Source organism: Aquarana catesbeiana, linkage group LG06, assembly GCF_042186555.1.
Source record: "Aquarana catesbeiana isolate 2022-GZ linkage group LG06, ASM4218655v1, whole genome shotgun sequence".
Classification (NCBI taxonomy): domain Eukaryota; kingdom Metazoa; phylum Chordata; class Amphibia; order Anura; family Ranidae; genus Aquarana; species Aquarana catesbeiana.
Genome location: NC_133329.1, coordinates 71,148,766 through 71,270,661, shown reverse-complemented (window position 1 = coordinate 71,270,661; position 121,896 = coordinate 71,148,766). Strand labels below are relative to the sequence as shown.

Here is a 121,896-nt window from a genome sequence, read left to right as displayed (position 1 = left end):
GGAACTGCCTATAAAAGAAGTAAAGGGAGCAGTCCTTTTTTTTTTGCTCAAAACTGTGATACAGACATACCTGACTCCGTGTCATTATTCTTATAGAAGCAATAATTTGGCAAAGCAATATAAACTTAAGCAACTTGTTTAAAAGTTGAACCTAACAAAGGTTTCAAGACAAGGGACTGTAAAGACTTTCACCAGACCTATCCCAGAACTTATTCTGCTCTTATCCCTATGGAGAATGAACTTGTTTGCCTACGCTGCTGGATCCTACCTGTGACTTCATGAAGAAAGTGTCTTGAACTTTAGTTGACTTAACTTGAAGCCTTATATTAGGAGTTATTGTTATTGCATTATATGCATGTTCTTTTTATGTCTTTCAGGTCTTCAAGACATCAAAGCAAATTACACTGTTTTGTTATTTGCAGTTGTATAACTACCGTTCTGATGTATATAGTGACATTTACCATGCCAGACGGGGAGTGTGCCGCCCCAATGTGGCATAGAATTTATATAGACTGTATTCCTAACCATTTTCTATGGACGTTTATGTTTAATTCACATGCTGCCATCTAGTGACCTTTTGTGGTAATGCACTTGTTTTCTTATGTTCTTTTTCCCTGATGTTATGACACACTTCCTTTGAATGTAATGCTCCACCCTTCTTCCTGTTATTGTACTTCCTGTGTCATGGATGCAGCTACAAGCCGCATGTAGCAGGGCACATGTATTCTGCACTGTAAGCTACAGACAATATCATCTTTTGACCGCATAAATACTACAACCTATTCATCTGTTTGTATCCCGTCATTTGCTGTAACCCGATGTTCAGAATAAAAGCACCTTTGTGGATGGAATTTGGTGAGTTCAAGCTATCTGTTGAGGATTGTCCTCCGTGATTATATCTTATACAGGCCAGACATAGAGGTCTCTCAAGGGATAAATCACTTCACAACTAGCGGAGTCAGAATAGTACGACAGCCAAACTTTTCAGTACAAGAGACCAATTCCATTTTTTACAGATAATCATGGTCCAAATAAATTTGTTTTATAAAAAGAATTAAAATGAATGACTATTTTTTTCCTTGGAGTTTCTTTTTGTAATCACTGCAGCATGATGTGATTTAGAACAACAGAAACAATTTCACTAAAATAAAGCAGAGAAATCCCAAATAAATGTGAGCCCATTAGGGTCCCCATCAGTTTCCCACTTACATCGGAACCCCCCTTACACCAGAGCCCCCCTTTACATTGGAATCCATATCAATGTCCCTCTTATATTGGAGTCACCCTTACATAAGAGGACACCTTTACATGAGAGTACCCATCAGAGTCAGGTTTCCCATCAGAGTCCCCTCTTATATCAGAGGGCCAAATTCAATTTTGCAGTAGGCTGAATTTGGCCCGTGGGTCACAGATTGGAGACCCCTGGTCTAGTCTATTTTCTGTCCATAGTGGATAAAAGGCAGTGAGTAAAGGTACACCATTTTTAATAGAGGCCTTTAATGCACAGCCATATACCACAATGATTTTTAAAAGAACATTTATGACCTCCTTTCACTCATATATCTGTGCAAATTGTAGTCAATTTTTGATTGATCATTTTTATCAAAATATTTGTTAGGTTGTATGTCTACTCAGATCGGAACTAAACTCACAGAAATACTCACCTCTTTATTCCAGCAATGCAGTGGTTAAATCCATCACTGGCCGCTGTTATCTCCCCGGGTAGCTCTGGAGCCAGGTTTTCAGTCTCTTGATTGGCTGGTGCTGAAGTAATGTTATCCCACACATGTACACAGGGGTCTGTCATTCTGGAACATGGCCAGAATTTACTAGGAATGCATGCTGAGCTGTATATGTATAGCTTAGTGTGCATTCTATAGAAGACAAGGCAAGTATTTGTTATTGCAGAAGAGACACGGTACGCTTCCTCTGCAATAAAGAGCTGCCTGCTCATGTTTTTTTTTTTTAATTATTTAGTTCCACTTTAATAGAAAAAAAGTATTTTACGCATGAATTGTAAAAGCAAATAGACAAACGGGATAAAGGACTATTCACTAGTAATTTCTGTTGTCTCCCTGTAGCTAATCCTTGTTCCATAACTGACTTGCCATACTTTGTTTTACACCAGGGAACATTCTAAACAAAGGGCCAGTTTACTGAGCTTCAGACTTTGGGGGGGGGGGGTCAGGCCATGGCCCGATGGAAGTGGAATATGTCTCAGCATCAGTAGGATTAAACAGTGTCCCATCTTTGTTGTTAGGGGAACTGTTGTTGTTCAGTTGTTTAGTCGTGTCCGACTCTTTGTGATCTCATGGACCATAGCACGCCAGGCTTTTCTGTCCTCCACTGCCTCCCGGAGCTTGCTTATTTTCATATTAGGGGAACTTTTAGTGCCCTATCATTAGTATCAGTGGAAGGAATAGTGCCTTATCATTGATGTCAGTGGAAAGAATAGTGCCACATCGTTGTCTGTGGCACTGTTGATGTCAGTGCCAGAATTATTGCCCTATTCTTGGTGTCAGTAGAAGGAATAGTGCTTTAAGGACCAGATAAAGGCAAGCAAAGGGCCACATTTTGCCCCCGGACCGCAGTTTGGAGACCACTGTTCTACACTGTAGGTCTGCCTGAAACACCCATCTTTGTAGAGGAAGGGTTCAAGAGACTGAGGAAAAGTATATCTACACAATGAATAAAGCAGATGCAGGGAGATACTTGCACTGCAGATCTTTAGGTACAGCTTCCTCTTCAGTAAAAAGAACAGTGAGCAGCACAGCAGTAACATCTCCAAATCTCACTTCAAATCTCCTGAGACTAGCAATTGGAGGTAGCAATGATCTCATGCTGCAGACATACAGCTATGAGGCTTAAGATGCAGGAGTGGCTATGTATATAAAGTGCACTGCAAGAGGAAATCAGGATGTTTCCTATTAAATACTTTATCTTTGATTTTTGAGTTTGGGCGCACTTTAAGAAACTTTAAATGGCCACGGTTCTCTCTTCCCACCAGAGTGGATGCACCTGATTCAAATAACGACTCCGAAATTGCTGATCCAGAACCAATAGTAGATGTACCTGATTCAAATGAAGACTGTTAATCCAGAACCGCCTAAATCGATGTCACCTTCACAAACTAAAGAGGAACCTGATGAGCTCCAGATTCCTGAGGCTATAGAAACTGAGCTCTTACTGATGAAGAAGATGAAAATGAGCCCTCACAGTCACCAGAGCCAAAAGAAAAATTGGCCATCAGACCACCAAAGATACTAACGTATGACGTGCTGGGCGAGAATTTAGAGGAAGTTATTCAATCAAGTCAATGGACTCTTGATAAGCCAGTCCCTTGCACTGCCAACTGTGTGAGGGGCAAAGATACCTCACTCTCTGACACCTCTGGGTGGGTCGCCTCTGAATTAAAAACATCTAGACAAAGTAACCTCACCCTCTCTAACAATTGGTGGGAGGTTCCACTATTAGGCGCTTTATACCATATTATGAAGCATTTACTTTTATGTTCTTGAAAAAAAAAATGTGTGTTTCTTATCCTATAGACCAGGGATAAGCAGACCTCCAGCTGTTGCAAAACTACATCATGCCTCTGCCTCTGGGTGTCATGCTTGTGGCTGTCAGAATCTTGCTATGCCTCATGGAACTTGTAGTTCTGCAACAACTGGAGGTCTGCTAATTGCATATCCCTGCTATAGACACTTTTACTTGCATTTATATTGAGCTTTTCAAACTCTGTTGGTTTAAGAGCAAATTATAGCACTTTGGGGACCAAAGAGATTTAGTGGGGGGAGTATGTAACAAGGCTCATTGTAACTGAAATGTGCAGGTTTACTAATGTATTATCATATTTAATCTTTATTGCCACAAGATGGAGCTTTGTGAACTTGGATTCATCATAAAGTAAAGAGCATTGCATTTTGGGAGTTGTGGTCCCAGCCAGAAAGAACTCCATGGTTAAACAGGCACAAAAAGACTTCAAATACCAGCATTCTGGGGAGGAGTTATATAAATTAGAGAACCCAGGAAGCCAGAAAGGAGTCTGGGAAAGAGACTGGTGTGTGAGGAAGAATAGGCTCCGTCTGTGAGAGACAAGGAGAAAGATACAGGGGAAGACTTTGCCTTAAAATAGGGACAGTGTCTGTCAGTTCCGGAAAACTGGTAAAGCTGCTGCCATCTGCCAAGACAAGTCTGTGTCAATCTCACTGTGTGCGGGAATGGGGGATCATCCTTAGGCCTTTTACTGGAGCCACCTGAGACCCAGATCTGCTGATTTCTGTTGTGACGCTGCTAAATCTATATAAAGGCTGTTGCTGAATCGCAGAGGTACTGCTGTCTGAATACTGCAGAAATACACATGGAATCGTTTCTTCTTAAAGGGGGCCCCCATTCATCACTGAAGGGGACCTGCTTCTACAAATACTGTGCTGTTGGTGAGTGGAATATTAATGTTTTGAGTCACACTGACTGACTCTGTAGTGAAATCTATTAAAAAACAACCCGCACTATCCCTCCTAAAGGCACCAACTATCCCTGTATGTTCTGCAACAGTCCCGCTGCTCAGAATTTAAACCCTGAACATCTGAGATACATCTTATGTTATACTCCTGATAATTAACCCCTTGCTAGGCACTTTTCCACTCTGTACTCATAGGAAAGCAGTGTTCTACAACAGTTTCTTTATTGCAGAAAGCATTCTCTTTATTGCTTAAACTTCTTCAAGAGCTCCAACATGGCTGGCCAAAGAGTGCCTGTTACTCTGTTTAGTCAAGTGTTTATAGTTATTTTACCATCATTGCATTATAGCTAGGCCCTAGCCTCCTCACCAGCGGCGGTGCCTCCATAAAGGGTGCACGGGCGCCGCCCCCTCTCTCCAATCACCTATCTCTCACCATAGATAGATTAATGCATTGCGCCATGCTGGGCGCTCACTGTTCACTCAGCGTTGTGTTAGGAAAGCGAATGAATCCTTTTCCTAACACTGAACCCCCCGTTACCTGTCACCTGATTGGGTGAAACGACAGGTGCTGTGATTGGACGCCACCTATCAGGCGTCCAATCATAGCAGAGGACGGTTGAAGACATCGAGGAGCATGGAGGACATGGCCGTGACCCCTGCCCCACCGAGACAGGTAAGTGACGGGCAGGTGGGGGATGCTCAGTGGCAGCATTTGATGGGCACAGTAGTGGCAATTGATGGGCACACTGGCAGCAATTGGTGGGCACAATAGCGGCAGTTGATGGGCACAGTAGCGGCAATTGATTTAGTCATTAGTCATTATTCTATTAATACCAAATTCGCCGTATGTTGTTCATTTCCAGTGGGGAAAGCTACAGTTTTTGCAGCCTTATCAAAATCTAAGGAGGCAGTCCTACTGCATTGATTGATATTTGAAACTGTAAATGCCAAAAGGTGTACTGCATTGTGATTTCCTGTTATTTTTGACTACCCATATTCTTAATATAACTTGTTATCATACTTCAAGGTCTCGTGTCTTATTTCAGGGTGACCCTGAGGCACTTATCTAAAGTTGATAATTTGAGCTTATTGAGGGGTATACCCAAAGTGTCTGAGATACAGAGGTCTTTGTAGAGAATAAGGTAAGAACAGAGGACCCAATTCAACCAGCGGCTCCTGCGGGGGTAGTGCTATATGTGTTATTGGCAAGATCACCAAGTGCAAATAAAGGGGAAAAAAATAAAAAGTCTAATGCAACCATCACATCCAAGGGCTGGACATTTTTTTCTGATAGAGATGCCCTTTAAAGTAAACTTGAAGTGTGTTATACCCACCTAATCTAGCGATGCCAGCATGTAATTTCAGGTACCTGCACACTTGGGTCTTTTCTCCATCTGGCTTCTGGGATACCCTTTGATATACAGTTACCTCCTGGACTGATTGGGTCAGGAGCCCATCATAGAATTGGCCCAACAGTGAGGCTTTGGAGGTGGAAGGGGGCATGTCCAGAGACCAAGAGAGACTTCACAATGTACAAGGACAAAGCATTAAAAGGTTAATGAAAACTTTTATTGTATGTAATAATGAAAATGCACAACATTTCTGAAGAAAACCAAATATTTCAACAAGCAGATATGATTAACATCATAGAAAAACAAAACAAAAAACATAACACAAAATAGTGACTACAGTATTTATGGATAATGGATATATAGACTGGAGAAGAACTGACTTCAGCTGGTTACAGGGCTGTGACTCAAAGGGGCAGTTACTTCATATCTATAACTTTCCACATACTGTATGATAAAACCCAACTACTGCCAAATAGTTCTGTTTTTTATTATTATTATTATTATACAGGATTTATATAGCGTCAACAGTTTGCGCACCCTTTACAATATAAAGTGAGACAATACAGCAACAATACAATTCAATACAAGAGGGTTAGGGGGGCCCTGCTCCTAAGAGCTTACAATCTAATAGGGAGGGGCTGGTGAAACAAAAGATAGTAACTGTGAGGGAAGTAGAAGATTCGGTTGTTAGCTGAAGCCAGGACGGGCCTCACTGAAGAGATGAGGTTTTTAAGGATCGCCTAAAAGTGGACAGAGTAGGAGATAACCGGACAGATTGGTGTAGTGAGATCCAGAGGATGGGAGAGGCTCTGGAGAAGTCCTGGAGATGAGCATGGGAGGACTTTTTGGATAGGGTTGAGGGGGTGAGAACTTGGAAGGATTATATTGCTGTCTGAGACTCTATTAAGGAGATTTCCACCTACACTTTTATTCAAAAATTAAGAGAAGAGTAGCTAGGACAGGAAGAACACGGACAGTTATAAAAACCACACAGAGGTTCAAACTCATCCCCACTCTACTTAATAAAAGTGTATAGTTGGTTCTCTCCTCATAGTCATTGCAAAGATTTTACATTACTTCCTCTCCGCCTGCAAGGGTGGAGAGAGCCAGGTCAAGTAATGAGAATGGGGGGCACTAGAGTTGTAGGGAGGGGGCCCAGGGTTGGTGGGGATGGCAGAATGGTTAGAGCAGAAATAGGTAGATAGGTGGGTGGGCGTGTTGTAGCGGTGGTGGGGGTAGAGTTTTTGAAAAGTTTTGAAAAATGAAAGGGGCTCGCAGAGTGGTGGGGTTTGGTAAAGGGGGCCTCAGAGTTCCAAGGGGGTATGAGAGTGGCCTTAGCAGGAGTTTGTTGGGCACACAAGAGTTTCTTTTACTCCCATGGCAATATCCTACACATATATATATAATATTGATGCGCTCTAATTGACTGTTCAATCAATGTGTATCTGAAAGGAACTGTGCAAAAAGCAAATGTGATAAAAATGGGAGTACAAATACTGTACTCCCATTTTTATCACATTTGCTTTGTGCACAGTTCCTTTCAGATACACATTGATTGAACAGTCAATTAGAGCGCATCAATATTATATATATTTGTACACCATATGGGATTCTGATCACCAGTTAATTGATAGCAGCTTAATTCTATTGCTCAATCAAATTGCCATATATTTTCATGAGTATTTTCATGAATCTATTTTAACATCATTTGTATATATCACGGTGTGTCCATTTCAGCGCTTGGTTTTATATTTATTAATATCTTACACATGCCGCCTATCGGTCCTGCCTATTAGTGCCCATCAGTGCCGCCTCATCAGTGCTCATTAGTGCAGCCTCATCAGTGAATGCGAAAAATTACTTATTTACAATATTTTATAACAGAAATTAAACTTTTTTATTTTCAAAATTTTTTGGTCTTTTTTTCATTTGTTTAGCAAAAAATGAAACACCCAGTGGTGATTAAATACCACCAAAAGAAAGCTCTATTTGTAAAAAAAAAAATAGATAAAAATTTAGTTTGGGTACAGTGTTACATGACCGAGCAATTGTCATTCAAAGTGCAACAGCACTAAAAGCGGAAAATTGGCCTGGGCAGGAAGGGGGTGAAAGTGCCCAGTAGGCAAGTGGTTAATGTTTACTTGTGCCACAAAGATGGTATAAATATGCTTAAAAACAAATATAAAACATGCAAAACTGAAAACATGAAATGGTTAAATAGGTTTGTGTGCTGTGTGTATAATACATGTCAGTGTGGCTGTCAGTTTGTGTGGATGTGTGTAGTTTGCCAATCTGGGGGGGGGGGATGTGTGCAGTGTGGCTGTCAGTCTCTGGGGGGGGGGTGCAGTGTGGCTGTCTCAGTCTGGGGGCTGTCATTCTGGGGGGTTGTAGTGTGGCAGTCAGTCTGGCATGGGGGAGAGTTGAGTGGTGCAGTATGGTTGTCAGTCCAGGGGGGTGTGCTGTGTGGGTCAGTCCACAGGGAAGGTGGGGTGGGTGTGCAGTGTAGTTGTCAGTCTGAGGGTGTGTGCAGTGTGCCTGTCAATCCAGGGGAAGGGGTATGCAACGTGGATGTCAGTCTATGGGGTGCAATGTGTTTGTCAGTCTGGGGAGGTGCAGGATGGTTGGCTGTCAGTCTAGGGCAGTGATGGTGAACCTTGGCACCCCAGAGGTTTTGGAAATACATTTCCCATGATGCTCATTTACACTGCAGAGTGCATGAGCATCATGGGAAATGTAGTTCCAAAACATCTGGGGTGCCAAGGTTCGCCATCACTGGTCTAGGTGAAGTGTAGTGTATGTGTATAAAGATCATTATGAGATTCACCAATTACTTCTGCATTCCTTGGGGGCTGAAGTTTGTATTAGCAGTTTGTGTGCCTGCAAACCTGCAGATTATTGAATGGTAATACATGGACATCTTTTAAAATGTCTCTCCAGGCAATGTATTTTGCAAGGTTCTCATAAAATATGGCTACTCATAATATGCTTTTTTTTTATTAAGTTAGCATAATTTTTTTTCCTGGTGCTTCCGTAACTACTTGTCTTTCTACCCTGGACCGACAACACTAACTGAGCCTCTATTCAAACAGCTGACCCCCCAAGCATTGCTGGAAGCCCCTTCATTCTGTATGCCAAAGCGGTGGGAAGGTTCCTTCAGTGCGCATGCGCTGGAACTGTCTATTAAACATTTCCATATAGCTCCTCCCCTCTTCCCTCCCAGCAGTGATGTAACAAGTGATTTCACAAGTTTCACACCCCCTGCCACAAAGCTTTAGATCCCAAGGAGGATTTATGGCCATGTGACCATTATAGGACTCCAGTAAAATGTATCTAATTTGACATTTATGATATTTGGAACATTGGGAACTGCTAAACAAAGCTCTTATGTCACATTGGGCTGTTTGAGGAGGGGAGCGTTTACAATTACTTCCTGAAGATTAATCAATCTTTAATACTGCTAAAATAGTAACTTTGTAACTAAACATGTCAGGTGTCACAATGCAGGTCCAGGGAAATTGAGATCATTCTCGGTGTCCTCACAGATGGTCAGATTTGGTGGGATGCAGACAGCTTGATAAATCCATACTTCATATCTAGATACTAGTAGTGTTGGGTTATCACCTCATAGCTTCTATTTGCTCTGCAAAGAACTGGTAGAAAACATAATATTGTTCCCCTCAGTCAGTTTCAGTAGCGGTATCTTCCAGTTTTCCTCTCTTGAAGATCTGTGAAGGAAGAAACACAAAAATGAGGAAACTAAATGCTAAACAACCTGCATAATGCCACAAGATGTCATTGTAGAGATGAATGTAAGACCCCATACACACTATTAGATTTTCTGCAGATTTTTGTCTTCAGATTTACAAAACCACGTATTGCAAGGGCTGCCTGATTGCATACAAATTGAAACTCTTAAGGTTTGACCTCATATTATATGTTTTTGGTAAATCTGAAGACAAAAATCTGCATAAAATCTAATAGTGTGTATGGGACTTAAATTACACTGTACTTTTTCTACTTCCTAATCCACAGATTTGCTCTGTCCTCCTTCTTATAAATACAATATGTTTTCTTGTGTGACCAATACAGTTAATTTGTGTCTCCCTCCTTTTATTGTTTAGTGTAGCTGTTAGTCTGAGGAAGAGTGCAGTATGGCTGTCAGTTGGAGGTAGGGTGTGCGCAGTATGGCTGTCAGTTGGAGGTAGGGTGTGCGCAGTATGGCTGTCAGTTGGAGGTAGGGTGTGCGCAGTATGGCTGTCAGTTGGAGGAATGGTGTGCGCAGTATGGCTGTCAGTTGGAGGTAGGGTGTGCGCAGTATGGCTGTCAGTTGGAGGTAGGGTGTGCGCAGTATGGCTGTCAGTTGGAGGTAGGGTGTGCGCAGTATGGCTGTCAGTTAGAGGTAGGGTGTGCGCAGTATGGCTGTCAGTTGGAGGTAGGGTGTGCGCAGTATGGCTGTCAGTTGGAGGTAGGGTGTGCGCAGTATGGCTGTCAGTTGGAGGTAGGGTGTGCGCAGTATGGCTGTCAGTTGGAGGTAGGGTGTGCGCAGTATGGCTGTCAGTTGGAGGAATGGTGTGCGCAGTATGGCTGTCAGTTGGAGGTAGGGTGTGCGCAGTATGGCTGTCAGTTAGAGGTAGGGTGTACGCAGTATGGCTGTCAGTTGGATGTAGGGTGTGCGCAAAATGGCTGTCAGTTGGAGGTAGTGTGCGCGCAGTATGGCTGTCAGTTGGAGGTAGGGTGTGCGCAGTATGGCTGTCAGTTGGATGTAGGGTGTGCGCAGTATGGCTGTCAGTTGGAGGTAGGGTGTGTGCAGTATAGCTGTCAGTTGGAGGTAGGGTGTGTGCAGTATAGCTGTCAGTTGGAGGTAGGGTGTGCGCAGTATAGCTGTCAGTTGGAGGTAGGGTGTGCGCAGTATGGCTGTCAGTTAGAGGTAGGGTGTGCGCAGTATGGCTGTCAGTTGGAGTTAGGGTGTGCGCAGTATGGCTGTCAGTTGGAGTTAGGGTGTGCGCAGTATGGCTGTCAGTTGGATGTAGGGTGTGCGTATTATGGCTGTCAGTTGGAGGTAGGGTGTGCGCAGTATGGCTGTCAGTTGGAGGTAGAGTGTGCGCAGTATGGCTGTCAGTTGGAGGTAGAGTGTGCGCAGTATGGCTGTCAGTTGGAGGTAGGGTGTGCGCAGTATGGCTGTCAGTTGGATGTAGGGTGTGCGCAAAATGGCTGTCAGTTGGAGGTAGTGTGCGCGCAGTATGGCTGTCAGTTGGAGGTAGGGTGTGCGCAGTATGGCTGTCAGTTGGATGTAGGGTGTGCGCAGTATGGCTGTCAGTTGGATGTAGGGTGTGCGCAGTATGGCTGTCAGTTGGAGGTAGGGTGTGCGCAGTATGGCTGTCAGTTAGAGGTAGGGTGTGCGCAGTATGGCTGTCAGTTGGATGTAGGGTGTGCGCAAAATGGCTGTCAGTTGGAGGTAGTGTGCGCGCAGTATGGCTGTCAGTTGGAGGTAGGGTGTGCGCAGTATGGCTGTCAGTTGGATGTAGGGTGTGCGCAGTATGGCTGTCAGTTGGAGGTAGGGTGTGTGCAGTATAGCTGTTGGAGGTAGGGTGTGTTCAGTATGGCTGTCAGTTGGAGGTAGGGTGTGTGCAGTATGGCTGTCAGTTGGAGGTAGGGTGTGCGCAGTATGGCTGTCAGTTAGAGGTAGGGTGTGCGCAGTATGGCTGTCAGTTGGAGGTAGGGTGTGCGCAATATGGCTGTCAGTTGGAGTTAGGGTGTGCGCATTATGGCTGTCAGTTGGAGGTAGGGTGTGCGCAGTATGGCTGTCAGTTGGAGGTAGGGTGTGCGCAGTATGGCTGTCAGTTGGAGGTAGAGTGTGCGCAGTATGGCTGTCAGTTAGAGGTAGGGTGTGCGCAGTATGGCTGTCAGTTGGATGTAGGGTGTTCTCAGTATGGCTGTCAGTTGGAGGTAGGGTGTGCGCATTATGGCTGTCAGTTGGAGTTAGGGTGTGCGCAGTATGGCTGTCAGTTAGAGGTAGGGTGTGCACAGTATAGCTGTCAGTTGGAGGTAGGGTGTGCGCAGTATGGCTGTCAGTTAGAGGTAGGGTGTGCGCAGTATGGCTGTCAGTTGGAGGTAGGGTGTGCGCAATATGGCTGTCAGTTGGAGTTAGGGTGTGCGCATTATGGCTGTCAGTTGGAGGTAGGGTGTGCGCAGTATGGCTGTCAGTTGGAGGTAGGGTGTGCGCAGTATGGCTGTCAGTTGGAGGTAGAGTGTGCGCAGTATGGCTGTCAGTTAGAGGTAGGGTGTGCGCAGTATGGCTGTCAGTTGGATGTAGGGTGTTCTCAGTATGGCTGTCAGTTGGAGGTAGGGTGTGCGCATTATGGCTGTCAGTTGGAGTTAGGGTGTGCGCAGTATGGCTGTCAGTTAGAGGTAGGGTGTGCACAGTATAGCTGTCAGTTGGATGTAGGGTGTGCGCAGTATGGCTGTCAGTTGGAAGTAGGGTGTGCGCAGTATGGCTGTCAGTTGGAGGTAGGGTGTGCGCAGTATGGCTGTCAGTGGAGGGGATGCGTAGTGAATGTGCCTAAAGATCATCATGAGAAGCACCAATTACTGTGCACAAGGATACAGTATATCACAAAAGTGAGTACACCCCTGACATTTTTGTATATATTTAATTATATCTTTTCATGTGACAACACTGAAGAAATGACACTTTGCTACAATGTAGTAGTGAGTGTACAGCTTGTATAACAGTGTAAATTTGCTGTCCCCTCAAAGTAACTCAACACACAGCCATTAATGTCTAAACTGCTGGCAACAAAAGTGAGTACACCCCTAAGTGAAAATGTCCAAATTGGGCCCAAAGTGTCAATATTTTGTGTGGCCAGCTGGCAGCACTCATATATCTATTTCCCAAAGACAACCTCTGGATATGACGCTGAGCACGTTCACTCAACTTCTTTGGTCGACCATGGTGAGGCCTGTTCTGAGTGGAACCTGTCCTGTTAAACCGCTGTATGGTCTTGGCCACTGTGCTGCAGCTCAGTTTGAGGGTCTTCGCAATCTTCTTATAGCCTAGGCCATCTTTATGTAGAACAACAATTCTTTTATTCAGATCCTCAGAGAGTTCTTTGTCATGAGGTGCCATGTTGAACTTCCAGTGACCAGTATGAGAGAGTGAGAGCGATAACACCAAATTTTACACACCTGCTCCCTATTCACACCTGAAACCTTGTAACACTAATGAGTCACATGACACCGGGAAGGGAAAGTGGCTAATTGGGCCCAATTTGGACATTTTCACTTAGGGGTGTACTCACTTTTGTTGCCAGTGGTTTAGACATTAATGGCTGTGTGTTGAGTTATTTTGAGGGGACAGCAAATGTACACTGTTATCCAAGCTGTACACTCACTACTTTACATTGTAGCAAAGTGTAATTTCTTTTGTGTTGTCACATGAAAAGATAGAATAAAATATTTTACAAAAATGAGAGGGGGGGAATTGACTTTTGTGCACTTTTTCAATAAAAATACATTGAAACAAACAAAAGAATGAAATTCATATTTTTTTCTTTTCCTCAAAGCCATTTAATACTTTACACAGGACCCGGCCATGATTGTAACTGGGGGGTGGCAAAAAAAGTAGTTTAAACAGCGATTCTGGTTGTAGATATTTTATCACTTCCATTTTCATGTTTTAATAGTGAGCAGCAACTAGGGGATGTGACTCAGGTGCAAACCAGACATTAGATCAACTTTATCTCTCCAGATAGGTAAGTATGAGCTGTACAATGAATTATGTTTATTTTTTATAACATGAAAAAATGAATCAATCAGTGTATGATGTATGCGGGTTATTTGTCATGCTCTTCCCTGTTTTTGCTGTGCATCTACTCACTTTTATCAGGTTGCTGTAGTGGTCCTGTATGTTTCTCAATGGGCTGATCCAGGCTGGGATGCTCCACTCTACATATGAACTCTGACCCCTCATTGTTTGGAACATACGATAGGCTGGCTGTACAGCTGAAGGTGTTATCTGACTGTCTCTCGTGTACAATGTCTGGGATGTTGTATTTATTATCTTTGGTAACACATTCATATTTTTCCTTGCTCTTCTTCATCCAGGTGACTGTCAATCCTTTTGGGTAATATCCAGAGATTCTGCATTCTATTTTGTATTCACCATTGAGCATTGATGTTTCTAGGGAATCAATATTTGGGCGTCCGAGAAGTTCTGCAGAATAATCAGAAATGATCAATGTAAGCATTAGATACTATATAATATTGTTATTGGATTTTTTTTTCTTATAACAGACTTGATTCACAAAGATACATAACACAGCTTACCTAGCCTGCTATGTAAGTCATGGTGTTTACCCCCCTCACTGGTGGTATTACACCAATGTCAAATTTGCCGGTGTTATTTGATGGCTGTGATTATATGCACAGTGGCGATAAAACAACAAACTCAAAATAATTCATGAGAATATTGGGATTTTTCCAGTAAAATGTCCATTTCACAATATCAGTTATACTCTTGGGTGATACACTCAGCAAGCAATGTATATTAGGAACATCTATACACCTACATATTCATGCAGGTATCATATTAGCTAAATATTGGCCCCAGCCCAATGGTCGGGAGCTTCATGTAATCTTTACATCAAACACCAACATGGGGGAAAAAATTAGTCCTCATGGGTTTTGACCATGGTGTAATCATTGGTGCCAGGTGGGCTAGTTTGGGTATATTTCTAACTACTGATCTACAATTTCCTCCCACAACAGTCTCTAGTATTTGCTTGCGTTAACTTGCTACTTGGTGCAAAAGGAAAAATCCAGTTAGTAGCAGTTCTGTGGATGGAAATGCCTTGTTGAGAAGAGAATTTAAGCTGTCCATAGATCCATAGATGGATTGAAATGCTGCTAAACAATGGCGGCTGGTGTTTTTTTTATTTTTTTGGGGAGGCAGCAAACAACCACCCCCCCGGTCAGTCAGTGGCATCCCCTGGCACCCCCCTGTGGGAAGACGGTCGGACATCAGAGCCCCGAACTTACCCCAGGGGGAGCGGTGCCCATACGCCCCTAATGGACTGTCCGCCACTGCTGCTGAGCCTACTGAATTATCTGAATTTCAATCTATGTGTGGCCATCCCTGCCTGACAGAAGTCGATCTAACAATTGACTACTGTTAATAAAACTTAGATTGTGCGCTGGCATAAATAAATAAAATTAAATCTGCAGCAAACAAGGCTTCTTGGAAAACCACCAGAAGCTGTAGTATATACCTTTAAAATAAACCACAGTGCTGCAAAGTGACAAAATACAAAATATATAACACATCTCCGTGAAAGAAAATATATAAAAAACAGAAGTAAGTAGAAAGTTCAAAAAATTTGATTAAGATCAAAAAACGCTTCAAAAGCGCTACATTCAGTTCGTGAAAAACGTAATTACAATCTAGAAGGACAGCGTTAGATGTCCTGAAGACTGATGTCAGGCTACAGCGCCCATACAGCGGGTCGGGACCTGCTGTGACATCTCAGTACCCGGGTATTATAGAGTCACATGACGAGTATCGCTTCGTGGAGCGCCTCATCCCACCTCTTCAAGTGCCCATCCCGCCAAAGCACACAGGTGTAGCCCCGTCTGGGTGGATCCCCCCTAAAGGAGTCTCCCCCCTGATGCTGAAGCGGAGATAACTTCCGGAAGCGGGTGGCGCTTGTGACCAGGACACCGTCTTCCACTTGTCCCTGCAGAGGGCTATATCTGAAAGCTCGTACGACCTCGCTATACAGGAGGTCCAACAAGTTTGGTAAGAGTACATCCATTACTACTCTCCCGCAACTATCGGTGGCTTGGAAGTGTCCTTATACCTCTCACCTTTTTCCACCTAATGCGATACACTAAAGGAACGGTTCATCTTCTTCACCCTACGTTTCTTTTTGTAATTACGTTTTTCACGAACTGAATGTAGCGCTTTTCAAGCGTTTTTTGATCTTAATCACATTTTTTGAACTTTCTACTTACTTCTGTTTTTTATATATTTTCTTTCACGGAGATGTGTCATATATTTTGTATTTTGTCACTTTGCAGCACTGTGGTTTATTTTAAAGGTATATACTACAGCTTCTGGTGGTTTTCCAAGAAGCCTTGTTTGCTGCAGATTTAATTTGATTTATTTATGCCAGCGCACAATCTAAGTTTTATTTATGGTTTATACACTTTATTGATATTTGAAGTATTTTTGTTGCAGCTGCACTATGCACTTTTAACATTCAATTTATTTTGCTGTTTTCTCATGAGCGCAGGTTTCTTTTACCAAATTGACTACTGTTGAATGGGAATATTGGAAAATGTTCTTGTTTAGCAGCTGAAGCCAATGCAACAAAGAGGAGCCTATGGGACTGGGTAAGTGAAAGTATTTTTCCAGGTCTCCAGACCGAAACAAGTGCCTAATCCTTGTAGTGAGCGTTGCATCTTCACTACAAGGCGGGATTTTGACTTTCCTGGGAGTTCAGCTTCAAGTTCTGCCGTCCTCGATGAATAAATACAGGCCAGGGCTCCTGTTATTACTTCTCAATATTAAGTGCTACTGGTTCTTACTGTTGATGTTCTTTTAAGCAACATGTTCCAACATGACAGTGCCACATTTATATAGCCAGAACACAGCCAGACACTGGAGACTCTGTCAAATTAGGCCACATTGTGACATGTCCTGCCCGCTGTTACCAGTAGTTCTGACTGCACTGGTCAAAGCCCCGCTGATTCCAAAATGTATATTTGCCCAGGAGTGGGTGGAATTTGTATGGTGAGTGTGGTCTTCTGTACTGCCAGTAGAGCCTAATTTTGCCTGAAATGTACCCAGTTATACGTTATAGCCATAAGTGTGTGGACACCTGCCACCTGGGGTGGGGTGGGGTGGACACCTGATCATCCCACCTTTATAAGCTTGATGAACACCTTATTCCAAACAAGGGGCATTATTTTGAATTTTGATCCCCTCTTTGGGCTTTTGCAGCCTCCATTTTCTGGGAAGGCTTTCCATAGGTGTTCAGTAGGGCTGAGGTCAGGGCTCTGTCCAGGACACTCCTATTCCTCCACACCAAACTCATCAAACCTTGTTTTTATGGAGCTGGCTTTGTACATCATGGGACAGTCATGCTGGAACAGAAAAAGGCCTTCAACAAACTCTTACCACCAGGTTGGAAATGAACAACTGTCTAAATGTCTTTGTATGCATTGTTAAAATAATTAATGCATAATTATCATGTTTGATCTCCATACTACTATTAGATAATATAATCAAATATAGACAAATGCATTAAAGTAGAACCCCAGACTTTATGCCCACCCAGACATCATTTCATCATTTCTTTCTTAAAGTGGTTCTAAAGTCAAAACGTTTTTTACCTTAATGTATTCTATGCATTAATGTAAGAAATTCTCCACTACACCTGTCATACTCCCCACCCCCTCACTGTTTCAGCGATGTCCCTTCTGCAGCACCGCTCCTCCCCCTTCCTGGTCTCACAGGAGACATAGACAGCAGTGGGAGTCATAGGCTTCTGTTGCTGTCAGTCAAACTCCCATGAGGAAGAAGCAGGGGCAAGGCCAAGCCATGCTGTGTGTGTCTATAGATGCACACAGCCTGGCTCACGAGTGTTCCAGACTGTGTGCTTAAGGGGCACCCATAAGAAGAAGCGGAGAGCGCCTGTGGGGGACTGCAGGAGAGGAGGTAAGAGACTGCTCTGTGCAATATAATTGCACAGAGCAGGTAAGTATAACATATTGATTATTTTAAAGCAAAATAAATAGCATTTAGTATCACTGTAAGTTCTTCATCATATAAATGCTAATGTGCAGCCAGTATACACATTATTTGCTAATTCAGATCACTCACCCACTATTTGTAGAGGTCCTATTCTTTCTTCTTTTGGCTCCTTCAGACTGGGATGTCCTACTTTGCAGATGAATACTAATCTGTGGTCCATTTGTGTTGGGGTGAAGTGTAGACTGGATATACAGCTGTATGTGTTATCTGGCTGTCTCTGAGGTTGAGGAATCTTTATGCCATTAGTAACAGGAACAGGCTGCCTTGTCTTTTCCTCTTCTTTAAACCAATTGACGATCAGATCCTTAGGGAAATATCCAGAGATTCTACACTGTATTTTGCATTCAGTGTTGAGGATCAGGTAAGGTGTATCTAGTGCTTCAATTTGGGGGCACCAAGGAAAATCTGTAAAGCAATCAGAATGTAATAATGTTATCAACCAGGTTACTTTAAATATGAATTCCAGGTATGGTATATTTTCACATACTTACAATGGTCCAGCTTGGATCAATGTAACTATGTATATTCCATACCCCTTGAAGCTGGAAATCAGTGAAGTAGATACCACTACTAGAGTGATCTCCCCATCCGTCCAGGTCCTGATGCATACTCAATGCAGGAGGTCAGGCACTAAGCATGGATGCCATTCAGGGAATGCTTTGCATTTTCTGAATGAGTGCAAAGCATTCTCTGAATGGATGAAGTATAGAGGCAGGGCAATGGCCTCACTCTTCACCTTGTCCGATCAGAGAACATTTTACATTCATTCAGAAAATGCAAAGCATTTTCAGAATAGCGGCCCTCCTGAGCAGCTGACCTCTTGTGTTCAAAATGCATCAGATCGAACCTATAAGCAGTTAGAGATCAGTGGAGTAGCGGGGTCAGTGCTGGGATATCATCCACAGGAAGTGATGGAAACAAAAAACATTTTTCAAACACTGAATTAAACATGAAATGTCAAAGCTGCTCTAGAGGAGGATGCCAACTATTTATATGATAGGCTGACTGGTGAGGACTGAAGGAGGATCTGGGAAACAGATACAGAGAGACCAAGGAGGACATTGGAGTGACCCGGGAGGGTAATATTTACAAGTGAGGGTGACTCTTGTGCTATACAGAAAAGGGTCGATGTTGTCTGGTGAGTACAGGGTTTGCATGGATCATATTGGATGGATGAATGCAGTAAATTATTGTACTGGTGACCTCTTGCATAATATATGGTGCACAGGGCTGCAGGCACACCGGAGCATTTAGTTTTCAGGCTGAAAGTCGCGTGATTTTACGGAGATTTTGCAGCGCTTTTTACCGTGTTTTTGCTGTGATTTTGTACAGGTCAAAAGGTCACCAATGTAAAAAGCAGAAAAAATTAATGTAATCTGCCTAAAAAGAAGCTCATGTACTTTTTTTGAGTTTCAGGTGTTTTGCTTCAGGCAACATAACGCTCAGATGTGAACAGGAGCCATTTAAATTAATGGGATTTTGCTTGTTGGGCGTTTTGGAGCTTTTGAGATTAGCGTTTTATGAGCTGAAAACGCTCAGGTGTGAATGCAGCCTTATGCCGCGTACACACGGTCAAACTTTCCGAATATGTGCAATCGGAGCTTGTTGTCGGAAATTCCGACCGTGTGTGGGCTCCATCTGACTTTTTCCATCGGAATTTCCGACACACAAAGTTTGAGAGCTTGCTATAAAATTTTCTGACAACAAAATCCGATCGTTCAAATTCCGATCATGTGTACACAAATCGGACGCACAAAGTGCCACGCATGCTCAGAATAAATTAAGAGACGAAAGCTATTGGCTACTGCCCCGTTTATAGTCCCGACGTACGTGTTTTACGTCACCACGTTCAGAACGATCGGATTTGCCGACAACTTTGTGCGACCGTGTGTATGCAAGACAAGTTTGAGCCAACATCCGTCGGAAAAAAACAACGGATTTTGTTGTCGGAATGTCCGATCAATGTCCGACTGTGTGTACAGGGCATAAGACTTTTCGTTGAAATTTATTTTCTTTAATTCTTTTATTCATAATATTGCTTTAACACATTTTTTTCTGTTTGTTTTTTATTAATAGAGACAATGCTGTGTAGATCAGATATTTAAGGATATCAATGAGCAGCACAATAGTGGCTCCACCAAATCTCACTCTTCTCAAATGTAGTGAGATTAATAGAGGAAACAATACTTTAGATGATCCCACACTACAGATATACAGCTATGATGCTCAAGAAGACACATGAGTTCCTAGGCACAGGAGGAGAACTGATATTTTCAGTAGGAATTTGAGACTAAAGTGCCATAATATAACAGGTGCTATCATAAACAATAGACTGTTGTCCAATCCAAATAGATCAGAAGATGTTATTTAAAGTGTTACTAAACCCACAATAGTAAAATCAGTCTGTATATGCAGTAAAGCATGCTTGTTATACTCACTGTAGAACCCAAGGGGTAATCCTTTGCATTGTGTATAAAGGCTGTTTGTCTCCTCTGATCCTCCTCTTCTTCCACTGTCTCAAAAAAAGAACCTGATATTTACAGAGCCAGTGGTCGGGCATGCTCAGTTTGGTGTGTATTGCGAGAGAGTTTTTTTTTTCTTGGGAGGGTGCATGTGATCAGCACAGGGCCAATCAGTACTGTACAGACAGAGGATCAGAGGAGAATGAAAACTCCTCCTACAAGCTTTACTAGGAACTGATAGAAGGCACAAGACTGCTATATACTGCTGATGAGAAAAGGTATTTAGCAGTTTATATTTACTAAAATATTGAATTTCCGTGTTCTGTGTACTGTGGGAGACCAGATATAGTGACTGCAGGTTGTGAGTTTAGTAATACTTTATGTTCTCTGAGCCTTCAAAGAGGTTTATGTTTTCTTTTCATATGAACGAGGTGTGTGTGTGTGGGAGAGGGGCTGTAAAGATTGCCCGGTGGATAGCACTACCACGTAGATGCACTAGGTTCACTGATTCAAATCCCAACCATTACACTATCTGCATGGAGTTTGCATGTTCTCCCTGTACCTGCAAGGGTTTCCTCCCACACTCCAAAGACATGCTGGTAGGTTAATTGGCTCCTGTGTAAATTGGCCCTAGTATGTGTATGAATGTGAGTTAGGGACCTTAGATTGTAAGCTCCTTGAGGGCAGGGACTGATGTGAATGTATAATATATGTAAAGCGCTACATAAATTGATGGTGCTATATAAGTTCCTGTAATAAATAAATAATCCCTTGTGCTACTGATGGCACATTTTTACCTTGTGTTCTGTGGTCATTACCTGGTCCAAGGAGCTCTTTAGATTGAGGTTCTGCCATAGACTCGTGTTCCCAGGTGACCCGTACAGGAAATTTCAGCAGATTCCAGGGAATTTTGCACTCACTGATAACACCGAATGTTTCCACTTCATCGTCTACTAGAAAAGTTTTCTTAGGTGTGTATTGACTGTATTCGTTTTCTCCAAATGTCCATGTAAGATTAATGTTCTTGGGAAAGAACTTCTCCAGGCGCACAGAGCAGAGCACAAACTCAGATTCACATGGATTTAATTTCACTGAATCTGTTACCACCGGGGCCGCTGAAAATCAACAAAACCAGAATCAGGTACTTGGAAATGAAATGCAACTATAACTTGAAATGGAATCTACAAACATAGCCTATAATTAGGTAGTAGTATAAAAAGTACAATATGATGTGAATTGTGCAACAACTAGTGATGGCTTTAACCACTTCAGCCATGAAGATTTGGCTGCTCAATGACCAGGCCATTTTTTGCGATACGGCACTGCATCGCTTTAACTGACAATTGCGCGGTCCTGTGACGTTGTACCCAAACAAAATTGACGTCCTTTTTTCCCCACAAATAGAGCTTTCTTTTGGTGGCATTTTATCATCTCTGTGGTTTTTATTTTCTGCGCTATAAACAAAAAAAGAGCACCAATTTTGAAAAAAACACAATATTTTGTACTTTTTGCTATAATAAATACCCCCAATTTTTTCTTTTAAAAGCAAATTTTTTCCTCAGTTTAGGCCAATATGTATTTTTCTACATATTTTTGGTAATAAAAATCGCAATAAGTGTATATTGATTGGTTTGTGCAAAAGTTATAGCATCTACAAAATAGGGGAAAGATTTATGGCATTTTTATTATTATAATTTTGTTTACTAGTAATAACGGTAATCAGCAATTTTTATCGGGACTGCGACATTATGTCGGAGAGATCGGACACTTTTGACACATTTTTGGGACCATTGGCATCTATACAGCGATCAGTGCTATAAAAATGCACTGATTACTGTGTAAATGTCACTAGCAGGGAAGGGGTTAACACTAGGGGGCGATCAAGGGCTTAACTGTGTTCCCTAGGGAGTGATTCTAACTGTGGGGGGGATGGGACTGCCTGGGTGAGGAGACCGATCGTTGTTCATACTTAGTATGAACAACAAATCACTCTCCTCACCCCTGACAGCACGGAGATCTGTCTGTTTACATTGACAGATCTCCGTTCTGTCTCTATGTGGAGCGATCGCGGGTGTCCGGTGGTCATCGCGACCGCTGGGCACGTGCATCGACTCCAGGTTGGCACTGCGGTGTCACTCCTCCAGTGGTGCGCACGCGCCAACTAGTGGTCGAAAAGAGAACCGACAAACAGCTACGTTGGTTCGCCCAGGGGAGCCAACCTGCCGCAGTACAACTGCGGCGGCTGGTGGGAAAGGGGTTAAAGTGGTTGTAAACCCTTACAGACCACTTTTCACTACAGGTAAGCCTATATTAAGGCTTACCTGTAGCTAGCGTGGATATCTCCTAAACCTGCACAGTTTAGGAGATATCCCCTGTATCAACATGAGCCAACGTCATCGTCATACTTCAGCTGATGTGTCGTTACTGGCGGCTCCCACGCGCATGTGCGGGAGTTACATCATCGTGGCTCCGGCCAATCACAGCACCGCGATATCTGGAAATAACTCCAGGAGACATGTTGCCGGGCAGAGCAGTGTGCCGGGACCGCTGCGGGGGCTTTGATCTAAGGTAAGTATTTCATAATAAGCTAGTATGCTATGCATACTAGCTCATTATGCCTTTTGTCTTGCAGGGGTTTTTTCTGTGGGTTTACAACCATTTTAAAGGCATTATAAACCTTCTTATTTGCACCTTGTGTTCTTTACCAGCATAAGATATGCATTGATCATATAGTGTCATGGTGGCATTTGTTGCCCTGAATACACAACCTAGAGTAAAGTAAGTCTTTACATTTTAGTGTCAGCACTTTGTTTTTTTCAATTGACATGAGGCACGCTACTGTACAGATTAATGCATGACCTCTGTCTGGAGTTTAAGAGCTGACACTTCCTTTGAAGAAACTACAAATCCCACAATCCCTGGGTCTCTCAGTCTAGAACTAGTGCAGGTGCGGTAATTTTATCTGACACAGCCACAAACAGGCAGAACATTCACAGAGAGATCACCATGCTAGAAGAGATGTGTTTTCATCACATTAGCCCTTACATATTTGTAATGCAACACAGAAGTAAAGGCAATGGACTGGACGTTGTATACCCAGAACAATAAGCTGTCTTGCCCCTTTTGCAAACAGGGACAAGCTAGGTGAATGAATATATGGACATAATGGAACTGATCAGCCATGACACTACAAACTGCAGCTACATCATGTGAGCCCGTCATTACAGGGTAAGGCAAACAAACAAAGAACTACACTGTAAGATTGCCATGTATGCACTGGGATTGTTAATGTCAATTGTAAAAGAAAACATTGAATTTGTTTTTACCTATCCAATGCTTTTTCCATGCAATATAATTTGTTTTCACACATGTTGCACTCAACAAGGTGCATTCTGTAGTTGTGGCTCATTATTAAAGCTTTAGGTCTACTGTATATACTAGTAGAATTTAATGTAAATAAAAAATATCACACTCACTCCAGTAAATAGCAATATGAAAGCAATGGGGTTTCAAAATTAAAAACTCTGCCAGAATATGTATATATACAAATGCACCGTGCTACAATAAATAAATAAACCAGAATGTTCAAATATATAAACAAAACAGAAGTTATGAAAAAATGTACTGCAAAGGAACCATGCTAAAACATTGGTGTCCATCAGTCCAAAAAACGACTTCAACAAATGCCCAGATTCTTCAATTCAGGTGTGCCACCCTTAAACGTGCCCATGTATTCACCACCACCTCCACTCATGTGGGTATACGCTCACCTTCCAAGATGGACCTTCAAATTATAAAAAGTCTGGAGTGTGGAGTCTTCCATAAAGCTGGGACAACCTTATTCCACCATATACTCAACCAAGGAAAATCCCAGACAATGACTCAAAATAAAAAAAAAATGAATAATAAATATTTTATATTTAAATACATATTCTATTTTTATATTGTGCCATTGCCTGGGATTTAACTTGGTTGAGCATATGGTCTAATAATGCTGAATCTTCCAATAGAATTTGTCCCGGCTTTAAGGAGGGCTTTTTATAATTTGAAGATTCATCTTGGAAGGTCAGCGTATACCTGCATGAGTGGAGGTGGTGGTGACAAACATGGGCATGTTTTAGGATGGCACACCTGAATCAAAGAATCTGGACATTTGTTGAAGTGGTTATTTGGACCTGTGAATTGAATTTAAAAATTCAGTTTTTTTTTAACATTTCTTCAAATTTCTATTCATTAGTGGTGTCAAAGCAATCTTCCTCTTTGACCCCAGTGACAACAAAATTTGAAGAAGCAGAATGGAAATTTTTTTGTAAACAAGCGAATTTCTAACAGTGTAAAATTCATTCCAAAAGCGAATGTTAAAAGCAAATGGAATTTTGAAATACTTTTGAACAACATTCATCAATTCATTTAATATACTAAAGATGTTCATACGAATGTATGGCATAATCCACTGGTTTAAAAATGTAGGTCTGGGAAAAAAGAGATTGGGAAAGGGGGTAGAGGAAGGGATGGGAAAAGGAAAAATATATATAGGAGAAACTCAAGGGGGGAGGAATGAGAACGCCTGGCGGGGGGGAATTGATAAATCAAGGCAACTTATAAGTGGTTAGAAATAGAGGTCAGGGAACAGGGACAGCACAGGACTATAAATATCTCAGCTAGAAGTTTTCAAAAATGGAAAAGCATATCTAAGCCACAATTTCCATATTTTTAGGTATTTCGCTTGCAAGTCCTTGAGAATACTGGATCGTTTCCCATGAACTGGCTCCCTATTCATACGTTCCTTAACCTTTTGGAAATTGATTTTGGCTCTTGTCTGTTTAGCAGTCAGAAACAAATATGTAGATAATTTCTGTTGGCAGGAGAGAAAGCCTGGAATCATATATTGAAGAAGGGTCATCCTGGTGTCTTTTGAGACTTCTATAGGAATCAAGGTTTGAAGGAGGCCAAACTTTCTGAACCAAATTGCGGTCAACTTCAGGCCGAACCACCAAATGTGTAGTACATCACTGCATTTACCAAGTGAAGCACTAAAGCCGCCTACACACGAGCGGACTTTCCAGCAGAAAAAGTCAGATGGAATCATCCTGTCGGACATTCCGATCGCGTGTGGGCTTCATCTTACTTTTCTGTCGAAAATTCTGACGGACCTAGAAATAGAACAAGTTCTAAATTTTTCCGACTGACTCAATTCCTATCGAGAAAACCGTTCGTCTGTATGCTATTCCAACGGACCAAAAACAACGCAAGGGCAGCTATTGGCTACTGGCTATTGAACTTCCCTTTTCTAGTCCCGTCGTACGTCATCGCATTCTAAACAATCGGACTCTGGTGTGATCATGTGTAGGCAAGTCCATTTCAGCGCAACTCCATCGGAAAAACCGTCAGAGTTCATTCCAACGGAAAGTTCGCTCGTGTGTACGCGGCATAACTGTTCCTTCACATAGTAGTGCTAAAAAAAGTACTGCATTTCTTACTTTTTTACACGTCGTGGTATGGAAGGGAACACAACTTTTTGACTATGCATTGGGACTGGCTACCTAGCACAGTCCAATGCATGCGGTGTGAATAGGCTCATCAAGCTAGGCGAGGATGTCATCAGTCAAATCAATTAACCAGCTTCTGGTCTAAGACTTTCATGTGTTAGCTAGCTAGGGTAAAGAACATATTTTGTCATTTTATTTTTGAAAACCAAAACTTCAGCAGACCAGGCCCACATCTAATGCCGCGTACACATGATCGGAAATGCCGCCAGAAAAAGACCGATGTGAGCTTTTGGTCGGAAAATGCGATCGTGTGTATGCTCCATCGGACTTTTGCTGGCAGCATTTCCGCCAGCAAAAGATTGAGAGCAGGTTCTCTATTTTTTGGTCGGAAAAAGTTCCTATCCGAAAATGCATTAGTCTGTAGCAATTCCGATGTGCAAAATTCCTACGCATGCTCGGAAACAATTCGACGCATGCTCGGAAGCATTGAACTTCATTTCCTCGGCTCTTTGTAGTGTTGTACGTCACCGCGTTCTTGACAGTCGAAAGTTCAGAGAACTTTTGTGTGACCGTGTGTATGCAAGGCAAGCTTGAGCGGAATTCCGTCGGAAAAAAACCATCCAAGATTTTTCCGACGGAAATTCCGCTCGTGTGTACGAGGCATAAGTATGGATGTCAGATTTCTGGGTGAAATCCAAGGGATCATTAGAATACGTTTCATAAAGTTTAAAGCGGAATTCTCAGGAAACAGTTAAATGTATAAATTAAAGTATGTTGTAGAACTAATTACAAAACTTTTTTTTTAAGTGTGAATATAGTTGAGGGGGGGGGGGGGTGTTATAACCCCTGTCTGTTATTTTTTCTATCTGTGTCCCATTGAGGGGATCTCCCTCCACTTCTTGTCTATAGCCAAAACAGGGAGTGAGAGGAAGTCCCTCCAAAGTGAGATAATCCCTGTACTAGGGTCATCAGAACTAGTATTCCTATTGTCCCCAATGTCCTCATTGGAAGATTTCCACTATATTACTGTTCTGGAGACAACCCAGAATTTTGGATTTTCCTTTACTTTCGCTCTCGGTGATAATAGTAAAGAGGACAAACAAAGAGAGTGAATCTCCCTAATAGTAGCACAGTAATAAAGACCTGACAAGTGTTCTAATCCCTCTTCTCTGTATCCAGAAGTAGAAGAATTTTCCTACATATTTGGGAACTGTACAGTAACTGCAAGAGGCTGATACCAAGTCACACTCAGGTACCTAAACTGCTTGCAATTAATAATAAAATATATCTAGTGATGTAATGTATACAGAGTTGTATTAGCCCTGGTTCACACTGCTGTGATTTCTCATTAGACTTGCTGCAACGTGCGACACAGACACAGTCAACACATATTAATTTCAATGGGTGCCATCTTAATTGCTACGACTCAAGCTGCAGTGACAAAAAAAAAAATAGTTCCTGCACTACTGATTGCCATTGACTGCAATGTTATAACCTCAAAAGTCGCAAGGAAGTCATTTCTTTGTCTTATCTTTGCGTCTTCGGCTGCCACTTTAACCCTATACTCCACCCCCATTCCATTTTCTGATGTGTGGCCCAGCCCATCCCTGCAGCTCAAAATCTCCTCGCAAAGCACATTGCCCACTTAGCAAGAACATTGTACAGCTGTGTTCACAGTGCAGGAAAGATGGCTTCCAAGAGACTGAGGGATGCTCTGAGCAATGAACAACTCATGTGACTTGTACGTGGGCATCCTGCAATTTTTGATACAAGGGACCCGACCTATAAAGGCAAGCGGGACCAGGTATGGTTATAAATAGCAATACTCTACCATGAGGATTGGAAGAGCTTTTCGATCACAGAACGGTTAAAAAAACACAAGTTCATTGATATGTGTCACACTCCGTATTGTTATGATTGGCAAAAGATTCAAATCCTCATTCACTAGATATTTTCAAAAGCTTGCCATTGTATAGAGAAACATACAGTAAAACCTTGGATTGCAAGCATAATTCGTTCCAGATACATGCTTGTAATACAAAAGGAACGACGATGATGGTGGTGAGGAGGACGGTCTATGTGGACAGCTTTACTCCGGATGCCTGCATACTTAGATTGTGCCTCTTTTAATCACATCTGGACCGCCGCACGCCAATGTATGTCCCTAATTTGAGGATGGGTATCGTTATTATGGCAGCTGCTAGCTGCCATAACCCTGGTATCCCTGTGTTCGGCTGGCGGTCCAGTATAAGATAAAAGTGATCTCTGCGGCGGATTCGCCGCAAGATAACATTTATCGGCGGCGGGAGAGTGCCCCCCTCCCACTGCGATCCGGTGCCCTCCGCTGCTTACCGGAGCCGTCGGCAGCGGTGGAGGCGATCGGATCCTTCCTGTGGCCTGACATGGAGATAAGTGAGGGGAAGATGGCCCCCCACCCGTCTCCATGACACTGCAGGGCGGAAGCAAAACGTCACTTCCGCCCATAGCTCTTAAAGGGCCATTTTTTTCCTTCATTTTTTAAAATGACAAAATGTTTATTTATTTTATTTTTTTCATTGCATTTTAGTGTAAATATGAGATCTGAGGTCTTTTTGACCCCGGATCTCATATTTAAGAGGTCCTGTCATGCTTTTTTTTTTATTACAAGCGATGTTTACATTCCTTGTAATAGGAATAAATGTGACACAATTTTTTTTTTAAGACAGTGTAAAAATAAGAAATAAAAGGTAAAATAAATAAGAAATTTTTTTTAAAAATGCGTCCTGTCTCGCCGAGCTCGCGTGCAGAAGCGAACACATACGTGAGTAGCGCCCGCATAGGAAAACAGTGTTCAAACCACACATGTGAGGTATCACCGCGATCGGTAGAGCGAGAGCAATAATTCTAGCCCTAGACCTCCTCTGTAACGCAAAACATGCAACCTGTAGAATTTTTTAAATGTCGGCTATGGAGATTTTTAAGGGTAAATGTTTATCGCCATTCCACGAGCGGGCGCAATTTTAAAGCGTGACATGTTGGGTATCAATTTACTCGGCGTAACATTATATTTCACAATATAAAAAAAAATTGGGCTAACTTTACTGTTGTCTTATTTTTTAATTCAAAAAAGTGTATTTTTTTTAAAAAAAGTGTGCTTGTAAGACCGCAAATACAGTGTGACAGAAAGTATTGCAAGGACTGCCATTTTATTCTCTAGGGCGTTAGAAAAAAAATGTATAATGTTTGGGGGTTCTAAGTAATTTTCTAGCAAAAAAACAGTTTTTAACTTGTAAACAACACATCTAAAAAAGAGTCTCAGTCTTAAAGTGGTTAATCATCAACCATGTGAGTTGCTAAATGTTGTACCTTCATTAAATGTAACCACATTTACATCACTTTTATATGAAGTCAAAATTTGTTAGAAAATTTTTTTAGTTTGTTTAGCAAAACGCTCTCAAACCAAGTTACTCTCAAACCAAGGTTTTACTGTATTCTAATAGAGCATGTGAGGAAAAGTATCAGGGAGTTTGGGCAAGCTGGATAGTAGAACCTACAACGGACTCTGGGCAACCTAAGGAGTGAACAGCTGGAATAGTAAGAAAGAAAATAACAAGATGCTGGATAGAAAAGCGAAGGGGTACAACAAACCACACCATCAACACAAGGGTTTAAGGGGAAGAATGAATGTTTTTTATCTGTTACAACTACTATTAATAAATGTTATTTGAAAGCTTCTGCAAGAGTGGATAAAGTTGAAGACTGAAAATACATGTTGTAATATATATATTTTTGTAAAATTAAAAAAGAGATTAAAAAAAAAAAAGTTGCAAATCCTCAAAGTTGCATGAAAGTTGAACTGAAGTCGCAAGCAAGTTGCATGGCTTTGGGGTCATACAGCAGTGCAAACCGAGCCTTATTTTGTTTATAGCTGACTGGAGTTCAGCCTGTAATAAAACACAGACTTACATGGTATGAATAGTGGTTTGGTGATCCTCTCTATAGGATGTTCCAGGCTGGGATGTTGCACTTTACACATGAACATAACCCCATGGTGAGAGGAGAGAGATGGGATGAACTCTACAGAGGCGGTACAGGAGTATCCAGAATCAGAGTATTGTAGCTGGGAGATCACAGACTTGTAGGGTTTCCTCTGATCCAGTGGGACATATCCCTGACTTCCTCTCTCCTTCACATACCACGTCACAGTCAGATTATTGGGGAAGAAATTATAGATCTCACACTGCACTGTCACTGACCGACCAGATAACAGAACTGGATTGGAGAGTTCTGTAACTTCAGGACGCCTCGGAAAATCTGAAAATAATAAGAGATCCAGAAATATCAGAGAATTAACCAACATAACCACAAATACCCAAATTCAAACTTACTCTTCAAAAAATAAAAATGTAATAGTGGTGAAAATGAATTGTTGGACTGGTGCATAATCTGAATGTACCTCCTGGATGGGTTTTAAAACTGGGCAGTCACTACTGTAAAACAATACAGGTCTGACACCATATAGGTTCATAAAGAGCAATACAAACTGAAAATGTTTTAAAAAAAAATACAGCATGTACATTACTATTGATTTTTGACTAATCCCATTGGACCTAGTTTGCCGGAAAGTCCGGTCGTGTGTACGCGGCATTAGACTTTTCAATGAAATTTATTTATTTTTTTATTCATAGTATTGCTTTAACACATTTTTTCTGTTTGTTTTTTATTAAGAGAGACAGCGCTGTGTAGATAAGATATTTAGGTATATCAATTAGCAGCACAATAGTGGCACCACCAAATCTCACTCTTCTCAAATGTAGTGAGATTCATAGAGGAAACAGTACCTTAGATGATCCCACACTACAGATATACAGCTACGATGCTCAAGACACAGGAGTGCCTAGGCACAGGAGGAGAACTGATATTTTCAGTATAGAGACTAAAGTGCCATTTTATAACAGGTGCTATCATAAACAATAGACTGTTGTCCAATCCAAATAGATCAGAAGATCTTACTTAAAGTGTTACTAAACCCACTGTCAGAACTATTGAGGTTAAAAGAATATAGAAAGCCTATGTATATCATATTATTTTTACCCCTATTTTTGTGAAGAAAAGCCATTTTGTGAAAGAAGCCATTTTTTTATTTAGTTTTTCTTCTCTCTCTAAAGTTGAAACTAAGTTCATGACTTATAAATAGAAACTTGTTCAAGAGTTTTTTTTTCTTTCCCTAAAGGACCCAGTGTACAATCTTCGCAGGTTATAAATCTTGAGAAGTCTTAGTCAAATAAACAAGAGAAGGGAACCTTGAGCTTACAGACATATTTTTTTTCTTCTCTCAGGACTGAGAAACAAAGATAGGGCTTATTCAAAAAGTTGCCTTATAAACAAACTTTATTACTCAAGTACAAATAATCATATTAGTAAAAGTTATATGGTATTGTGAGTATTTATATGCATGATTAAGTGAATAACTTCACATATATTGGTTTATGTATTTTACTAATAATTTTTCTTTTATAATATTTTCATAATATATTGTTTGGATATTCATAAAACCTATTAATGCATATATTTTTATGGTAAGGGTTGAAAATATGGTATCCTATGAAAAGTTAAGGAGTTCTATTAATGAGAATATTCATGAATAGCTGTTATGCTTCTAGTGAGAACCATGACTTAGAGGGCGTGTCCTGGAAGTGTACCTGTGAGGACGTGCGGATACCGAGCTCTCCATACTCAGAGCCAATCCACCGCCATCCGCAGCCCATCCTTGCCTTGGGGACTCCCGGATTGCAGCCCTTCGAGCCTGGATCCTCCTTAACTTGCTCCAGGGGGCTGGTGGGTTTGGCGGCTAGCTGGGCCCGGAGCGGCGTCAGACTAGACAGCGCGGCGGCCTCCGCCATCTTGGGGCCTACAGACAGCCCGGCGTCCTTCTGCCTCTGAAAGCCGTGGGAGAGCGAGCGTGCATCCGGCCTCGGCCATGGATTAAACTGCCTCCAAAGGACATCGGGCAGAGTGTCAGCCGAGGGACAGCCAGAGGGACCCCCTATTACCGATCCCTCCTGCTCCACGGCTGGCCGTTCTAGGGAGCCTGCCGGTCTCGGCTTCAGTCCATCTGGGCCGCAGTGAGTACTATGCCAAAAATAGAGAAAAGAGTTTGGGACGCCTTTGGATGGCGTTCACTATGTGCCCTGTAACCAGGGTCACTTTCACTTCATCCACCCAAGTTCATCTTTTTGATTTTTGACATTTCATTCATTTTATATTTTTATATTGTTTGTTTTTCTCACCTCAACACCAACGGACACTGTTGCTTTTGCCCCCACACCATTTTACACACATTGCACATCAACACTTCACTCACGCATTGTTTACACATCCCCATATCACCTCTCCATTGGTTGGACACACCATTACCAGTTTACTATTTATTATTGTTTTTATATAGGTGTAACTATCCATCATTATAATACATTTAAATTCATGGTTTTGTGATATAATTATATACAATATATACAAATGAATTACTATGCTTCATATTATGCATAGGTCTAAGACATATAAAAACAAATAAATATACTTTTGATATACTAGGTTTGAATCCGTTTGGGACTCAATACATCATAAAACATTTTACCCTGTAAACACGGTTGTATACAGTTCAAACACTAAAATTTACTATATTATACCTACTTACAGAACTTCCCGGATGATCAATGGACCACCGGTGATTTCTTCATGGATACTTTGTTTCCCCTTCCTGGTCCAATACTGCAGTCTAGTGTGCATTGCTGTGGCCCCCTCAGCTCCCGTGGTGGGCACTTTTTGGATGGCGCCTTTAGTGTCAGCACCTGGCGCCCATGGGGGTAGCGGATTTTGTGAGTAATTCCAACTAAATTTCGCCCTTGGCCCTCATTTTGGCTATATTCTTATTTTTATGAATACAGTGGTACTTATATATATTTATACGTTACTCATAGATGGATGGTTGTCGTTTGCTCCTGATGAGTGATGGTTCACGAAACGCGTCAAGCATACTGTGCGACAACTCTATTGATCGACCAATAAATGACCAATCTAATGTGCGCACTATTGTTGATTTGATTGTTGTATTTTTTATTGCTGCTAATTTGCTGTAGCTATGATCCTAATGTAACATTTTGATTCCTTTTATATCTTGCAACATGGTTACAATTGTAAAACGATGTTTTAATAAAGTACTTTTTGAAATGTGCATTTACCTTTGGTATATGGATCAATGTATTCATACTTAGGTCCTGCTCACTGTATCAATTTTTGGAAACACACTTCATTTAAAGTCCCAAACTCTTTTCTCTATTTTTGGCAACGCCACAGGGATGGAGGTGCATATTCATGTGCACCTCATATAAAGTCCCAAACTTTTTTCTTTTTTGCAGTGAGTACTATTACCCCCTGGGAGACAACCCCTGCAGTGCCTGTCTTCCTGTGTGGCAGAGCCTGTCCTGGTCTGTGGGTTCTGGGCCTCAAAGGAGCCGATCTTCCACATCCGGCGGCCGCTCCTTAGGAAAGTCCCCGGCTTCGGCCTACTCATGGAGGGTGGCGGCCATCTTGGTACTCCAGAGACTCTCAAATTCGGCTGCCCGCTCTTACATTGAATTTTAAGCATCATCTGCCTTACTTGACACCCCCTCACAACCCCTTCATAGGCCCTCAGGACTATTGACTAACAAACACATCTTCTATAATAGAGCCCTTTCTCTAAAAATGTAAAATACGGCCTAGGGGGGGCGCATACGCGTGAGCGAGGGCAATGGACGATTGATTCTTTCGCTCCGCGCCGTTGGATACTGTTACCTGGCCTAATCTGACACAGAAGCTATGGGGAGAGGACCACTATACCCCACAGGATAGAGGAATTCCTGGTGCTGCAAGTGGTGATGTACCGCTCTACAAAAAACAAGCTAAAAAATCGTCAGAGCGGCACAAAAACCCCAGCCCCAGGCAAAGGCAAATCTAAGATGGCGCCTGAACCTCCAGAACCTGATGATGATACACAGCTCTCTGATTTGGGACAGGGTTCTCCTGCTGAAAGCCTCCATCTATTCAGCCAGAGACCGCATAAGCCCTCACCCTGCTGACTCTGATGCTATGCTAGCAAAGTTCCACAGCATTGTTCGAGATGAGATAACGGCTGCATCCCGAAAGCTTTCCTCAGACTTGGTCCGCGGCCTTAAAGAGATAGGCCACCGCACTAATCAATTGGAACGTCGAATGGACCTGGCTACCACCGTGTTGGAGGGCCATGAGGATGAGGTAGACAAAATGTCCGCAGAATTAGACGCTCTCAGAGATAAACTAGAGGACGCGGAAAATAGGGCCCGTAGGGACAACCTTCGCGGAATCCCTGAAACAATCACCGACCTGCAGGGAACAGTCACCGCTTTCTTCCAAGAACTGGCCCCTGAAATCCCGGTGGACAGGCTGGAATTTGACCGCATTCATCGGTCACTGGCCCCTAAACCTTCCGAAGGCCCCCCAAGGGACGTTATCATTAAATTCCACTATTATAGGACCAAGGAGAAACTCTTACAGTCAGCTCGAGGACAGCGAGATATTTCTTTTCAACGCAATCATCTCCAAATATTCGCGGACCTCTCGCCGGTCACCATTGCCAGGCATCGAGGTCTTAAGCCTTATCTCCAAGTTCTACAATCCCACCAGATCAAATACAGGTGGGGGTTCCCCTTTAAACTCTCCTTCTCCTATCAGGGTCGCCAGTTCCATGCCACTTCCCCATCAGGTCTAAAACAACATCTCCAGGACCTGCAATTGGATATCCCTCTGTCCCAATCTGATGCCCAGCCTTCACATTCCCAACCAGGTCCCTCTAGGCCTCCTCGTAAATCCTCTCAAGCATCGCAACGTTCGCAATCTGGATCCCAGGCACTGCGGGCTCAACGATTCCAACAAGCTAATACTGGATGATAATCTCCACCTTTCCTTGATGTGCAGCTCACTTTTCCTGGCCGCTTGAGTCGGTGTGCCACTGACTGTTTTTGTTCTAACTTCTAACTTCCAACCTTACTGGAGGATTTCAGTGATCCGTTCCACTCCTTCCCCCCCCCCCCTGTTGTTGTTGGGATGAGTGTTCCCTCTGGGAGTCCCCCCCCTCCCCCTCCTTCCTCGATGCCCTAAAAAAGGTTGGGGGCCAGATCTTTGGTAACTGGGATACTCCTGCTCATTACCTTCATAATCACTCAAGGGTGCATACCTATTATAAGTGGGGATCTGATTCCCCATATCTGGGTTATGGGGTGGAGTAGAGTACCCCTCTTTATATGATTGGGGAAAATGGTGGGCATGGTGAGTAGATTGATTCCCTCTATATTGTTGTACTGGACGATATGGGGGATAATGGTTAGGTTGTTGACGATATCCACCCCTGGCCCCATGCATGGGTCTTGGTGGGTCTTGGTGGGTAGTAACCTTCCCCCTGTTGGGAACCTGCATATGGGTACCCTCCCCCATATTGGGCTTGTGATCCCCTACGGGGATGTCCTGGTGTATGCTGCTCTATTTTCCCTTTCCCATTCTTTTTCCCAAGGGATTTCTCCAATTGGTTTCCTGATGAGGAAATAGGGGCTACACCTTCTGTATCGTTTGACTCCATGGGTTCAACCCCTACACCGGAGTTCTGCCACGCATACATTTTATTATTTTTAAAATCTGTAGAATCTCTAATGTATTTTTTAACCTTCTTCTTTTGTACTTCACGATCAAGTTTCTCAAATTTTTTCTTCATATTGTTGTTAAATTCTAGAATGGGATTGGTACCCTTAATGGGCTCCAATTTCCTTTCTATATCCTTAATCTGTTCATTAATTTTAGTCAATTTAAATTCCTTTCTTGTTAATACAAGATTCTGAAGTTCCAAATCTGCTTTGTTAAAAAAATCCAACCACTCCTTCATAAAAGAAGGGTCTGCAAGTGCTTCCTGAGGAGGCACTTCCCATCTAAGGCTTTTAAAAATCAATTTTTCTTTAAGATAATGCTCGATGATGTACGTCGACAGAGCGGCACGGGCAGGCAAAAGGGCTTACCTGTACGTCCTTGCCTGCCCGCGGGTGGGGGGTCCAATCGGACCCCCCCCCCGGTGCCTGCGGCCGGCAAATCTCCCCTGGCGATCGGTGGTGAGGGGGAGGCCATCCATTCGTGGCCCCCCCCTCGCGATCGCTCCCAGCCAATGGGATCATTTCCCTGCCTCTGTATTGTACACAGAGGCAGAGGAAATTATGTCATCTCTCCTCGTATTTTCCGTTCCGGGCCGAGGAGAGAAGACTGTAACGTGAGTGCACCAACACACACACACACAGTAGAACATGCCAGGCACACAAAACACCCCGATCCCCCCCCCGATCGCCCCCGATCCCCCCCCAATCACCCCCCCCCCGTCACAAACTGACACCAAGCAGGTTTTTTTTTTTTTTTCTGATTACTGTATTGGTGTCAGTTTGTGACAGTTACAGTGTTAGGACAGTTACTGTTAGCCCCCTTTAGGTCTAGGATACCCCCCTAACCCCCCCTAATAAAGTTTTAACCCCCTGATCACCCCCCGTCACCAGTGTCACTAAGCGATCATTTTTCTGATCGCTGTATTAGTGTCGCTGGTGACGCTAGTTAGGGACGTAAATATTTAGGTTCGCCGTCAGCGTTTTATAGCGACAGGGACCCCCATATACTATCTAATAAATGTTTTAACCCCTTGATTGCCCCCTAGTTAACCCTTTCACCACTGATCACCGTATAACCGTTACGGGTGACGCTGGTTAGTTCGTTTATTTTTTATAGTGTCAGGGCACCCGCCGTTTATTACTGAATAAAGGTTTAGCCCCCTGATCACCCGGCGGTGATATGCGTAGCCCCAGGCAGCGTCAGATTAGCGCCAGTACCGCTAACACCCACGCACGCAGCATACGCCTCCCTTAGTGGTATAGTATCTGAACGGATCAATATCTGATCCGATCAGATCTATACTAGCGTCCCCAGCAGTTTAGGGTTCCCAAAAACGCAGTGTTAGCGGGATCAGCCCAGATACCTGCTAGCACCTGCGTTTTGCCCCTCCGCCCGGCCCAGCCCAGCCCACCCAAGTGCAGTATCGATCGATCACTGTCACTTACAAAACACTAAACGCATAACTGCAGCATTCGCAGACTCAGGGCTGATCCCTGCGATCGCTAACAGTTTTTTTGGTAGCGTTTTGGTGAACTCGCAAGCACCAGCCCCAGGCAGCGTCAGGTTAGTGCCAGTAGCGCTAACACCCACGCACGCACCGTACACCTCCCTTAGTGGTATAGTATCTGAACTGATCAATATCTGATCCGATCAGATCTATACTGGCGTCCCCAGCAGTTTAGGGTTCCCAAAAACGCAGTGTTAGCGGGATCAGCCCAGATACCTGCTAGCACCTGCGTTTTGCCCCTCCGCCCGGCCCAGCCCAGCCCACCCAAGTGCAGTATCGATCGATCACTGTCACTTACAAAACACTAAACTCATAACTGCAGCTTTTTGCAGAGTCAGGCCTGATCCCTGCGATCGCTAACAGTTTTTTTGGTAGCGTTTTGGTGAACTGGCAAGCCCCAGCGGCCTAGTACACCCCGGTCGTAGTCAAACCAGCACTGCAGTAACACGTAGTGACGTGGCGAGTCCCATAAGTGCAGTTCAAGCTGGTGAGGTGGCAAGCACAAGTAGTGTCCCGCTGCCACCAAAAAGACAAACACAGGCCCGTCGTGCCCATAGTGCCCTTCCTGCTGCATTCGCCAATCCTAATTGGGAACCCACCACTTCTGCAGCGCCCGTACTTCCCCCATTCACATCCCCAACTAAATGCAGTCGGCTGCATGAGAGGCATTTTTATGTCCTCCCGAGTACCCCTACCCTGCGAAACCCCCCAAAAAAGATGTTGTGTCTGCAGCAAGCGCGGATATAGGCGTGACACCCGCTATTATTGTCCCTCCTGTCCTGACAATCCTGGTCTTTGCATTGGTGAATGTTTTGAACTCTACCATTCACTAGTTGAGTATTAGCGTAGGGTACAGCATTGCACAGACTAGGCACACTTTCACAGGGTCTCCCAAGACGCCATCGCATTTTGAGAGACCCGAACCTGGAACCGGTTACAGTTATAAAAGTTACAGTTACAAAAAAAGTGTAAAAAAAAAAAAAAACACACAAAAATATTAAATAAAAAATAATAGTTGTCGTTTTATTGTTCTCTCTCTCTCTCTATTCTCTCTGTTGTTCTGCTCTTTTTTACTGTATTCTATTCTGCAATGTTTTATTGTTATTATGTTTTATCATGTTTGCTTTTCATTTATGCAATTTTTTATACTTTACCGTTTACTGTGCTTTATTGTTAACCATTTTTTTGTCTTCAGGTACGCCATTCACGACGTTGAGTGGTTATACCAGAATGATGCCTGCAGGTTTAGGTATCATCTTGGTATCATTCTTTTCAGCCAGCGGTCGACTTTCATGTAAAAGCAATCCTAGTGGCTAATTAGCCTCTAGACTGCTTTTACAAGCAGTGGGAGAGAATGCCCCCCCCCCACCTTCTTCCGTGTTTTTCTCTGGCTCTCCTGTCTCAACAGGGAACCTGAGAATGCAGCCGGTGATTCAGCCAGCTGACCATAGAGCTGATCAGAGATCAGAGTGGCTCCAAACATCTCTATGGCCTAAGAAACCGGAAGCTACGAGCATTTTATGACTTAGATTTCGCCGGATGTAAATAGCGCCATTGGGAAATTGGGGAAGCATTTTATCACACCAATCTTGGTGTGGTCAGATGCTTTGAGGGCAGAGGAGAGATCTAGGGTCTAATAGACCCCAATTTTTTCAAAAAAGAGTACCTGTCACTACCTATTGCTATCATAGGGGATATTTACATTCCCTGAAATAACAATAAAAATGATTAAAAAAAAAAAAAAAATGAAAGGAACAGTTTAAAAATAAGATAAAAAAGCAAAAAAATAATAAAGAAAAAAAAAAAAAAAAAAAAAAGCACCCCTGTCCCCCCTGCTCTCGCGCTAAGGCGAACGCAAGCGTCAGTCTGGCGTCAAATGTAAACAGCAATTGCATCATGCATGTGAGGTATCACCGCGATGGTCAGATCGAGGGCAGTAATTTTAGCAGTAGACCTCCTCTGTAAATCTAAAGTGGTAACCTGTAAAGGCTTTTAAAGGCTTTTAAAAATGTATTTATTTTGTTGCCACTGCACGTTTGTGCGCAATTGTAAAGCATGTCATGTTTGGTATCCATGTACTCGGCCTAAGATCATCTTTTTTATTTCATCAAACATTTGGGCAATATAGTGTGTTTTAGTGCATTAAAATGTAAAAAAGTGTGTTTTTTCCCCAAAAAATGCGTTTGAAAAATCTCTGCGCAAATACTGTGTGAAAAAAAAAATGAAACACCCACCATTTTAATCTGTGGGGCATTTGCTTTAAAAAAATATATAATGTTTGGGGGTTCAAAGTAATTTTCTTGCAAAAAAAAATAATTTTTTTCATGTAATCAAAAAGTGTCAGAAAGGGCTTTGTCTTCAAGTGGTTAGAAGAGTGGGTGATGTGTGACATAAGCTTCTAAATGTTGTGCATAAAATGCCAGGACAGTTCAAACCCCCCCCAAATGACCCCATTTTGGAAAGTAGACACCCCAAGCTATTTGCTGAGAGGCATGTCGAGTCCATGGAATATTTTATATTGTGACACAAGTTGCGGGAAAGAGCCTAGCCGCGTACGGGACCCCGAAAACCAAGCACCGCCTTCAGGCTTTCTAAGGGCGTAAATTTTTGATTTCACTCTTCATTGCCTATCACAGTCTCGGAGGCCATGGAATGCCCAGGTGGCACAAAACGCCCCCAAATGACTCCATTTTGGAAAGTAGACACCCAAAGCTATTTGCTGAGAGGTATAGTGAGTATTTTGCAGACCTCACTTTTTGTCACAAAGTTTTGAAAATTAAAAAAAGAAAAAAAACATTTTTTTTCTTGTCTTTCTTCATTTTCAAAAACAAATGAGAGCTGCAAAATACTCACCATGCCTCTCAGCAAATAGCTTGGTGTGTCTACTTTCCAAAATGGGGTCATTTGGGGGGGGGGGTTTGTGCCACCTGGGCATTCCATGACCTCCGAAACTGTGATAGGCAGTGAAGAGTGAAATCAAAAATGTACACCCTTAGAAATCCTGAAGGCGGTGATTGGTTTTCGGGGCCCCGTACGCGGCTAGGCTACTAAAAAGTCCCACACATGTGGTATCCCCATACTCAGGAGAAGCAGCTAAATGTATTTTGGGGTGCAATTCCACATATGCCCATGGCCTGTGTGAGCAATATATCATTTAGTGACAACTTTGTGCAAAAAAAAAAAATTGTCACATTCCCGCAACTTGTGTCAAAATATTAAATATTCCATGGACTCAACATGCCTCTCAGCAAATAGCTTGGGGTGTCTACTTTCCAAAATGGGGTCATTTGGGGGGGGGGGTTGTGCTATCTGGGCATTTTATGGCCTTCAAAACTGTGATAGGTAGTGAGGAGTAAAATCAAAAATGTACGCCCTTAGAAATCCTGAAGGCGGTGCTTGGTTTTCGGGGCCCCGTACGCGGCTAGGCTCCCAAAAAGTCCCACACATGTGGTATCCCCATACTCAGGAGAAGCAGCTAAATGTATTTTGGGGTGCAATTCCACATATGCCCATGGCCTGTGTGAGCAATATATCATTTAGTGACAACTTTTTGTAATTTTTTTTTTTTTTTGTCATTATTCAATCACTTGGGACAAAAAAAAAATAATATTCAATGGGCTCAACATGCCTCTCAGCAATTTCCTTGGGGTGTCTACTTTCCAAAATGGGGTCATTTGTGGGGGTTTTGTACTGCCCTGCCATTTTAGCACCTCAAGAAACGACATAGGCAGTCATAAATTAAAGGCTGTATAAATTCCAGAAAATGTACCCTAGTTTGTAGGCGCTATAACTTTTGCGCAAACCAATAAATATACACTTATTGACTTTTTTTTACCAAAGACATGTGGCCGAATACATTTTGGCCTAAATGTATGACTAAAATTGAGTTTATTGGATTTTTTTTAGAACAAAAAGTAGAAAATATCATTTTTTTGAAAATTTTTGGTCTTTTTCCATGTATAGCGCAAAAAATAAAAACGGCAGAGGTGATCAAATACCATCAAAAGAAAGCTCTATTTGTGGGAAGAAAAGGACGCAAATTTCGTTTGGGTACAGCATTGCATGACTGCGCAATTAGCAGTTAAAGCGACGCAGTGCCAAATTGTAAAAAGTGCTCTGGTCAGGAAGGGGGTAAATCCTTCCGGGGCTGAAGTGGTTAAACGTGAAAACATCCCACCATGTTTTCAGCTGTTTTTCAAGCAGGTGATCCAAGTTTTTAAAAAGGGATGTAGTGTCTTCATCACAATCACCCAATTCAGTGCTGCTCGAGAAGACACTATCAGGATTAATCTGTCTTTTTGATAAGAAGTTAATCGCTTCCATAGCAGCAGATGGTTAAAAATGATAAATATTGGAAACTGGAGATAACCAGGTGATAATTACGCCACCCCTGACCTGTATTACCACCTCCGCGCTATGTAAATAAATGTCAAAACCCTACCAAAGCTGCCACTTAACAATAAAATATATATAAACCGAATTCACCAAAAGAAAATTATAGATGAAAAAGTGGCGCTAATCCCCAGGTGGGGAGATGCCAGACACTCTTATCCAGCCAGTGAGCTGAATACAGACGTGACTAGAGAAAAAGTGAAAAAACATATATTGCTAAATATCCCAAAAAGTAAAAATTAATATTAAATAAAATAAAAATTCAATATGAGCTAATATAAATTATAACACTCAGTGAAAGTGATATACAAATATATAAATCCAAGAAAAAATATAATGAAAATTGAGCACAGTAAATATCTATAAAGTCCAGAAACCAATCAATCGTGAAAAATAATCGTGAAAATATTTGAAGAAAGTCCAAAAAAAGAGTGAGGGTGACTCCAAAACTGCTCAGCTGTGTTTTCAAACATCCACCACACCTCTGTGACGTGAATCCACTCCCTGCTGAAATTCAAACTCACCAGCTATAAATAGACCAAATGACCAAACTATAAAAATTGATCTACAGGGATGTTATGCATGTAGAAAATGCATCTGTTGCAAAAAGTAATTAATAGGGGTGTGACTCAAATTACTAATGCAGATAATTTATAACATGCAATTCCTCTTATGTAATCTATCTTTTATGGTGCCCGTGCGGGCTATTTTATGTGGGCCGCACAAAGAGATTACTAAGAGTGCGAATCGCAGAACATTTAGCTAACATAGAAAAAGGGTTTCCAATACCACAGTGTGTCTCTCCACTTCAAGGAGAAACACAATCAGGACCCAAGTCTTTTACAATGCTGTGGTGTGGATATAGTTTATCAGTCCTGGAGAGGATCCAATCGGGTTAGGGATCTCTCTCAGAGAGAAACTCGATGGATCTTTCTCCTAAAATGTTTGTTCCCTAGAGGTATGAACATAGAACTGGACCTAAACTGCTTCATCAGTAACAGCTAACTATGTTAAACACATGGGCATAGTTTAGAAGTCAGGGGGACACATAATGGGTACATTATTGGTCCATCCACAAATTTTTTCACTATTGTTGAGATATCCACAAATTATTTATATAATTTTTTTATTATTGTTGAGATATTAGAATGCAGTTTGCACATATATATATATATTATACACATTAATTAAATAGTGATATCACGGATTTGCTATGGTCACTTTTCACGAGAGACTATGTCACACATGCTGAAATTGAGAGACGTGTATGATATAATGTAGTAGTTCATATGTAAATATGATTGCACACTTATAATTTCATATTATGATTTACACTGTACTTATGTCTTTTATGCTTACACCTATATGCATGTATATTTGTATATGCAGATGTCTATATACATGCATGTTTTTCACTAGGATTTATTGTCTAGTTTCTTATCACTATTTTCTCCTTTTTTATTATTTTTTTATTATTATTATTTTTTATTTTTATTTTATTTTTTCATATTTTATTTTTTCATATTTTTTATTTTATTATTTATTTATTATTTATTATTTAATTTTTATTTATTTTTTATTTTTTTTATATTTATTTATTTATTTATTTATTTATTTTTACTTTTATCTTATTCTTTACTCTATTTTTAATATTTTTTACAAGAATATTTTTTCACTATGTATATTCATTATGAATGTGGATATATTGTACTGACTTCTAATGTGGGGTAGAAATGATTCGTTTTAAGAAAATTTAACCTGTGTGAGAAATATCTGGGAAGTAATAACCCCTTGGTATGATGGTTAGCGTTCTAATGTAGAGGGAAGGGATATTGTTAAGCTGATTGCCAGGCATGTACCTGTCAAATATCTTTTAAATATTGATTGAAATATATTCAATATAGAACTGTGAACCAGAATGAAGGGAAGGGCTATAGATTGCACACACGGAGACACAGGAAGTGTGTGAATGCTGAGTGAGTTGCACCCGCCCACTCTAATTCTGGTGTGGTTAAATAGTTTGATTAATTCGCTGGTTAGCCAACCCCATGATTAAATCTTTATGATGAAACATGTCGGGGCGTAGCTACACGGCGATCTCACACGAGTGCTAGAGGAGGGAGTGAAGGGGGACAGAGCGGAGCTCCAGTGAAGGGACGAGTGCTGCGGACGGGTGAGACGAACGTGAGCACACACACATCCTGGGTCCGCCGTGGCCTGCCTGTTATTTCAGTTGCTATTGCTTGCTGTACTGTGGGAGTTCTCCATTTGCCGTGAAGTGACTTGCCTGTTATTTTATTTTAAATGTGAGTTCAATACAAGTTGTTTTATATGTGATAAAATCTTTTAAACGAGATTACACTATTGGAGCTTCTTTTATTTTTATTTCATACTACCAACCTGAGAAAAGCGGTGTTCCTATGGAGCAGCGGAGGTGTATGCTCGCATGTTAACCCCCATGTAAGTGGGTTAGAGGCTCTGTCAGGCCAAACACGAGAGTGAGAGGCCTTAACAGCTGGTGAGTTTGAATTTCAGCAGGGAGTGGATTCACGTCACAGAGGTGTGGTGGATGTTTGAAAACACAGCTGAGCAGTTTTGGAGTCACCCTCACTCTTTTTTTGGACTTTCTTCAAATATTTTCACGATTATTTTTCACGATTGATTGGTTATATCACTTTCACTGAGTGTTATAATTTATATTAGCTCATATTGAATTTTTTATTTTATTTAATATAAATTTTTACTTTTTTGGATATTTAGCAATATATGTTTTTTCACTTTTTCTCTAGTCACGTCTGTATTCAGCTCACTGGCTGGATAAGAGTGTCTGGCATCTCCCCACCTGGGGATTAGCGCCACTTTTTCATCTATAATTTTCTTTTGGTGAATTCGGTTTATATATCTCTTAATTATTGCTTTAACTTTATGTCAATATTATTTAATCTGTTTATATTGTCTTCACTATAGACGAGTGGTTCCGACAGACCACTGCTCCCCCCCTGGGCACATGGCTAAGATATTTGTCTTGGCTATGGTCCCACCCTGTTGTGGGCTTTATTGCCCACGGCGTGATACGTCAACGTATTCACTATAAACTCTAATTAGAGTTCTTTTTGGTATTCTCATCTATTATGTCCTTTCCTGTTCTTACTATTCTTCTCTCACTTTTCTTTCCCTCCCCCCTTCCCTTCTCCCTCGGCCCCTGGGGTGTGCGGATGGATTGGTTGATAGCATTATATCTCAGTCAGAATGACCCTTCACTGGCTGTCCCTGAATGTTCAGGGCATGAATTCCCCCCAAAATAGAGTCAAAATATTTAAATATCTTAAGCAACAAAAAATAGACATAGCCTGTTTACAGGAAACTCACTTTTCTTCTTCTTCTTCCTGTCCCAAATATTTTGCAGCAAACTATCCCCAAGTCTATTTAGCTAACGGTCCTACTAAATAGAGAGGGGTTCTTATAGCCATACGAAAATCGATCCCATTTGTCTGCAATAAACAGATAGCCGACCCTAATGGCAGATATCTTCTCTTGCAGGGCTCCATTCAGGATAATGAAGTAACCATTATGACCTATTATGCCCCGAATGACAACCCGGGTCCGTTTCTGTCTCATATCTGTTCCCTGTTACAGGTCCACCAGAGAGGCACCCTCCTGTTGGCGGGTGATTCGAATGTGACGCTCAACCCTGCCCTTGATAAATACCCGGCGGATCATAAAGCCCCCCCTCCTGCGGCAAAAAAGTTTTTGTTGGCCTTACAAAAACTAGATCTAGTGGACATATGGCGGGAGTTTCACCCCGTGGGCAGGGACTACAACCACTATTCCCACCCTCACCACTCTAGAATCGACCATGCGTTTGTGTTGCGGAAACATCTCCCTTTAATAGATTAGGTATTGATTCCAGCAGTTCCGTGGTCAGACCACGATCTGGTTCTAACTGTTTGTCGTTCCCTACTCAATAAACCACAACATGCTCCCTGGGTGATGAACGATTCACTATTATCTTTTAAACCGATCCTCAGTGAACTTAAAGAAGCTTCTGTGGAATACTTTAGAATTAATGCAGGTTCGGTCTCGCCCCCAATAACTTTATGGGAGGCTTATAAGGCGGTCCTCCGAGGTCGTGTTATTCGAATAGCATCTCAACGCAAAAGAGACAGAATTCAGGCCCGACGCAAGTTAGAGCAGAACTTAGAGGACTGCTCGGCGGCCTTTAAATTAACCCCCACCCCTGCTAATTGCAGACTTTTAGACAAAGCCCGTACAGACTTGGATCTATGCCTGTCAGATGAGGCGGACCGTACCTTACGTTGGGCCCGCCAGAGATGATATGCTAAGGCAAACAAACCCAATGCGCAGCTGGCTAACAGACTGCGCACCTTTACCTCGAAATTTACCCCCATAACCTTGCGCACCCGCCATAACATCCTCACGGGAAACCCCCAGCGGATTTTGGAAGAATTCCGTTACCAACTTACTAAGCTTTACTCCCCCCAAATCACCTTTCAACTCAGGGCCTGACTGCTTTTTTGAGTGAGATATCTTTACCTTCCCTATCGGAATCCCATACTTCCCTAATGGACCGAGACATACAGGTCTCTGAGGTTCTCCAGTGTATTAAGGAACTGAAAGTGGGCAAAAGACCAGGTCCGGAGGGCTTCCCTGCTTTATATTACCAAAAATTTGCAGAGGTTCTGGCCCCACACCTAGCGGCTATGTACAACTCGGTCAAGGGGGGTCATCCATTTACACCAGACTTGCTGACTGCCAACATAGTGATGATCCTTAAACCAGACAAGGACCATTCTTCCTGGGCAAATTTTCGGCCAATCTCTTTAATTAACATTGACATGAAGATATTGACGAAAATTCTAGCCAACCGTTTGAATTCCTTTCTACCGCGCCTGATAAAAAAAGATCAGGTGGGTTTCGTCCCACGCAGGCAGGCAGGAGATGCCATTAGACGACTCCTTCAAATCCAACATATAGCACATGAAAGGTCCCTGGAGACAAAGTTTATTTCCCTAGATGTTAATAAGGCCTTCGATCCTTTATCCTGGCCTTATTTGGCACAGGTCCTCACACATTATGGTTTTGGCACCTCCTTTCTGGGTTGGGTCTCAGCCATATACCACTCCCCTCAGGCTAAACTGCGTTATTATGGATATGAATCACCTACTTTCCCTATTAAGAGAGGAACCCACCAGGGATGCCCGCTCTCCCCACTACTATTTATACTAGCACTTGAACCCCTGGCGGAGGCCATACGCTCCCACCCAGATATATCAAGAGTGGAAGTAGCAGGGACTGCGCATAAATTGTCTCTGTTTGCAGATGACATTTTATTAACCATTACTAAACCTAGACTATCCCTCCCCAATTTATTCTCTCTCTTAGATGCCTTCACCTCATTTTCGGGCCTTTCAGTTAATCCGGCAAAATCTAAAGCGATGTCTATCAACCTTCGGGCCCCGGAATTAGAGACCCTACAATCGGCATTTTAATTTCAATGGTTAACCTCACTACCCTATCTGGGTATTAAACTTACTCCAAAGTACTTAGGTTTATACCAAGCCAATTTTCCTCCGCTTTTCCGAAAGCTGGAGGCTATGCTTGCCTCTTGGTCCACACTTCCGATCTCTTGGTTCGGCAGAATAGCGACGGTACGCATGACCTACCTCCCTAAATTGCTCTATTATTTTAGCGTACTGCCAGTCCAAGTGCCCCCCCATATCATTCGAATACATCAACGTAAAATTATGCAGTTTATATGGGGCCCCAAGAGACCCAGGATCAAGAGACAAGTGCTTTATGCGCGCAGGGTCAATGGTGGCCTTTCAGTTCCTAATTTGCAAGCATATTATACAGCTGCGGGTATCGCCCCATTATCTCACCTTCATGAAAAGCAACAAATGCCACTATGGGCCACCATTGATTTAGTCGACGCACACCCAACGCCCTTAGCTTCTCTTCTTTGGCTTCCTAAAACACATCGCCCTCATAACATAGGTCCCTGTCTAACTCACTCCCTTAAACTGTGGGATGCGGTTAAATACTCAGCAGGTCTAATTTCTCCTCATCTCCCACTACTTCGTCTCCTCCACTGCCCTTTATTTAAACCAGGCTGTGATAATCCACTGCAGTTTAAATGGTGGTCTGATAATGGTTTCACGGACGTTCATTCGTTATTCACCCCAACCAAGATCATCTCCTTCGCGGCTTTACGTTCCTCACACGATATCCCCCTTAGGGAGCATTATAGTTACCTACAAATTAGACACTTTCTCCAACACCTTATAAAATCCCATTCTGCCCCCTTTATTATGACCCAATTTGAGAGCCTTTGCAGATCGCGCCCCCAATCCTCGGGTTTGATTTCTCTAATATATATCGCTATAATTGAATCTAAGACACCACCACTGAGACCCTACCATCTCCAATGGGAGGCTGAGCTTGGGAAACAATTAGACCCGGAGGATTGGCAAAGCATGACTACTGCGCTATCTAAATGCTCTAAGAATTTTCTCTTTTTGGAGAACGCTTATAAAGTCTTCTATAGATGGTATTATACCCCGGCTAGATTAGCAAGCTTCATTCCAGCCTATTCCCCTCTCTGTTTTCGTGGGTGTTCACAGGAAGGCACAATGGTGCATATTTGGTGGACCTGTCCCAGGGTTTGCAGATTATGGGTCAGAGTATATGCACTACTACGTAATCTTTTTAATACCACCATAAAACGGGACCCTTTTGAAGCCCTTTTATGGAAACCGATTACAGAACTTCTTCGTCCTGAACGTCAATTAGCAGCACATATTTTCACTGCAACTAAATTGACCATAGCAAGGGCCTGGAAAACCCCGAACCTTAGTTTTGAAGCAGTTAAAAACAGTGTGAATGAAATCATGGTAAACGAGAAACTTACGGCCATTTTGTTGGACACACATGACAAGTTCCTCAGGATATGGCAACCCTGGGTGACTTATAACCACCCATCAAGATTTGATCTAACGCTCCTTTCCCTATAATGAGCCTCCGTTCCCCCCACCCCAGGGCCCTTCCTTCTCTTCTTTCTACCCCCTTCTTCTCCTACTTTCATTTTCTTTCTCCTTCTCCTCATTCAGGCCCTCAGGCCTAATTCTGCAGAGATTGGATATTTAATATAACATACGAATTATCACATGCAGAGGTATGTTCTCCTCTTTGAAGTTATTCAAATTAAGCTGACTTTATTTTTGGTTCGCTGTGTAATTCTCTTTTTAGTTATTCACGTGCGTTTGCAAAGATACTACTTCGTGCTGGTTCTATATAGTTACGCCAGTAAATGTGACTTGAGGATGTGCCTTGTTATGTCACCTGGCCTCGGCTTAGAGTAGCCGGAGACCAGGCTTAAATTTTTGATCATTAGCACTAATGGCCAGCCACCGGCAGCCATGTACCTATTCATTTATGTTTTGTACTTTTCTGTTGATATATTTTCAATAAAACCTTTGTACAAGAGAACCATGACTTAATTTTCAAGGAATTTTACAATAAGGTAATTAGTGTGGGTATATTTTCTTAAAGTAATAGATCTTAGGAAGTCTCCACCAGGTCTGAGTGGTTTGACAAAATTAAGTTTTTGATAGTTTATTGTGTTTTGCTAAGCTAAGGTCAAAAAGTTATTCAATTATTAAATAAAATCAATTCTAATACAACACCGCCCCCTGGTGGTGAAAATATTAAGAGTCCAAGATGGCTGCCTAGATGAGGTTGTCATAGTTACATGAAAACAACCCGTCATTTTACATCATCAATTATGTAGTAGTGACACACACACACACACACTTTTTGGGTGGAATAAAAGAGTATACATATAGCAGAGGGGGAAAAATCTTGAAGGAAGATGGAAAGATTTTTTGGGACGAAAAGAATCTTGGAAGACGAGAGGAGAAGGAGAAAGCGTAGAGATGTAGGAATGTTGGAGAAGCCCTGTGGGACACCTACTTGATGCTTCTCAAAACAGAGTTCTTATCACTCTGGTAAAGTATTAAACGTTTATTTTACCTTTTGGGTAATTGAAGTTTTTTGAGCATATGCTTAACTAAACTAATCAATGTTGGTAGTGTCAGTTTTGGGAGTGAGTTGAATTCTAACTCCAGTACAAGTTCTTCTTCCTTTTAAACGAGAGATAAATATTTTGTTATATCTCAACAAATCTGACTTCAAAGTATTATGATTAGATTAGTTATAGTATGTGTTGAACCATAGATTCATTCTAAATTTAAAATGAATCTTGGTTAAAATTATCAAGTTTGTATATGGTTAACAAAATTGTCAATATACTGTAAAATATATTTAAGGTAGAAGGTCTGTTTGTTTTGAGAAGGAATCACAGTGCTAAAATCAATACCTAGCTGTTTACATAACTCTGTAGGGCTACGGAAAGCTATTCACTAAGAGTTACAAAGTTATTTTTAAAATGGTGACATATGACATTGTGTAATAAGAACTTGTGGTAAAACATTATTATCTGTATTAACCCCATATATTTGAAGGTATATGTTAAATTTTGTATTATCACCTAATATACCTGATGATATTATTTTACACTGAATTTTTAGTTAATAAAATATATATATTTTTAGCAAATCGTTGTTATCTCTTGTCTTCAAAATAGCACAGATAAATGAACTTGAATTAATTGGTTGTATTTGTGGAAAAATGTTAAAATCTCCCTAAAAACACAGATATTTTCATAATTTCATAAATACAATACTGTTTTAATTTTTCAGTATAAACATTCTGACACCACATCAGTAAAATCAGTCTGTATATGCAGTAAAGCATGATTGTTATACTCATTGTGGAACCTAAGAGGTTAATCCTTTGCATTGTGTATAAAGGCTGTTTGATCCTATCTCCTCTGATCCTCCTCTTGTTCCACTGTCTCAAAAAAATAACCTGATATTTACAAAGCCAGTGGATGGGCTGCACACGCTCAGTTTGGTGTGTATTGCCAGGGAGTTGTTTTTTTTCTTGGGAGAGTGCATGTGATCAGCACAGGGCCAATCAGCACTGTCCAGACAGAGGATCAGGGGAAAATGAAAACTCCACCTACAAGCTTTACTAGGAACTGATAGAAGTCACAAGACTGCTATATATTGCTGATGAGAAAAGGTATTTATCAGTTTATATTTACTAAAATAATTGCATTTCCATGTTCTGTGTACTGTGGAAGACCAGATATAGTGACTGCAGGTTGTGGGTTTAGTAACACTTTTGGGGGGGGGGGGGGGGGGGGCTTTGAAGATTGCCGTCCTTTGTAATATGTGCCCTTGTTACATAGTTTCATAACTTGTATGACATCTTCTAATACATTAATGTTTCTGGTGTTTTACATCCTCTTGTAAGCTCCCTTATTTTTTCTATATTACCCTTGTGATTTGTATTGCTCTTGAAAAGATAATGGGCAGCACAGTGACTAGCACTACCACATAGATGCACTAGGTTCACTGATTCAAATCCCAACCATTATACTATCTGCATGGAGTTGGCAAGTTCTCCCTGTACCTGCAAGGGTTTCCTCCCACACTCCAAAGACATGCTGGTAGGTTAATTGGCTCTTGTGTAAATTGGCCCTAGTATGTGTATGAATGTGAGTTAGGGACCTTAGATTGTAAGCTCCTTGAGGGCAGGGACTGATGTGAATGTATAATATATGTAAAGCACTACATAAATTGATGGTGCTATATAAGTTCCTGTAATAAATACATAATCCCTTGTGTTACTGATGGCCCATTTTTACCTTGTGTTCTGTGGTCATTACCTGGTCCAAGTAGCTCTTCAGATTGAGGTTTTGCCATAGACTCGTGTTCCCAGGTGACCCGTACAGGAAATTTCAGCTGATTCCAGGGAATTTTGCACTCACTGATAACACAGAATGTTTCCACTTCATCGTCTACTAGAAGAGTTTTCTTTGGTGTGTATAGACTGTATTCGTTTTCTCCAAATGTCCATGTAAGATTAATGTTCTTGGGAAAGAACTTCTCCAGGCGCACAGAGCAGAGCACCTCCTCAGGTTCACATGGATTTAATTTCACTGAATCTGTTACCACCGGGGCCACTGAAAATCAACAAAAACAGAATCAGGTACTTGGAAATGAAATGTAACTACAACTTGAAATGGAATCAACAAAAATAGCCTATAATCAGGTAGTTGTATAAAATGTACAATATGATGTGAATTGTGCAACAATTAGTGATGTCTTTAACCACTTCAGCCCTGAAGATTTGGCTGCTCAACGACCAGGCCATTTTTTGCGATACGGCACTGCGACGCTTTAACTGACAATTGCGCGGTCGTGCGACGTTGTACCCAAACAAACTTAACGTCCTTTTTTTCCTACAAATAGAGCTTTCTTTTGGTGGCATTTGATCATCTCTGTGGTTTTTATTTTCTGCGCTATAAACAAAAAAAGAGCGCCAATTTTTTAAAAAAAAAACACAATATTTTGTACTTTTTGCTATAATAAACACCCCCAATTTTTTCTTTTAAAAGCAATTTTTTTCCTCAGTTTAGGCCGATATGTATTTTTCCTCATATTTTTGGTAATAAAAATCGCAATAAGCGTATATTGATTGGTTTGCGCAAAAGTTATAGCATCTACAAAATAGGGGAAAGATTTATGGCATTTTTATTATTATAATTTTGTTTACTAGTAATGGCGGTGATCAGCGATTTTTATTGGGACTGCGACATTATGGCGGAGAGATAGGACACTTTTGACACATTTTTGGGACCATTGGCATTTATACAGCGATCAGTGCTATAAAAATGCACTGATTACTGTGTAAATGTCACTGGCAAGGAAGGGGTTAACACTAGGGGACGATCAAGGGGTTAACTGTGTTCCCTAGGGAGTGATTCTAACTGTGGGGGGATGGAACTGCGTGGGTGAGGAGACCAATCGTTGTTCATACTTAGTATGAACAACAAATCACTCTCCTCACCCCTGACAGCACGGAGATCTGTCTGTTTACATTGACAGATCTCCGTTCTATGTGGAGTGATTGCGGGTGCCCGGTGGTCATCGCGACCGCTGGGCACGCGCATCAACTCCAGGTTGGCTCTGCAGTGTCACGCCTCCAGTGGTGCGCACAGGCCCCCTAGTGGTCAAAAGGAGAACCGACGTACAGCTACGTTGGTTCGCCCAGGGGAGCCAACCTAACGCAGTAAAACTGCTGCGGCTGGTCGGAAGGGGTTAAAGTGGTTGTAAACCCTTACAGACCACTTTTCACTACAGGTAAGCCTATATTAAGGCTTACCTGTTGTTACCGTGGATATCTCCTAAACCTGCAAAGTTTAGGAGATATCCCCTGTATCAGCATGAGCCAATGTCATCGTTGCACTTCAGCTGATGTGTCGTTACCGGCGGCTCCCGCGCGCATGTGCGGGAGTTACGTCATCACAGCACCGGCACCCGCGATATCCGGAAATAACTCCAGGAGTCATGTCGCCGGGCAGAGCAGTGGGCCGGGACCGCTGCGGGGGCTTCAATCTAAGGTAAGTACTTCATAATGAGCTAGTATGCTATGCATACTAGCTCATTATGCCTTTTGTCTTGCAGGTTTTTTTTGTGGGTTTACAACCAATTTAAAGGCATTATAAACCTTCTTATTTGCACCTTGTGTTCTTTACCAGCATAAGATATGCATTGATCATATAGTGTCATGGTGGCATTTGTTGCCCTGAATACACAACCTAGATTAAAGTAAGTCTTTACATTTTAGTGTCAGCAGTTTGTTTTTTTCATTTGACATGAGGCACAGCACTGTACAGATTAATGCATGACCTCTGTCTGAAGTTTAAGAACTGACACTTCCTTTGAAGAAACTACAAATCCCAGAATCTCTGGGTCTCTCAGTCTAGAACTAGTGCAGGTGCAATAATTAGATCTGACACAGCCACAAACAGGCAGAATATTCACAGAGAGATCACCATGCTAGAAGAGATGTGTTTTCATCACATTAGCCCTTACATATTTGTAATGCAACACAGAAGTAAAGGCAATGGACTGGACGTTGTATACCCAGAACAATAAGCTGTCTTGCCCCTTTTGTAAACAGGGACAAGCTAGGTGAATGAATATATGGACATAATGGAACTGATCAGCCATGACACTACAAACTGCAGCTACATCATGTGAGCCCATCATTACAGGGTAAGGCAAACAAACAACGCAGGGAATATAACTACACTGTAAGATTGCCATGTATGCACTGCGATTGTTAATTAATGTGAATTGTAAAAGAAAACATTGAATTTCTTTTTATCCATTCAATGCTTTTTCCATGCAATATAATTTGTTTTCACACATGTTGCACTCAGCGAGGTGCATTCTGTAGTTGTGGCTCGTTATTAAAGCTTTAAGCTCCCTACTGTATATACTAGTAGAATTTAATGTATATAAAAAAGATCACACTCACTCCAGTAAATATCAAAGTGAAAGCAGTGGTGTTTCAAAATTAAAAACTCTGCCAGAATATGTATATATACAAATGCACCGTGCTACAATAAATAAATAAACCAGAATGTTCAAATATATAAACAAAACAGAAGTTATGAAAAAATGCACTACAAAGCAACCATGCTAAAAAAATTGGTGTCCCTCAGTCCAAAAAACGACTTCAACAAATCTCCGGATTCTTCAATTCAGGTGTGCCACCCTCAAACGTGCCCATGTAGTCACCACCACCTCCACTCGTGCGGGTATACCTTGATGGACCTTCAAATTATAACAAGCCTGGAGTCCTCCATAAAGCTGGGACAAGTTCTATTGGAATATTCAGCCCTATTCCACCATATGCTCAACCAAGGAAAATCCCAGACAATGACTCAAAATAAAAATAAAATTAATAATAAGTTATATTTACATACATATTTTATTTTTATTTTGTGCAATTGCCTGGGATTTAACTGGAGCATATGGTAGAATAAGGCTGAATCTTCCAATAGAACTTGTCCCGGCTTTAGGGGGGACTTTTTATAATTTGAAGATCCATCTTGGAAGGTGAGTGTATACCCGCATGAGTGTAGGTGGTGGTGACTACATGGGCACGTTTTCAGGTGGCACACCTGAAGCGAAGAATCTGGACATTTGTTGAAGTGGTTATTTGGACCTGTGAATTTAATTTAAAAACATATTTTTTTTTTTTTTTACATTCATTCAAATTTCTAATCATTAGTGGTGTCAAAGCAATCTTCCTCTTTGAACACAGTGACAAGAAAATTTGAAGGAGCAGAATGGAATTTTTTTTTTTGTAAACAAGAGAATTTCTAACTGTGACATTTCATTTATTCCAAAAGGGAATGTTAAAAGCAAATGGAATTTTTAAGTACTTTTGAACGACATTCATCAATTCATCAAATATGCTAAACATTTTCATATGAATGTATGGCATAATCCACTGGTTTAAAATGTAGGTCTGGGAAAGAAAAGATGGAGAAAGGGGGTAGAGGAAGGGATGGGAAGAGGAAAAAAATATAGGCTAAACTTTAGGGGGGAGTGAGAATGCCTGGCAGGGAGTTGAATCAAGGCAGGTTATAAGAGGGTAGAACTAGAGGTCAGGGAACAGGGACAACACAGAGGGATGGGTGGTGGGGAAGGAATACATAACATATCCCACATGAACTGGTGCTTAAAGTCCAGGTGAAGGACTATAAATATCTCAGCTAGAAGTTTTCAAAAATGGAAAAGCATCTCTAAGCCACAATTTCCATATTTTTACAAATTTCGTTTGGAAGTCCTTGAGAATAGTGTATCGTTTCTTTTTAACAGGCACCCTATTCATACATTCCTTAACTTTCTGGAAATTGATTTTGGCTCTTGTCTGTTTAGCAATCAGAAACAAATATGTAGATAATTTCTGTTGGCAAGAGAGAAAACCTGGAATCATATAGTGAAGGAGGGCCATCCTTGTGTCTTTTGAAACTTCTATATGAATCAAGGAGTTTGAATGAGGCCAAACCTTCTGAACCAAATTGCGGTCAACTTCAGGCCGAACCACCAAATGTGTAGTACATCACTGCATTAACCACGTGAAGCACTATCTGTTCCTTTACCAAGTAGTGCTGAAAAAAGTACTACATTTCTTACTTTTTTATATGTGGTGGTATGGAAGGGGACACAACTTTTTGACTATGCATTGGGACTGTCTGCCTAGCACAGTCCAATGTATGTGATGTGAACGGGCTCATCAAGCTAGGCCAGGATGTCATCTGTCAAATCAAGTAACCAGCTTTTGGTCTAAGACTTTCACGTGTTAGCTAGCTAGGGTAAAGAACATATTTTTGTAATTTTAATTTTGAAAACCAAAACTTCAGCAGACAAGGCCCACATCTCAGTATAGATGTAAGATTTCTGGGTAAAATCCAAGGGATCATTAGAATAAGTTTCATAAAGTTTAAAACAGAATTCTCAGGAAACAGTTAAATGTATACATTAAAGTATGTTGAGGAACTAATTGCAAAACTTTTTTTAAGTGTGAATATAGTGTGTGTGTGTGTGGGGGGGGGTTATAACCCCTGTCTGTTATTTTTGCCATCTGTGTCCCCTTGAGGGGATCTCCCGCCACTTCTTGTCTATAGCCAAAACAGAGAGTGAGAGGAAGTCCCTCCAAAGTGAGATAATCCCTGTACCAGGGTCAGTAGAACTAGTATTCCTATTGTTCCCAGTGTCCTCATTGGAAGATTTCCACTATATTACTGTTCTGGAGACAACCCAGAATTTTGGATTTTCCTTCACTTTCGCTCTCGGTGATATTAGTAAACAGGACAAACAAAGAGAGTGAATTTCCCTAATAGGAACACAGTAATAAAGACCTGACAAATGTTCTAATCCCTCTTCTCTGTATCCAGAAGTAGAAAAAATTGCCTACATATTTGGGAACTGATGTACTGAAGGCATTTGTTTTTCTGTCTGTCAATGCCTGAGAGTCACATGGCTCGCTCTGCTCTACAGCTCAGCCCTGTCTGGCAGGGGAGAGGACCCGAGGTCTACTTTCCTATACTGCAGTGAAGTAAAACTTACAGGTCTCTTCTTTGCACCCATCCTTTGACTTGATATTGAAGGTAAAGCAATACACTGGTGAGCTCATCTCTGCTCTCTCCTCCTATTAGCATGCTCCTTGTCATCACCTAAACTGATTGGCTCTTTGTACACTTTCACTCTCTCAGAGCCTAATCTTTGCTGTACAGTAACTGCAAGAGGCTGATACCAAGTCACACTCAGGTACCTACACTGCTTGCAATTAAAAAGAAAATACATCTAGTGATGTAATGTATACAGAGCTGTATTAGCCCTGGTTCACACTGCTGTGATTTCTCATTAGACTTGCTGCGACATACGACACAGACACAGTCAACACATATTCATTTAAATGGGTGCCATCTTAATTGCTATGACTCAAGCTGCAGTGACAAAAAAAATAAAAAAGTTCCTCCACTACTTTATTGCATCCTCCTTGCAACATGATTGCCATAGACTGCAATGTTATAACCACAAAAGTCGCAAGGAAGTAATTACTTTGTCTTATCTTTGCATCTTTGGCTGCAACTTTAACCCTATACTCCAACCCCATTCCATTTTCTGCTGTGTGGCCCAGCCCATCCCTGCAGCTCAAAATCTCCTCGCAAGCATTATCACCTCTCAAAGCACATTGCCCACTTAGCAAGGACATTGTACAGCTGTGTTCACAGTGCAGGAAAGATGGCTTCCAAGAGACTGAGGGATGCTTTGAACAATGAAAAACTCATCCGACTTGTAGGTGGGCATCCTGAAATTTTGGATACAAAGGACCCGACCTATAAAGGCAAGCGGGACCGGGTATGGTTAGAGGTAGCAAGACTCTACCATGAGGACTGGGAGAGCTTTTCGATCACAGAACGGTTAAAAAAAAATGCAAGTTCATTGATATGTCTCACAGTTGGCCAAAGTTGCAAATCCTCATTCACTGGATATTTCCAAAAGCTTGCCATTGTATAGAGAAACATATTCTAATAGAGGATGTGAGAAAAAGTATGAGGGAGTTTGGGCAAGCTGGATAGTAGAACCTACAACGGACTCTGGGCAACCTAAGGAGTGAACAGCTGGAATAGTAAGAAAGAAAATAACAAGATGCTGGATAGGAAAGCAAACAAACCACACCATCAACACAAGGGTTTAAGGAGAAGAATGAATTTTTTTCTATCTGTTACAACTACTATTAATAAAAGTTATGTGAAAGCTCCAGCGAGAGTGAATTTGTTTTGTAAAAGTAATAAAGAGATTTGAAAAAAAAAAAGTTGCAAATCCTCAAAATTGCACTGAAGTCGCAAGCAAGTTGCGCGGCTTTGGGGTCATACAGCAGTGCGAACCAAGCCTTATGTTGTTTATAGCTGACTGGAGTTCAGCCTTGAATAAAACACAGACTTACATGTTATAAATAGTGGTTTGGTGATCCTTTCTATAGGATGTCCCAGACTGGGATGTTGCAGTTTACACATAAACATGACCCCGTGGTGAGAGGAGAGAGATGGGGTGAACTCTACAGAGGTGATACAGGAGTATCCAGAATCAGAGTATTGTAGCTGGGAGATCGTGATCTTGTAGGGTTTCCTCGGATTCAGCGGGACATATTCCTGACTTCCTCTCTCCTTCACAAACCACGTCACAGTCAGATCATTGGGGAAGAAATTAGAGATCCCACACTGCACTGTCACCAACCGACCAAATAACAGAACTGGATTGGAGAGTTCTGTAACTTCAGGACGCCACGGAAAATCTGAAAATAATAAGAGATCCAGAAATATCAGAGAATTAACCAACATAACCACAAATACCCAAATTCAAACTTACTCTTCAAAAAATGAAAAGGTAATAGTGGTGAAAATGAATTGTTGGACTGGTGCATACTCCGAATGTGACCCCTGGATGGGTTTTAAAACTGTGCAGTCACTACTGTAAATCAATACAGGTCTGACACCATATAGGTTCATAAAGAGCAATACAAACTGAAAATGTCTAAAAAAAATACAGCATGTACATTTCAAGAACATACTATTGATTTTCTATTGTGTGTTTACTAGGCTATTAGCATGCTATCACACAATATAAGATATTAGAGTACATCATTTTATTTATGAGTGGTGTGGGATTTACTTAAGCAGCATTTTATTTTAACCATAGTTGGATTGTCTGATTAAATAAGGTTAGTAAGGTTAAATATACCAGACTCTAGGCCTTCATAACACCTACAATACCCCAAGGAGCAAGAGACTATGAGGCGTATTTATGAAAAAAAAGCATAGCAGTTTATCCATTGAAGCTGCATGTAAATGGAGCAACATCAAATGTTCTCTTGCTATATGCTCTGCAGATCAAATGTGTGATTGGGTAAAATACCAAATGGTGGCCATTAGATGGAGCCGAGGAGCATACTTTTTTTTTCTATGGTAGTAAGAGCCATCTAGTGACTCTAATGCATCATTTTGCCTATTCACATATGCAGAGAATATAGTCTGAGAACATGAAGTTTTGATGGATGAACAAAAAATAAACAAGAGAAAAACAGAAGCGCTCGCCTTGCACAGTTAAACCTGTAGCTTCCCTGGCGGTTTTCCCGAGTGTGGCTCAGGGTTCAAATTCAGCACCATTAGCGGTAACCCCGAGCCACACTCGGGATTGCATCGCAGGATCCTGGTGCCTCCTTACTTACCTTGTCCCCGGGATCCTGCGATGTCCCCCGCAGTGTCCTCCTCCGAAGCCTCTCCTTGCCAGGCTCCGTTCCCTGCGAGCGTTGCGACGCACGGGGGCAGAGCCTGGCGGCAAATTAAAAAAAAAGTAAAAATCATAACACATACAGTACTGTAATCTTACAGATTACAGTACTGTATGAAATGATTTCACATCCCTTTGTCCAGTGCCCTGCATGCAGTTTTACATGATATACACTGTTCTTTCTGCCTGGAAACTGGAGATTGTCCATAGCAACCAAAAAGTGTCCCTTTATGTCAAAAGTGGCTTTAGACCAGCTAGAAAACAGCAATAGTAAATTAGAACACTTGCAGAATTTAGCGATAGTGAATTATGGGGAAATTTATTTTATTACTATTTATTTTTATTTTTTTTAATTATTTATTTTTATTTATTATATTATAATTTATGTTTTTGTGTTTCAAACTTTATCATACCCGGGATATCTACTAGACTCTTGTTTGGACAGATTTAAGTGTGTTATTGTTAAGATTTACAGACCTACAATATAAAACGCCAAATTTCCATGCAAAATAATTGTACCGCTTTCAGCACCTAAAATCCGAAAGAATCATACCGCCAGGGAGGTTAATGATCAAAGTATCAAAGTCAACAATGGTTGCACTCACATATTTCATAAAATAAAAGTACTTTGAATGCAGCCCCATTTTGCTAAAGTTATAGAACCGCTCACATCGTGACCAGTGATGTCCGATGGTTGTTCAGCATGAAGTTTGAATTTTTTACTGCAGGCTGAAGGAAGGCAACCCAGCTCCACACTGAGCTCAACCCTACATCAAAGCCTGCTGTTACTGGGCTCACAGGTCGCTGTTTATTGCTATAAAAATACTATACTTTTTTTTTTAACACCTCTATGTAACATATTGTTCTCTTTTCTATATTTTAGCCAATAAATATGGATGTATGTAAAATAGGTATTTACATTTTAGCCTAATTGTAACCATAAACTATTTTTTATGGTCCAAGAATTAGGCCTCTTTCACACGAATGATCCGTTCAGGTCCGCCTGTCAGTTTTTTAGGCGGACCTGAACGGACGCTCCATAGACCTCTATGGAGCGTCGGATGTCAGCGGTGACATGTCCGCTGACATCCGACACGCTCCGATCCGAAAAAGTGTAGTAGAGGAAAAACCTACTTTTCCATCCGTCTGCGGATCGGGTGACGACGGACACTACGGTCTGTCATCATCCGATCCCCCATAGGGGAGAGCGGCGCTCTGACAGGTCCGTCGCTGCACATCTGTCATCTGCGGGCTCCGTACACAGACACGTCCGTGTGAAAGAGCCCTTATACTTTCTTTACTATGCTTAACGCCCAACTTCCTTTCTTCATTTTTAATAAAATATGCAGCTCAGTATGAATAACAACACAAAAGCAGCACTGACTGCAATACTCTCCTCCTCTTCAGCACTCCCCCCCCCCCTCCGCAGTAAGACTTCTCCACCACTAGATGCCACTAATCTGTCAGGTTGAATGACAACCACCATCATTTAACCCACTTCCTGTGAGGTCAGGTTGTCATGGAATTACCCTCTGACTCCAGCCTTGGCTCACATTACTCCTGAATATTATTACATAAGCACCATGCTATCCATGAGTAAGAATCACCCACTGATTGCACGGAAAAACTTGTGACAACAGTGGACTTGCTAAAGAACTGCAGGGACAAGGTATGTAAAATAGGATTTTTACAGTAAGTAAGAAAGAAACATCCCCTGGATGTCCCGGGCTAGACCGATCTGTTAGGATGTGTTAGATGCTTTTCTCCTTCACTAATGTAAGTTGCCAATTGTCCTGTTTTAATAAATATCCTGTTTTTATTGCTGCACTCAGAGTGGCGCCCTTGTTTGTTTTTTTCTTGTTGCTGCAGAGATTCCCTCATGTCTCTAAAAAGCTGCTTTCTAATGCTGCTTTTCTCCAGATGAACTTTCATTTTGGATTATGTTGTTTCACTGTGGACTCTAGAGGCACACCCTGTCCTGTACACCATCAGTTTGTACATACTTTATGTGTTTTTTTACAATAAGTGACAGAAAGAGACTTTTGGGTGGGATGGGGGTGAAATAAAAAACACCTGGATGAGTTGGATGAATTTTCCCGTCTATAGACTCTATTTTCTCCACACTGGTTTCATCCTTTTCAGAAGTTTGTTTGTACCCCATACCCATGTGATGAGGTCTCCTTATTGGCTCTTGATGATACTTTCTACCCTCGTGACAGAATCTGGCATTGCATAAGAAGTGAGATAAATGTCATCACGTACCTGTATCTTCTAATGACACTTCTCTTGACTCTGGATCAGTCATAGTGCCATCATGCTTCCAGATCACCTTGAATGTAGGGTTTGGATGTATCATGTGTTCTGAAGGAACTCTGCAATTACTTGTCATATTAAACGTTGAGTTGGAATTGGTCTCATAATCATCCTCTGATGTCAATAATCGTCCACAACTGCAGGTCCATTTCATTGCTATAGATTTTGGATAAAATGTATACAGATGGAGACACAAGACAGCTTCTCCTCTATCTTTAAGAGACCATTGTATAGGATCCTGAATTATGGGACAAGCTGGACAAAAACATATTTGTTAAATATTATAAACCATTTGTTTCCTAATTTATAGAACTAAATCTATGTTAGGCATGTGCATGTGTGTGTGTGTGTGTGTGTGTGTGCGCGCAAGTGTGTGTGTGTAATAGCAGTGGGTTTGGAGGTATTGATGGAGGAGAATTCTACTTTCTAAGGGAACACGTTTGGCCCTTCTTTACCCAAAGAGATGCAGAACAACACAGTAACTTGATAACACTGTAAAATATACTGACCTTCTTCTTAGCAGAGTCCTTAGTTCTCAAACCTAACTAGGCAACTAAATATCATTGCAAGAACGTGGGAGGGACAGTAAAGGAAATACTGATCAACATAGCTGTTCCAAAGTAGATTAGTGTGACCAGAACCATCAAACACTAGTGATGATCTTAATGGTTTCCTCGCATCAAAGTCAATCTAGTGTGCCGATTCACCTGCAAGGTAAACGTATCTACTTATCTATTACTTTTGCTGGTGATGATGTTAGGAAAAGGGTGACAGTGTCCAAGATCTCTGAAAAGTGAACTCCAAAAGGCTCTTCAACTTCAACTTATTTGATCAAATTAGTGAAGAGAACATACTGTATTTATCGGCGTATAACACGCACCCCAAGTTTAGGAGGGAATTATAAGGAAAAAAATGTTTTAAGGAAAAAAACTTACATTTAAATGCCCATCAATGCAGCCTTGCACAGCGTCCATCTGCATGCTTGTCCAGTGTCATTTGCAGCCTTGCAGTCAGCAGCCTTGGTGTCATTTGCAGCCTTATCAGTGTCCATTTGCAGCCTTGCAGCTTTGCCAGTGCCGATCTGCAGCTTCGTCTGTGTCCTTTTGCAGCCTTGCCCAGGCTGCAGTTAAACTGCAGTGACATGTCAGTGTCACTGCAGTTTGGAAATGGCGCCGAAATACACAGAGCCGCTCCTCGGCTCTTCTCGGCGGCTCTCGTTCACTTTCGGCCACTTTTGGCTCCACTCGTAGTCCTGCCCGGGATGGGCGTGACTGTGAGCGGAGGTAGCCGAACCTAGCCGAATACACTCGGCTAGGTTCGGGCGGCGCTCGAGTGAAGCCAAAAGTGGCCGAGAAGAGCCGAGGACCGGCTCTGTGTATTTCGGCGCCGGCGGCGCAATTTTCAAATCGCGGTCGGCGATCGCACTGCTCAGTCAGCGGGGGATCGCAGGGGATCGGCGTATAACACGCACCCGCGATTTTCCCCTGATTTTAATGGGAAAAAAGTGCGTGTTATATGCCGATAAATACAGTACTCATTCAGCAGGCTCACTGGCTCTTGTGAGACAACTCACATGAAACAAGACTACTCTCTTAAAGCGGGGGTCCACCTATCTATCGTTTTTTTTTTTTTTTTTTAGTTCATTCACAAACTTTTCTTCTCAGCAGTACATACTCACATATTGTGTGTAATATGTCCGCCTGTGTCAGATTTCGTCGGAAAGAATAACTTATATTATTTACTGCAGGCGGTTTCCATCTTCATTGTGGGCATTTGAAGCCCAAAAGCATTTATTTCCTGGATGTGGTGAATGCTGTGCTCCCAGCATTCACAGCTCGTTCCCGCACATGCTCAGTGGCATCCTGGGAAGCCTGAAAGTAGCTCCCAGGAGTCTGGGAGAGGCTAGAAACACGCCTACTCCCATGGGAGGAGAACCAGGAAGTGCAAAGAAGAATAGAAAAATAAAAGGTAATTACGGCGATTTAAATTTTTTTAAACGGCATGTCAGCATCTAGGCAAGGAAGAGAATACATACAGATATTGTTCAAAATTTGGGTGGAACCCCGCTTTAAGGCCCCGTTCACACTTGAGTGATTTTCTGCTTGAAGTTTGTAGCTTTAAAACGCTCAACGTTCACATCTGAGCGTTCTGTCGCCTGAAGCAAAATGCTTGTCGCTCAAAAAAGTACATGAGCTTCTTTTTGGCAGATTACACTTTTGACCCCATAGACTTCAATAGAAATGCCTGACTTGAGCGTTTTTATGAGCATTTTCTGCTCAAATAGCAGCCCCTAATTTCATCTACCGCTCCTCCCCCTAGTACTTTCTATTGGCTAAACGAAAACGCCTGAAGCTGTAAAACGCTTGTAAAACAATTCTAAAACTATTTTAAAAAAGCTTGTAAAAAGCCGCAAATAAGAATAAAAAAACGCCAATAAATTGATACGCTCAGGTATGAATGGAGCCTAATGGATACCCAGAATGTCATTGAATGTATAGGTGAACAGGTGGAGCACCAAACCAAATGGTAAAGAGTCCAAAATGCTTTAATGGTTCTCAGCAAGATCATGTAAAGCAGCCAATGCGTCTTGGGGGCCAAACCATTTCGCTTCTTAATTAGGGTTTGAAATCAAGTCCAAGCTTTAGTGGACTTAAAAACGAACTTTACTAAACTGATTTCTGGCATTTAGAATTAGGTAGATAAGGAGAATCAGTGCAAAGGTGTGCCAGTGGTAGTGGCAGTATCATTATTGCTTAGTACTACTGCCACTATCATTGGCAAACCTTTGCACTGATTCTTCTGATTTATCCAATTCTAACTAAAAGAGTTTAGTAAAACCTGTCTAGCAGTCCACATAAGCTCAGACTTCATTTTAAGCCTTGATGAAGAGGGAGGTGTTTGTCCGCCAAAACGTGTTGGTGGGTTTATGTGATCTCACGGCTAAACGTTGAAGCTTTTTGGGCACTTTTGCCATTTGGCTTGCTGCTTCTCCTGGTTGTAGATACTGAAAAAAAATCTACACTTTTTACAATGCAATAGGAAGTGAGTTGTCTGGCATCCCATCACTTCAACCTTCCACAATTTCATGGTTAGCATTTACGTTTTTCCAAGACAGCCAAACACAGACTCATTGGATACATATGAAACATATATACAGTAGATAATTCTAGTAAATCAACACTACATACTGTCATGGGGTCCGTAAGGGGGGGGGGAGGGGGAGCAAGTGCCCCCTGGAATTAGGGATCGGATCCAGGGCCAATCCCAGCGCCACAGGCTGAGGCAGAGGGAGGGCACCGAAGCTCAAGTGCCAGAGTCCTCCCCTCCCCCCTCCTTGTGTACATCAGTCACAGTGTCACACACAGACACAGTGGCGATCTCCCGCTGTGTCATGTGCCCACGAAATGCAGCCTGATCACACAGAGCAGCGATTTCCCGCACTGTCACAGAGCTTGGATTCGAATATCCCCGCGCCCGCTGTAACAAGTCCTTCCTCCTAGACCCGGCTCCTGTGATAGATGAAACACTGATCCAATGACGGGACAGAGAATCAGTGTGACGAGTATCATAGGAGCCGGGTCTAGGAGGCGGGACTTTGTTACAGTGGCTGTGGGGAGATTAGAATCCAAGCTCCGTGACAGAGCAGGAGATCGCCGATCTGTGTGATCAGGCTGCATTTCATGGGCACTGACTCTGGTAAGGCTGCATTTCATGGGCACTGATCAGGCTGCATTTCAAGGCTGTGGACATAGTACAAAGGAGACTCTGACCGTCTCCTGTACTATGTTCACAGTCTCTGACCATGATAATGTGATAATGACATTGTTGAAAAGGGGCGGAGCATGTATGACCTAAAATGATGCCCCCCGAAAAAGTTCTGCAGACACCCATGCATACTGTATATAATTAGAAATGAACCGAACATAATTACCCCAATTAACTAAAGTAGTAGAACATTGTAAATTGATTTTCATTTATATTAGTGAATGAAGAGAAACAAAGTGAAAATTCACTATGCAAAGGATACCCAATCATGTTCAAGAAAAAAACAAAAAAATCGCAGTTTTTATTGCACAAGATTGGATAAAAAAATATTGGAAACAACTTCACCTCATTCACTAAACTACATGAACTTTGTCTTTGCAAATATTCACTTAGTTCAGTCAATGAGTTGAAGTGCTGACTTCAGTAATCCAATCATGTGTGAGAAATAATCAGTTCTTTTTTTTGTTACACATGATCTAAAAAGTGATATATTTTTTCTTTGCTTCACCTCGTTCACTAAGAAAAATAAAAATGATCTTTTGTTAAGTCTTGATAGTGAACATGTTCTACTGATTTAGTCAATCAGCCCCCATGTGCATGATGATTCACTAAGAACATGTTCGTTCTGTGTTACTGAGAAAGTGTGAATAAATATATTAGGTGTTGTATTTTTTGTTGTTTTTATTATTATTAATTTTAACTTATTTAGTTGATCACCTTGAACGATGTAAATAAAAAAAAAAAATATGGGATAAGGATGGTACTCTCACAGTTGACCATGGTTTGCCCCACTGCATCTTATCCCAATAGAAACTCACCGCAGACTTGTAATGGTCCCGTACTTCTTTCTATGGGTTTCTTCAGGCTGGGGTGCTCCACTCGGCAGATGAACTCTGACCCCTGGTCATCTGGAAGTGTTGGGGTGATCAGTAAACTTGTTGTACAGCTGTATGTGTTATCTGCTTGTACCTGAGCCCTGGATGTATTTGGTTTATATTTTGAACTATAGTTTGGAAGATGTGTCAGATTTCCATTCTTCTCTTTCTTATGCCAAGTCACAGAGAGGTCACTTGGTGAGAGATACCGAGAGATTTTATACTGCAGATTGGCCTCGGTGTTCTCAAGTATTGGCAATTTGTCTATTTCTTCTATCACTGGGTGCCAGGGAATATCTGTAAATCAAACCACATTGATTAAACACTGATAACCATTTGATTGGTTTTGTAACTCTAGCTGCATGGTTTGCAGTTAACCACTTACCCCCTTCCTGACCAGGCCATTTTTGTGATACAGCACTGCGTTACTTGCGTGACAATTGCACGGTCGTGCAACGCTGTACCCAAACAAAATTGTTTTTACTTTTTGCTATAATAAATATCTCAATTCAGAAAAAAAATTCTTCATCAGTTTAGGCCAATATGTATTCTTCTACATATTTTTGGTAAAAAAAAAACCCACAATAAGCGTATCTTGATTGGTTTGCGCAAGTTATAGCGTCTAAAAAATAGGGGATAGATTTATGGGATCTTTATTATTAATTAATTTTTTTACTAGTAATGGCGGTGATCAAAGATTTTTAGTGGGACTGCAACAGATCGGACACTTTTGACACATTTTTGGGACCATTCACATTTATACAGCGATCCGTGCTATAAAATTGCACTGATTACTGTATAAATGACATTGCCAGTGAACGGGTTTACACTAGGGGGCGATCAAGGGGTTAAATGTGTTCCCTGGGAGATATTTCTAACTCTGGGGGGATGACTGGGAGTACAGGGAGATCGCTGTTCCTAATCACTAGAGAAATCAGAATTTGTTCCTGATCACCAGCGGCTACCACCCGAGAGTATAGCGGATGAACACCACATTCATCATTTATGCTGGAATTATTTCTAACCTTGAGAGTGTATTCCTTACCTTTTATACATTAACCACTTAAGGACCGGGCCTATTTTTCAGATTCGGTGTTTACAAGTTAAAATCATTTTTTTTTTGCAAGAAAATTACTTTGCTAGAACCACCAAACATTATATATACATTTTTTTTCTAACATCCTAGAGAATAATGGTGGTCGTTGCAATACTTTATGTCACACCCTATTTGCGCAGAGGTCTTACAAGAGCACTTTTTTGAAAAAAATAAACTTTTTTAATTAAAAAATAAGACAGTGGTAAAGTTAGCCCAATTTTTTTTATATTTTGAAAGATAATGTTACGCCGAGTAAATTGACACCCAACATGCCACGCTTCAAAAATGCACCCGCTCGTGGAATGGCGACAAACTTTTACCCTTAAAAATCTTCATAGGCGACGTTTAAAATTTTTTGCAGGTTGCATGTTTTGAGTTACAGAGGAGGTCTAGGACTAGAATTATTGCTCTCGCTCTAACGATCGCAGTCATACTTCACATGTGTGGTTTGAACACCTTTTTCATATGCGGGCGCTACTCACATATGCGTTCACTTCTGCACGCAATCTCGGCGGGAAGGGGCGCTTTAAATAAATGTATTTGTTTTTTCTTATTTATTTTACTTTTTATTTTTTATTTTGACACTCTCCTTTAAAAAAAAAAATTTGGGTCACTTTTATTCCTATTACAAGGAATGTAAACATCTCTTGTAATAGAAAAAAGCATGACAGGACCTCTTAAATATGAGATCTGGGGTCAAAAAGACCTCAGATCTCATATTTACACAAAAATGCAATAAAATAAATAAATAAAAAAATGCCATTTGAAAAAAATAATATAAAAAAATCTCCTTTAAGAGCATTGGGCGGAAGTGACGTTTGACGTCGCTTCCGCGAGTCAATGCTATGGAGCCGAGTGGGGGCCATCTTCTCCTCACTCGGCAGCCAGCCTCACAAGGGAGCAGATGAGATTGTCTCCGCCACTTACCGGTCTTGCCGGTAAGAGGCGGAAACCCCCGGAGTGCGGCGAGAGAGGGGCCCTCTTCCGCCCCCTGATAAAAGTGATCTTGTGGCGAATCAGAGATCACTGCTATCTGAAAGCAGACCGCCCGCTGAAGAAGAAGATTCTGGGATTATGGAAGCTCTCCGCTGCCATAACAAAGTTATTCCTCTTTAACCACTTGCCGACCGGGCCATTGCCGAAAGATGGCAGCAGCGTGGTCGGCTAGTTCTGGGTGGACGTCCATGGACGTCATCCCAGAATCCTGCTCTCACGCGCCCCCTGGGGCGCGCACCCGAGAACTTCCATGACCGCTGGGTCCTCTGCATCACGGATCATGGTAAACGGCCACTGATCGCGGCCGTTTACTATGTGATCGCTCCGTCAAATGACGGAGCGATCACATGTCAACAAACCGGCGTCATGTCATGACATGACATTCCTCCCTCCCCTCTCTGTACCGATCGGTACAGTGCGAGGGGAGAGGGGGAGGGATCGGATGGCAGCTCCGCTTTGGGCTGCATGTGTAGTGCCCACAGCGGTGCTCAGTGACAATTGCAGTCACATCCATCCCTCCCTCCATGCTCAGCCATCCCTGCAATACTCTGCAATATACCCTGCACTACTCTGCAATACTCTGCATAATACCCTGCACTACTCTGCAACATGCCCTGAAATACTCTGCAACATGCCCTGAAATACTCTGCAACATGCTCCTGCACTATACCCGGAAACATACCCTGCATTTTACCCAGCAACATACCCTGCACTATACCCAGCAACATACCCTGCACTATACCCGGCAATACCCTGCAATATACCCAGCAATACCCTGCAATATACCCGGCAATACCCTGCAATATACCCGGCAATACTCTGCAATATACCCGGCAATACTCTACTATATACCCGGCAATACTCTGCAATATACTCTGCAATATACCCTGCACTACTCTGCAATACCCCGCAATACCCTGCAATTTTTAACCAGTTCCCGCCCGCTGTCATATGACGTCCTTGACTTTGTGTAGGGATATCTAAATGATGGGTGCAGCTACAGGCATCATTCAGATATCAGCTTTTTCAGCCGGCGATTTCCTACACCATAAGAATGATCATAGCGGCTGTTCCACTGCTTAATCATTCTTATGGGAGGCGAGAGGGGACGCCCCCCCTTCCCGCCACCCTCCGGTGCTTCTACCGATTCACTGCTAAGATCGAAGCCAGGATCGTTTTTTTTTTTTTTTTTATTTCAGGCTTCCCAGCCTAGAGGGGAGATGTGGGGTCTTATTGACCCCATATCTCACTGTAAAGAGGACCTGTCATGCCATATTCCTATTACAAGGGATGTTTACATTCCTTGTAATAGAAATAAAAGTGATCAAAAAAATTTTTTGGGGGCAAAAAGTGTCAAACTAAAATAAATAAAGTAAAATGAACAATACACATGTGAGGTATCACTGCGAACGTTAGAGTGAGAGCAATAATTTTGGCCCTAGACCTCCTCTGTAACTCAAAACATGTAACCAGTAAAAAAATTTTAAACGTCACCTATGGAGATTTTTAAGTAGCGAAGTTTGGCACCATTCCACGAGCGTGTGCAATTTTGAAGGGTGACATGTTGGGTATCTATTTACTCGGCGTAACTTCATCTTTCACATTATGCAAAAACATTGGGCTAACTTTACTGTTTTTTTTTTTTAAAGCACAAAACTGTTTTTTTTCCCAAAAAACGCGTTCCAAAAATTGCTGCGCAAATACCGTGCGAGATAAAAAGTTGCAACAACCGTCATTGCATTTTCTAGGGTCTTTGCTAAAAAAAATATATATATAATGTTTTGGGGTTCTATGTAATTTTCTAGCAAATAAATGATTATTTTTACATGTAGGAGAGAAATACAAGAATTGGCCTGGGTGCTCCAGAACGCCTGAAGGTGCTCCCTGCATGTTGGGCCTCTGTATGTGGCCACGCTGTGTAAAAGTCTCACACATGTGGTATCGACGTACTCGGGAGTAATAGTAGAATGTGTTTTGGGGGCGTAATTTGTTGTATGCATATGCTGTGTGTGAGAAATAACCTTCTAATATGACAATTTTGTGAAAAAAAAAAATCTTGAGTTTGCAAAGAATTGTGGGAAAAGATAACAATTTAAAAAAAAACTCACCATGCATCTTTTCAAATACCTTGGAATATCTTCTTTCCAAAAGGGTGTCATTTGGGGGGTATTTGTACTTTTCTGGCATGTTAGGGTCTCAAGAAATGAGATAGGCCGTCAGTAATTCAGGTGTGATCAATTTTCAGATATTGGCACCATAGCTTTTGGACTCTCTAACATTCACAAAGACCAAATAATATACACCAATTTGTACTTCTTTTTACCAAAGATATGTAGCAGTATAAATTTTGGCCAAAATTTACGAAGAAAAATTACTAATTTGCTAAATTTTATAACAGAAACAAAGAAAAATTCATTTTTTTACCAAATTTTCAGTCTTTTTTCTTTTATAGTGCAAAAAATAAAAAACCCAATGGTGATTAAATACCACCAAAAGAAAGCTCTATTTGGGTGAAAAAAGGACAAAAATTTCATATGGGTACAGTGTTGTATGACTGAGTAATTGTCATTCAAAATGTGAGAGCAACGAAAGCCGAAAATTGGTCTGGTTAGGAAGGGGGTTTGAGTGCCCAGTGGTCAAGTGGTTAAAGAGCCGCCGTATAATGACGGCAGGCAGTGTGTAAGTGGTCAAATTGCGGTCGTACTGCACTTAGATGGCGCTGCTCTCTCTGTTCTTCAGGAAAGGAGGGTGACAGCTGGCGGGAGGGGAGGATCCACGGACAGATGAAATGTCATTGGTTGTTAATGACACGGCAGCCCCGCTTTAACAACCAAAATTGCCGGCATTCTTTTCTTTCCATTTCAGCTGTTAGCGTGAAAATCCCGCTGACAGCTGAAAGAACCGAGCCGGAAGGTATCGATTTCAGGTATCAGTGCGTTTGCACGAGTACCGATACCTGTACAAATGTCTAGTATCAGCACTGATACCAATATCGGTACAACCCTAACCAAAGCCATATAATATGAGATCAAACCTAAACACATTCACATTGTATGCAGACAGACAGCCCCTTGCTCTACATAGTAGAAAGTAAATCTAAAGGAAATGAACAAGAAAACTGTATAATGTATGGCCAGCTTTGTTCTCCAAAAATATTCCATACACAGCCCCATACACATCTACTGGTCCTGTAATCAATTTTTTATGAAATTGTTTCTTACTGTCTTTGTCTCCTTTTAACGTCCCCTATGAGCTCCTGAACCTCTCCTCACTTCCCCTTGTCTGGAATAAGAAGTGTGTCTTAGTTACAGTCATGTACATTGCTCTATACACACTACACATCCCATAATCCATAGTCCATCTTGGGAGCGAGGAAGAGAGGGGGACTACATTCCTACATACAGGGGGACCATGGAGAATGAATGTAGCCGCCCTCTAATAGGAAGCCAGATTACACGAGAAAAAAAAAAGGAGTTTGGAGGAGGCTGAGAGCTGGAGAGGCAGGTGGATGATGTCACAATCTCCACCTCAGCCAATCAGAGGAAGCCTTGTATTTAACCACTTAAAGACCGCCCACCGCACATATACTGCGGCAGGGCGGTTTTATTGCGCAAAACGACGTACCTGTATGTCGTTTCATGTAATAGATACAGTGCGCGTGCACGCCCGCGGTGTGGATCGGGAGCCTATGCGCGTGCCCGGCGGCCGCCATGTCCACTGGCCACCCACTATCGCTCCTCACAGAGACAGAGGCATGTAAACAAGGCGGATCCCCATTCTGACAGGGGAGGAGAGAGAGAGAGAGAGATCAGCTGTTCCTAGTGATCAGGAACAGTGATCTCTCTGTACTTCCATTCAGCCCATCCCCCTGATAGTTAGAAAGCACCTCCCTAGGGAACACATTTAACCCTTTGATCACCCCCTAGTGTTAACCCCTTCCCTGCCAGTGCTATTTATACATTGATCAGTGCATTTTTATAGCACTGATCACTGTATTGGTGTCACCGGTCACCAAAAAAATGGCACTTAGGGTTAGATTTGTCCACCGCCAGGTCGTAGTTTGGCTAAAAATTGCTGATTCCCGCCATTACTAGTAAAAACAATTACAAAAATTAAGTCCCTAAATCTTTCCCCTATTTTGTAGACGCTATAACTTTTGTGCAAACCAATCCATATACGCTTATTGGGATTATTTTTACCAAAAATAAGTAGCAAAATACATATTGGCCTAAACTGATTAAAAAATTTGTTTTTTTATTGGATATGGATAGCAAAAAATATTGTTTTTTTTTTTCAAAATTGTCGCTCTTTTTTTGTTTATAGTGCAAAAAATAAAAACCGCAGAGGTGATCAAATACCACCAAAAGAAAGCTCTATTTGTGGGGGAAAAAGGACGTCAATTTTGTTTGGGTACAGCTTCGCACGACCGCGCAATTGTCAGTTAAAGTAACGCAAAAAAATGGCCCGGTCATGAAGGGGGTAAAACCTTCTGGGGCTGTAGTGGTTAATGACGAAAAATACATTGTCACCATCACAAAGCCAATCAAGAGCAATGATGTGCAGCTGACACTGGGGTGAGAGATGTAGACAGGAAAGGGCTGAAAGAGGCTGCAAGGAATCAGCAGCATTGAGAAGAAAAAAAAGCAAAAAAAAAAAAAAAAGGAAGGAAAAACTTGGCAATTGTTTAGGATACACAGTCCTTTGGCAAATTAAATATCATTCAATTAGCTCTACTTTTCATACAGTATAGTGCACTTATTATAATTGTATAAATTGCAGTACCTGTTATAGACAGATCTCGGTATCCGGCCTCCTTCAGTGAGCCGTGTGTCCAGGTCACCCTCACCGAGGACAAGAAATGTTTAGAGGGAACGGTACATTCACTTATGGCATCGAATGTTTTCTCATTGTCAGTCCGAATGGTTTTCTTGATTGATGGTAACGTTTTAGTATTGTTTTCTGTATTGCGTACTGTATTGCGTTCTTTATAGCTCCATGTTATGTTAATGTTGTGGGGGTAAAACTTCTTTAAACTCAGAGAACAGAGAACTTGGTCTGATCTGAGGAGAGTGAATTTTACATCTTTCGGCTCCTGGGGGGGTACTGGAAGGAAATGAATGAAATTAAAGATAAAGATTGGCCTACATCGTTCTATCAATATAATCACCTTGTGCATTCTTGAAGCAGTTGTAAACCCTTAATATTTGTTTTCTAAAATAATAAACATGTTATACTTATCTGCCCTGTGCAATACACAGAGCTGCTCTGATCCTCCTCTTCTGGGGTCTCCCATTGGCAGTCTTGGTTCCTCCTCTTCTGTGTGCCCCCATAGCATGCCGCCTGTTATGGTGGCACGCCTGCTGGCTTGCTTCTGAGCCTCGATGTCTAGATCCATAGACACACACAGCACGGCTCGGCCCCACTCCTGGTCCCTCCTCACAAGATTTGATTGACAGCAGCAGGAGTCAATGGCGAGGAGGAATAGAATAGGGGGGCACAGTGCTGGATCGAGAGACGGCTCGTGTAGGTATATAGGGGGGTGAGTAGGTGATACAATTACTGGGAATTTTTTATTTAGCATAATGCAAGGAATACATTAAGGTAAAAAAAAGTCTTGTCTTTTGGACCACTTTAACCTTCTAATGAAGGAAGTTGCAGTGTCTGCATCACTTTGGTAGTGAGAGTTGGGGTAGGCTGCACAGGTGTAGTGGTGAGAAGGAGAGTACAGGAGCCGTGGTGGAACATGGAGTGCAGGTGTAATGGATGCATGCATGGATGGTGGTGAGAGAAAAGGGGTGCAGGCTTGGAGGGTGGTGAGAGAAAAGGGGTGCAGGCTTGGAAGGTGGTGAGAGAAAAGGGGTGCAGGCTTGGAGGGTGGTGAGAGAAAAGGGGTGCAGGCTTGGAAGTTGGTGAGAGAAAAGGGGTGCAGGCTTGGAGGGTGGTGAGAGAAAAGGGGTGCAGGCTTGGAGGGTGATGAGAGAAGAGGGGTGCAGGCTTGGAGGATGGTGAGAGAGGGTTGAAGGCACAGTGGATGCTGATAGAATGGAAGCGGCAGATGTGGTGGTGCTGAGAGAAGGTGGTGTAGAGGTGGTGACTAGTAAGAAAAGTGGGGCTTACAAGCGAAGTTGGTTGGTGAGAGAAGGGAGATTGAAGGTATGGTGGGCGGCACCCATAGTAGGTGGTGAAAAATATATAGCTGCAGGTGCTGTGAGTGCTGAGAGATGGCAGGTGCAACATGGTGGGAAGAGGCGGTTGCAAGCTCTGTTGTTGGTTTGAGAAGTGAGGGCTCCAGCATTGTGGATGGTGAGAAGGGGGGGGGGGGGTGTAGGTGCAATGAATGCTAAGGTTGCAGGGATGGTGGTAATCTAAAAGGAGTGGGGGGTGCAAGGCAGTAAGTACTGAAAGAAATAATAATAAAAAATAAATAATTTAATAAAAAATGTACTGATGTAGTAGTGAACAGAGAGCTGTGTTCCTTTGTGTCTTTTGTATCTGCACAGAGTTCAGCTTTATTATTGCTGATACAATGGATATTTTGAAGGATACATTGATTTCTGTTATAAAACTCACCATTTATCATAGATGCTCCTGTGCTTCGTTCTATTGGATATTCCAGGCTGGGATGTTCCACTCTGCAGATAAATTCCAGATCCTCCTTGTCTGATATCGGTGTGAAGGATAAGGAAGGGGAGCACTGATAGGAGTTATCAGCCATCTTCTCATGTTCTATATCAGGTATACGGTACTTGGAAGATTTATATATAGGGTTAGGTAAAGTTTTCCCTCTCTTTTCCAGCCAAGTCACTCTCAGGTTTCCCGGGAAATAACTGGAGATTTTACAGGTCACTTTGGTCTCCTGACCGACTTGCAGAATGAGAGGGCTCATATCTTCAATTCTCGGACGCCATGGAAAATCTAAAACGTATTAACACAAAATCATACATTTCAGGAACACAGTTGTAGGTTTGTGTACAATGTAAAGTTCTGACCCACAATTACACCCTTGTGTATGACAAATGAGGTTTAATGTGGAGAAATGTAAAGTAATGCACTTGGGGTCAAAAAACAATAAATGAAAAATATTCACAAGGTGGAGAACAGCTGGGAGATTCAAAGATGGAGAAGGATCTGGGGGAGCTAATAGATGACAGATTGAGTAATAGCATGCAATGCCAAAGCAGGCAGAATATTAGCATAAAAAAGGGGATATAGTCCAGGGACAAAACTATAATTCTGCCACTTTATAAAACTCTGGTCCGACCTCATCTGGAGTTTTATGTTCAGTTCTGGTCACCAGTCCTCAGGAAGGATGTGCTGGAGCTGGAGAGAGTCCAAAGAAGGACAACTAAACTAATAAAGGGACTGGAGGACCTCAATTATGAGGAACGGCTGCAAACATTAAATTTGTTCTCTCTGGAGCAAAGACACTTGAGAGGGGAGATGATAGCGATCTACAAATATCTCAATGGGGATCCCAGCATAGGAAATAAACTATTCAGTCATAGGGATTGTAAAAGGACACGGGGCCACACAATGAGACTGGAGAAGAAGCGGTTTAACCTTAAACATCATAGGGGGTTCTTCACTGTTAGAGCAATAAGGATGTGGAACTTTTTCCCACAATTGGTGGTGGCTGCGGGGAGTATGGATATTTTTAACCACTTAAGGACCGAGCCTCTTTCTGAGATTTGTTGTTTACAAGTTAAAAACTGTTTTTTTTTGCTAGACCCTAGAGAATAAAATGGTGGTCGTTGCAATATTTTCTGTCACACCGTATTTGCGCAGCGGTCTTACAAGCGCACTTTTTTTTGGAAAAAATACACTTTTTTTAATTAAAAAATAAGACAACAGTAAAGTTAGCCCAATTTTTATTTTATATTGTGAAAGATGATGTTACGCCGAGTAAATTTATACCCAACATGTCACACTTCAAAATTGCACCCGCTCGTGGAATGGCGACAAAGTTTTACCCTTAAAAATCTCCATAGGCGATGTTTAAAAAATTCTATAGGTTGCATGCTTTGAGTTACAGAGGATATCTAGGGCTAGAATTATTGCTCTCGCTCTACCGATCGCGGCGATACCTCACATGTGTGGTTTGAACAGCGTTTTCATATGCGGGCGCTACTCACGTATGCGTTCGCTTCTGCACATGAGCTCGTTGGGACGGGGTGCGTTTAAATTTTTTTTTTTCTTATTTATTTTACCTATTATTTTTTATTTTTACACAGTTTTTTTACAAAAAAAAAGGATGTAAATGTAAACATCCCTTGTAATAGAAAAAAAAGCATGACAGGACCTCTTAAATATGAGATCTGGGCTCAAAAAGACCTCAGATCTTATATTTAAAAAAATCATTTAAAACATAATAGCCCTTAAAGAGCTGTGAGCGGCAGTGACATTTTGACATCGCTTCTGCCCTGCATTGTTATGGAGATGGGTGGACCATCTTCCCCTCACTCGTCTCCATACCTAACAGGAGACAGGACGCGATCGCCTCCGCCGACGGCTCCGGTAAACGACAGAGGCCCTCTCCCACCGCCGATAAAAGTGATCTTGTGGTGAATCCGCCGCAGAGACCACTCTTATCTTGTAGCGGACCGCCCGCTGAAGAAGAGGATACCGGGGTTATGGCAGCTAGCTGCTGCCATAACAAAGATATCCTCCTTCAAACAGCCGACGTAAAACTGCGGCAGGCAGTCCGTAAGTGGTTAAAAGACTCTTGGATGTACATCTTAAAGGACACAACATACAGGGATATGGGAAATCATTATAGACACTGATACACATTCACCTACACAGGTTGAACTGGATGAACTATTGTCTTTTTTCAGCCTTACCGACTATGTAACTATGTATGGACTGTGTATACTTTTTCATACAAGTGCATGGTATAGCAGCCACATATCAGGAATCTGAAATGTTGGAGTAACAACCGCTTTAACGACTCTCACCCCCATCATGTGAAGGAAGGGGTGAAGGTCTCATGCCTCCCCATGGCTGGAAGCATTGGGTATCTATGACAGCTCAAATGAAGGAACAAAGCACCATTTCACTGGTAAATGGTGGAGCAACAAGAGGACTTGTCACCTTGACTTGACTGTCCTATGGTGTGCCTGGTAATTTTATGTTTTACCTCACCTGGATCTTGTATGGAGATCTCTCTGTATTCTGGCCTTTCCATGCTTTCATGTTTCCATGTGACTTTCATGATAAATTTTGTGTTCTCTAGGAGTTTTCCTGGAATTTTATATTGACTGTCAAGTCTAAATGTGCCATTTTGATTGCCAATGACCTTGTTCTCTGGCATGTTCTCTTTGTATTGGATGGGATTGCAGGTCCAATTAACTGTTATATCTTGGGGGTAAAAGTTTATAAGGGTTAAACAACCCACCACATCCCCGGAGTCTGTGACTGAGAGTTGTATTGGCTGCTGGAATTCAGGCGTAGCTGCAAAAGAAAAATATGAAATATATTGTTATTCCCCTGGGAAAGGTTAGCAGTAGTTGGTCACATTCAACCGGACTATTCCTCTGTAAGGCTGAAGACTTTTTGCCACTCACCCAAGCAGCTTCTTCAGCTCAGAACACTTTTTTTTTTTTTTCAAAAGATTTTATTTAGATTTTCAAACGTACCTTTAACCCTCATGCAAGTAGCTTTCCCTGTGCTGGTTCAGTGTGTGGTTCCATCTGGAAGCCTCTACATCACTGCTGGACACAGCAGACATTGGGGTCACAGGTAGAACTACAGCATGCATCAGGGGACCAGGCATCTGACACATGCAGAGGTGAAATAGATGCTAAAGATTCTTTGACAGCCGTAGTTGTCCAAGAGAGTCACTGATCATTTGTTTTGATAAGTAACATGCAAAGTAATGTAGGTTGCTTCTTACCAAATGTTTTGAATTTCGACAGACTACCTTTAAATATTTACAAATCCAAATCCTAGAAGTTATTAATTTTATTTACTAGTATTTATAAGACCGAGGACACACTGTGAATGCAGGATGTCATGGACCTGCCCCTGAGGGCGAGACCATGGTACCCTGGACTCACAGTGATATGATTGATTATTGAGGACCACCAAGCACCCAGTGAAGGCCCAAAGAGGAAAAGGACCTTGTACAATAGGTGATTAGTCTGAAGACATCAAAAAAAGGTAAGTACAGTATAAAAAAGAAAAGTGTAAAATACATACTTAGGGGCAAAAGGGACAGTAGGGGCCAAGGGATCACTTGAAGATCCCCCCATTTACAGACATCGGAAGCTAGCAAATATGACTTCTCTCTACTTGACATGCCCAGGAGTAGGGTTTTTGATTCTTGGCATTACTGCACCCCCATAAATCAATAGGCCTGTACTTATCCTAACTATGGAGAATAATGGCCATTTTGCACAGAGCTGGGCATTATTCTTAGGCCATGTGGGATTATTCTACAGCAGTGGTCTCCAAACTCCAGATTTGGCCATTTGCCTGCCTTTTGCCTGTCCTTGGGGCACTATTCCTTCTAAAAACACCAACAATGGTGCACTATGCCTTTCAATGACACAAACAATGGGGCACTATTCCTCCCACTGACACTAACAATGGGGCACTATTCCTTCCACTGACACCAATGATGGGGCACTATTCCTCCCACTAATGCCAATGATGGGACACTACTCCTCCCCTAATACTAAAGATATGGCAATATTCCTTCCAGTAATGCTGGAACATTTTCTACTCCCACAGGCCACAGTCCAGCCCACCTAAGATCTGAACGACAGTAATGCGGCCCTTTGTTTAGAAAGTTTAGAGACCCCTGTTCTATGGCAGAGTGTCTGGCCTGGAACACTGCAATTTTCAGGCAATGAGAAAATTGATTAATTGGCATCTAAGGTCTGTCCTTGTATTTCCAAATTTGGTAAAGGAGGATGGAAGCTGGGTCACAATTCTAATTTTGTTATAAAATGAAGTTACCCTTTAAAGATACCAAGGAAGAGCTTTTGTACTCACCCAACACCTGTAAGGGTCCAGTTGTCTTCTCTATTGGTTCCTTCAGGCTGGGATGTCTCACTCTGCAGATGACCTCTGACCCCACATCTTCTAGTAATGGGGTGAATTCCAGAAGTGCTGTATGTGTGAATGTTTTATCTGGTTGGAGCTGAGATCTGCTGTCAGGCATTTTGTATCGCTCACTGTTAGTTATAGGAAATTCCTTCTTTCCCATGTCTTTCATTAACCAATTCACTGCCAGGTCATCAGGGTAAAAGTGTGATATTGTGCATTGCAGTTGAGAATGTTTATTGACAAACAATTTTGGTATTCGTATCATCCCGACTTCTGGCCGTGCAAGCAAATCTAAAAGAGATAATATCATAAAATGATTTTTTCCTATGCAATAACTTTTTTTTAATCAGAAGCTTTCTATCAAGTTCCAATAATACAAAATGAAAAAAAATTGCAGAAGGATAAGTAACAGATACATATGCAAGTGTTTGAGATATATAAACATAGGAAACTATCAGAGCAAATGTGCATGGGAAATGTATTCATGCAGGACAAATCAATAGGTTCATTTTAATAATGGTTCCACCAGCAGCTTCCTTTCACTCTCTCCCTGGTTTGTTAAAGGGGTTGTAAAGGCAGAAAGGTTTTTTATCTTAATGATTTATCATTAAGATAAAAAGCCTTCTGTTTGCAGCAGCCCCTCTCAGCCCCCCTAACACTTACCTGAGGTCCCTCTCTGTCCAGCAATGTCCATGAGTGTGTCAGCCCTCCGAGATTCTCCCTCCTGATTGGCTGAGATACAGCAGCGGCAGCCAATGGCGCTGCTGCTGTATCTCAGCCAATCAGGAGGGAGAATCTCGGATGGCTGAGACACTCATGGACATCGCTGAACAGACAGGGACCTCAGGTAAGTGTTAGGGGGGCTGAGAGGAGCTGCTGCAAACAGAAGGCTTTTTATCTTAATCAAAGTCAGCTAGACAATCAGGGGAGAGAGGGGGCGAGGCAGGTCGGGGCTCCATATCTGAATGGACACAGGGAGCTGTGACTCGGCTCGGGTGCCCCCCATAGCATGCTGTTTGCTGTGGGGACACTCAACAGGAGGGAGGGGCCAGGAGCACAGAAGAGGGACCCAAGAAGAGGAGGATCCAGGCTGCTCTGTACAAATCCATTGTAATAGAGCAGGTAAGTATATGTTTGTTATTTATATAGGAAAACATTGAGACTGTACAATCAAGCTCCAGGTCCTGGCTTGGAGATAACATAGGACTGAGGTTTACTCCCCCCCCCACACACACACGTTACAGTGTTGCCTGGAATTCCTCTTTATAGTAAACATCCGAATATCTAAAAAATGAACTAATCTTCCTCATCTCTCATTTTTCCACAGTTCAAGCTTTTTATCAGGAGCTACAAAATTTTAAGAAAGGTAATCACATATTTTGAATTAAGTAAGAAAACCCTGAACTGGAGTTGTGTTTATGTGTCTAATTTGTTTTGTTTTGTTTTGTTTTAACATTTTACCTTCTGCTAAAACTTTTGTGAATCAGTACTGCTTGGACCTTGAAGAAGGGGACACACGTCCATGAAAAATATGTTAGTGCAAATAAAAAAAGTATCACGGACAGTACTTAATTTTCTCTGTCACAATTGCACTAATACGGCTACAATCACCTCAAGTATGTGTCTAACTGAAAACCAGTCATTTTAGTGAAATGATGGGTGCTATTTTGAATTTTGGGCTTCAACCATGTCAGATTTATGACAATGTTGTCCTTAATAAATTATTGATCATACCTTTGGTATCTTTATCATCGCTTCTCCATTCTCTTTGTATTACGTGTTTCAGTTTTCTGTGTTCCACCACGGCTCGCACAACATATACCTCGTTTTCATTGATCAGCCCTCTGAGGCTTTCACAAGTGCTGGTGGCATTGAAAGTTCTATCTTGGTTTTGAGTTATTATAATGGTAGATTCTATGGGACGAGGCTGTGTGCTTGACAGTGGCTGGATCACCTCCCATGATACAGTAATTTTTTCTGGGTAAAAATGATGCACATCTAAGCTGAAAGTTCCACCCGAGGAGCGAGTGATATTCCTCACCTTTGGAAAGCCTGTAATACCAAAAAGAAACATTTAAATATTATCTTTACAAAGGCAAAGAAGTAGCACAGACTCAGAAAATTGGCATCATTAGAGGATGATTGTACATTTAGTACAAATATCCTTTAAATTGGCCCCACCCCACGTCCCACCCAACTCGTATACTTACCGATCCCCATTCCTTCTCTATACAATTTTCCTATACAGTTTCCTTTAGATTTACAGGGCAAGGGCCTGCCTAACTGCATACAAATTCAAAATGTTTAGGTTTAACCTCATTTTTTATAGTTTTGGTAAATCTAAAGGAAAATTGTACAAGAAAATTATATACTGTATGGCCAGCCTAGGATGTATGCTGTGGGAGCCACACTCATATTCCCCAACTCTCCAAGCCTGGCCTCTATCACTGTTTATTCATATGGAACGGCAATCCACTGATGGGACCAGTAATTGGTGGTCTTTTCAAAGGGTTGAATGGACATTCTTTTACTGAAGAAGTAGAGCCTGGCCAGAAGTTGAGTTCACGTGCTCAGCGTCAAATCCAGAGGTTGTCTTTGGGAAATAGACGTATAAGGGCTGCCAGCATTGCTGCAGAGGTTGAAAGGGTGAGGGGGGGTCAGCCTGTCAGTGCTCAGACCATACGCCGCACACTGCATCAAATTGGTCTGCATGGCAGAAGGAAGCCTCTTCTAAAGATGATGCACAGGAAAGCCCACAAACAGTATGCTGAAGACAAGCAGACTAAGGACATGGATTACTGGAACCATGTCCTGTGGTCTGATGAGACCAATATAAACTTATTTGGTTCAGATGGTGTCAAGCATGTGTGGGTTCAAAGACAAGTGTGTCTTGCCTACAGTCATGCATGGTGGTGGGAGTGTCATGGTCTGGGGCTGCATGAGTGCTGCCGGCACTGGGGAGCTACAGATCATTGAGGGAACCATGAATGCCAACATGTACTGTGACATACTGAAGCAGAGCATGATCCCCTGCCTTTGCAGACTGGGCCGCAGGGCAGTATTCCAACATCATACCGACCCCAAACACGCCTCCAAGATGACCACTGCCTTGCTAAAGAAGCTGAGGGTAAAGGTAATGGACTGGCCAAGCATGTCTCCAGACCTAAACCTTATTGAGCATCTGTGGGGCATCCTCAAACAGAAGGTGGAGGAGCGCAAGGTCTCTAACATCCACCAACTCTGTGATGTCGTCATGGAGAAGTGGAAGAGGACTCCAGTGGCAACCTGTGAAGCTCTGGTGAACTCCATGCCCATGAGGGTTAAGGCAGTGCTGGAAAATAATGGTGGCCACACAAAATATTGACACTTTGGGCCCAATTTATACATTTTCACTTAGGGGTGTACTCACTTTTGTTGCCAGCGGTTTAGACATTAATGGCTGTGTGTTGAGTTATTTTGAAGGGACAGCAAATTTACACTGTTATACAAGCTGTACACTCACTACTTTACATTGTAGAAAAGTGTTATTTCTTCAGTGTTGTCACAAGAAAAGATATAATAAAATATTTACAAAAATGTGACGGGTGTACTCACTTTTGTAAGATACTATATACTAGTTTATAATCTGTAAATATGGCTGAATCCTTCCAAAAAGTTGTTTGGGCGCTTTCCCACCCCATCATGTTGGACATGTTCATATAGCACTGGGGTTAGGCCCCATCCAACCCTTCAAAGAACCAATGGCGATGCCTCCATAGACTGCATAGACTTTTGTATTGGATTGTTGAATGATGGAGTGGAGTAGGTCAGTTTAGTATAAGTGAAGGCCAATAGTATGTAGACACTGGGGAAACTAATTATACCCCAATAAAACGAATAAAACGCTCATAAAATCTTACACTGTAGCGTTTCACATTTAGTTTGTTCTATATATCAATAAGCCTTGCCCCATCTCCACATTTTAGAACTGTCATCTTACCTGTGCATACGGCCTCCTCCCCAAACCCCTTGAGGCCAAAGACATGAAGTCTCCTCCCCAAACCCCTTATACCCACTATACCAGTAATCCCTCTGGGCTCCTTCCTCCTCCACAGCCATCCACAATACCTGGCCTACCCGGTTCCAAGGTCAACACTCCACAATGTACGGTATTTATTGGGCTGCTGTACAACCTGAGATGCATTCTACTGTACAGTGCGTTTTGGACCATACACTATGAATGACAGCACAATGCACATAGAGAATGTACGTTGGCATGCATTGTGGCAAAATACTTTATTGTATGCATTTTAGCATGCATTGCTGCAACGCACAAGTGTAATTGGGCCCTATAATGATCCTAGAAGGAGTTGTAGAAGATATTAGGCCTAGGTTCACACGTATGCAGTGCGGGAAACAGCGACCCCTGCGAGTTTCCCGCACCGCATTGCAATCACAGTGTAATTGCGATTTGCTTCGAGTGTTGATACAAAGTTAACGACATACGAAAAGGATTGTAAACGCAGTGCGGTTTGCCCACACCAGATCACATGGTACAAAAAGACCATGCGATGCGGTTGCAGTACAATTCCAAAAAAGATGCTTGCAATTTTTTGGTGCGATTTGAGCCCATTCAAAATAATTGGACTCAAATCAAACCACACAGAATCACATGTGAATTGCTCAGGAATGCTATGTGGTTCCTGTGCGATTCACATGCAGGTTATAGCGTGTCTTAATGTTTTTTTACAGACATGCTGATACATTCTTATAGGATGGTGCTACACTTGCCAGGTGATAAGATAAGATACTTATTCGTGTAACAGACAGGACACAAGCCTTTACTTTATCATGTAATAAAATGTTTCAAGTCACTTACGCTTTCTTCTTTGCTTATTGATTAACAGAACAATGATTAAAGCTCCAGTAATTAAGATCAGCGCTACACTGGCGAATGCAACATGGAGTTTATACTGTGCCTTCAGATCTGAAAACAAAAGGAAAGTAGAATATGGTTTATTTTTACACTTTATACTCATTACATTTACACTGATATTAAATCCTCCATGATGGAAGGTAAAGCCAATCTTTTTTTTTTTTGTTTTATAAATTTTTATTGAGTGAACATACGAAAATCGTACAACATTCCATTGTTACATTTGAATGCATTAAGGTACAGTGAGAAAGAAAAACATTCTGTTTCTGCAAAATGGGTTCTAGTAATAATTAAGAGTCAATTAATACTTTACAGAGATATACATACTGTATTATTCAGATATATATTGATTCTGTATTCTAACTTGTAGATGAGGGATTTCAATTTTTTCTTACATTAGTAAAGTCATTTTAGAAAATGTCAGTTTATGACTATATTTAAATAATAATACAAAAATAAAAAATAAAAATGAAATAACAAAATGAAAAAAGGGGGGGTAAGTAGTGGAATGGGTTAAGAGGTTCAGTTTGTATCTGAGTTTTCCCTTTTTTTTTTTCTTTTTTTTTATCTCTCTTCCTCTAATGTCTCGTGTATTCTATTGTTGAGTATTCTTTTCTGTGATTATACAATAGTTGCTTCGTAGGCTGAAGAGGATTTGAATTGTATCCAGTTATACCATGTAGAAGTGAATTTAGATATTTTTTCCTGTGATATGCTTATAAACTGTTCTATTTATAATTATTTTCTTCTAAATCTTAAAGCGGAGCTCCGCCAAAAAAAAAAAAAAATATTAAAAGTCAGCAGCTACAAATACTGCAGCTGCTGACTTTTAATATATGGACACTTACCTGTCCAGGGCGCCCGTGATGTCGGGTCCCGAAGCCAATTTCTCCCTCAGCCCTCGGGTGGTGCCGCCGCCATCTTCGGTAAGGGAATCAGCAAGTGATTCCTTGCGGCTTCACTTGCTGGTTCCCTACTGCGCATGCCCGAGTCACGCTGTGCGCCCTCATTGGTCCCTGCTGTCTTCGGGGACCTGTGTGTCTCCCAAAAGACAGCAGGGGGGGGGGAGTAGGTGCCAGACGTGGCGTAGGTCTCAGCAGTCACCGCGGTGATCTATGTCCGGAAGTGGGAGCAAATACCTGTATTAGACAGGTATCCGCTCTCTCCTCCCTCCTGAAAGGTGCCAAATGTGACACCGGAGGGGGGGAGGATTCCAAAAAGGGGAAGTTCCATTTTTGGGTGGAGCTCCGCTTTAATGACTGAACCCAGTTTTGCAACTTTGAAATGAGTAAGTAAAACTGTACATATAACAACTTAGTGTGTCCAGATGAATTATACCGCAATGGAAGCTTTCATTGGTAATGGCTATTTCCTTCTGTTTTTGTTTTTATCACAGGAAAACTGGCCTTAAATGGTATACAAAAAAATTCATATTTGGCACAAACACCAATTCACACATATGTGGCTCTACAGAAGAAGACCCACTTCAAAGAAGCTGCATATATGCATACACTCAGCAGGAAGGGGTTAAAGAAGCCTGGAAAACATTTGGCTTTCCAGCGCTGAACTCCCTTTATAAAATATTAGATGCCTTGCCGTCATCCTGATTCAAGTGACTCAGAAAGTGCCAACACCAGAGACAGCTAGGTAGCTACAAGCTTAAAAAATGGATCAGCATTTTCATCCTGTATATGTCTCTCAGTAAAAATACTGAGGTTGGGGGAGAGTGGATTGTAACAGCTACCAGTATGTAGGGAAAAGAGTAGCAATTGTTAATGAAAATCCTTTCAGCATGGTCATGCTGAGATCGGCTGGCCTGGCTGTGTCTGCACATAACAGGGGCATAAGCGTGCGCATAGGGTGTGCCTGGGCACACCCTAATCATCCTGTTTAGCACAGATTTCCCCTGTTTAAACCCCTGATTCTTCACCAAATCCCCCTGATGGGGCTCCTAAAAATGTTAAAAATACGAAAAATAAAATTGTTAAAAATAACAAAAATGAAAACTACCGACACCATCCACTGCCCTACTGACACCAATCCCTGTCCTAATGACACCGTCTACTGCTCTACTGACACCGTCACTATAAATACACATGCACACACATGTGTATTTGAGCTTTAAGGTACACATCCTAATGCAATAGACTGTGCACACCTATGGCCAAGGGTGTTCCTAGCTATTAGGAACTCACGATCTGTCTCTCCTCACAGAACAGGGATTTGTGTGTTTACACATACAAGTCCCTGTCCTGCCTCTAGTGCCAGCGATCGGTCGTGGCTGGCGGTCATCGCAACCGCTGGCTACGAGCATCGGCACCCCTGCTGTGAAGCAGGCGCCTGCTATCCCGCTTAAAGGAGCTGACGTACAGCTACGACAGCTCGCGGGAATGTGCCGACCTGCTGCAGTATAATGACGGCGGCTGGTCAGCAAGTGGTTAAAGTGATTAAAAGCAGTTAAATAAAACGATTTCTACCTGTATTCACAGTGTCTTCCAGTGGTCACATGACTCCAGGCTCTCTGCTCCCTCCTCCCCTCCTCCCTGGCTGACATCAGCAGGGGAATCTCGGCCCCGCCCACTGGAGATATCACACAGGGAGAGCTGACAGCCTGGAGTCATCTTATCGCTGAAAGATACTGATAAAACAAGTAGAAATCTTTTTTCTATTATAAAGCACAGGCACTAGGATGCAGCTTTTTATCTGACAGAGGGGAGGTTATAAAGATGACCCAGAGCAGGGATATGCAATTAGCGGACCTCCAGCTATTGCACAACTACAAGTCCCATGAGGCATAGCAAGACTCTGACAGCAACAAGCATGACACCCAGAGGCAGAGGCATGATGGGACTTGTAGTTTTGCAACAGCTGGAGGTCCACTAATTGCATATCACTGACCTAGAGGCTTAACAACCACTTTAACCGATCCTAATATTAAAAAAATTTATTTTTTAAAAACAAAATCCTACCAAAAATATACAGACACTGACCTAGAGGGGGCGCCTTTGTGTGTGTCTGGTGTTCCGGCGGATTTCAACACCTCAGCTCCCGGGGAGACTGATATGGCGACTCTTGCACACCAGTTTCACTCGGGTTTAACATTCAATGGGATGTAAGTTTGTGGATTAGACCATAACATGGGTTTTTATTTAGACCATCTTTTATTATCTACATTTACTCTAGCATCTGCTCCTGATGAGTTAGATTATCAAATTATGAAACGCGTCGAGCTTTTAAGGATGCAGTCCCCATTTCCATCATTGGTTTTATGGACAATTATATTTACACCACAAGGTTTATTCCATCACACTTATGTACTATGTATATTTGCTTCCTTGTTATGGCATTCATGTTTTACATTATGGTTATATGTATGTAATGTTTTCCAAGTTCATTATACTCATTATTTTAGGTTGCTGTATATGCTTTGAGCATCTCTGCATAGCAAGCCAATCAGCTTCTAACTTCAGCGTGTTCAATTAAGCTTTGACAATAAACCTTAAAAGCTTATTGGCTTATTATGCAGAGCTGTGCACCAGTTTTAGCAAATCCCCCCATTGTATCTCTCTCTCCATTCAGAAGAGAAGGAAAACACAGGGGTGGGCTGCACAGTAACTGACCACTGTGATAGCCAATCAGAGGCTATCACAGCGATCAGGTGACCGGGAACCGGGAGTCCTGGGTCCCGATCGTTAGTGCAAGTCCTAGGGCTCTCGGTAAGAGCCTGGTCTCTGTCCTGGGAGCGTGTTGTGCTGAGTGCTCCCAGCACAAAGAGAGGTACAGATATATGTGTCCTCACGGATAAAGACCCACTTCAGTGAGGCCGCATATCTGCGTACAGGTGCCATCAATGGGCTAACACCTTCCGCCCTGCCAGTAGAAAATTGACGGTTGAGCAGTGGTTCAGTTATCCTGACTGGGCGTCATATGATGTCCTGTTAGGATGCGCTGATCGTGGGGCCATGCAGCGGTGCAATCTGTCACTGGCCACATCCACGGGACACGGCCGATGACCGATCCGAGTACCAGCTCGCTGCTGGTACCATGTGACCGCCGTGATGAATTTTGTCAGATGTGAACCCAAAGTCCGTTTCGTTTCATTAGTACGGTTTTCGTACGAAAAAAATCGCAAGAGACTACGCATGCTCAGAAACGAAAGAATACATAAAAAACTATTCAACACATTACATCACTTCTGAAGTCTTATTCTGTCGTACCAGAATTTTCGTATTGTGAGTAACCTCTTCACTTTCCACATGAGACTAGCATGCCACAAAAAACGGACGTTCGGTCGTCCGAAAATCTAAGCGTGTGCAGTAGTGTATTTAGGTTTAGTGCTGCCCTAGGTCTGACTAAACTCGTGCGCCCCCTAATTTAAATATGACCCACCCCTTCCTATCAAGGCCACACCCCTTGCTGTTTAAGACCAGCCCTGACATATCTGAGTGGGGACACTAGTTCTGAGGGCCTGGGGGGCAATGGATTCCCTTAATTTGCATAGATTTCCTCTCACTTCCTGTTTGGCTATGGGGCAGGAAGTGAAGGGAAATCTCTGCAATGGGACAGGGATAGTAAAAAATAAACAGTGCAAGCCGGCAGGGACTCTTTCCGTGCTGCCCCTCTGCAAAGTGCTGCCCTTGGCCTGGGCCTTGTCGGCCTGGGCCAGGATACAGCGTTGAGCGTGTGTACGAGTCTTTAGTAAGTAGTGATCTGACCTATGAGTACTCGTACGGTTTGACAACAATGAAACTGATGCCATACAATGTATATTTGTGTACCTCTGCATGTATATGCAAAAGATAATAGACAATTTTAATACACAAGTCGACTTTTATGAAGAAAAATTTATTGAAAGTGTGAATAGCCGTGTAAATATTTCAGGAGCTTCTCAGAACCAGAGAGGGTTGAACTTGTGAGATGGATTCCTGAGAACAGCTGACTTCCTGTAAATGCTCCATTATCTATATATAGATCTTACATTCTGCCACCTCAATCCCCCCTCCCCCCCATGGGGCTCATAACGGCTAAAAGCTTAAAAAGGTTTTGGTTTGGCAGGCGGGCGCGTCTTTCCAGCATGAATGCTAAAGTACAATCTGTCTCTGGGCTTGTTAAAACAGAAGGATTGTCTTGTTTAAACAGAACACAATTACATGACATTTCCTCCATTACATCAGTTCACACCACCGGTAGTGTTTACCTCCCTCCCTCCTTTTCAGATGAAGGTGAAAGGAGTTTTGTAGGCTTTCAGCACATGATACCACTGCCTCCTAATACCTGCTTTTCTTTATTCTTATCTCAAATATTTTTTTTATTCAGAGTTTGACAGCATCCGGAATAAAAGCAAATATACCTGTGAAAATAACAGAACAGACAGACCTATAAATCAGTAGATAAGACATAGCTTCCAACTGTCCCTGATTTGGAGCAATGTCCCTCTCCCCTCCTCATTGATCCCTCATTTTGGTCTGATCTATATAGTTGTATATAAAATGCACTTTTTACCTCTCAAAAAAGTGTTTTTTCCAGTGCTAAACCTTTCATCCAAATTCTAAATTGCTGCATTTGTAAATTTTAAAAGCCAATATAAAGGAATAGTAGTGTTAAAAAAAAGCCCTTGTGGATTTTTTTTTTTTATACATTACCTCTTTATTGGACATTTTCTTATTTACCAGCTCCTAAACCTTGATTTAATTAACCTTTTTTTTGGTTAATTCTCCTTTAAGGGGGTGTGGCAGGGGGCGTGTCCTCTGCCTACATACGTTTGCTAGTAGGTGTCCCTCATTCCCATCTTAAAATGTTGGGAGGTATGAGTAATACCGCGTACACACGACCGGACTTTACGGCAGAAAAGGTCAGACGGAATCATTCTGTCGGACATTCCGATCTTGTGTCAGCTTCATTGGACTTTTGCTTTCCAAAATTCTGACGGACCTAGAATCAGAACATGTTTTAAATCTTTCCGACGGAATCAGTTCCTATCGGGAAAACCGTTCGTCTGTATGATATTCCGATGGACCAAAAAACAAGGGTAGCTATTGGCTACTGACTATTGAACTTCCTTTTTCTAGTCCAGTCGTACGTCATCATGTTCTAAACGATCAGACTTTGGTGTGGGTAAGTCCGTTTCAGCGGAACTCCGTCAAAAAATATGTCAGAGTTCATTCCGACGGAAAAAACGGTTGTGTGTACGTGGCATAAGGCTCGATCTTTACAGAACATACTCGTTGCTACTTAGTGACCTCTATGCACAGATGTGCGATTGAGAGCAAAAAAAAGGTTTTAATAAATGTCAAACCAGGATAAAAGACAAAGGAACATCACCACTGCTACATCCAGGGCCGCTAATAAGGCAGTACCCCGAGACCCCATCCAGTACTGGGCCCAGGCCCCATCAGTTAAAGAGAGGGGCCCAGGCACCTGCTGAGCAGGACATCCGGTTGTACTGTCTTATTTCAGACACCAATCCTCTTCTGTCTTCCCCTGTAGCCATGCCTGCTTCTCCCTCCGGTTGCACTACAGGGGAGTGGTTTTAGCACATGCACCCCTTCCATCTGCTGTCCGGGCCCCCCTGTGTGCCCCTTTTCCCCCACAGCACTGCTGGCTTCCCTCTTCTTCTCTCCTGCCAGCAGCTGCTGTGGGCACACGGGGGAATGTTTCAGGATGGAGAGCGGGAAAAGGGACCAGTGAATATTTGATTTAGTGGCCCCTTCCTTTTTCTGATTAAACACAGTGAGTGATCGGTACCAATCACTCCTGTGTCCATTCATCACTGAAGCATAGTAAGCTGTGTTTACTATGTTTCAGTTTGTGGATGAGCAAGAAGCTTCAGAGTGCTTCCAATTCATTCATCTTTGCAACTGAGGCTGCAAAGAAAGGGACTGATAAAATCTATATCCTCGGTCACTTACGGCTGGGGGAGGGGATGGGGGCCCTGTCAGGTAGGCAGTATCCAATTTTATTGCAAAAAAAAACACAATACACAACCCATTTTCTTTGAAAAATATAAGAGATGAAGCTATGCTGAGTAAATAGATACCATATAAGTCACACTTTAAAACTGTGCACGCCTGTGCCAGGCCGACAAACAACGTAAATTTTACTATCCATAGACGACGTTTTAAAAGCCTTTACACGTTACCACTTTAGATGTAAGTTGTGTCCTGCTGCTTGTAATAGCAATCAAGCAGCTGGTGAGCTGCTCTAATTGCTATTACAAGAGATACCGGGGTGATGCCTGCAGCTGCAGGGGCATCATCCCGGTAAAACCACAGAAATCCAGCGACTACGGGTACGTCGCTGGACAGGAAGTGGTTAAAACCACTTCCGGACTGCCCACCGCCGTTATACGTTGGTACTTGGAAGAGGAATATCGTTGTTATGGCAGCAGCTAGCTACCATATCCCTAGGATTGCCACCTTTTCTTCAAGTCAAACCCGAACACTTTAGCGGCGCACAGCAATTTTTTTTTTTTTTTTTTTTTACTGCATATACTATGCAGTACATATAGTTTGTGATTAAATAACATTTATAATAATATGAATTTAATCACAAGAGTCCCCTTTTACATCAGAGTCCACAGAGTTCCCCTTGTAAACCTGAATCCGCAGAGTTCCCCTTTTACATCTGAACTTGCAGAGTTTCCTTACACTGTAAGGGGGACTTTGCAGACTCTGATGGAAGGGAGAACTCTGGGGTCTCTGACCTAAGGAATGCTCTGGGAACCCCGATTTAAGGGGGAACACTGAGAACACATTACACTCTTGGCTTAGACAACTACAGACAGCAACCTTGCTGGGAAGCCAGAGTCTGGTCTGAATAATGTGTCCCGGTTTCAGGTGGTCTGAAACTCGGACACGTGATTCAAAACCCGAGCTGTGCGGGTGAATCCCGGACAGGTGGCAACCCTACATAACCCCGGTAGCCTCTTTTTTAGCGGGCGGTCCGCTTCAAAATAAAAGTGGTCTCTGCGGCGGATTCGCCGCAAGATCACTTTTATTGGTGGCGGGAGAGGCCCCCCCACCGCCACGCTCCGTTGCCCTCCGCCGCTTACCGGAGCCGTTGGTAGTGGCGGAGGCGATCGGATACTCTTAGCCTGACACGGAGACGAGTGAGGGGAAGATGGCCCCTACCTATCTCCATACCATTGCAGGGCGGAAGCAACGTCAAAACGTCACATCCGCCCATAGCTCTTAAAGGGCCATTTTGTTTTTTGTATTTTTTTAAATGACAATTTTTTTTTTTATTATCGCATTTTAGTGTAAATATGAGATCTGAGGTCTTTTGACCCCAGATCTCATATTTAAGAGGTCCTGTCATACTTTTTTACATTCCTTGTAATAGGAAAAAAGTGACAAATTTCTTCTTTTTTTTAAAGAACAGTGTAAAAATAAGAAAATAAAAAGGTAAAATAAATAAGAAAACATTTTTTTTTTTAAACGTGCCCCGTCCCGCCGAGCTCGCATGCAGAAGCGAACGCATAAAAGAGTAGCGCCTGCATATGAAAACGCTGTTCAAACCACACATGTGAGGTATCGCCGCGATTGGTAGAGCGAGAGCAATAATTCTAGCCTTAGACCTCCTCTGTAACTCAAAACATGCAAGCTGTAGAATTTTTTTAAACGTAGTCTATGGAGATTTTTAAGGGCAAAAGTTTGTCGCCATTCCACGAATGGCGCAATTTTGAAGCGTGACATGTTGGGTATCGATTTACTCGTCATAATATTATCTTTCACAATATAAAAAAAAGTGGGCTAACTTTACTGTTGTCTTATTTTTTAATTAAAAAAAGTGTATTTTTTCCAAAAAAAGTGCGCTTGTAAGACCGCTGCGCAAATACGGTGTTACAGAAAGTATTGCAACCGCCATTTTATTTTCTAGGGTATTAGAAAAAAAATATATAATGTTTGGGGGTTCTAAGTAATTTTCTAGCAAAAAAAAGTTTTTAACTTGTAAACAACACATCTCAGAAAGAGGCTCGATCCTTAAGTGGTTAAACAAGGTAGTATAGGAAGAAGAGGGGAACGCCATTTTAACATAATGAACTTGTGGGCAAAGAAATAACAATCTGGATATGGATATCTGGGTTTGAGGTGTATATAATTCCTCATCCAAAATACCCGGTATTCAAGTCAATGGGTCATGTTGTAAAACAGTCTGGAATGTCATATTAACCTCTTCCCACCCGCGCTATAGCCGAAAGACTGTTACAGTGCGGGCCAAAATTGGGCGTCCATGTACGTTGTCCCGTGCATGTGCTGTGGGGTGCGGGCGGCGTGCTCTGTGATCAGAGTAAGGGGCCAATCCTGGCCAATGACAGCTGATCACGTGATGTAAACAGAAGCCAGCGATCAGCTTTAGTACTGGTGCAATAAAAAGCTGAATCTAAAATAATAACTGGTTAAAAAGTTAAGAAACACACATTAAAGTCCATAAACTAGTCCACAGTACATCCGTGGGTGTGGAAGATAAATATTGCACATATGTATGTGTGTCTGAACAGGGGTATGATAGGCGGCAGCTGTCCTCAGAGTATAGCCAGCTCTGTGTAAGACTGGAGAAGAAAAATGGGGAAGCGCCACCTCAGTGCAGAGATTAAAATGCTTTATTAGCGCAAGGCTGAATAACACAGGATAAAAGGTAGTTCAAGCTCATAAATCCAAGGATGAAGGAGATGTTTAAGTCTTTTGGCCTCCTTGGGGGTTCTCTGTCACTCTTCAGGCTGTGTGGATGGATGTTTGTTCTGTGTGCCCCGTGGCCACCAGGCAGCAGGAAACAGGAACCAACAACCAGCGTGGAACACGGCCCAAACTCCCGGGAATGACGTAACCGGAACGAGATACGGCCGTGCTAAATGGGAAAAGGTTGGGCAGAGGATAGGCTACACCAGGGATCCTCAAACTACAGCTGTTGCGGAACTACACATCCCATGAGGCATTGTAAAACTCTGACAATCACAGACATGTGTAGGCATGATGGGAATTGTAGTTCCTGAACAACTGGAGGGCCATAGTTTGAAGACCCCTGAGCTACACGCTCAGAGCACCAGCTCCTTCTACAGGCCTGTAAGGGTTTCTTTTTTTTTTCAGTTTCATACTTACGCTCCGATGCTGCATATGTCCTCCGGCGCCTCTTCCACTGAGAACCGAACGATCGAACACCACCGATGGCTCGGATCTCTCGGCTCCCCGAGCAGAGAGCTGTAGACTGCCAGTCTCAGCTCTCCGCTCTGCTCCTCCAAGCTCAATGGAGCGCTGAGCTGTGAAGGGGAGGGGAGCAGCTCGCTGAGAGCCTGAGACAGGTCTCAGTCCAGGCACGTGGCAGATCCAGACTCCCATTGTCGGGATAATGCGGTGCCTGGACTGATTCCAGTGACGTCAGCAGAGAGCGGACTTCAGGAGTGAAAACGGGTCACAGGAGTGCAAAATGAATTGCACTTCTGTGACCCATAGGAGAAGTCCAACCAAACGAGCTCAGGCTGGACGTCTCCTTTAAGTGCCCAGTAAGCAAGTGGTTAATAGTAGATATAACGTACCAATTAAAGAAATTTCCAGAGCATGTGCGTTAGATCTCCAGGGGGTCCAGATAAAGGCTCTTTAGCAGAAACATGTTGGGTGGACCCCTCATCATTACCGCTACTTGATTTTAGATTCTGTTGATCTACGAAAATGTGAGTTTGTTTTTAATATTTTTAATAAACCAGTTTTAACGTTATTACGCTATGTGAGCTTTTTTCATCTACCCCTCACATGGCATTTCAATACCTGTTTGTGGCCTTCCATTGAAATACCAATCCTATGGCTGTTGAGAATCACTGTGGATGCCCAGGAGTCGCCCTAAGTTGAAATATTCTGAGGATACATTAAAGGGGAATATCCTTCCGACCAGATGGTCACTATGCCTATTTGACTTGGTTGGCATAAGTCTTTCCAGGTCAACATCCTCTGGTAAGCCTTTAGATCTTCAGGTGACAGCTTTTCCCTACCATTGTTGCCTTTCCCGGGAATTCTGGTTGCTTTTGCATAGCCTCTCCATTTACCTCTGTTCTAAATTTCAATTCAACATGGGCGTCTAAAATAACACACTTGAATAACCCGCTGGTATCATAGCCTGTTTTGACTTGGCCGGCATACGCCGTTCCAGGTCATTTACATCTGATAAGCCCCCGATAACCCTAGGTGGTGGCTTCTTCACTTCCTTTTTTTCATCTACACTATTGGTGGACTTTAATCTGCTGGTTCTCAGTGGCTCTAATTTACCTTTTTGGACTTTATAATTTGTATGATATCATCACTTTTCACGTTTTGTCATACACATGTTTTGATTTGTATGTTTGTATATGCTGTTCAGTATATGGTATAGTGTATACATAACTTATATCGATTTTGGGTAATTTTTTCATACATTTTTTCACACCTTTTGTATTTTATATAGGAGATATTCTGCTTTTTATATCACACATTTTTTCGAGATATGTCACATATGTCACTATAAATTTATAGCGCCACACTTTTTTTACTTATAAGGCCTGGTTCATACCTATGCATTTTTTAATGCATTTTCGGTTTTGCAGAAACACACTACAGTTCATTTAACATGGTTTCCTATGGGTCACATTCACATCTACGCATTTTATGGAAGGGGCCAGGGATTTTTTTCTGGTTTTTGGTTCCATAGACTTCAATGGTTAAAAAACAATGTATTGAAAAACGAAAAATGCACCTGGAATATGCAAACTGCAACCTGCATAAGTGTGAATCAGGCCTAACTTTAGCTTGTTCGATTAAAGTGGTTGTAAAGGCACAAGGTTTTTTACCTTCATGTATTTTATGCATGAAGGTAAAAAACCTTCTGTGTGCACCAGCCCCAACCCCCCCCCCCCAATACTTACCCAAGCCCCCTCTCAATTCGGCAATGTCCATGATAGCCTTGCCCCTCACACTCCTGATTGGCTTTTGGCCACTGTCTCCCGCTGCTGTCAATCACAGCCAGTGAGTCAATCAGGAGACCAGGGGGCGGATCAAGCCACAGCTTCGTGTGTAAATCGATACACAGAGCCATGGGTTGAGAACACGCCTGATTGGGTGCCCCCAGAGCAAGCCGCCTGCTCTGGGGGGGGAGCCAGGAGAGGAACCCAAGTAGAGGAGGACCTGGGCTGCTCTGTGTAAAACCACTGCACAGAGGAGGTAAGTATAACATGTTTGTTATTTAAAAAAACAAAACAAAAAAAAACAAAGCTTTAATATCGCTTTAAGATTTGGCAATAAAACCTGGAAGCTGATTGGTTACTCTGCAGAGCTGCACAAACTTATGTGTGCAGTTTAGTAAATCTTTCCCAGTCTGTTTGCCTCCATGTGTTGGAACTTGTGGAGGTCATTGCAAAACAAAATTGCAAAAGCAATAAATTCACACGATGAAACATTGTCTGGATTATAATTAACAGTCATTGGCAGTAACTGTAGCTACATAATTGCTTTGGTTTTAATCACATGACATGACACTAAACCACATCTTTATTCTCCAAAAATAAACCATACACATCCACTATTTAATGGCCCTGTAATCTATTTTTCATGAAATTGTGTCTTATAACTTTCTCTGTGAGCTCCTGAACCTCTGCTTTTCCCCCCTCACTTCAACGAGCAGTGCCCGCAAGTGTGGCACCATAGGAAGTGGCTTCCTACGGTGCCACATTGAGAAGAGGAGGAGCAAGAAGGGGACCCGAGAAGAGAAGGTTCAAGGCTGCTCTGTGAAATTTCATAGCACAGAGCCAGTAATTATAAACCTGTTTTTTATTACATACATACATAAAATACATATGGCATATAGCAGCTCCTGCTGCTGTCCCAGCCAATGAGGAATGAGAGACCCAGGAGAAGCTCAGCTCTTGTGCACATTTCTGGATCGAGAGGGAGCACAGGTGAGTATTGGAGGGGGGGGGGGGGTTATGCATGGAGGTAAAAAACCTTGAGCCTTTAAAACCCCTTTAAGTAATAAAACTGTTTTTTTTTTTGGCCTGCCGATATTTTTAAAATATAAGATGTGGCTCTTGTACAAAAAAAGTTTGGAGACCCTGGTAGAAAGCTATACAAAGTGCCATATTGTATTACATGTCACCTCAGTCATTGCCTATTAGGACAACGAAACCCGCCACATCTACCTGATTTCCTATGATATAGTCTAGAGCAGTGGTAGTCAACTTTCGTGATATGGTGGGCCTCAAGTGCAGACATGGTACAGGAGATGGTCAGAAACTGCAGACATGATACAAGAGATGGTCAGAGACTGCAGACAGGATACAAGAGATGGTCAGAGACTGCAGACAGGATACAAGAGATGGTCAGAGACTGCAGACATGATACAAGAGATGGTCAGAGACTGCAGACAGGATACAAGAGATGGTCAGAGACTGCAGACATGATACAAGAGATGGTCAGAGACTGCAGACATGATACAAGAGATGGTCAGAGACTGCAGACAGAATACGAGGGATGGTCAGAGACTGCAGACAGAATACAAGGGATGGTCAGAGACTGCAGACATGATACAAGAGATGGTCAGAGACTCCAGACATGATACAGGAGATGGTCAGAGACTGCAGACAGAATACAAGGGATGGTCAGAGACTGCAGAAAAGATACACAAGAAGGTCAGAGACTGTAGACATGATACAAGAGATGGTCAGATACTTCAGACTTGCTAAAGAGATAGTCAGAGATTGCAGTCATAGTACAGAAGATGTTTAGAGATGTCAGACCTGATACAAGAGATGGTCAGAGACTGTGGACATGCTACAGGAGACTGTCAGAGACTGTGGACATGCTACAGGAGACTGTCAGAGACTCTGGACATGCTACAGGAGACTGTCAGAGACTGTGAATGTGCTATAGGAGTTGTTGGAGACTGGGGAAAAGCTTCAGGTGACAGTCCTAGACTGGAGACATTGAATAAGACTAATAAGAATCACTGTTATAACAGGGCAATAGTGAGACACAGATCAATGACCGCAGGGGGCCCTGAGGGCTGCAGAAAAAGTGCCAAAGGGCTGCAGATTGGGCACCAGGGGTCTAAAGAGGTCATTCTTTGTGAATTATATATATTAATGTTTATTTTAAAATACTTCTGTTAAATTGGGTGTCTCTCACCTGTGGCTTGTACCAGCAGTCTCTCCATATGTGGGGTGGTGAGGGTTCCATGTTCCACAACACATCTCAGCTCCATGCCCCAGCTCTGTTGTGTCGGGGTGAAGAAGTAGACAGATTCCACATCTGAACTACTGATCCTCCGAGTCTTGGCTTTCTCCACCAGGGTGTCATTCAAGTACCAGTTCACTGTGATGGATTCTGGGTAAAACCCAGAAACACTGCACACCAAGTTCTGCTGAACATTCAACTTAAACACTTGGGAAGTGATGTGAACGGATGGGATATCTGCAAAAAAAAAAGGGGGACATGTATGTCATTCCAATACTTTCTTTTTGTGTACTTTATATACTATTGTCTATCTACAAAATTAGAAGCCAAAAACATTAGTACAGCTATCTGCCAAAAAAATGTTCTAGTGCAGTCTAACATGAACTGTTGTCTAGACTATCACTTTCCTTTTTGTTTTAATCAATTATTCCACAAACAATGTGGGCAAAGGAGGCAGAGGAAAAAACAGAATAAAACCTGCTGGATGCCTGCCAGCCACTACTATGCCGCTTTCTGAAACAAAAAACCTTTTCAGAGGGCAGTAAGCAGTACAGCTTGTCTGAAAGAGCTCTAAAGCAGATCTTTCAGCAGTTACCATAATGCCCTGTACACACAGTCGGACATTGATTGGACATTCCGACAACAAAATCCATGAATTTTTTCCGACGCATGTTGGCTCAAACTTATCTTGCATACACACGGTCACACAAAGTTGTCGGAAAATCCGATCGTTCTGAACGCGGTTACGTAAAACACGTACGTCGGGACTATAAACGGGGCAGTAGCCAATAGCTTTCATCTCTTTATTTATTCTGAGCATGCGTGGCACTTTGTGCGTCGGATTTGTGTACACACGATCGGAATTTTTGACAACGGATTTTGTTGTCGGAAAATTTTATAGCAAGCTCTCAAACTTTGTGTGTCGGAAATTCCGATGGAAAATGTGTGATGGAGCCCACACACGATCGGAATTTCCGACAAGAAGGTCCTATCACACATTATAGAGTATGTATAAATCTAAAAATGTTTTTACTTTTTGCATAGAGTAGAGGAGGGCTAAAATACCACTGGGGGGGGGGGGGGGGGATTTCCCTTCACTTCCTGTCCTGTTGACACAACAGGAAGTGAGGGGATAGCTTTTAATTCTCCTAGACAGTTGTCACTGGAATGAGTGTTTTCAATGCAGGATTTCTTTATTTCTATTCAGGTGGCAACTCTAAATTTTGGATCTCCTATCTGTTCTGGTGACAATGGTCTCCAGGATAAATATAGAGGGTGAGTCTACCCAGCAGGGACACAGACAGACAGCTTACTGGGGTTCTAACCCTTCTCTACATCCAAACTTAACCACTTGACCCCCAGGGCAATTCTGACACTTCTCATTAATATATGTAATAATCAGCTTGTACTAGATAAATACTTAGAACCCCATAACATTATATACCATATTTATCGGTGTATAACACGCACTTTTTTCCCCTTAAAATCAGGGGAAAGTCGCAGGTGCGTGTTATACGCCGATCCCCTGCGATCCAGAGCTGTCAAAATTTCAAAATCGTCGACCGCGATTTGAAAATGGCGCCGCCAGCGCCGAAATACACAGAGCTGGTCCTCGGCTCTTTCCGGCGGCTCTCGTTTACTTTCGGCTCCACTCGTAGTCCCGAGCGGAGCTATCCGAACCTACTCGGATAGCTCCACTCGGGACTATGAGTGGAGCCGAAAGTGAACGAGAGCCGCCGGAAAGAGCCGAGGACCGGCTCTGTGTATTTCGGCGCCGGCGGCGCCATTTTCAAATCGCGGTCGGCGATTTTGAAGCCCAGGAAGCAGGGACAGGGGATCGAAGGCTGAACTGGGGCAAGGCTGCACTGGGGAAGGCTGCACTGACAAGGCTGCACTGGGGAAGGCTGCACTGACAAGGCTGCACTGGGGAAGGCTGCACTGACAAGGCTGCACTGGGGAAGGCTGCACTGGGGAAGGCTGCACTGACATGGCTGCACTGACAAGGCTGCACTGAGAAGGCTGCACTGACATGGCTGCACTGACATGGCTGCACTGACAAGGCTGCACTGGGGAAGGCTGCACTGACAAGGCTGCACTGGGGAAGGCTGCACTGACAAGGCTGCACTGACATGGCTGCACTGAGAAGGCTGCATTGATGGGCATTTAAATGTAAGTTTTTTTCCTTTCAACTTCCCTCCTAAAAGTTTTTTTTTCCTTAAAATTCCCTCCTAAATTGGGGTGCGTGTTATACGCCGGTGCGTGTTATACGCCGATAAATACGGTATTTACTGAAAACAAATGGCGACAAACTACAGTACTTAAAAATCTCCATAGAGGATGCATTAAAAGACTTTACAGGTTACCAGTTTAGAGCTACACAGAAGGTCTGGTGCTGGAATCATTGCTCTCACTCTGATGTCCGTGGGGAAACCTCACATGTGTGCCGCAATTGCCATTTACATACGTGTACAGGACCGATGCATATGTTCGCATTTGCGCATGAGCACAATAAATGTATTATTTATTTTATTTCAATTATTTTTTACTCCTGTCTTTTTAAAAAAAAACTATTGACTTTAATCCTATCACAAGGGATGAACAACATCCCTTGTGATAGGTGGGGCAGTGACAGGTACTCTTTATTGAGAGATCTGGGGCCTATTAGATATCAAGTCTCATCTCTGCTCTCAAAAGGGCAAACTTTACAAGCTGGTAACGACTTATAAACAACAATCCGAAGCGACAAAGTCTTCATTGCTTCCGGTTTCATAGACCATAGAGATGATGCGGGAACGGAAGCTGGAGCAAATTGGATCATGCTTTGCTGGGGTTTTTTGTCTTTCTCTGTATCAACTGTGGGTTAAGGATTGTGTATATGGGATTGTATATTGTATATTGGGATTGGTTTTTTTTTTCCCCTTTTATAGGTTGAACTAGATGGACTATTTTCAACCTGACTAACTATGTAGCTATGTAACTATGTAAGTTCCTCCTTCATCTCTACGGCGTGTGGCCCCGGCCATCTGTTCCACTCCCAGGCTCCCAGGTGGAACAGGAAAGCCCAGAAAGGTGGCAGGAGGGGGAATTACTGTACATTCCGCCACATGTAAAAGTGATCTGGCGGCTGTATAGCAGTTTGGATCACTTTTACATTATAGAGCATCCCCAGCTCTAAAAAAATTATATCAAGGTCATGACTGCAGCAGTAGCAGCCATGACCCTGGTAGAACCACTGAAACCCGAGGACATACAGGTAAGTCCATTTGGGGGAAGTGGTTAAGAAAAAAGAATTTGGCTGTAGTTATAGTTTACTTGGATTACCTGTCAGTCCCTTCCTTCAACCTTTAACTTACACAAATGCAAACAATTTTCATTTTTGTGTGTTCTTGTGATTCCTCGGCATTCATTATCCTGCAGCCTTATAGGATATGTTACTTGGATATTCCAGTAGGTATGTAACTCTCGAATGGGCGAGATATTAGGAAGTTGTAGAATGGAGGAAAGAAAATAAGGTCCTGTTTATAGAATACACACACACACAAAAATTGCAGTTGTGTAAGAGATTGGCGGAGGAAGGGGTTGAGAGAAAGTGCAATTAATAGTGAAAGATCCACTTGTTGACCAGCTGTTGGCCATGCCTGTAGGTCAGCCTTTATAACATGAAAGAACCCTTGTGATACCTTTCCAGGCTCAAGGAATTCCCAATAAAAATCATTATATCTACAGTAAAGCTTGTGGTACATTGGTGTGATGGTCAGTGGGAAGAATGCTACTTACATTTGTGGTCATAGGGAATATTCCCCCTAACAGACATAAAATGATCACTGGTAATTTTTAGTTTTACTCATTAAGCTAAATAAAATAAACATCCTAATCAACCCCCCCTTCCCACCCCAGAGTACTACAGTGTTACTATGGTGAAAGTATGTATAAAAAAAAAGTTTTAAATTGAATAAAAAATTATTTCATTTTTTTTTAAACATACTGTCACCATACTGGTCCAAATCATTTGGTGGAGGAGGGATTATGGTATGGGGTTGTTTTTCAGGGGTTGGGCTTGGCCCCTTAGTTCCAGTGAACAGAACCCCTAAGGCATTTTGGACAATTTTACGGTCCGAACTTTGTGGGAACAGTTTGGGGACGGCCCCTTCCTGTTCCAACATGACAGCGCACCAGTGCACAAAGCAAGGTCCATAAAGACATGGATGAGCGAGTTTTGGGTGGAGGAACTTGACTGGCCTGCACAGAGTCCTTACCTTAACGCGATAGAACACCTTTGGGATGAATTCGAGCTGAGACTGTGAGCCAGGCCTTCTTGTCCAACATCGGTGCCTGACCTCACAAATGCTCTTCTGGAAGAATGGTCAAACATTCCCATAGACACACTCCTAAACCTTGTGGACAGCCTTTTCAGAAGAGTTGAACCTGTTATAGTTGCAAAGGGTGGGCCAACTCAATATTGAACCCTATGGACTAAGACTGGGATGCCATTAAAGTTAATGTGCGTGTAAAGGCAGGAGCCCCAATACTTTTGGTAATATAGTTGTGACAGACTCACCCGAGGCAGAGGCTTTTGGAGGGGACTGAATGTCAGCCTCTTGCCTACAGATTATGGGCCCTGGCATTTGGGGGACCCTTGAGGTGTTGTTACTTTGGATTCGGTTCCTTGTCCCCCAGGACACACAGACTCTGGAACCCTGTATTTGCCATATTAGAAATAGTGACTGATTCATATTGTTGGGACACATACTGTGAGGAGATGCTAATATCATCAACTCCAACTACCTGTCTTGTTGTCTGATATAATGTGTTTATTGTAAATAAGTCTGGCTTACCACAGCTTCTAAGAGTATTCAACTCATTGTTGTTTGTATTGTTAATTGTAATTAGATCCTGCTATTGTGTTTATACTACTGTGTGAAGCTTGGTAACCACAAGTCTGTGTCTTAAAGGTCATGTCTCTGAGTCATCTAGTCTGGGTAAATGATTTAGTAAACTAGCTCATGTTAATTAGGTTACAGTTGTATTGTTAGAGTAAAGTGAGCAGGAAGGGGAACCTCCTCTTCTACTGTATAACAAGACTTGTATTCTGGTTCTAATAAATGAGTCCATGTTAGCAGCTAAGCAAGTCTCGTCTTGTTTTGTGCTCGGAGCGGTTGGAATATCTGACATCTATATTCAGACTGGGAGGAAGTGGTAGACTGACGGAAGCACTCAAGCGTCGTGCGGGATGTTCCGTCACATTGGTGGCAAGCAGCGGGATGCTTCCTGCAGTCTGAGACATCCAAACTTCCACCTGGATCCAAGGTCCGGATAGCAGGAGAGGAGAAGAGAGATTCAGATACCAGCCGCCATGAAAAAGGAATTCAGAAGGAGGTTGCGAGAGATGCAGATACAGCACAGAGGACCAGTATCAGAGCAGGTCCTGCTGGGATGGTTTGATTCTATTCACTGCGAACTCTGGAAGGAAGCGCTAGCCCGTAAGCAGCAACACCAGGGAAAAGTTCTCCCCTCCATCCAGGAAAGGTACTGGTCGCAGTATGGATTGCAGGTGCTGTTTTTGGAAGAAAAACCGCACAAGGAGCAGACAGCTGAACTAAGCAGGCTGGTCTGGGCAGAGATGAAGCGGGATGAGAGCTACAGAGCACTCCGGTGGCATGTATCCCAAGCATGTCCCTGGATAGTGGATGAAAGCCCAAGGTAAGGCTTAAGCTACGGCAGCCTGGGACTGTTGTATGTGAAGCGGACAGGGGACTCTAACTTTGGGAGTGATTTGGAGTGGCGGTTGGACGAAATCATGGATTTCAGAGAAGGGCTACTGAACGTCTCAGAAGTGCACTGGAAGATATAGAGTTTCTGGCCATTCAGGAATGGGAGCTGAAGATCGCCTACAGACGGCTGCTAGACTCTGCTAAGAGTTTCTGGCCGTTCAGGAATGGGAGCTGAAGATCGCCTACAGACGGCTGCTAGACTCTGCTAAGTGCCAGGGCTGGGCTCCCTTTGCCTGGGATTATTAGGAAATACCAGTTGACAACTCTGAAATCCTGGCTGAAGAGTCGGCAATGTGGCAGAGTAATAGTGCGCTTTGCCAACCTGCCCCCGCAGCTATGGAGGCGGAGGTCTTATGGCGGATGCAGCAAGTGCTGACTGACCTTGATGATCCTGTTTTTGCATTGGATGATCTTGGATGGAGGAATGTGCCAGTCCAGCAGCATGCCACAGAATCGGTAGTGGAAAATCTGGAGTTTGCCATCCCCAAAGCTGAAGTGCTGATAATTGGGCAGAGCTCTGCTAACCTCTGCCCAGCACCAATAGCATCTTCTGGGTTCCATGGACAGGAGATGGTGAACCTCTATCCGCAGACACCAGTTGCAGAGACAGGGGATTTGATAGACTTTTCTGCTGAGGAAGAACAATCTGGTGAGCCCCCAGCAGAAGAGCTGGTATTAGGGCCAAACTTCACTGTGCTCTGCTCAGCACCTATAGTATCTTCTGAGTTCCACGGACAGGAGATGGTGAACCTCTATCCCCAGACACCAGTTATAGAGACAGGGGATTTGATAGACTTTTCTGCTGAGGAAGAACAACCTGATGAGCCTCCAGCAGAAGAGCTGGTATTTGGGCCAAACTTCACTGTGCTCTGCCCAGCACCAACAGCAGTATCTGTGGAGTTACAAGGAACTTCCCCAGCTGAAGTGCTGGTCACCAGACAGAGGGTCCAAGACCTCTGCCCCACACCTGTGGCAGTTTTCGAGGCTCAGGGTGAGAAGGTGGCAATCACTTCCCAGCAGCAGATACAGGGGGAGAAGGGAGAGGAGGTGTTATTCATCCCTCCCCAACAGTTGGCCCGGGTGGAGGAAGCAGTCTTTCCTCCCCAGCAAATATCCGTGCACCTGGGAGACAGTACCACAGACATGTCGTCCCAGCAGCCAGATGAGGGAACGGAACAGGAAGCAGCCGGCTCACCTCCCCTATGACAGCTACACAGTTTGGGAGTGGAGGTATCCAAGCTTCCAGCCTCAACGGTTAGCCGAGCAGAGGATGTGAAGTCCCCAGCTGAATCGCTGGCAACAGGGCAGAGCGCTGCTGGCCTCTGCCTAGCACCTACAGTTTCTTCTCAGCTTCAGGGAACTGGGACAGTGGGCCCAACTGCCCAGCAACAGGCCAAGCCATGGAATAGTAAACACCACCCAGCTGAAGCGCTGACAGCTGGACAGAGAGTCAATAACCTCTGCCCCACACCTACTGAGGTCAACTATTCCTTGCAGCCAAGGAAGGAGATCATGCAGACAGACTTTGTGAGTTCACTCTGCCTGACTAACGCATGTCCAGACCAGGTGGAGGTCTGGGACCTTGTTAGTCAACTTTTGATGGGGATAAATGTGGCAGACTCACACGAGACAGAGGCATTTGGGAGGACTGAATGCCGGATTATGGGCCCTGGCATTTGGGGGACCCTTGGGGTGTTGTTACTTTGGATTCGGGTCCTTGTTCCACTGGACACACAGACTCTAGGGACCCTGTATTTGCCATATTAGAAATAGTGACTGATTCATACTGTTGGGACACATACTGTGAGGATATGCTAATATCATCAACTCCAACTACCTGTCTTGTTGTCTGCTATAATGTGTTTATTGTAAATAAGTCTAGTCTAGCTTACCACAGCTTCTAAGAGTATTCAACTCATTGTTGTTTGTATGGTTAATTGTAATTAGTTCCTGCTATTGTGTTTATACTATTGTGTGAAGCTCGGTGACCACAAGTCTGTGTCCTAAAGGTAATGTCTCCGAGTAATCTAGTCTGGGTAAATGATTTAGTAAACTAGCTCATGTTAATTAGGTTACATTGTATTGATAGAGCAAAATGAGCAGGAGGGGGGAACCTCCTCTTCTACTCTATAAAAAGACTTGTATTCTGGTTCTAATAAATTAGTCCATGTTAGCAGCTAAGCAAGTCTCGTCTTGTTTTGTGCTCAGAGCGTTTGGAATATCTGATATCTATATTCAGACTGGGAGGAAGTGGTATAATGACGGAAGCACTCAAGCGGAGTGCGGGACGTTCCGTCACAGTAGTGTACCTTCTGCTGAGTCAGACCTATTGTTTCGTAACCAACAAAGTAGCTAAAGTGATTTTAAACTGGATGGTGGGGAGGATCAGGAGAGTAGGAAGCATTGCCAAAAGGAAATTTAGGCATTGAAAGGCATCTAGTCCACAAAGAGTGGGTGATTTTGGGTTTTTAACCACTTGACTTCCAGAAGGTTTTACCACCTTCATTCATTAATTTAACTGCCAATTGCTCAGTCATGCAACACTGTACATAAATTAAATGTAAATATTTTTTTTCACAAAAATAGAGCTTCCTTTTGATGGTATGTGATCACCACTGTTTTTTCTATTTTTTAATATTATTACATAAATGAAAAAAGACCAAACAATATTTTCTATTTTCTGTTATAAAACATATCTAATTAAATCAAATTTCTTCTTAAATTTAGGCCAATTAGTTTTCTGCTATATGTCTTTGGTAAAAAAAATCCCAATAAGTGTATATTAATTGGTTTGTGTGAAAGTTATAGAGTCTACAAACCATGGTATATATACTGGAATTTTCACAGCTATAGACGCTATACTGGTAATGGCGGTGATCAGCGACTTATAGTGTGACTGTGATAGTGTGGCGGGCAATCTGGCGCTAACAGACACGGGCTTGGAGGGACACTGACTGACACTGACATCCCTAGTGACACTAATACAGTGATAATACTGTACACTGTACTCATGACACTGGCTGCGAAGGGGTTAACGTTAAGGGGAAATCAAGGGGTTAACTGTGTGCCGATCAAGTGTAACGCATGTTGCTTTTACTCACAGATCTGGCTGTTTTTTCTCCCTGAGGTCAGATTTGATTTCAGGGAGAAGAAACAGCCAGATCATTGTATGTGTACAAAGTTATGTATATTTGAACCACAGCCAATCAGCAAGTTTCAGCCAAAATTATTGGCTGAAATCTGCTGACAAACTCCTGCTGTGTCCAATTACAGCATGGGTCAGCAGGGGGCGCTCATGTGCGTCCCAAACCGGGAAGAAAGGCCACGACATATGGGTACATCGCCTAGCCTGGCTGTGCCCCCGTCCGCAGTAGATGTACTGTGGGTAGGCAGTTCTTGGTTAAATTCATGGCAGAGGGGCTTTAAACTCTTTTGCTCAGTCCTGTCCTTTTTTTGTGCACTTTGTAAATATTAGAGTATATTACCTCCATACACCAGCTGGAAGTCTTCCTGGAGAGGTGCAGTAAGAGACTCGTGTTGGACTCTACAGGAGAAGTTCCGTTCTCTGTCCTCCTCAGTGGGTGTTATTGTTACTGAGCTCCTCACACTGTACGTCCCATCCAGGTCTCTCTGAGGTTTCTCCATGATAACTTTGTCCAGTATTTCTCCATCTCTGAGCCATTTAATGTCGATATCCACCGGATAGAATCCAGAGATGACACTACGTAGGGAACTCTCTTTATTTTTTACAATGACATTGCCTGTAATGTTGATCTGTGGAGAAGCTGAAACATATATATCATGTTATCCTATAAATTGTAAAAAAAATGACCAAAATCTTTCTATAGACAGTATTATTTTTTCGTATATGCGGGCTTATGTGTGTATATGCAGATTAAAGTCAACCCTTTACTATGGAGTCTAAACAAAAGTAATGACAACCTGTGTTAAAATGGTTGCTACAAGTACCTGACACTTCCGAGAGAGTGCAATACCAACTCACTCATCGTGTGCTTTCATTTCTCTTGGTGGCTCCTACATAGCTCCTACATACATAGGGACTCCCTGAAGATGCTAATACGGCGATACATATGTCGGAGCAGAGGAGCTGCCATTCCAGGTTCTGATCTCACATCCTGTCTAGGTTTGGCCTTAGGAGAGATGCGGACTTTACGATATCCCTTTAGGACTAGCTGGCTCGTACATGCTGATTACACCTGGTGCCCGGATCAGCACTGTAACATGTGAGTGTAATCGCCATTTGCTTTTATCTATTAAAAATACAACACTATGAGACCTCCCTCTATGTCTCTTGTGGAATCATTTTTCCCATCCTAGTTTTATCTCGAGGGGCCAGTGGAGTGTAACTGTGCTGTCAGTGGAATCAATTGGTATTCCAGAAGCACTGTTTGACCTTCCTGTCAAAAGGGGTCATAATTCTCTGGTGAGTGGCGCCCCATCTCTTGAGCACTTGTGGTGAAGAATTAGGAATCCAATTTTGAGCATCACAATTTGGTGTTGGGATTTATCTAGGGCTGCGGAAATTAACGATTAATTCCTCGATTAATTGTTCATTTTTTTGATCGATCAAAATTCTTTTGATTGGTACTCACCTCTCCGCCAGCTTCCGGGTCTTCAGGGAGTTCCGTCGGAGATCCGGTGACGTCACGGACATCGACGTCACTGGACTCCTCCCCCCCTTCCCCAAGTGCCTCCATCTGCTAACGAAGGCCTGACAAACCAGAGCTGGTTTGTCAGGACCTGAGGCAGGTGTCCTACCTGGAGAAACAGTTGAAGTCACGAGCTGTGGCTCTACATTCTGAAGGGAGAGCGATCTAGAGCTCCGGGTGGAGTGTGGACAAGGAGATGAAGGTCCAAGTCCAGGAGGTGGAGGAGAGGTGAGCAAGGTCTAACGTTGTACGGTGTAAAAAATGATTCAGGGATCTTATCCATGTACAGTTATCTTAATGCAGCAAAATTTGACCCTTCAATAATCCCATGGTCATCTTAAAGTATATCTAAAGGCCAAATAGTTGGACCCTCTTGGTGGGGAAATCAACAAAGAAAAAGGAGGAGATGGCTAAATACTTTTAAAAAGGAGACAGAATCTTTTTTAGGTTTATCAGTGATGGATGGAAAAAATACCATGGCATCACTAACATGAAAACTGGGTACAACACTTGTGGGGCGGTGCAGCGGCAGTAAACACTTAGATTCCAGTTACAGTAGCAGAACTGTATTGAAGTTGATTGAAGTTCAATAAAACACAACTACCTAATGAAACTAACTAGAGTCGGGTGATTGTATATAGTGTATAGCACATTTACCACTGACTAATGCAGAGTTGCAATGCAAGGAGATCAGCTAAAAGTAGTTGGATCTGTATGTGCGTTATAATTAATCGAAATTAGTCCATTAATTGATTTTAAAAAAAAATCGATTAATCGAACACGAAAATTTACTCAGTAACACCCCTAGATTTATCACATATGGAGTTTTAGCTTGCTATTTATTTGTATTTGCATTTTTGATTCACTGAACATCACAAGAAAAGGAATATAGGTGACATCTTTCAATGGGGAAACTAGTGCTTGTAACCCTGGTGACAACTCGGAAAATCCCTCACTTTGGAAGGACTTCTTACTGTTTTGGCTATGAGACAGGAAGTAAAGGAAAAAATAAAAAAAAGTTTTGCCTTTAGTTCTATTGTAAAGACAGGAAGTGGATTTTTCAGTTAATTTATACAGTTTAAAAAAGTGGTGTGCCTGGTTTACAAGTGAGACAGCAGTATTCATTATCTGTTGCACAAGAGAAATAACCCTTACCAGACCAGAGGTCATTGAAGCCCAGACCAAAATTGAACCCTGTCCTTCCGTCATTGAGCCCTCTCTTTACACCGAACATGGCTTTGAAATGGTGCAACTTCATCAGAAAATGCACGATTTCAAAGCCGTGACTTCGGGAGTGACTTGAAAGACATCGGTGCGGCTTTATGCACAGATGTCTATTGAAGTCCCACCTGAAATCGGCAAAAGTAGTGCAGGAACTAGGGCTGTTGAAATGAATTGCCGAATCGATGCATCGGCATCCGACCGTCCACGATGCGGCATCGATGCTATAGCTTTAAGGCATCGATTGAGGATGACGTCATCCTTACGCTGCATTATGCCCCGCCTCCGCGACCGAATGGAGCCAAAAACCGCCGAAGAGCCGTGGGAGTAAGCCGCGCCGGCTTTTCCTGCTTGCCCCCTGCTGCCCTGCGAGGAGCGACGCTGTGTGTATGTTCACGGGGACATGGAGCGCCGGCGGCTGGAGCTGCTGCTGCTAAGAGTGGCGGCGGCCGGCTTGTGGAGCACGGAGCTCCGAGGAGGAGAGTGGAGCCGCGGCATGTCAAGCAGGTGTGAAGGAGACGAGGAAGAGAGTGGAGCTGCGGCATATCAAGCCAGGTAAGGGGGCCGCTTGGAGGACACCTCTGCTCTTCCCCCACCTCTACACAGTGAACATGCAGATAGGGCAATAAAACAAAAAATTGTGTGCAGTGCTTTGTGGTGATAATAAATGCACAAAAAAAGTCTTACTTATTCAAAGTAATTCCAGTGCAGAGTGTTCTCTGCTGTGTCATTCCTGATTTCTGGTGAATGATTTGAACACAGCAGAGAACACTCAGCACTGGAATTACTTTGAATAAATAAGACTTTTTTTGTGCATTTATTATCACCACAAAGCACTGCACACAATTTTTTGTTTTATTGCCCTATCTGCATGTTCACTGTGTAGAGGTGGGGGAAGAGCAGAGGACTGTGTGGATGCTGGTCGAGAAGGATGGGAATTGGTCCATGATGACACTGGGCAGGGGAGCGCTATGGTAATAGTATTATATGGGACAGGTTAGTGGTGAGGGCGGCGTAGTATTATTCATCTTGGATAGGACAGTCTGGCACCTCCCTTACCACGTCCAGTAGGTCTGCAGTCTATGACCATCTCCTGTACTATGTCTGCAGTCTCTGTCCATCTCCTGTATCATGTCTGCAGTCTCTGACCATCTCCTGTACCATGTCTGCAGTCTCTGTCCATCTCCTGTATCATGTCTGCAGTCTCTGACCATCTCCTGTATCATGTCTGCAGTCTCTGACCATCTCCTGTATGATTTCTGCAATCTCTGATCATCTCCTGTATCATGTCTGCAGTCTCTGACCATCTCCTGTATCATGTCTGCAGTCTCTGACCATCTCCTGTATGATGTCTGCAATCTCTGATCATCTCCTGTATCATGTCTGCAGTCTCTGATCATCTCCTGTATGATGTCTGCAGTCTCTGATCATCTCCTGTATGATGTCTGCAGTCTCTGATCATCTCCTGTATCATGTCTGCAGTCTCTGACCATCTCCTGTATGATGTCTGCAGTCTCTGATCATCTCCTGTATGATGTCTGCAGTCTCTGACCATCTCCTGTATCATGTCTGCAGTCTCTGACCATCTCCTGTATGATTTCTGCAATCTCTGATCATCTCCTGTATCATGTCTGCAGTCTCTGACCATCTCCTGTATCATGTCTGCAGTCTCTGACCATCTCCTGTATGATGTCTGCAATCTCTGATCATCTCCTGTATCATGTCTGCAGTCTCTGATCATCTCCTGTATGATGTCTGCAGTCTCTGATCATCTCCTGTATGATGTCTGCAGTCTCTGATCATCTCCTGTACTATGTCTGCAGTCTCTGACCATCTCCTGTATCATGTCTGCAGTCTCTGACCATCTGCTGTAGTCATTTGGGGCAGTCTGGAGCTCCTCTTTAAGTTGTCTGCTGTGTTTACACTTTGCTACATGCAAGGAGTGTTGTCTTTTTTTTAAGTACAAATAAAATGTAAAAAATGGAGTTCTTCTGACTACTTAAATATTTTGGATGAAAACCGCGTGCAGTAATCGTGATGCATCGTGAATCGTGGACCTGATAATCGTAATCAAATCGAATCGTGAGGCCAGTGAAGATGCGCATCCCTAGCAGGAACTACTTTTGCAAATCGGTACGGCCCTGCAAAGTTGGTGTCACACCGATTGGAATGATGCCATTGCCAGAAATAGGCTGCAGCTTGTCATGCGATTTGACCTGTCAAATTGCTTTAATGTGAAGGAGGGCTAAAACAGGAAGAGAAGTTTGATCCCCCCAATAGGGAACAACAATAAAATCGCAATGGAGGTTCTAACCTTACCCTCTGCTATACATAATAAAGAAAAGTTTAGGCCTGAGCTGGGAAATATTTACTTGATGAAACTTTAAGATATATCAGCCAAAAATGATGTTTTTAGACTATAATAAACTGCGTACCTTGTACATCTAGTCGTATCTCCTTCTCTTCCGTCTCTGACCTGTACTGTATGAAGCACTTATAGATCCCACCATCTGTTATATTGATGTTTGATATCAACAGATCAGCGATTCCATCCTCTGCCCGGCTTGTGTAGGACATACGAGGATCTGTAGATTTCACTGCTGCATTCTGAACACTAAATATTTCCTTTCCCTGGAAGGACCAAATTATTGAAAGATATCTGCGATCAATAGGAGGGTTCTTGACTGTGAAGGAGCAGGGAATGTTCACATCTTTCCCCATCATGGCTTGCTGGGCAGACAGATTCAATGCCCAACCTGCAGATAATAAAATATATAGTTATACATCAAAAAATCATATAGGATATCCACGCTAAAACATATAAATTACAAATGAGCAGCCGCTTAAGAAATCTGTGACCCTAAATACAAGAATTGTGATAAATATATGAAGCAGCGCAAAAAAATTGAACTTAATATTGTGAAAACACAAAAATGAAATCAATATAATGATATCAAACTTATTAGGTGAAAAAACATGTATAAAGAAATCACACCAAATATGAAAATAAGTGTCCATAAGAGCCCATTCACAAGGGCTAAAAAGGAAAAATATATGTGAAACAAGAAAGTCCAAAGGAAACAAATGATCCACGATTCACTTGCTCCACCAGTGTCCCCACAATCCCAATTCGTAGTGCTTCCATCACCAAGTGACACCAGGTATTAAAGCCTCTTACCGCATCCTGTGGACCATCATATAGTATGGTCAAATGCACAGATTACATCTCCTTATGAAGGGAAAGTCCAAAGCAACAAACGTGATCTAGTTAGTTCATCAGCAGGATGAAAAATAAAAAGCATATACGCCCATAGTGTAACCTATGAAAAACATTTATTCAAAAAATAACAATTAAATCTTGCAAAGGGAATCACACTAAGCAAAAAAAAACAGATATAATTGCTCTCCCAAAAAGCAGCAGGTTGTGTGGCTGCACCGAACTCAACTGCCGGTCAGCAACGAAGCGTCGTAACCACGCCCTGGGTCACCTTTGGCGCTTTGAATTCTCTCTTCATAAGGAGATGTAACCCGCGCATTTGACCACACTATATGGTCCACAGGATCCGGTAAGAGGCTTTAATACTTGGTGTCACCTGGTGGTGGAAGCACTACGAATTGTGATTGCGGGGACACTGGTGAAGCAAGTGAATCATGGATAATTTGTTTCCTTTGGGATTTCTTGTTTCACATATATTTTTCCTTTTTTAGCCCTTGTGAATGAGCTCCTATGGACACTTATTTCTATATTTGGTGTGATTTCGTTATACACGTTTTTTTACCTAATAAGTTTAATGTCATTATTTTGATTTTATTTTTGTGTTTTCACAATATTGAGTTCCATTTTGTAGCACTACTTCATATATTTATCATAAAGTTATACATATATAACATAAACAAGCAATTTTCTTAACCACTTCAGAATTTACCCCCTTCCTGACCAGGCTTATTTTGCGATACAGCACTGCGTCGCTTTAACCGACAATTGCGCGGTTGTGCGACGCTGTAACCAAACAAAATGTATGTCCTTTTCCCACAAATAGAGCTTTATTTTGCTGGTATTTGATCACCTCTGCGTTTTTTATTTTTTGCGCTATAAACAAAAAAAGAGCGACAATTTTGAAAAAAAACACAATATTTTTTACTTTTTGCTATAATAAATGTCCCAAATTAAAAAAAAAATTTCTTCCTCAGTTTAGGCCGATATATATATATTCTTCTACATATTTTTGGTAAAAAAAAACGCAATAAACGTATATTGATTGGCTTGCGCAAAAGGTCTACAAAATAGGGGATAGATTTATGGCATTTTTATTATAATTTTTTTTTTGTTTTACTAGTAATGGCGGCAATCTGCAATTTTTCTTGGGACTGCGACATTGCAGCGGACAGATCGGACACTTTTGACACTTTTTTGAGACCATTGACATTTATACAGCGATCAGTGCTATAAAAATGCACTGATTACTGTGTAAATGTCACTGGCAGGGAAGGGGTTAACACTGGGGGGCGATCAAGGGGTTAAATGTGTTCCCTCAGTGTGTGTGTTCTAACTATAGGGGGATGGGACTGCCTGGGCGGAGGAGACCGATAGTTGTTCCTATATACTAGGAGCACACAATCTGTCTCCTCTCCCCTGCCAGAACGTGCATTTGTGTGTTTACACACACAGATCCCCATTCTGGCTCTGTCAGGAGCGATCGCGGGTGCCCGGCGGACATCGCGGCCGCCAGGCACACGCATCGGCTCCTCAGTGACGCAGCGGGTGCGCCCCCTATACCTCTTAATTTGGCCGCCGTACATCTACGGCGATTCGTGCAAGGGAGCCATTTAGCAGTTGGCAAGAGGTTTAAGTGTAACTTAAAGAAAAACTTTGTTTTTTTCTTAGTTTTGAGTGTAGAGTAATTAGAACACTTGTCAATTTTATTGCAGTATGTGCCCCTCATGGAGACTCATCCTCTCTATCTGTCCTGTTTACCGATATTATTGAAAGTGAATTTCCTCTTACTTCCTGTTTTGGCTATGGAGGAAGTAAAGGGACATTTCCCCTATGGGACACAGGTGGTGAAAAAAAAACTGACAGGTGTTATAACCTTTCCTTACCCTTTCATAATGAAAGGAAGAAACAATGCTCTGATAAACAATCAGCACAGACCCCCCCCCTGTCAGGAGAGCAGCCGATCGGCTCTCCTCTACTCGTGTCTGTCAGACGCTAGTAAGGAAAAGCCGATCACCGGCTCTTCCTATTTACATAGTGATCAGCCGTGATTGGACACTGCTGATCACATGGTAAAGAGTCTCCGTCAGAGACTCTTTACCTAGATCGGAGTTGCGGTGTGTCAGACTGACACACCGCAACAACAATCGCCGCGATGTGAGCCACCGGGGGCGCGCAGCGGCTTAATATCCTAAGGACGTCATATGACGCCCAGTTAGGGTGTTGAAACCACTTTGCCGCCATCATTCTGCTATATGGCGGTCAGCAAGTGGTTAAAGTGATACTGAAGTCTGATTTTTTTATTTTATTTAAAAATAACAAACATGTTATACTTACCTCCTCTGTGCAGTTGGTTTTGCACAGAGCAGCCCGGATCCTCCTCTTCTCGGGTCCCTCGCCCGTGCTTCTGGCCCCTCTCTCCTGCCGGGTGCCCCCACAACAAGCAACTTGCTTTGGGGACACCTGAGCCAAGCTGCTGCTTAGTGTGTCCATTCAGACACAGCAGTGTTTTGGCCCCACCCCCTCTCTCCTCATTGGCTCAGGCTGTCAGCTCAGAGCCGAGCAACTCCCCGACAGTGGCGGAATGCCAGGGCCCGGTCGCAAGTGCGACTGTTGCGACCCTGGTAGTTCCGCCACTGTCTAAAGGGATGCATATCCTGCAACTTTCCTCATTAGAGCACTGCAAATGCAGCAGCTTAATGATAATTATAAAGTCACTCCCATACAGATTCACATCGATACAGAAAAAACAAACAGCTATTCCTTCAGAATAACAAAAGGTAGGAATCTGCTACAAAGTTTGTTAAAATCCTTCCAATGTACAGAGGGGAAGGTTTGTTTTTTTTTTTCTCAACAAAAGTGGAGTTACTCTTTAAGGCTCGATTCACATCTATGCATGTTGCTTTTGAGCATTTCTGCAGTGTTTTTTGTTGTGCTTGCCACGTTTTTGAGCAGCGTTTTTGCAGCGTTTTTACAGCGTTTTTGCAGCGTTTTGCATTTTTGTTTTTTTTTAGTTTTTTTTTAGACTGTATACAGTCTAAAAAAAAAAAAAACCGCCAAAAAAGCAAAACGCTGTAAAAACGCTGCAAAAATGCTGTACTTGCGTTTTTGATGCTGGTCCATTGAATTCTATAAGGCTCCATTCACACTAAGGCGTTTTTTGATGCATTTTGCATTTTGCAGAAATGCATGGGAATTTTTTAACATGGGTTCCTATGGAACATGTTCACATCAATGCATTTTTGTACCTCTGCATTTTTGGAAAGGGTCAGGGATTTTTTGTTTCATGCAAAATGTAGCATTTTGCATGTAATAGAATTCAATGGACCAGCATCAAAAACGCAAGTACATCGTTTTTACAGCGTTTTTGTGGCGTTTTTCACACGTTTTGCGTTTCTTTTGGTTTTTTTAGACTGTATACAGTCTAAAAAAAAAACTGTAAAAAAAAAAAAAAAAAAAAACATGCAAAACGCTGTAAAAACGCTGCAAAAACGTGGCAAGCACCACAAAAAAACACTGCAGAAACGCTCAAAAGCAACACGCATAGGTGTGAATCGAGCCTTACATGCAAAACGCTGCATTTTGCATGAAAAAAAAGTCCCTGACCCTTTCCAAAAATGCAGAGGTACAAAAATGCATTGATGTGAACATGTTCCATAGGAACCCATGTTAAAAAATTCCCATTCATTTCTGCAAAATGCAAAATGCATCAAAAAACGCATTAGTGTGAAAGGAGCCTTAGGCTGGATTCACACCTACGCATTTTTGGTGCTTTTTGCATTTTGCAGATTTGCACTACAGAACATGTTCCATAGAAAACCATGTTAAATGGACTGTAGTACAAATCCGCAAAATGCGAAAAGCACTAAAACTGCATAGGTGTGAATCCAGCCTTAGGCTGGATTCACACCTATGCATGTTGCTTTTGAGCGTTTTTGGAGGTTTTTTTTTCATGCTTGCCACGTTTTTGAGCAGCGTTTTTGTAGCGTTTTTGCCGCGTTTTTGCCGCGTTTTTGCCGCGTTTTTTTTTTGTTGTTTTTTTTTTACAGTTTTTTTTTACAGTCTAAAAAAAAAATTAAAAAAAAAAAAAAAAAAACGGCAAAAACGCATCAAAAACGCTGCAAAAACGCTGCAAAAACGGTGCACTTGCGTTTTTGATGCTTGTCCATTGAAATCCATTACATGCAAAACGCTTTTTGCATGAAAAAAAGTCCCCGACCCTTTCCAAAAATGCAGAGAAACAAAAAGGCATTGATGTGAACATGTTCCATAGGAACCCATGTTAAAAAATTCCCGTGCATTTCTGCAAAATGCAAAATGCATCAAAAAACGCGCTAGTGTGAATGGAGCCTTAAGTAGAACTAAAGGCAATTCGTTTTTTATTTTGGATACAGAAAAAGGAGGGTTATATCCCCTGTCTTTTTTTTCCTATCTGTGTCCCATTGAGGACATTTCCCTTCACTTGCTGTCCTATAGACAAAACAGGAAGTGAGAGGAAATCCCTCCAAATTGAGGGGACCCCTGGTGGTCACCAGAACTAATATCCCCTTTGCAACATTTTTCCTCTATTACTATTCTGGGAAAAACCCCAAATGTCTTTCACTTTCATTTTCAGTGATAGCAGTAAATAGGACAGATAGAGAGATAGGGAGGGTGGATCTCCCTGAGGCCTGATTCACACCTATGGCATTTTTAGTGCTTTTTGCATTTTGCAGATTTGTACTACAGTCCATTTAACATGATTTCCTATGGAACACGTTCTGTATTGCAAATCTGCAAAATGCAAAAAGCACTAAATATGCATCGGTGTGAATCCAGCCTCAGGGCTCCTTTCACACGGGTTTCTGATCAGGTCCACCTGTCAGTTTTTCAGGCAGACCTGTACCGGCCCTCTATTCACTCCTATGGAGCGGGGAATGTTGGTGGTGACATGTCCACTGACACCCGCTGCTATCCGATCCGATCCTGTCCATGAAATCCAGACACAAGGAAACCCTATTTTCCATCCACCTGGAGGATCGGATCAGATGGGATCGAATGAAAAGGGACAGACAGTCTGTCTTCATCTGATCTCTCCATAGAGGAGAGCGGAGCTCTGACAGGTCTGTCTCAGCACAGTGAGTGGAGATGGATCTGTCATCCGTCTGCTCAGCGGGGATCAGCGAAGTCCGTCGGGCATACCGGTCCTGTGAAAGAGCCCTAATGAGGAACAGACAGCAAAAAAACCCGACCTTTGTTTTTTGTAGGAATAAAAACCCGACCTTCGTTCTAATCTCTCTCCTCTGAAAAAGCTTTGCTTTTAGTTATACTTTAACCACCGACCGACCGCCCTATAGCAGTAATACCAGGCAGCCGTGCTGCACAGTATCATGTATATACACTATATTGTAAAAGATATTGTGACGCCTGCTTTTACACACACATGAACTGTAATGACACCCCAGTCTTAGTCCATAGGGTTCAATATTGAGTTGGCCCACCCTTTGCAGCTATAACAGCTTCAACTCTTCTGGGAAGGCTGTCCACAAGGTTTAGGAGTGTGTCTATGGGAATGTTTGACCATTCTTCCAGAAGAAGGTCAGGCACTGATGTTGGATGAGAAAGTCTGGCTCGCAGTCTCTGCTCTAATTCATCCCAAAGGTGTTCTATCGGGTTGAGGTCAGGACTCTGTACAGGCCAGTCAAGTTCCTCCACCCGAAACTCGCTCCTCCATGTCTTTATGGACCTTGCTTTGTGCACTGGTGCGCAGTCATGTTGGAACAGGAAATAGCCATCCCCAAACTGTTCCCACAAAGTCGGAAGCATGAAATTGTCTAAAATGTCTTGGTATGCTGACGCCTTAGGAGTTCCCTTTATTGGAAATAAGGGGCCAAGCCCAACCCCTGAAAAAAAACAACCCCACACCATAATCAAATGATTTGGACCAGTGCACAAAGCAAGGTCCATAAAGACATGGATGAGCCAGATTGGGATTGGAGGAACTTGATTTGCCTGCACATAGTCCTGACCTCAACCAGATAGAACACCTTTGGGATGAATTACAGCGCAGACTGTGAGCCAGGCCTTCTCATCCAACATCAGTGCCTGACCTCACAAATGCACTTCTGGAAGAATGTGCGTGTAAAGGCAGGCGTCCCAATACTTTTGACAATATAGTGTATACCTGATCCTGCAGTGCGTGAAGCCGGTGGCTCGCTCCTGCTGTGATTGTACACAGCAGGTCCCGCGAACCCGATGTCTGCCGGCTGATCGTTCTGTACACAGGCAGAAGGCCGATCTGCCTATGTAAACCAGGCAGATTGCCGTTCTGTCGGTAAGGAAGGCATTGATCCTATGTTCCTGCAAAGCAGGGACACGGATCTATGCCTTCCTCTAGTAATAGCACCTTCCACACAGTAGTAAAACACCAGTTACCCTGTTTCCCCGAAAATAAGACCTAGCGTGATTGTCGGTGATGGCTGCAATATAAGCCCTACCCCCCAAATAAGCCCTACCCTGTTTCCCCGAAAATAAGCCCTACCCTGAAAATAAGACCTACAAGGACTTTAACTAGGGCTTATTTGGGGGGTAGGGCTTATATTGCAGCCATCACCGACAATCACGCTAGGTCTTATTTTCGGGGAAACAGGGTAGGTACACATTTAACTCTTTGCTCACCCCTGATATTAACACCTTCCCAACCAGTGTTATTAGTACAGTGACTGCGCATATTTTTAGCACTGATCATCGTACTAGTGTCACTGGTCCTCAAAAAGTGTCAGTTAGTGTCCAATTTGTCCGCCGCAATGTCACTGCCCTGCTTTACGTTGCTGATTGCTGCCATTAGTAGTTATAAAAATAAATAAAATATAAAAATAAATAAAAATTCCGTAAAAATATCCCATAGTCTGTAGACACGATAACTTTTGCGCAATCCAATCAATATACGTTTATTGGGATTTTTTTTACCAAAAATATGTAGAAGAATACATATCGGCCTACATTTATAAAGAAATTTGATTTTTTACAATTTTTTATTGGGTGTGTTTTTATTTAAAAAAAAAAAAAAATTATTTATTTTTATTTTTTTTTTCAAAATTACATTTTTTTTTTCCTTTCTAGCGCAAAAAACAAAAAACCGCAGAGGTGATCAAACACCACCAAAGGAAAGCTCTATCTGTGGGGGAAAAAAAAAGGACATAGATTTTATTTGGGGATGTCGCGCGACCGCGCAATTGTCAGTTAAAATAACGTAGCGCCGCGTCGCAAAAAAAAATGGCCTGGTCGGGAAGGGGGTTTAGATCTTCCGGAGCTGAAGTGGTTAAGATACATTTATAAAATATCGATCGTATCTCTGCTTCAACCATGTAATCTCATAATCTGATCACGATGCGATCGTATAAACAAAGCATCTCAGTGCCGCTAACTGATGAAAAATAATTAAGAATATTCCATCCTGGCCGATCGGCTCAGTTTGATCAAATATGATCGGATCGGAGAGGAAGTTTTGGTTATTCGATTGTTTGCTGATGCAACTGTTTTGATAGAATCACACATCGATCAGATAACGACGTCGCGATCTGATCTCTCCCCCTCCTCCTCCTGTTGTCATGATGATGATGATGTCATTGTCCCTTCCTGCAGAAATACTAAGCCAGGAGGCGGATTGTCAGCTTTGTGGTCTCATCACATTACCAGATCTATTGTCCTGTAATATATACAGAGCCCGCTGTCACCTTATTGTTCTCTCTATACAGAAATAATACTTTGTTTCTCTTTCTATACATTATTTAGTACATTGTGTTGTGTTCTATGTGGAATGTATGCAGCCAGAGATGTACTACAGAGATCCCATCCCCTCCTCTCCTTATCCTGTATAGGAAACCATTCCCAGGGCTCACTGTACCCCCATCACCCCCCACCCCAATGTCCTAATACATAGGGTGATAGTCACCATATTATGGGAAGATTACCTGATTGTAGAAGGCAGAGAAGGAGCAGAACGTGCATTATCATTGTTGTGTCTTCTTGAATATTCTGTTCTTCTACTTTCACTTTCATATTTGACTTCTTTTTTTTTTTTTTACTTCCACTAGAGAAGTCACACACTGGCAAAGAAAGACATTCAGGAGCGTCATTTAGCGCTTTTTCAATTAAAAGAAAATTTAAAAAAGATTTCATATATATAAAAAAAAAATTATATAAAATTATATATATATATATATATATATATATATATATATATATATATATATATATATATATATATATATATATATATATATATATAATTTTATATAATTTTTTTTTTTTTACTTTCTGCTATAAAACACATTCAATCAAAAAAATGTAAAAAATAGAATTTCTTCATCAATTTAGGCCAATATATATTCTGTTACATATTTTTGGTAAAAAAAAAAAAAAAAAAAAAAAATCACAATAATGCCCGGTACACACGATCGGATTATCAGACGAATGATCGTCCGTTTTTTTTTGCATGCTAATCTCACGTCGAATCTGATGAGTTTACTAAAGTCAGGAAAATTCCCGTATGACAGCATAAAAATTCGGAAGCGATGTCATGTGTTGTAATGCATTTGTATTGCATTTTCGAACGACAGGTGTACTGATTAACCCTTTCATGACTAAGCCTATTTCTGAAATTTGGTGTTTACAAGTTAAAATCTGTATTTTTTTGCTAGAAAATTACTTAGAACCCCCAAACATTATATATATATATATATTTTTTTAGCAGAAAATCAAGAGAATAAAATGGCGATTGTTGCAATATTTTATATCACACGGTATTTGTGCAGCGGTGTTTTAAACGCAAACTTTTGGGGAAAAGGGACACTTTCATGAATTTGAAAAAA

At 42.3% G+C, this 121,896-nt stretch overlaps 1 protein-coding gene across 2 annotated transcripts; it reads right to left on the bottom strand.

The window, feature by feature from the left end:
- Positions 1–7,362: 7,362 nt before the first annotated feature.
- Positions 7,363–121,086, bottom strand: LOC141148596 (uncharacterized). Of its 2 annotated transcripts, XM_073636192.1 has the most exons (19): positions 120,997–121,086; positions 112,266–112,586; positions 107,425–107,724; positions 98,121–98,405; positions 83,923–84,030; positions 80,799–81,116; positions 79,011–79,355; positions 77,157–77,465; positions 74,586–74,930; positions 72,798–73,118; positions 65,867–66,220; positions 61,233–61,538; positions 57,628–57,975; positions 50,981–51,277; positions 29,523–29,870; positions 20,907–21,203; positions 17,696–18,031; positions 13,691–14,026; positions 7,363–9,539 (listed from the first exon to the last, which is right to left on the bottom strand). In XM_073636192.1, the coding sequence occupies exons 1-19, from the start codon at positions 121,082–121,084 to the stop codon at positions 9,502–9,504; spliced, it is 5,400 nt and encodes a 1,799-aa protein (XP_073492293.1). In that variant the 5' UTR covers positions 121,085–121,086; the 3' UTR covers positions 7,363–9,501. The 2 variants fall into 2 exon arrangements, with proteins under 2 accessions (XP_073492293.1, XP_073492294.1); XM_073636193.1 differs by lacking the exons at positions 20,907–21,203; positions 29,523–29,870.
- Between the last annotated feature and the right edge of the window lie 810 nt (positions 121,087–121,896).

Excerpts from the sequence above, each read along its gene's own strand:
- LOC141148596 (XM_073636192.1), bottom strand. The coding sequence starts at position 121,084 with ATGAAAGTGAAAGTAGAAGAACAGAATATTCAAGAAGACACAACAATG. Across the intron at positions 73,119-74,585 it reads AGGAGCATCTATGATAAATG|TACCCCCCCAGGAGCCGAAA; the intron begins GTGAGTTTTATA and ends ATTTCCTTCCAG. Across the intron at positions 61,539-65,866 it reads GGGACCATTACAAGTCTGCG|CTTGTCCCATAATTCAGGAT; the intron begins GTGAGTTTCTAT and ends GTTTTTGTCCAG.